General features: G+C 45.4%; 1 protein-coding gene and 1 pseudogene across 2 annotated transcripts; one reads left to right on the top strand and one right to left on the bottom strand.

Annotated features, from left to right (window-relative positions):
• Positions 1–29,017: 29,017 nt before the first annotated feature.
• NID1 (nidogen 1) lies at positions 29,018–120,944 on the bottom strand. Of its 2 annotated transcripts, none has more exons than XM_059054613.2 (20): positions 120,549–120,944; positions 98,501–98,800; positions 96,126–96,352; positions 92,849–93,219; positions 90,347–90,496; positions 86,380–86,631; positions 83,555–83,755; positions 80,995–81,240; positions 79,197–79,340; positions 72,375–72,500; positions 65,652–65,801; positions 64,152–64,274; positions 46,096–46,314; positions 43,381–43,553; positions 41,303–41,429; positions 37,529–37,700; positions 35,185–35,342; positions 32,081–32,204; positions 31,287–31,399; positions 29,018–30,284 (listed from the first exon to the last, which is right to left on the bottom strand). In XM_059054613.2, exons 1-20 carry the CDS (start codon positions 120,771–120,773, stop codon positions 30,163–30,165), a joined length of 3,723 nt encoding a protein of 1,240 aa, XP_058910596.1. In that variant the 5' UTR covers positions 120,774–120,944; the 3' UTR covers positions 29,018–30,162. The 2 variants fall into 2 exon arrangements, with proteins under 2 accessions (XP_058910596.1, XP_058910595.1); XM_059054612.2 differs by having other exon boundaries at positions 90,347–90,499; positions 120,549–120,911.
• Positions 113,545–114,100, top strand: LOC136793695 (charged multivesicular body protein 1B2-like; annotated as a pseudogene).
• Positions 120,945–144,179: the final 23,235 nt, after the last annotated feature.

The following is a 144,179-nucleotide window of genomic DNA, read 5'->3' as shown; positions in this document are numbered from 1 at the left end:
CTCATCCACCAGAACACAGGCACCAGTCCCCTTCACCAGGAAGCCTACACGACCCACTGAACCAACCTTAGCCACTGGGAGAAGACACCAAAAACAATGGGAACTATGAAGCTGCAGCCAGAGAAAAGGAGACCCCCAAACACACTAAGTTAAGCAAAATGAGAAGACAGAGAAACACACAGCAGATGAAGGAGCAAGGTAAAAACCCACCAGACCAAACAAATGAAGAGGAAATAGGCAGTCTACCTGAAAAACAATTCAGAATAATGATAGTAAAGATGATCCAAAATCTTGGAAATAAAATGGAGAAAATACAAGAAACGTTTAACAAGGACCTAGAAGAACTAAAGAGCAAACAAACAAGATGAACAGCACAATATATGAAACTAAAAATTTTCTAGAAGGGATCAACAGCAGAATAACTGAGGCAGAAGAATGAATAAGTGACCTGGAAGATAAAATAGTGGAAATAACTACTGCAGAGCAGAATAAAGAAAAAAGAATGAAAAGAATTGAGGACAGTCCCAAGCACCTCTGGGACAATATTAAATGCACCAACATTCGAATTACAGGGGTCCCAGAAGAAGAAGAGAAAAAGAAAGGGACTGAGAAAATATTTGAAGAGATTAAAGTTGAAAACTTCCTTAATATGGGAAAGGAAAGAGTCAGTCAAGTCCAGGAAGCACAGAGAGTCCCATACAGGATAAATCCAAGGAGAAACATGCCAAGACACATATCAATCAAACTATTAAAAATGAAATACAAAGAAAAAATAAAGCAGCAAGGGGGGCTTCCCTTGTGGCACAGTGGTTAAGAATCTGCTTGCCAACGCAGGGGACATGGGTTCGAGCCCTGGTCTGGGGAGATCCCACATGCCGCAAAGCAGCTAGGCCTGTGTGTCACAACTACTGAACCTGCGCATCTGGAGGCTGTGCTCCGCAATGGGAGAGGCCGCGACAGTGAGAGGCCCACGCACCATGATGAAGAGTGGCCCCCCCCTCACCACAACTGGAGAAAGCCCTCACACAGAAACGGAGACGCAACAAAGCCAAAAATAAATAAATTTAAAAATTTTTTTAAAGCAGCAAGGGGAAAACAACAAATAACATACAAGGGAATCCCCATAAGGTTAACAGCTGATCTTTCAGCAGAAACTCTGCAAGCCAGAAGGGAGTAGCAGGACATATTTAAAGTGATGAAAAGGAAAAACCAACAACCAAGATTACTCTACCCAGCAAGGATCTCATTCAGATTCGACAGAGAACTTAAAACCTTTAAAGAAAAGCAAAAGCTAAGAGAATTCAGCACCACCAAACCAGCTTTACCACAAATGCTAAAGGAATTTCTCTAGGCAGGAAATACAAGAGAAGGAAAAGACCTACAATAATAAACCCAAAACAACTAAGAAAATGGTAATAGGAACATACATATCGATAATTATCTTAAATGAAAATGGATTAAATGCTCCCACCAAAAGACATAGGCTGGCTGAATGGATACAAAAACAAGATCTGTATATATACTGTCCACAAGAGACCCACTTCAGACCTAGGGACACATACAGACTGAAAGAGAGGGGATGGAAAAAGATATTCCATGCAAATGGAAATCAGAAGAAAGCTGGAGTAGCAATTCTCATACCAGACAAAAAAGACTTTAAAATAAAGACTATTACTAGAGACAAAGAAGGACACTACATAATAATCAAGGGATCAATCCAAGAAGAAGATATAACAATTGTAAATATTTATGCAGCCAACATAGGAGCACCTCAATACATAAGGCAAATGCTAACAGCCATAAAAGGGGAAATCGACAGTAACACAATCATAGTAGGGGACTTTAACACCCCACTTTCACCAATGAACAGATCATCCAAAATGAAAATAAATAAGGAAACACAAGCTTTAAATGATACATTAAATAAGATGGACTTAATTGATATTTATAGGACATTCCATCCAAAAACAACAGAATACACTTTCTTCTCAAGTGCTCATGGAACACTCTCCAGGATAGATCATATCTTGGTTCACAAATCAAGCCTTGGTAAATTTAAGAAAATTGAAATCATATCAAGTGTCTTTTCAGACCACAATGCTATGATACTAGATATCAATTACAGGGAAAAATCTGTAAAAAATACAAACACATAGAAGCTAGACAATACACTACTAAATAACCAAGAGATTACTGAAGAAATCAAAGAGGAAATCAAAAAATATGTAGAAATAAATGACAATGAAAACACGACGACCCAAATCCTATGGGATGCAGCAAAAGCAGTTCTAATAGGGAAGTTTATAGCAAGAAAATCCTACCTCAAGAAACAAGACACATCTCAAGTAAACAACCTAACCTTACACCTAAACCAATTAGGGAAAGAAGAAGAAAAACCCCCCAAAGTTAGCCAAAGGGAAGAAATCATAAAGATCAGATCAGAAATAAATGAAAAACAAATGAAGGAAATGATAGCAAATATCAGTAAGATTAAAAGCTGGTTCTTTGAGAAGATAAACAAAATTGATAAACCATTAGCTAGACTCTTCAAGAAAAATGGGAGAAGACTCAAACCAAAAGAATTGGTAATGAAAAAGGAGAAGTAACAACTGACACTGCAGAAGTACAAAGGATCATGAGAGATTATTACAAGCAACCATATGCCAACAAAATGTAACCTGGAAGAAATGGACAAATTCTTAGAAAAGCACAACCTTCTGAAACTGAACCAGGAAGAAATAGAAAATATAAACAGACCAATCACAAGTACTGAAATTGAGACTGTGATTAAAAATCTTCCAACAAACAAAAGCCTAGGACCAGATGGCTTCACAGGAGAATTCTATCAAACATTTAGAGAAGAGCTAACAACTATCCTTCTCAAACTCTTCCAAAATATAGCAGAGGGAGGAACACTCCCAAACTCATTCGACGACGCCACCATCACCCTGATACCAAAACCAGACAAAGATGTCACAAAGAAAGATAATTGCAGGCCAATATCACTGATGAACATAGATGCAAAAATCCTCAACAAAATACTAGCAAACAGAATCCAACAGCACACTGAAAGGATCATACACCATGATCAAGTGGGGTTTATCCCAGGAATGCAAGGATTCTTCAGTATATGCAAATCAATCAATGTGATACATCATATTAAGAAACTGAAGGAGAAAAACCATATGATCATCTCAATAGATGCAGAAAAAGCTTTTGACAAAATTCAACACCCACTTATGATAAAAACCCTCCAGAAAGTAGGCATAGAAGGAACTTACCTCAACATAATAAAGGCCATATATGACAAACTCGCAGCCAACATCATTCTTAGTGGTGAAAAATTAAAAGCATTTCCTCTAATGTCAGGAACAAGACAAGGTTGTCCACTCTCACCACTATTATTCAACACAGTTTTGGAATTTTTTAGCCACAGCAATCAGAGAAGAAAAAGAAATAAATGGAATCCAAATCGGAAAAGAAGCAAAGCTGTCACTGTTTGCAGATGACATGATACTATACATAGAGAATCCTAAAGATGCTACCAGAAAACTACTAGAGCTAATCAATGAATTTGGTAAAGTAATAGGATACAAAATTAATGCACAGTAATCTCTTGCATTCCTATACACTAATGATGAAAAATCTGAAAGAGGAATTAAGGAAACACTCCCATTTACCACTGCAACAAAAAGAATAAAATGTCTAGGAATAAACCTACCTAAGGAGACAAAAGACCTGTATGCAGAAAACTACAAGACACTGATGAAAGAAATTAAACATGATACAAATAGATGGAGAGCTATACCATGTTCTTGGATTGGAAGAATCAACATTGTGAAAATGACTCTACTACCCAAAGCAATCTACAGATTCAATGCAATCCCTATCAAACTACCAATGGCATTTTTCACAGAACTAGAACAAAAAATTTCACAATTTGTATGGAAACACAAAAGACCCCGAATAGCCAAAGCAATCTTGAGAAAGAAAAATGGAGCTGGAGGAATCAGACTCCTGGACTTCAGACTATACTACAAAGTTACAGTAATCAAGACAGTATGGTACTGGCACAAAAACAGAAATATAGTTCAATGGACCAGGATAGAAAGCCCAGAGATAAACCCACACACATATGGTCACCTTATTTTTGATAAAGGAGGCAAGAATATACAATGGAGAAAAGACAGCCTCTTCAATAAGTGGTGCTGGGAAAACTGGACAGCTACATGTAAAAGAATGAAATTAGAACACTCCCTAACACTATATACAAAAATAAACTCAAGATGGATTAAAAACCTAAATGTAAGGCCAGACACTATCAAACTCTTAGAGGAAAACATAGGCAGAACACTCTATGACATAAATCACAGCAAGATCCTTTTCGCCCTACCTCCTAGAGAAATGGAAATAAAAACAAAAATAAATAAATGGGACCTAATGAAACCTACTTTTGCACAGCAAAGGAAACCATAAACAAGACAAAAAGACAACCCTCAGAATGGGAGAAAATATTTGCAAATGAAGCAACTGACAAAGGATTAATTTCCAAAATTTACATGCAGCTCATGCAGCTCAATATCAAAAAAACAAACAAGCCAATCCAAAAATGGGCAGAGGCCCTAAACAGACATATCTCCAAAGAAGATATACAGATTGCCAACAAACACATGAAAGGATGCTCAACATCAATAATCATTATAGAAATGCAAGTCAAAACTACAATGAGATATCTTCTCACACCAGTCAGAGTGGCCATCAAAAAATCTACAAACAGTAAATGCTGCAGAGGGTGTGGAGAAAAGGGAACCCTCTTGCAGAGTTGGTGTGAATGTAAATTGATACAGCCACTATGGAGAACAGTTGGAGGTTCCTTAAAAAGCTAAAAATAGAACTACCATATGACCCAGCAATCCCACTACTGGGCATATACCCTGAGAAAACCATAATTCAAAAAGAGTCATGTACCACAATGTTCATTGCAGCACTATTTACAATAGCCAGGACATGGAAGCAACCTAAGTGTCCATTGACAGATGAATGGATAAGGAAGATGTGGCACATATATACAATGGAATATTACTCAGCCATAAAAAGATACGAAATTGAGTTATTGGTAGTGAGGTGGATGGACCTAGCATCTGTCATACAAAGTGAAATAAGTCAGAAAGAGAAAAACAAATACCGTATGCTAACACATATATATGGAATCTAAAAAAAAAAAGGTCACGAAAAACCTAGGGGCAGGATGGGAATAAAGACTCAGACCTACTAGAGAATGGACTTGAGGACACGGGGAGGGGGAGGGTAAGCTGGCACGAAGTGAGAGAGTGGCAGGGACATATATACACTACCAAATGTAAAATACATAGCTAGTGGGAAGCAGCCACATAGCACAGGGAGCTTTGCTCAGTTTTTTGTGACCACCTAGAGGGGTGGGATAGGGAGGGTGGGAGGGAGATGCAAGAGGGAAGAGATATGGGGATATATTATAGATGATTCACTTTGTTATAAAGCAGAAACTAACACACCATTGTAAAGCAATTATACTCCAATAAAGATGTTAGAAAACAAACAAATAAAACAACTGAGCCGAGGCTAAAGGAAAAGAATCACAAATTGGAAATTGGGCCTGAGACCTGATCATGCTTGAGGTCTGCTTACAAAAATGATCATTTGTGTTGAATACAGAAGGGTCACTGATGAGACCAGAGATGGTCCCACGCCTGTGAACTTTGCTGACAGTCTGGACTCAGACCCAGCCGTCGAGTTGCCTTGTGGGCAGGGCTAATCTGGCAGGATCTAGAGGTGCACCGAGGGGGGTTTTGTGGGCTGGACTTTCACCCTAAGTGACGTTAGGTTTGGTCTCACTTACTGTTTGTGGACGAAGCTTTTCATTCAGGGAAACATTCTGCATAATCTTACACCCGGGGTGTCTTGCACAAGATGTCCTTGCAACGTGACCAGGCTGGGGACCCCACGCCTTCTAAGTCCAGGTTAAGACCAAGTCCGGCTACCCGCAACTCCTTCTTTTCCCTGGGCTTGGCGCCCCCGTCTCGATGGATAATCTGGTGAACCCCGGGTTATTCCGGGACCCAAGGCCCAGCCCTCAGCTGAGTGGGCCTGGCTCGTCTGTTTCCCTACAGAAGCCGTAGTCTTCTTTGACGGTCTAGAACTTGGAATAGGTGGGCCACTGCTGCCTCCTAGGACCTGGCAACGGCTACAGAGAGCACCTCCCAGACAGACGGGCACCGCACACAAAGCCGAGCAGCTCCTTTGCAGCGTCAACCTCGTGTGTGAGGTCGACGAGTGGACACACCGCAGGCCGTCGTGCCACCGTGGGCAGGTCCCTCAGGGCCTGTCAGGAGGAGACTGAGGCTCAGAAAGGTGGAGCGACACAGCCACCGAGAGGGAGAGCCAGGGCTCCAGCCTGTGTCTTGTGGCTCCAGGTCTGTGTTCCTTCTACCCTGCCATAAAGCCCCGGTTATAAATGATGAGCACGGTTCCTGGACAAACTGCTTCACTGGAATTCAATCCTGGAGAAGAAAAATGGCCCCTGCGATGGGTTTACTCGGTCCTGGAAGCTGCACGGCCTGTGCGATCCAGCCTCGTGAGCAACCCTCCTGCTCACGTTGTGTTCCTGAATTAGGGCTGATTGATGTCAGCTGAGGTTCCCACCGCAGCTCCGTGTACAGCGAGTAAAATCACAGGTGCTGGGTTCCTCCCGCTCAGCACAGCCAGGCAGATCCCTTCTTACATCCTTGTAAAGCAAACACCACATTTCACTGTGACAGTACCTTTACTGTGAAGGGGTGAAGGGGGTCAAAAGGTACAAACCGCCAGTTATAAGATAAATAAGTCCTGGGACTGTAACATACAGCATAGTGACTACAGTTAATAATACTGTATTGTGTAGTTGAAAGTTGCCAAGTAGACCTTAAAAGTCCTCATCACAAGAGAAAACAAAATTTGTAACAACGTGTGGTGACAGATGTTAACTAGACATATTGTGGTGATCATTTCACAATATATGCAAATACTGAATCATCATGTTGTACATCTGAAACCAATACAATGTTACATGTCAATTTTATCTCAATAAAATTTTTTTAAATAGCTGTGAAGTTTTGTCAGTATTAATATACAAGCATTGGGTGGATCTTTGAGCAGTAAATGAAGAAAATAATACGGCAAAGGGAGTCTGTCTAATCACTAATAAAACCCCTGCTAAAATTCCTAAATCCCTTACATTTTCTAAGGACCTGTTATAATGAGCGGGTGATACATTGCCCCAGGACAAGAGGTCAGTTTCATCTCTGCTGAAACTCTGGATGAGAAAGTAAATTCTTTAAAAACTAAATGAGTGACCAACAACATCTAGCTTTTCCAAAGAGGAATTATTCCTCAGTTTAACGCTGGAGTTTATCAGCAGCAGGCAGAGCTTAAGAAATCAAAATATTAACGGACTAAGCTCAGAGCTGAGATGATCATAAAACCCAGGTGAAAACTGCTAAAATACAGACTTAAACAGGAAGGCCAGCTTCTAGCCTTTGAAGGGGACACGCCAATGATCTGACCTTCCCTGCAGAGCCATAGGGCTGCTGGTGAGAGAGGCCCAAGGTGGCCCCTTCCTCCTCAAGTCCTCAGACACCCCAGTCTTCCCTGAGACAGTTTGCTTTGTTCAAGCCTATTCTGTTTCATTTTCCACTTTCCCTTTCAGGTCAGGGTCAAGGGAACCCAATATGAAAATTGTTACAAAGCCTTTCAGTGAATTCCAGAATGTAGAACTCACACCATACTAAATATCAATTTCCCTTAAGATAAGGGCAGCTGTCTCAAATTCTTTTTGGAATAAGGTGAGGTATAAAATATTTATATTCCCTAAATAGAATTATTTGTCCTAAAATAACATAAGTCGACTTACCTCTCGGCAGAAAGCCTCATGTGCAGACAGGCACGCCTACCTGTTTACACTTAGGGCCACGGTGTCTGCCAAGAAAAATAACCCCCTCAGTGAACAAGCAGGAGTCACGCTGTTCCCTCACTAGGTCCAGTCACCAGAAGAAAGTTCTCAACTCCCAAGGGTCTCCCCAGGCTTGCTTTTAGGTCTCCTGTAGCACTGACTCTCTAGCTCTGTTGGGCAAAGACTGGATGTGGTCCAGGAGGCCGCCAGCAACACGGTGGGTCAACTGTGCAAGTCGGATCCAGCCTAGACCTGTGGCCCATGTGTTTTCCATTTACTGACACCCACGCTACCGGCACAGTGGCCAATAGCGCTCACGGCAGCGGTCCAGCCTCCACCCTGCATCCGCAGACCGGCCCTTGGCAGGACTGGGCAGGCCGTTCGCTGCAGGTTTGCATAGTCAGCACCCACTGCAGAGGCAGGGACAGGGGTCTTCTCAGAAAGCCGCTCCCGGCCCTACAAGGGCAAAGTGGCCTCTCTTACGATGCCCTTGGGTGGAAGGGGTGGGTCCAGAGAGTGACACTTGCACCTATCCCACTCATCTAAAGAACTGAATCCGTGCATTCAAATGCTCCAACAAGTCCCACCCGTGTACAACTCAGTTAACTACTTCCAACAACTCACTTACAGTGGTCACACCGATTACCGGACTCCCCAGAGCTGCCACCGGGAGAAGCTTCAGAGAGCTGTCAGGGACACGGCCACGCCAGCCGATCGCATCCAGCCACCTGTCATGGCCTTGGTGCCCAGAGCTGCCATATTTTGTTACACTTGACCCTCCTGCTTCGTTCCCGACCCCAGACATTCTGATCGGAGCAGGGGTGGGGTACAGCTGGCCCAAGGGACTAAGACAGAAATGATGGGGAAAGCAACCAAGTGGGAGCCACAGCAGCAGCTGTAAGAGAGGAGAAGGGAGAGCCAAGTGGCAGGAGACAGAGCAAGCTCGGCAGAGAGCCAAGGGCTTTCTGAGCCTATCCGCTCTGAGCACTGCTGACCTAGCTTCCCTTGAGCACCTGCACTGGTAACCATTTTCCAGAGGAGACTGAAGCATCTCTGTGTCCTCTGCATCTCCCAGGACACTGGGGACCTGGCAATTCATTACTGCAAGAACCTCCTCCATAGCTATTGGATTCTCTGGTGTTAAGGGCTGAATTGTGTCCCCCTAAAATCGTCTGTTGAAGTCCTAACCCTCAGTACCTCAGAATGGGGCCTTATTTGAAGGTATGGTCTTCATTGAGGCCATCAAATCAAAATGAGGTCATTAGGGTGGATCCTAATCCAACTTGACTGGTGTTCTTATAAAAAGGGGGAATGTGGACACACACACAGAAAGAATGCCATGTGAACGTGAAGACGGCCGTCTACAAGCCAGAGAAGGAGGCCTGGAATGGACTTTTCCCCACAGCCCTCAGAAGGGACCAGCCCTGCCCACACCCCTCCATCTCAGACTTCGAGACTCCAGAACTGCGAGACAATAAATGTCTGTTGTTTAAACCGGCCATTCTGTGTGCTCTGCTCTGGCAGCCCCAGGACACTGACACAGCCGGTAGGGTCCTCTGCCTGGCCCAGGAGTCCTAAAACCAGCACAATGCCACATCTGCAACCACTTCAGTTCCAGCCCTTTAATCTCTGGTCCCAAAATGAAACCTTTGATTTCGTGTTTTATTTTATTTTGTTTTAAACATTTTGGGACGACTGTATGTGCAGTTTTAAAAATTCGTAGAAACCGTTTTCTATTAAAAGGCAGTGGCTCCTGGCCTCTTGCCTTCCCAGATCTGTTCCACTGCCCGGAGTCAAAGGGCTCTCATCGTTCCAGTATTTAGCTGTCGGGGGGCCGGCATGTCTGAGCAGAGTGCTGACTTGTTCTCTGTTCCAGGAGTTCCTTCACTGAGAGCGTCCCTTGGAAAACGCCAGAGAAGGTGAAAGGAGATGTCTTCGTGCGGAAGCAGGACTGCTGTAAATAGCCTGCTGGCTTGCTAATGGGAGTCAGGTACTTCAAAAGGGGACACTCAGTTCCCAGAGTTCCTGTGGCTCCTGTCACAGGGCAAGGACAGGACCCAGAGCAGACCCTGAGCTGGCCAGACTGGAGATCGTGACCATCTGTCCTACCAGCACCTCTGTGCCCCTCCCCCAGTGCAGTCCCTGGCTCAGAGAGGACCCTTGACTTGTAAATATGTGATGCTAATGGTTGTTGCAGGGAGAAGTTATCTGACGCTTCTATGTGTCTAATAATTAGTTGGCAGGGGCTGCTCTTGCTCTTTTTAAAAATAAATTTATTTATTTTATTTTTGGCTGCGTTGTGTCTTCGTTGCTATGTGAGGGCTTTCTCTAGTTGCAGCAAGCGGGGGCTACTCTTCGTTGCGGTGCGCCGGCTTCTCATTGCAGTGTCTTCTCTTGTTGTGGAGCACGGGCTCTAGGTGCACGGGCTTCAGTGGTTGTGGCTCGCGGGCTTCAGTAGTTGTGGCTCATGGGCTTCAGTAGTTGTGGTGCACGGCTTAGTTACTCTGAGGCATGTGGGATCTTCCCGGACCAGGGCTCGAACCCATGTCCCCTGCATTGGCAGGCGGATTCTTAACCACTGTGCCACCAGAGAAGTTCTCTTGCTCTTTTTTTAAAACAGACTTTATTTTTGTAGCTATTTTTGCATTTACAGGAAAAACTGAGCAGAAAGTGCATAATTCCCATATACCCTTCTCACACACACACACACACACACACACACACACACTGTTTCCCGTTATTAACATCTTGCATTTGTACGTGTGGTACACTTGTTACAATGGATGAGCCAATATTGACACATTGTTCTTAAATAAAGTCCGTAATTTACGTTAACGTTCACTCTTGGTGCTGTACATTCTATGGGGTTTTTTGTGGGGGTTTTTTGTGGTATGTGGGCCTCTCACCGCTGTGGCCTCTCCCGTTGCGGAGCACAGGCTCCGGATGCGCAGCCTCAGCGGCCATGGCTCACGGGCCCAGCCGCTCCGCGGCACGTGGGATCTTCCCGGACCGGGGCACGAACCCGCGTCCCCCGCATCAGCAGGCGGACTCTCAACCACTGCGTCACCAGGGAAGCCCCATTCTATGGGTATTGTCCAGTGTATAAAGACATGTATTCACCAACACAATATCATACACAATAGTTTCATAGCTCTAAACCCCCTCTGCACTCTACCTATTTAGTCACCCTTCCCCCACAACCCTGAAACCACTGATCTTTCTACTGCTCCATATTTTTTTCCTTTTCCAGAATGTCATATAGTTGGAATCGTACAGTATGTAGCCTGTGAGATAAGCTTCTTTTACTTAGTGACATGCATTTAAGTTTCCTCCATGTCTTTTCCTGGCTCAATAGCTCATATCTTTTGAGCACTAATACTCCATGGTCTGGATATACCAAAGTTATTGATCCATTCACTCACTGAAGGACATCTTCGCTGTTCCCAAGTTTTGTCAGTTATAAATAAAGCTGCTATAAACATTCATGTGCAGGTTTTTGGGTGGGCATAAGTTTTCAACTTCTTTGGATAAATACCAAGGAGCATGATTGCTGGATCGTATGGTAAGAGTATACTTAGTTGTGTAAGAAATGCCCAAACTGTCTTCCAAGGTGTCTGTTCCATGTTGCAGTCCCACAGCAATTAATAATCGTTCCTGTGGCTCCACCTCTTTGCCACCGTTTGGTGCTGTCCGTGTTCTGGATTTTGGCCATTCTATCCGATATACAGTGGTGTCTCATCTTTTTTTAAATTAATAATTCCCTAATTATATATATTGCTGAGCATCTTTTCACATGATGTTTGCCACCTGTATATCTTCTTTGGTGAGGTATCTGTTTAGATCATTCACTTTCTTACTGTTGAGTTTTAAGAGTTCTCTGTGTATTTCAGATACCGGTCCTTCATCAGATACGTGTTTTGCAAATATCTTCTCCCAGTCTGTGACTTGTCTTCTCATTCTTGTGAGTCTGTTCTCTTTTCAGACGCTCAGGAGGGCCAATGAGGACAGACACCCAGTATCTCCAGGGTGCGTTGTGTGTGCCCACATTCACTGGACAGCAGGCTGATGTATGGGGCCATATCTAGGCAGCAGGAGAGAGTTTGGGCTGGAGGAACATGCATTTTGGGTGGGAGTATGTCAGATTCCACTGCACCTGATATGTAAGGTGTGCCTGTTTTATACCCTGCATGATTCTAGGCATTAGGAAAGCAAAGATGAGTAAAACAGAGCCCTGGCCTTCAAAAACCACACAGGCTGGTCTGGAAAGTGGACAAAGAAATAGGTCACTTCAGTGCAGGATGAGAAGTGCCCCGTAGAGGGAAAGGTGGGTGCAGTGGAGGTGGAGAAGGCTGCTGGGGGACAGCCAAATGACAGAGGGAGAAGGAGAATCAGGGTGAAGGTCTCGCCTACTCTGCTGTCTCCAGGGACCCCCGGAGCAGCACGAGGGAGCATCCCCTGCCAGCTGAGCCTTTTGCAGGCGTGTCCAGAGCTTCCCATCTCCAAAGGGCAAAGAGCAGGCCTCGCCACCCTGCACTCTCACTGTCACCGCCGCAGCTTCCTCTTTGCCACTTTCACATGGTCCCCAAACAGGAACTGCTGCAAAGCCCTGAGTAGCTGCGGGTGAAGCTGCCCTGGAGATGGGTAAGGGGCTTTCACACCCCAGGGGGGACAGCCAACAACTCAAGTTTTAGGGCAGCAGCTATGGCTACCCTCATGGTCAGTCGAGCAGAGGACCCTGGGGCAGGGAGGGACAGGTGTGTTCCCTCAGGTGGGTGCATCTTCCTCCCCCACCCCCTCCCCACAAGGAGATCCCCAGGACGGTGAAATTACTGCACAGTTAGTACACTTGTGAAGGGGAACCAAGGAACTTCCCATTTTCAAGGTTCTGCAATGAGCAATATGGAGGAAATCTTTCCCCATCTTTCTCTCAACCAGAAGTTCTTTTAGTTGTAAAGGCAATGCATGCTTCTGGTAAAACATTCAGTGACAGTAGAGCATAGTCTATGCTGAAAAGTTAAAACCATTCTCACTAACCCACCACATCACTAGCCCCAGAGAGGACCACGATTATCGATTTCTTGTCTCCTTTCAGACCTTCCCTAAGTGCAAAACACATGTCTCTAGTTGTAGGGAAATAGGCAGTCGGATACAGAGTGTTCTGTGATCTCCTTATTCACTTATCTCTACATTTTAGACATTTTTCCGTGTTACTACAGATAACCCGATTCACCTTTTGTTTTTATCAATCCCTTGTCTGTTTTTTAAGGCAACTGTTATGGGAATGAAAGGCCGTAAATTAGAACTGGCTGGGGGCTGTCAGCCACCTTAGTAGCAAGAAGAGGCCACAAAGTGAAGTCGAAAGAGCATTAGACAGGTCCAGCCGGGAATTCCAGTAGGCTTGCTGTGTCGCCTTTATAGAGTTCTTTACCTCTCTGGGCTCCCATGCCACAGCAATAAAATGCAGATTACACTTAATTTAGGCTAAGGGTCAGAGTGTAATAGTTGCTCAAGAATTGTAGCTCCTCTCGGGGCTTCCCTGGTGGCACAGTGGGTGAGAATCCACGGGCTCGAGCCCTGGTCCAGGAAGATCCCACATGCCGCAGAGTAACTAAGACCGTGCGCCACAACTACTGAAGCCCATGTGCCCTAGGGCCCGCGCGCCCTAGAGCCTGTGCTCCGCAACAAGCCACCGCAATGAGAAGCCTGTGCACCAAAACGAAGAGTACCCCCGCTCGCCACAACTAGAGAAAGTCCATGCGCAGCAACGAAGACCCAACGCAGCCAAAAATAAATAAATAAATAATTTTTTTTTTTTAAAAAGAATTGTAGCTCTTCTTAAATACACGGAGAGACATCCCATGTTGATAGATTGGAAGCCTCAATGCTGTTAAGAATTAAGCAATTCTTAACAATTAAGCAATGTATTAGTTTCCTCGGGCCGCTGCAACAAAGCAAATGGGATTGATGGTCCCACAGTTCTGGAGGCCAGGAGTCCACGGTCAGGGTGTCGACAGGGTTGTTTCCTTCTGAGGGCAGAGGAGGAATCCGCTTCTAGCTTCTGGTGCCTTGGGGGGTCATCCTTGGTGTTTTCTTGCAGATGTATCACCTCAGTAGATACCACACTTCAGTGTTGGGCCCCCTTTCACGTGGCGTTCTCCCTGTATGTGTGTCTATCTCTGTGTCCAAATTTCTCTTTTTAATAAAGACACCTGCTCATACTGGATTAAGGCCCACCCTAATGACCTTTTCTGAACCCAATTACCTCTGTAAAGACCCTATCTCCAAATAAGATCACATGCTGAGGTCCTTGGGGCTAAGACTTCAACATATCGTTTCGAAGGGACAGAATTCAACCCATAACAGGTGGTAAAGGAATTAAAATGGTGCTTTACATTTAAAAATGGATCTCCTGGGCTTCCCTGGTGGCGCAGTGGTTGAGAATCCGCCTGCCGATGTAGGAGACACGGGTTCGTGCCCTGGTCCGGGAAGATCCCACATGCCGCGGAGCAACTAAGCCCGTGAGCCATGGCCGCTAGGCCTGTGCGTCCGGAGCCTGTGCTCCACAATGGGAGAGGCCACAACAGTGAGAGGCCCGAATACCGCAAAAAAAAAAAAAAAAAAAAATGGATCTCCTACTGAGTTTAATGCAAAACTCGCATGGATTTTTAAAGATCAGTCTTGAAGCATCTCAAGGATATCTAGCTTTTGGTAAACACCCCTTTCCCCAGGCACCTTCCTACACCTCCTCCCTAGTATCCCCTCCCCTGGGGGTGCAGCTCAGCCCTTTCGTCCTAAAGAGCATTTTGATGGGAAAGCGGGTGCTCCTTTGTGTCTGTATCACAGGTGAGGCTGCTGAGGCTGGAGAAGGGCCAGAGGGTGCCTACCCCATGGTGGGCCCTCAAAACATATTTATTCTCCTTTATTTTGCTTGACCAAAGCCATGAACAGAATGTAACTTTAGCTTTCTAAGAGCCAATCTTGCTTAAAACCTCATTAAAGGGGCTTCCCTGGTGGCACAGTGGTTGAGAGTCCGCCTGCCGATGCAGGGGACACGGGATCGTGCCCCGGTCCGGGAGGATCACACATGCCGTGGAGCGGCTGGGCCCGTGAGCCATGGCCGCTGAGCCTGCGCAAAAAAACTCATTAAAATCTCTCCCCATTCCCTCCACACTCCATCAAGTATTAAGAAAACTTATTTATATAATATAAATAATATATATTATAATATATATTATTTATATTATATAAATAATATATATTATAATATATAATATATTATATAAATATATTTTTATATTATATATTTATATAATATATATTATATTATATATAATACATTGTTTATATTAATATATTATATTATTATATATTATATATTTATACATTTATGTTTTATATATTATATAGTATATATAGTATATATTGTATATAGTATATTAATACAGGTGACATCAAAGGCTCATAACCCTTCTATCTTTTTGACCCTTGGCTCTTTGTCTGGAAAAGCAAAGTTGTAGTTATCTGATGCTATCAAGTGTGTCTGGTGCTGTGTCCCCAAAGACTCCTGTGCAGTTGGGTCCTTTGAGTCCCTCAGTGACGGCTTCGTGGAGGGTCCGGTGGACACTGCTGCGCTGGTTAATCACACGGGGAAAAGCCCAATGATTTAGACGTAACTTCACTGCAAACAAACTGTTTCCTCCGCACAATTCTTGTTCACTGTCAAAAGTGAACACTGCAATCGTGTTCAACTGGGAACAACTCACTGAGCTGGATCCTTCTGATGTGCACGTTTTTGGTACATATGTTACTCCTTGAGAGAACATTTACTTAAAAACAACTTTATAAAGACAGATAAACCATAATTACCACTGCAGACCAAAGGACGGTCATTATTTTAGAATACCGGGGTTAGTGGTAACTTTCTTCTTGTGTCTATTCTTCAAGTGTTCTGTAATATCATAAAATAACTTGTATTAAAAATTGGAATAACTTATCCTAGATGGAAATACCCATTTCCACCTCTGTCCACAGCTTGTCACAGATGTGGCACGTATTTGAAAATCAGGGGAAAGGTTTTACTTTAAGATATTATCTAATGATACACAGACACACCTCTTTTATTGCCCTTCATTTAATTGCACTTCAAAGATACTGTCTTGTATTGTTGTTTTACAAATTGAAGGTGTGGGGCAACACTGCATCAAGCAAGTCTATCAGCGCCATTTTTCCAACAGCGTTTGTTCTTTGAGTCTCTGTGTCACATTTTGGTATTTCTCACAGTATTTCAAAATTTTTCATTATTATTATATTTGTTATGATCTGTGATTAGTGATCTTTGATGTTGCTATAACTCACTGAAGGCTCAGATGATGGGTAGCATTTTTTAGCACTAAAGGTTTTGGGTTTTTTTAAAATTTATTTATTTTTGGCTGCATCGGGTCTTCGTTGCTGCGCGCGGGCTTTCTCTAACTGTGGTGAGCGGGGGATACTCTTCGTTCAGGAGCATGGGCGTCTCATTGCGGTGGCTTCTCTTCCTGCAGCTCATGGGCTCTAGGACCGCAGGCTTCAGTAGTTGTGGCCCACGGGCTTAGTTGCTCCATGGCACGTGGGATCTTCCCGGACCAGGGATCGAACCCGTGTCCCCTGCATCGGCAGCCAGACTCTTAACAACTGCACCAGTTTGGTGCAGGGAAGCCCAGTAAAGTATTTTTTAATTAAGGTATGTACATTGTTTTTTAGACATAATACGATTGCACACTTGATAGACCATAGCATAGTGTAAACACGACTTTATATGCACTGGGAAACCAAAAAATTCATGTGACTGCTTTAGTGAGATATTCGCTTTATTGGGGTGGTCTGGAACCGAACCCACAATATCTCTGAGGTATGCCTGTATAAATCTTTCTATTCCAACTGGCCGATATGATTTCATAGTCCAAGATTTACAATGACTTAAGAAAACGAATGTGTTTTATTTTACTTTCCACGAATCCTTGCTAGCATGTAGATTTCAGTTGATATCTATGGAAACAGGACTTAGAATTCTTTGTCTCTATTTTCAGTTTTCAAAAAGGCTCTGGCATCATTGATGGCAATGGGGGTGATGATACATTTCATAACCTGCCTGTTACTTCCGTTTTATTTTTGTTGTTTTTTTCTCCTGGACCTTTGAGGCAGGAGCCAGACCACACACCTGGGCATGGGGACAAGGAAAGTAGGGTAGGAACTCAAGAAAGCCAAGAGAGGCTACTAGCTCCATGCTGAGAATGTCTCAGAGCTGTGCCCTCCAAGGGCAGGATGAGAGCCGTGAGTGGGTACCAGTCATTCTGGGAGGGAATCATGGGCCAGGCCTGCCCTTTAGCTTTCCTGCAGGGTAGGCAGGGGTACAATTCATAATTAATGCTCATTGAAGGCCTCAGGGATGGAGTTCTAGGAGTCCCACGCTTTCCCGTCTCCCTTAAAGAGTGGCCCATTGTTGACAACCCCGTCTGAGATTCCTCAGAGTCCCCTGACCTTTGCACACCCTCTTCTTGTTGTCTGGAATGCCCTCTCTTCCTTTATCTGCTTCGCAAACTCCTCTTTCAAGACTCAGCTCAGGCCTGGCCCTCCCAATCCTCCTGTTTATCTCTGAATCCTGCTTCTATCCCCAACATCTGGCACAAAGTAGGTGCTCAAGGAATGCACAGGATGAATGAACTTTCAGGCAAGATGGTTGGATTATGGAGACAACATGGGTTCTGGCACTGGAGAGAGGTCCATTTGCATGTCATACCTGAAATGCACTAATGGTGAGACCTTAAACAAGAGACTTCACCTTCCTGTGCCTCAGTGTAATCACAGAGGAAACAGGACAGAAGTATTTACACTGCATTTCCCACAGTTCAGCTAAGGTGAAAGCATTAGGTGAGTTTTTAAAGTGCTTTGCCAAGGTCAGAAATAACCAACACTTTCTGTGTTCTTGCTGTGCACCAGGCACTCTCACCTCCTATCCCAGGGAGCCCCACCGTGACTATGAGATGGATATTCATACCCTAATTTCAGACAGGTGCAGGGACTTGTCCCAACACGTGGCGGACCCAGGCTTCACCCAGACCCCTCCCACTCCTGGAATGCATGTCTGCTTGATGTCCTGCAGGAAGGGGCATATCCGGAAACGAGGACCCCAAAGAGCTCATCTCCAACTGGCTGTAGCCGAAGGGCCAGCAAACCATCCCTCACTTATGAATTATTCAAGCCCAAACCCGAAACCCCAGTGAACGTTTAAACGCACTGAACGCTCCTGTTTGTCTCAAACTTCATAATCAGTTTCTATTTTTCCTCTCCCAAAGGATCCCACTTGCATCTCCATGGCACAGGGGTGTTTCCCACTCAAATCAGGTTATTTCCCAGTAGGACCAAGTGAGCCCGGACACAAAGCCGTTTCAAATCTGATCATTTGCTGAGATGTATTCCATGACTGGCAGAGACCAGGCAGCCGCTCTTCCTCTTCTTGTTTTTCCCTTTGAGTGGAAGGAACCCGTTGTTTCTCGAGAGAGGAGAGCCTGCCTGTTGCTTACAGCTTGTATGGAAGATCCACTCTGTGTGTCAGCCACGCACAGCAGGGTCAGTGAAGGGTTCAAGTTCTGCGGCCGTGACGTGCTGCCCAGGGAGCGGGATCCTGCTTGCTTTGTGATAATTCACATTTTCCAAATAACAAAACTGGGTAAGGGCCAGGGCAGTGCATGGTTTCAGGGCTTTTACTATCAGTCCTCCCCAGCAAATGCCAGTTATCCATTGCTCTGTAACGGGTTCTCCCCAACACTGGGCTGGAAACAATAATCATTTTATTATTCTCTCTCATGGTCATGGGTGTGGACTGGGGTCACCTGGGCTGTGCTCGTGGGGTTGCTGTCAGCCAGTGGCTTGGGCTGCACTCATCTTGGGGGGGGGGTATTCTTACCTGCATGTCTGGTAGCTGATGCCTGCTGCTGGCTGGGACCTCAGGATGGGCTAACAGCCCAGACACGTGGCCGCCCCGTGTGGCCTGAGCTTCCTCGCCTCATGGAGGCTGGGTTCCTAGAGAGAGAATCCAAGAGGGCCAGATAGAAGCTGTTCCACCTTGCAGGCCTGGCCTCAGAAATCACACCATAGCCCCTCTGTAGTCACAGACCCCCCGCCCCCCCCAATTCAGAGAGGGAACGTGGCCCTGATTCTCAAAGAGAGGAATGTCAACATCACATCAACACAACATCACATCAACACAACTCTTTAAGAACATGTGGGATGGGAGATGGTGCTGAGGCCATCTCAGAAAATATTATCTACAGGGCAGAACCTGGACATGCTTGGCCTCATGACTTCTAGGTTGGTGCTTTAACTCTAGTTCATGCTGCTTTGGGAGGTATGTGGGGGAGTAAAATTGACTACCTATAGATAAAACCCTTCGATATGGTAAAGAAACCACAAAAACAAAAACCGAAAATCCCTGGGATATATTATTTGCAATATCTATGACAAAAGGCTAATTAACTTTAAAATGTATAGGGCCCTTATAAATCAGTAAGATTGTCCCAATTTTTTTTAAAAACTAAGGACTTGAAGACTCAATTTACAAAGGAAATTAAAATAGGAGTATACTTTAAAGTTCAACTCAACTAAAAGAATTAGGTTTTAATAAATAACACCCCCATGGGTATCTTCTAATTGTCAAAGATTTTTTTAAAAAAAAGAGAGAAGAAAAAAAAAGAACCACCCAAAGGCAAAAATATAGGGAATGGGCCCTTCCAAACACTCCTGCTGGTGGGTGTAAGTTGGTACAAACTTTCTGAGGGGCAGCTGGGCAATATTTATTAAAAGCCACAAAATTTCAAATAATAGTGAGTTGGAATTTATCCTAGAGAAATGAATAAGGACACTTTGGTACACCTGAAACTAATACAAGATTGTAAATCAACTATACTTCAATTTTTAAAAAGGTTTAAGAAAAAGTGCTGTTCATGTGCACATTTAAGTGGAAAACAAAAATACCTAAAAGTATATTTAGCAGGATCCCACTTTTCTTATGTAATTTTTACAAAATATATATAACAATTTTTAGAACATTTCTGGGATAAGATACCAATGTATGAATGAGATGATTGCTGAATAATGAGATTTCTGATGATTTCTTTTTCTTGCACCTTATGTTTATTTTCCAATTTTCTAAATGCAAATGTATTAAATACAAAGAAATAATAAAGTAAGATAAAGTAAAAATAAATTTCCACTTAAAATATTTTGCAAGGGAAAGGTGGGAAGGATGTGAAGAAAGTATGGCCTTTAGAGCAAACCAGATCTGGAGTTGGACTCTGCTCTGATACAAAGTGCATGATCTTTGCCGCGTTTACTTCACTTTGGGCCTCAGTTTCCTGAGATGACCGATGGGCACAGTAAATTCTACTTCACAAGGTTCTAATGAGGAGGGACCCCATTTCCCATTACATTCAGTAAAGGAAATCTTCTCACTCCAGGCTCCCCGCTGAGCGCTCTCCCTTCTTTCATCCTTAAAGGCCTGAATGTTGGAACTCATCTCTCAGCACCACTTGGTACCCACGTTGACTAAGCCACGAGACACACTTGTGGGTGAGGACACCGTCTCGTTTGCGAGGGGCCTGCATTGTCTGGAATTAGCCTTGTATTCTGTGTCATTCTCCACTGAGGTACACCAGGAACCTGGTCCCTGAAGAGAAGGGTACACTCACGTATACACAGAGGCACACTTAGGAATACTTCTGTGTGTTCCTCATGTCACTGTGTGCTCCTCATGTCATGTATAGATGTCTATAAATGCTTACTGAATAGAGATGACAAACTCACAGACATAGAGAGCAGACTTGTGGTTGCCAAGGGGGGGTGGGGAGGGAGAGGGATGGACTGGGAGTTTGGGATTAGTAGATGCAAACTATTATCTACAGGATGGATAAACAACAAGGTCCTACTGCAGAGCACAGGGAACAATATCCAGTCTCCTGGGATAAACCATAATGGAAAAGAATACAAAAAAAGGATGTCTATATGTATATAACTGAGTCACTTTGCTGTACAGCAGAAATCAGCACAACATTGTAAATCAACTCTACTTCAATTTAAAAAAAAAAGACTCTGGGAGGAAATGCTGGGCTGTTTGGGGGAAATCTGCAATAAAATGTAGAGGCTTGAACACATTTGGGACACTAACATTTAGACTTCCTTTGGTAGCAGGTTAGGCAACTGACTTTTAAGAAAGTTCGTTAGCAGGGCGGTGGGAAAGCTTGAACCCCTCTTCTTTCGGGGAAGTTACATGGGCGGCCAGGCCTGGGAGCCTCAACACCCCGCCCCCCATGCCCAGCAGGCATTGAGAGGTGTATCCTGCCCTCTAGTGGTCTCTTCTGGAATTGCATCCAAAGAGAAACCTTGACGCAATGGGGCCGGAGAGCTCTCACGCTGTCGTCTGGGCCAGTCTACCTTCGCCTGCGCTTCAAGCAACCAGGGCGTCAGTCTCAGAGCCTGTTTTTCAAGGCTTTTGGGCCCTTCCATCTCTTAATTGTGTCTTGTTTTAACAAGGGTCCCTTGTAAGGGTTCTTCTCCAAAGTAAGGAATTCTACTTTCAGAGCCATAGCTGGGAAGTGACCGTTCCTCCAGGGGGGCTGGGGCCCTGCCTCCACCTCCTGCCAGCCCTCCTCAACCTGCTTGCTCCAGGATCTGCAAAAAGAATTTTGCAAAACCATGTTTCCTCTTACATTTTTAGTCGGAACATTTTTCATCATAGGTTCGCTCAGTTGTAAAGAGATGTAACTTCAGGTGTATTGTCCATGTTGGTATTAAAAAAATAAAACTGTTACAATCACTCTACAAATGTATCCAGTGAGCCCCAATACAAGAGCATTTCTGATCTACCATCAGCTGTTGAAAAGAGCTGTGAATAAGCCCTTTAGGACGTCCTTTCTCTTTTTGCACTTCTATTCCCATTCCCCATAAAATGTTATTGTAACATGATGTGTTTTTGTCCTGAAAAGTCTTTTATTGACTACTTTGAACTGAATAACCCAGACTCGAGGGAAAGGAAAGGATGCGGGAGTGAGGCACCCCACGGGGAAGGGCAGGGCAGCCTGTCAGGTGGTGGACCCACACAGCAGGGAGCAGACAGGGCTCCAGGGCCGAGGAGCAAGGCTGAGAGATGTGTAGGGCTGCATCCTCCTCGGACTATTTTCTATTGTCCGCAATTCCCTTGCTTGCTTCCGGAGGGTCTGTCACCCTCAGTGCACTAGCTGGGGTGGTACTGTGGAAGGAGCTGAGGGGTATGGAGAAGCGGGGTCTGCTCCGTGCACTGCCCTCTCCTCGGAGGCCTTTGAGGAGGAAGACGGCAGTAATGGGTCTGGGAAGCTGCAGGGGGCACATGGGCATCAGTGCCAAGGACACCAGAGGTCCCCATGGAGCAGAGAGGAACACAGACCCACAGGCTCAGCAGCTGGAGGGCAAAAGACATAAGACAGCTGGAAATGCCAGAGGCAGGGGGTATAGGTCCTGATTGCAGCTCCTTCCCAGTACCATCCCTGGCCCCAGAGAGCTCAGTTCCTGAGGGAATGTGCCTGAAAGCCCCTCACCTACTTCTGTTACGAGACCATTCATTTCATGCCTTCTGTAGTGTCAGAAATTCTAAATGTTGGGACTTCCCTTGCTGGACCAGTGGTTAGGACTCTGCGCTTCCGGTGCAGGGGGCACGAGTTTGATCCCTGGTCGGGGAACTAAGTTTCCGTATGCCAGAAGGCGCGGCCAGAAAAAGAAAAAAAAGAAAAAAGAAAGAAAGAAATTCTAAATGTTAACATTTATATTATCTGAGGCCCAACACCATATGTGCACATAACAGATACTCAATGCGTGGTGGTAGTTTTTAAACTAAATCCACGAGTGGATAAATGAAATAGTGGAAGCCCTCTTGGGCTTAGTAATCAGACCGCCAACATTTATTCCTCAGGTAAGAAAAGTTAGCTGCTATAAGTATTAAAGTGAAATGCCTTAATAGAGAAGGAGATTCAATTGGCTTTGAGGATTGCTGATCAAAGCAACTATATTTGCACAGTGTGTCTGTCTTTTAAGACCCAACATCTTATTCCCTCTGAAAAGCCTTTCCGGATCAGTTTTACCCTTATTATTTCTTTTTTTTTTTCCTGGCCGCACCGTGCTGCATGTGGGATCTCAGTTCTCCGACCAGGGATTGAACCCGTGCCCCCCTGCACTGGAAGCACAGTCTTAACCACTGGACCGCCAGGGAAGTCCCATTTTTATTGGCCTCTTAAACTGTGTGTGTGTGTGTGCGTGTGTGTGTGCGCGCGTGTGTGTGTGTGTGTGCGCGCACGCACGCAGGTAAATCAATCATTGGAAGCATCAAGCTATGGGGTGTCCTTTCTCTCTACACCCCGACCCTCTGGGACTACACCACATCGGTCCCAGGAGGGCTGTTGTTGGAATGATGGTGAACAGGGTGTGAGACGGAAAAGACTGGCAAGGCCATGCCTGAGGTCAGAGGAGTCCCCACTCTCACGGCCCCCAGAAGAACTCAGGGCAGGGGTGGGGGAAGGGAGGAGGTCAGGGCACTCCTGACCTGGGAGCCGAGGCTGCGGGAGTAGGGGCGCGGCCCCCGAGAAAGGGCAGTGAGGGAGGAGGGCAGCCCACCGACTGCCTTGTTTCCCTCGGGGAGGGGAGAACAGCGCACCTTACCCCGTCTGCAGAAGGGCCGGGGAGCCGCAGTGGTCCAGGCAGTCGGGATGAGGAGGCGGCAGAGTGACTCCCGAGGATCAGAGGACCAAAGACACCCACGGAGGGAGACCCTGGGGCAAGAGAGCCTCAGAACACAGCAGCACCCCCGGAGAGCCACTCGGAAGGAAAGACTGGAGGCATCCTAAAGTAGCACATCCACAAGCTCCAGGTGTTACCAAACACAAGTTCCCCCTGCACAGTGAGGCTAAATAAACCGAACCCTCGAAGTGAAACAGGAGGGAAGGGGGCAGGGCACAACCTTTAAAAGGATGACATAGCCATTGAGGGTACAACAAAAACTGGTTAGAACCGATTAAGCCCAAGATGGTGGAAGATTCGACTTCCGGTAGACCTCGAGCCTCATTATGCACTTATTGTAATATATTAGCATATGATAATGACACACACCCAGGCGCCATGACAGTTCCGAGGTGGACCATAAAAGCCCAAAAAGTGGGCAGTGGCCCAATTCCCAGAAATCCCTGCCCCTTTCCCAAAATAATTGGAATAATCCTCCCACTTGTTAGCCTATGAAATAACCCATCCTATAAAAACAAACCACTCCACATTTCGGAGCCGCCCTCGTCTTGTGAGGTGCACCGCGTTCTGTCTATGGAATGTGTATCTCTCTAAATAAATCCACTTCTTACGTCTCACTTTGCCTCTTGCTGAATTCCTTCTGAGCTGAAACATAAAGAACCTGAGCTTCATTAAGTCCTGACACCAGGTGTGCGATCTCAATTAAAAGACAGTGGGTTAGAATCCCATCTGAGTTGTGAGGTTTCAGGAGTTTGGAGCAGAGAAAGGTTTATTGTAGGGCCAAGCAAGGAGAACAAATGGCTTGTGCTCAAAAACCCCGAACTCCCCGATGATTTGGGGGGTGAAGTTTTTAACAAGCAAAATTTGGGGTGAGGGCTGCAGGGTGTGTGTTCATCCTCCACCTGGCTGGGGGCCTTAATTCCCGCAGAAGAACTCAAAGATATTATGTATATCCCTTGAGGAGGAACCAGGATCCTGCTTTAATGGCTACACTATAGTTTCTTGACTGGTCCTCTTCTGTTTCTGCATTCCTTCCCTTCCCTGATTAGTAATTGTTTGAATCTGCCCTGTGGTACTCAGGAAGGTCTAGGCGGCTGAAGTCTTTATCCTGTAAATAAGAAACTGGGGACACAAAGGTTTCTGTGCCCAAGAGGACCCCATGGGGTCCTGCTCAGTTTCACAGGGAGCTTAGATTTAGCTCTGGGGGAGAACTTGAGGAAAGATGGGGCAACGATGCTCCTTAATATAACTGAGTTTGACCCCAGAGTGGCTGGGCAATTACTGTATTGAACTAGAATTCCCCAGAGTGAGGAAATTAAGTTTTCTGCCGTTGCAGGCTCTGCGCCTGAAAATCAAAATGAGCTACAAAATAAATAGGACTTTTTGGTACGTTTTTCTGTACATCTGTGTAATTCGCTAGTTACACTATAACTAACATGTATCCTAATTGGACACAAGTACATATGAGGTGTGGTTATAAAAAAGCTTAAAAAATTTTTTTAAACTAAACTACAAACATTTAAAAACATACTCGAAAGGAGATCATAGTTATGAACTTACGTGTCAGTTAGGGTTTGTGCTTGAAGAATGTCACCTGCCATATCAATAAACAAAGGATGTTGCTGCCATCACTGCAGCCACCCTGGACCATGCACCCTGAGGGGATTCAGGACAGAGAAAAACAGAACACTGGCCGTAATTCCTAAGGTGCATATCAAATGAACAATTTCAAGAAGCCAGATTCTTGCATCTTCCCATACATAGAAAAGCACCAAATTCATTAACTTGCGATGTCTGGTTTTCTTTAATTAACAGTAATCTTTTGATGTTCCGGCTCCCTGGGGTTTTTGTTTGTTTGTTTGTTTTCTCGTTTTGCTTTTTGTTTTTGCAAAAACTCCTATTTATCCGGCTCCTCCCTTGCATCTTTGGAGCCCAGCCTCACAGTGATCTGAGAGGCTGTGAAGTCCTCAGTAAGTCTGCTGAATAGCACATAATTCTCAGCTTTAAGGCTGTGCAATTTTTTTTCAGTCGCAGTCTCAACAAAAGCCAGATGTACCCATGTTAGGATAATATGAGGGAGGTTTAAAGTTATGGCTGGGGTGTGAGGAACCTCAGAGGGAACGGAGCAGTCCTAGGGAAAGTGCCAGGGGGCTGTTACCTCCCTGAGGTCCAGAGACCAGGGAAGGGAGTGGTTCCTGGGACCCTAGCAGACAGCATGGGAAGGGAGACACCTGGAGAGGGGCAGTGACCTTCGGTGGTAAAGGGGTAGAGATAACCTTCAGCAACTTGGCAGGGAGAGGGAAATAAACACTTAGATTCACTCTCCTCTCCCTCACACCCCACTAGGAAACCAGGGGGCAAGGGAGACACAGATATCATCCTTAGATGGATTGGCCTCTTGGGGTCAGCTAACCAATAATCTTAATTCCATCTGCAAAGCACCTAGATTAGAATCTTGGAATCTTTAGAATTCAGCCAACTACAACAATGATCAGCATTTTGCCAATCTTAGGTAACTCGCCTTTCTTTAAATTACAGTGTATTTTGTTTGTTTTTGTTTTGCAGTACGAAGGCCTCTCACTGTTGTGGCCCCTCCCGTTGCGGAGCACAGGCTCCAGACGCGCAGGCTCAGAGGCAGTGGCCCACGGGCCCAGCCACTCCACGGCACGTGGGATCCTCCCGGACCGGGGCACGAACCCACGTCCCCTGCATCAGCAGGCGGACTCTCAACCACTGCGCCACCAGGGAAGTCCTATTTTCTGTTTTTGTTTTTGATAGCCATCTGCCACCCTAATGTGTGTGAAGTGATATCTAATTGTGATTTTGATTGGCTTTCCCCTAAAGATTAATGATGTTGACCATCTTTTCATGTGCTTATTGGCCATTTGTATATCTTCTTTGAAAACTTGTTTATTCAAATCCTTTGTCCGTTTTTTATTGGATTGTTTCTGCTACTGTTATTGAGTTATAGTTCTTTACGTATTCTGGATATTAACCCTTATCAGATATAGCATTCACAAATACTTTCTACCCTTTCATAGGTTGGTTGTCATTTCACTTTAAAAAAAAAAAATATTTATTTATTTATTTATTTATTTGGCTGTGTCAGTTCTTAGTTGCGGCACGTGGGATCTTCATTGCCGCGTGCAGGATCTCTTTAGTTGCAGCATTCGAACTCTTAGTTGTGGCACGTGGGATCTAGTTCCCTGACCAGTGATGGAACCTGGGCCCCCTGCATTGGGAGCACAGAGTCCTAGCCACTGGACCACCAGAGAAGTCCCTCATTTCACTCCTTTGATGCACAAAAGTTTTGAATTTTTATGAAGACCAATTTGTCTTTTTCTTTTGTTGCTTGTGCATTTGGTGTCATATACAAGAAATCATTGCCAAATCCAACATCAGGAAGACTTTTCCCTCTGTGCTGGCCTCCAAACAATTAAAAGCAGCAATCAGAACCCACAAATCTGATTTTTGGAGAGCAGTGTTGTTCTTATCGCTCACCCTGGCCCTCACAAGCTGCACTAGGAACGTGGGCTGCTGTCCCCACAGCTGAGTGTCTTGGGGTTGAGGGGTGGGTGATGGTTGCCACTATTAAGAGGAAATAGACCAAAATTTATCAGCCATTCATCAAGCTCTCTCCTGGGTGCTGCAAGCATTCTACTAGACACAGAGTTCCAAAGTACTTTATTCAGATGGCTCCTGCCACTTCAACTGCTGTTTTGACAGATGGATAGATTCCTAAACCTTCCTACTCCACCATCTTCCCTGACATCACCTTTACGATTTTATGACCTGAATAAAACACTGGAAGTTTTAGCCCTAACGTAAGTTGTCCCTGTCAATAAATCCACATTGGCAGGCTATAACTGATTCCACTATGGTGCCATTTTACAAGCAGGCCCTGACGTACCAAGTCCCTTCTCTACAACAACTTCAGCTCTGAGCACCTCGTTCCTGCTATTTCTGAGCCCCCTTCACTCTGTCCAAGTCAACGGTCCATTCTCATCCCCCCAGGGGTCAGCACGGGTGGCACTTCCCATTGGTGGCAGCGTAGAAAAGAACAGGGGTCTCATTCTGTGGCCAAGATCAGGAAGGTATCTTTGTTCCTTCTGGACATGAGGAGGGGAGAAAAACACAGCTCATCTTCAGAACTGAATCAGGAAACCCTACTGCCTATAGCTAAAATTTTTCTAAAAAATGAAAACAATGTTTAAAAGGGTGATTTGATGTCCACAATAGAATTAATTTTTAAGTCAAATATCAGCCCCTAAGTTCAGGGACTCACTTGTGAAACAAACCATCCCTTATAACACTGGGGACTACATAGGTTTTGCAGATTATTAAATGGCTATCTTTCCATTGTGAATCCGCCTCCCGAGATTAAATATCTTCATTCATACAAGATAGAGGGAGATTTTTTTAACAAAAAAAAAAAATTTATTTTCTGCACTAATATTTATACAGCTGTAAACTCAAAGAATCATCCAATACTTGTACAATCTGGGGAACAGTTAATAAGCACCTTCAATGGTTTCCACAGTTTAAGAATTTATCATTTACAAAATTTTAGAATGAGTCTAGTAAAATGAATAAGATAGTTATAAACATTATACAAAGTCATGACAAAACATTTGATATAGAGGGCTCAAAATGGAATGATAAATATAAAATTAAACTAATTTATGGGGTTGGGCTATATAAAAGACCCATGTGTTCCCCAAACCTTGTGATTCTTGGGGATATATGTGCCTCTCAAAACAAACTCCAATTATTCAAGGAAAGGCTCTCTTGATTCAGGTCTCATGTACTGCAGAAAAGGGGGTGGGAGGGGCTGAGTGTCCTGAGGTTTGCAGATAAGAAGAGGGGTCTCTTCCTTAAGGAGAAAAACAGGTATATTCTTCCATGTCAAGTGTATAAGTGTTCTCTGGCAAGGAACATACCATTTTTTTCTTTGGCGTTATTTAAGAGTTTTTCTCATTGCTACTGTTAAATCCCCTCCTCCACCCTTTCTCTTGGGCTTTCCATTCCTGCACTTGGTCAATCTCTTTGAGATACTTCTGAGTCTTCTCTACTCCCTTACCCCAATCTTTACTGACTCAAATTCCTTATTCTCAGCTTTCAATCCAAAATTTCGATCATTTTAGGACTCTGGGAAGCAGTTGACAAAAAAAAAAACCAAGCAAACAAACAAAAAAGCCCACTAGCTATATATAGTCAGGAGAGGTTTTCTAAACAAACTGTAGAAACATACGCATGAAATGTGGCAATGGTCCTTTTAATTACACCAATGAGCAATAAATGGTCTGGATCACTAGTATAAATATTCAGCTTGGCCCTCCTGGATTGTGATTTTGCATGAGAATACAGCCAGCAGGGCCATGGATAGAGGGAGAAGAAAAGGAGAAGAAAGCTTATGGCTGATTGTAGATTGGATCTCATGGGTGGAGGCCAGAGGTGAGGGACTACAGGGGGTGTCATCACTGGTACCAGTCCCAGCCTGTGTCTCAGATGGGTCTCCATTAGGAGGCTGGACACAGGTGCCAGCAGTGGGCTGTGCCGCCCCAGAGACCAGATGCTAGGATTCAAGTGCTCTGGTAATCTTTGGTATAATTTAAGGCACATCAATAGAATCCCCATCCTCAAACATCTGACTCTACACATTGAAATTCCTACTACTGGACACTCCTTTGATTTGAGCCTTTGACTACCAAAGACTACTGCTGAAATACCAATAACTTATCTGGGAGAGGCTGCTCAGTATCATCCACCAAATACCCATGTATCCTTTGGACAGGGTGGGTTTTGACCAAAAAGCAGGGCTTGCTCTCTATAATGTGGGCCTTGGGCAGGATGCAAGGTGATACAGAACTCAGGGGTTAAAAGCCAGGAGTATGAAGAGGGAAATCAGAGCACCAAGACGAAAGTGTGGGAGGGCTAACTCCCTCCTTTGCTCACAGCCTTGCCTAGACAATCCTGGCTGGTGTGTTCAGCAGCTGATGGGATGATGGGTATCTCAGAGTGAGGCTGAGCTCGTAAGGCCACAGGGAAGGAGCAGCTCAGACCTGGAGAGGTTCTGCTCACCACTGAGGGGGGTGTTAAGGTTGGGGAAAGTTTCCAGCACCAGGATGGGGCATATAATCCTCACTCAGGGCTGTATAAGCTTGTCTGAGGGTTGGGGTCAGGGAGGTTTTCTGTCTTTGCATAGGAGTAGAGGCTTTCCCATTCCAGAAGTGCAGGGCATATGTTTTGGGGAACAGTGAGGGCAATGCTGCTGGGGCTCAGGCTGGGTTGGCACTGGACCTGGTGGCCACTTAGCCACCAGGTCAGACAGTTTTCAGTCTGGACCCTTTCAAGTAGGGTGTTGCTGTGAAATACTTTAGAGAGGGAACGAGGCACTCCTGTCTTCATTTCCGCTCGATACAGTCAACGCCCAGGGTATTGTCAGGGCAACGGCAGGTCCTGCTTCCTGGGGTAGCCAAGCAGAGGTGGGTGCAGCCACCATTGTTCACTGAGCAGTAGTTGTGACCTGGAAAAGGCAGAAGTCAGCTCAACAGCTAAGAGAGGGGCCTCCATACTAGACCCCTTTTTGGTCTCTGGGAGGCCAAGCTTGTGGGGGCTTCTGGGGAACAGGGAAGGCTGCACAGGGCACTCAGCTCAGCTTATCTATCGGCTGTTTCCTCATCATTAATGATTAGCCAGATGTGCAAAAACCTTGATTTCTGATCTGGAGGCTATGCAGATTTACCATTGAAGCTATTAAACAGATGTCAGGGTGGGTTTTTTGCTATGATCAGAACATGGAGTTGGAATTTTAAAGCACAATGTACTCCTTATCTAGCTTGGCTACTTGACTGGGAGACAGGAGGGAAGCCAGGAAGGAGGCTGGGTTAGGGGAGAGAATTTGGAGAGGCAGCCTAGCACAGACTCAAGCCAGGCTGCATAGCTCATCCCCAGTTCTGCCATCGTGAGCACCATAAGTGACCATGTGACACTGGGCAAGTGGCTTCAGTTTCCTTATTTATAAGGTGAGCATAATAATAGTACCTATCTCATAGGGTTGCTACAAGGATTAAGTGAACTAGTGGATACAAAGCACTTAGTATGCTAAGTGACTTAATATATGTGATGTACCTAGCTCTCAGTAAGTATTACATCCATGTTTGCCTGGTAATTATTATTATTATGAATTATTGTTGTTGCTGTCAGGCCAAATGGATGGATTTTAAAGCAGCAGAGATCCTAACACTGATGTTCCTCCTTGGAACCTGAAGACTGCATACTTGTAGACCCAGCCCAAGAGTCGATACTTTTCCTCACCCTTATCCTCTATCCACTTCATTCCTTAACATTTTCTATTGATTCATCTTGGCTCACCTACTCAATAATGAAGACCCTTGACGGAAGAGACTGTGTCTCACCTGCCATGTGGTAAGGGCTATGAGAGGCCACATAGGTAGCAGCCAGAGTGTGGGCTCTGAGCCGCAAAGTGCCCCCAGCCCCCTGACCAGTTACAGCACAGGTGAGTTACCTTCGGGACACTGAGACAGGGCGGTGGTGATGCCATACAGCCGGGTCTGTTTGTGGGGATGGAAGGAATCCGTCTCTCTGGAAATAGCAAGATCCACAGCGACCACGGAATTCCTACAGAGCACCAAAGGATGGGAGGTTAAAATACATCTAATGTCTTGAACTTTTCTCTAGGGGGCAGCCTCTTTTGTTGTTTGGGGGATAATTTGAAGGCCATAACAGATTCACTGGTCTTGCTTCCTAGCCATCCCTCCCTCTTCCTGGGATAAGACAAGCGTGCAGTTCTCTATCTTCTTTAAAAAAAAAAAAAAAAAAAAAGGACAAAGATCAGCTAGCTCTTCCCTCCAGCTCTAAATTCCAAGCTGGGAAATCGACTTTCTATACAGATGCTCTTGCCACATCTGCTTGCTTGGTTTAACCCCACCTTCCTGCAGGAGGAGCTGGTCAAGAAGGGGCTTTGGGAATACTGCAGTTTAAGAATTAAAATAAAATAGGGGCATGGAGCCCACCAGCCAAGTGACCGAGGTCAGCTCCTGGGGAGAGAACAGACATGCTCAGGAAGTCCAAGTCTGCACCTGAAGCTGCCCATCAAGGAGCATCCAGATGATATGTGGCATCCCCTAGAAGCCCTGCCTCCCATTCCTCGCCCTCCTCTCTGACAACCAGAGGACGAGGCAGAGGGGGCACCTCTGGAGGCGGGAAGGTCAAGCCAAGAGGCCACTTGGGAAGGGCGTGGCCTCCAGAGAGGGCGGCAGGGCAGCACCCCCGGCCCCCGCACACCAGCTGCTGACGTACGTCTTCCAGTCTGTGTAATACAGATTGTTCCCGAGGCTTGTAACGGCGAAAGGATACTGGAGCCCTTCAAGAACCTTGCGTCTGCTGGGCTGATCGGGCTTCAGGCATTCGGCCTGATGGGTGCCTGTGTGGGGCAAACACAAGTCGTCCATTGTTCATACAAGAAATGGCCCCTTTGTGTCCAAAAAAGAGAGTAATGAGGGCAAGGGTGAGAGTGAGAATTACAGGCTCATATCCTAGAGAACACAAGACTTGCTCTTCTAAACTGGAAAGTTGTCTGTTCATCCTCCCTGGCCCCTCATTGGTCAACACCCCCTCCATCCAGTACCCATACCTGGTTCTGATGGGGAGACAGAAGCTGGAGCAGAGGAAGAGCACCCCATTTCACCAATTCCTGGGGACTTAGGAACAATGCCATCTTTTAGCTCCTGCTCAAGTCCCTCCTCCTTGAAGCCTCTCCAAACCTCCCCTCCCTGCATTCAGAGCCCTTAGAATTGCCAAGCTGCACAGCCTCGCGTCAATACCCACATCATGACCAACTTGAGGCTTGGGCTTTCACTTAACTGTGCACGCTTTACTCCCTGCATCCCCCGTGGCACCTGACAGTGTCTAGAACAGAGCAGGAACAAAAGAGAGACTTGATGGATAACTGACATTCCTCCCCGACTGAGCATCCTGCCCACATCCCTTGCCTGAGAGACACCCCAAATCTGCCCGGGCAGGAGCACACATCAGGGCTGCATTACTTTATCTTCCTTGGCCTCAAGTCCTGCCTAAGCCCTTGGGGACAAGCGGGAGCTACAATAATGTTAAGTTGTGACTTGCTTAATAGGTATCAGGATGAGGACAGGCTCTGGGGGTCAGCAAACTTTTTCTTAAAGGGCCAGTTAGTAACTAGTTTAGGTTTTGTGAACCAAGAGGCAAAATCCAGGACATTATGTAAGCATTTATATAACCTTTTATTTATTTATTTATTTTACAGTATCAATCTATTTCATTAATGTAAACAAATAGTTTACTGAAAATGCCAAGGTTTAGTTTGTCCCCAGTCTGAAAGGTGGAGTATTTGTATCAAATTATTTGGTTTTTGGGAGAAGACTTGACGGTACTGAAAATGAATATGACTAGGCTGAATGTGTGATTTGTACTGACATTTCTGAGATGTTCAGATTCTTGCAAGTGAAATATAAAATGAGCCTCAGCAGGAGTGTGAGGCTAATAAATTTGAGCCAACTAGTTTGTTTGCAAAAAAAGTCTATGGATTAAAAAAAATTTTAGATAGCTCTAATGCCAACTGAATTAAGTTGTCATTGTCTTAAATCTGAAACTCTGAAGCATCCTATAATAAGAAATTGTGCATTACCACTTGAGCTTGCCCAAAGAGTCTTATGAAAATGCAAATTAAAATACACAGTGTTGAGCTTCCCTGGTGGCGCAGTGGTTGAGAGTCCACTTGCCGATGCAGGGGACATGGGTTCATGCCCCGGTCCGGGAAGATCCCACATGCCGTGGAGCAGCTAGGCCCGTGAGCCATGGCCACTGAGCCTGCGTGTCCGGAGCCTGTGCTCCGCAACGGGAGAGGCCACAACAGTGAGAGGCCCGCGTACCGCAAAAAAATAAATTAATTAATTAAATAAAATAAAATACACAGTGTTTTGGAGGCCTCAGTGAAATCGTATTATGGCGTAGTACTCAGTTAGAAATGACTATGTAGGGGGCTTCCCTGGTGGCACAGTGGTTGAGAATCCGCCTGCCGATGCAGGAGACACAGGTTCGTGCCCTGGTCCGGGAAGATCCCACATGCCGCGGAGCGACTGAGCCCGTGAGCCATGGCCGTTGGGCCTGTGCGTCCGGAGCCTGTGCTCCGCAACGGGAGAGGCCACAGCAGTGAGAGGCCCGCGTACCACAAAAAAAAAAAAAAAAAAAAAAAGAAATGACTATGTAGATTATACACTCAGTGAAAATGGGTAGAGTCCAGAGCACACGATGGCATTGGTAACTGCAGGCAGGCCCATCAAACTTTGCTTCCATCTTTTAAAGCATTGTACACAAGTACTATTGGATGTGGAGGAATGAGACACCTTCTTTATATCTCTGAAAGTTCTTTTCCCTTTATTTGGACCTTCTCTTCCTATGTGAGGTGGGAACTTGCCATGGAGGCTTCCCTGTTTTCCAAGAGGCAAAGAGAATGCATGATCCTGGGCTGCTTCTTTAAGGCTCTTTACTGGGGCTTCTTAAAATGCTTGTGGGAAATGAGTAGGAGAAAGGCAGGGATCGACAGAGCATGGTTGATGGAAGATGCTGATAATTTTGTTGGTGGCAAACAGGAAGCTGAAGCTCCAGCTACATTTTTCTCTCTCCAAACTCCAGAACTCCACACTCCAGAGGCCCTCCTTTCCAAGTGCTGTACATAACCTTTTAAAATGTAACATTTAAAAATATGAAAACCAGGGCTTCCCTGGTGGTGCCATGGTTAAGAATCTGGCTGCCAATGCAGGGGGCACGGGTTCAAGCCCCGGTCCGGGAAGATCCCACATGCCACAGAGCAACTAAGCCTGTGTACCAAAACTACTGATCCTGTGCTCTAGAGCCCATGAGCCACAACTACCGAAGCCACAACTACCGAAGCTCGCGCACCTAGAGCCTGTGCTCTGCAACAAGAGAAGCCACCAGAGTGAGAAGCCCACGCACCATAGCGAAGAGTAGCCCCTACTCACCACAACTAGAGAAAACCTGTGTGCAGCAACAAAGACCCAACACAGCCAAAAATAAAAACAAATAAATAAATTAATTTTTTTTAAAATGTGAAAACCTTTTATAGCTCCTGGGTTATACCAAGGAGGTTGGATTTGTCCCAAGGCTGTAGTTTGCTGACCCCTGACCTGGAAGATTAAGAGCTCTCCCTAGACTGTGTCAAGCCTAGAGAAACAATAAATTTCAGAGCAAAGATATGCAGCTATTGTTTGTGCAGGAAAAAAGCAGTTACCTTATGCTCTCTTCCCTGTAACAGATAATCTTGATAGTACAGGAGGTAACAATAATTGTTTGGTAAAAAACAAGGCACTGTTCCAACCCCAGGAGCCAGGCCTGGGGCTTTCCATCACCTGCATCCACCCAGCAGAGTTGAGATGAGTAGGCATCAAAGGTCAGCCCATTGGGCAAACCCAGGTCATCCTGCACAAGGATCCTCCGGTTTGTGCCATCCATGTAGGAAGTTTCGATTTTGGGGCTATCTCTGTTCCAGTCTGTCCAATAAAGATTCCTGGAGGAGGAAAAGGAGGAGTAAGAGGAAGAAAAATATGAAGATGCATGAGAAAAAGTTCACTTAGAAAACACTTAAGACTCACAGACTTGGAGAATGAACTTATGGTTACCAGAGGGGAAGGGCTGGGGGGAGGGATAGTTAGGGAATTTGGGGTTGACATGTACACACTACTGGTGGCACAGTGGTTAAGAATCTGCCTGCCAATGCAGGGGACACGGGTTCGAGCCCTGGTCCTGGAGGATCCCACATGCCGCGGAGCAACTAAGCCCGTGCACCACAACTACTGAGCCTGCGTGCCGCAACTACTGAAGCCTGGGTGCCTAGAGCCCGTGCTCCGCAACGAGAGAAGCCACCGCAATGAGAAGCCCGCGCACCGCAACAAAGAATAGCCCCCACTTGACACAACTAGAGAAAGCCTGCGCGCAGCAATGAAAACGCAACACGGCCAAAAAATTAATTAATTAATTAATTAATTTAAAAACAATGGATAACCAACAAGACCTACTATATGGCACAGGGAACTGTTCAATATTATGTAACAACCTAAACGGGAAAAGAATTTGAAAAAGAATAGATACATGTATATGTATAACTGAATCACTTTGCTGTACACCTGAAACTGACACAACACTGTAAATCAACTAGACTCTAATATAAAATATAAAGTTAAAAAAATAGGGCTTCCCTGGTGGCGCAGTGGTTGAGAGTCTGCCTGCCGATGCAGGGGACACGGGTTTGTGCCCTGGTCCGGGAAGATCCCACATGCCGCGGAGCGGCTGGGCCCGTGAGCCATGGTCGCTGAGCCTGTGCGTCCAGAGCCTGTGCTCCGCAACGGAAGAGGCCACAGCAGTGAGAGGCCCACGTACCGCAAAAAAATAAAATAAAATAAACCCAAACACTTTAAAAGAGGGGAATTCCTTGGCGGTCCAGGGGTTAGGACTCTGTGCTCTCACTGCTGAGGGCCTGGGTTCCATTCCTGGTCGGGGAACTAAGATCCTGTAAGCTGCAAGGTGTGGCCAAAAAAAATTAAAATAAAATTTAAAAAATAAAGTTCAGGGCTTCCCTGGTGGCGCAGTGGTTGGGGGTCCGCCTGCCGGTGCGGGGGACACGGGTTCGTGCCCCGGTCCAGGGTGGTCCCACGTGCCGCGGAGCGGCTGGGCCCGTGGGCCGTGGCCGCTGGGCCTGTGCTTCCGGAGCCTGCGCTCCGCAACGGGAGAGGCCACCAGCAGTGTGAGGCCTGCATACCGGAAAAAAATAAAAAAATTTAAAAAAAATAAAAAATAAAGTTCATTAAGGAAAAAAAACACTTGAAAAGAACTCATGGTGAAGACATTAGCAAACACTGAGACACAGAATGGCTAAAAAGGATCTGCAGGCGTCAAGACATATTTTCCTTTGCAAAGACCCTTGGATTTGGCTCTTCACTTGAATCTTTCTGTTACTCACGATTTCACTCCCCTTAAACATAAGTTACATATTATATCTCAGTAAAACTGTTTAAAAAAACCCAGAACACCATAACTGACATAAACACATGGGAATAATTCCCATATGCTGTCACCACACGGGAAGGCACTGCAGACCCAGGGGATGCAGCCCAGAAGCAAGGCTGGCAGAGGCAATGGTCAAGGCACCTGCTGTCAGGCAGGTGGCTGAGTGGCCACAGAACAAGAGGTGTGGTCTCAAAGGGAAGCAGTCCAAGCATCAAGGAGACACGGGCCTGGTGTGTAAGATGTAGAGCTTGCAGTAAGGGAAAGGGAGAAAAAGCACTGATACGCTGACAAAACCCATAGGGAGGGACTCCAAGGTGTTCATGCTGGGTTGGGCCCCAGGAAGGAGCCCCAGGGGGACACTTATGCTACCTTGATACTCTTCTGGGGTTGATACAAGTCAGGTGTTGATTCACATTCATCCCAAGTGGAAATATCCAATTTCTGAGCTGTCAACTTACAAAGGCTCTTGGTAAAAGATTGGAAAGTGGAACACGGTATCAAGTCCATGATCACACGTAAACATACTGACATTTCACCACGGATATCTGTAAGCCACCGACTGTAGACTCACTCATCCTAAGCTCATTCATTTCAGGAGAGCAATGCTGGAGTTACAGCCTAACATTTGAGAAAATCCAAAAGGGCAGATGCAAATAGAAGAGACGCACACACAGATTTACGCAAAGATACCCTCTCACGGAATCCGTTACGATGCCTCTGGGATTCACCAAATCAGTCTCAAACAGCACCCGGCGCTGGGTCCCATCCAGCTTTGCAACTTCTATCCGATCCAGGTGAGAATCCGTCCAGAAGATGTTGCGGCCAAGATGGTCAAGAGCAATGCCTTCTGGGCTTCCAAGATCTAGAAGCAAATACCAAACACTCCTGATTTTTTTTAAAGCAAGTAAGATGAGGTTTTTCTGATTACTCAGTGCTATTTCACCTGGCATCCAACCCTTGCAATTTGAAAAAACACATGGGAGTATTAAATGCTTGTTGTTTAAGATAAGTAACAGTTAGTGACAAATTGAAAAATGCTACTCATTCCCTCGACGGACATCCACTCTGTGCACTACACTGGGAGCCAGGCCCATAAAGAGGAGGAAGCTGTGGCCCTGCCTTCGAGAAGCCCACAGCCAATCATAGTTCAGACTGAGTTCCAGGTTCTGTGGGAACATGAAGGAGGGACACTGGACTCAGCATGGGGAGACCAGGGGAGGATTCCTGGGGGAGATAACACCTCCTAAAGCTGGCTCCTGCAGAAACAACAGGACTTTGTCAGGCAAAGATCCTGGATAAAGGTCTTCCAGGTAGTGGGACCAGCACATAGGTCTAAAGGAAGAACAGACATGGCCTGAAATAAACCGTGTCTTTTTGCGTGGCTGGAGACCCCGAGGGTGGAGGGTGGCCAGAGATGAAGTTAGGATGCCCGTGTTAATGAGCTGAGAGCTTATCCCTTATGCAAAGGGGAGGCACAGGAAGATCTGAAGATGGGAACAGGACAGATTTACCTTATTCATCTATGGGGAAAAAAGGTCATTTCAGATAAATAATATATGCAAGAAATCACAGCTGCTATTACTTTTATACAAGTATTAGGATTACAAAGAAGGGGTGTCAGGAATTGTGAATAGCACCCAGAAGTCCTTACTAGGCTATAAGCAACTGATTTCCAAGCCAGGGGTTGCCACAGCATAAGCTGACTGCAATGGGAACCTTCAGCACCCGCCTAACCTAATCAGGAGCTCAAGATTGCAATGGTCTCCTGACTAGAAATACAATCAAGTTAAAAGCTAAAACCCCACCAGGGTTTTACTGGTGTCATCTGGGATTCTTTCCCCTCTGCTGATTATAGAATCGAAGGTCATCTAGTACAGCTGGAAGTGGAAACAGGAAGGGGGAGAGCCGAGGATGGAGCTACCCTGCGCCAGGGGCCTGGTACGAGGAAACCATCCCAGCAGTTTATTTTTCTTCTTTCTTTCTTTATTTGGTTGCATCGGGTCTTATTTGTGGCATGCGGGCTCCTTAGTTGCGGCTTGCTGGCTCCTTAGTTGTGGCAGGTGCAGCACTGTGTTCTTTCATCAATAGAGAAGCAATCCCAACCTTCAGCCCGCTCCATATCAGCTTTCACTAGACCCCTAATACAATCATGACTGTGAATGCCAGCAATGTCTAAGCCCCCTCAAAGGACCCCCACCAGAGGAAGTTTATTAAGAATTAAAAACAGCAGTTTCTAATTTTAAACAAGTTCCTTATTGTTCTAACCAAAAGTAAAGATTTATAAAGTATTAAAATATATTCCATGTCCCTAGAGGCAAAGGGATGGTGAGACTGAACTCCAAAGGCCCCTTTCAACTTTCAGACAATATCAGAAGAAATCATTCTGGGGTATATTTGGAATGAGTACATCCTGTCTGAGAGGCATGAGCTATTCAGACACACACAGAACAGTGGGACCAGGGAAGGCTGTTCAATGAGCGTCTCTTTACAAGTTCCAGGAAGGAACTCCATGTCATGTTGTCTCTTTATAAACAGCCCTGCTCTTGACGTCAAACCCAACAGCAACCATACCTCCTTCCCCAACCAGGAAAATACTTCTTTACGGGATAAGGAGCCAAAGGAAAGGTCTGGAAAACCTCATCCTTTGCTGTGAGTCAGGGCAAGATGGGAAGACGTCAGGGCAATATATTCTACACTGATTATGTTGAAAGGAAACAGATGAAGATACTTATCAAAGATATTTGGCTAGGACTTTAACTCAAGGAAAGACAGAGAAACCCAAGATTCAGACGTTATGAAATTAGGAAGAAAAGAAAAAGAAAAGATACACACTGTGCCATTTTCACTCACTAGGAATGTACCAACACATACCATGATGAAGATGTAAGTGGAAGTTTCTTTCTCTCTTTTTGAAATTAAAAAAAAAATGTATCCCTAGGGATCTTTCTTCTACAAAGATCACATTCTGATTTAATTCTGTGTTTTCACAGTGGGCTTTTGTCTGGAATGTTTCTTACTGCGCTTAAAGCTTTCTTGGATGATTATCAGTTCCAAAAGCAACAGGAAATAGCAAACGATGACCTACTCCCCTCTTCCACTGGGTTTTGAAGTCAAATCACAGATAATAGCAACAACATTTTTAACAGTGATAAGATGCAAAAAGGCATTTTCAAACTTCTGTTCATTAAAGCAAGCCATGAAAACTAGCAGACATTATTTAAATAGCATATTGTATTCCAGAAGAGGATTTGAGGACTATGTTCAAAGTCAGAAATATTTAACTCAACCTCAGTTTAATTCCTGCTACATCATCTCTTGTGAAGGAGCCAAGGAAGGAAAAACATGCCCCAGGGGCTACTCCACAGGCACAGGGACCCTTCTAGAGTACCAATTTCTAGGGAAATGTTAAATTGGAAATTAGAAAATCTACACTTGGCCCCAAGTAAAAAGAAATACCAAAGAGGCTAATATATTTTAAGGATATATCTTTGATTTGAGTGTTTTGCAGAGGAAACAAGATGATTTTACACAGCAAATATCATTGGCATGACAATGTCTTTTGATTGAAAATATCTGCAAGTCAGCTGATAAGTCACAGACTTAGTAATGTGTAATATTCTCCTGTACTTTTCAGTACAGGAGAATTTTTACAGGCCCTTGGATTTTTGTCATAATGGACTTTTTGTCATAATGGAATCTTGATACAACATATCCATCTAAAACAGCCTTGACTTTTTGAAGGTAGGCATTAACATAACAGAGTCCTTGGCTTAAATCAGCATCCATAAGTTAAGGAATTGAGGTTAAATGTTGAGGGGTAAGCTGTGCCAAAGTGCCAGGTGCTTTATCATCAGTGATGCAACAAAAACAGAAATGTCTGTAAGAGTTCAGCCTGATTTTCTGTACTCTCCTGGCAATCTGAGCAAGGTCCAGTGGGGGTGAGGTACAAGAGAGGAGACCCACCTCACCATGAGGTTACAGGTTGAAGGGACAACCCTTCAACTGGAAAACTGTATTGGGAATAGACTCACTTCTCAGGGACAATATTTGCCAATATGCTTATTATCTTCCCATCTTTACGATTCATCTGCTTATTGCCTGATGGACCACCCCCCCTCCCCCGGGGCAGACAGTCTGAGAATCGGTTCTAGGCTCAGCAGCCAGAAGGTGAAATATATATCCAAACTGGATGGTTGAGTTGCATGGACACTTACCCTCTTCTAATTTTATTCTCCTTAGGCTAGCAACAAATCCCAGCTAAGATGTTCATGATTTAGTGATGAGTCCTCAGAGGACTCTTCAGAGAAGGCTGGAAAGGGCGACGTTTGAGGTTGAGAACCCAGCCCCTCTCAGATTACCATATCCTGTAAACAACCATACACCACACCCCTCCACACTCTCCCAAGAGCCACGTGGGCTGCTAGAAGCAAAACCGAAAAGGAAGACTGACGTTTGCTTGCCCACCTTGTCGAATGATGGTGCTTGGCTCTCCACCATGCAGACTGGCTCTCCCAATGGAAGGCTGACTGATGTCGGTCCAGTAAACCATCTTGTCCACACAGTCGAAGGCCAGTCCAATGATGACTTTATCCTGGAAGTGCAGACCAGTGGTGAGAGTGGTCCACCTACTAGTGAATGATGATGGTGGGACTCTTTCTTGTGCTTAGAGGCATTTAGATACCTTCTGAAATGAATTGTCTTCAAGTCTTTGTCTTTTTTTTTTTTTTTGGCTGTGCCACGCAGCATACAAGATCTTAGTTCCCCGACCAGGGATCGAACCCATGCCCCCTGCAGTGGAAGTGCGGAGTCCTAACCACCAGACCGCCAGTAAAGTCCCTCTTTTGTCCATTTTAAAAATTAAATTACTGAGTTGAAGGAGTTCTTTATATATTTCAGATAAAAATCTGTTGTCATACACATATATCTGTATGTATGTATATGTATATTTTTTCTCAGTAAATACCACTTTTTCATTTTCTTAATGATGTTTTTGGAGAGCAAAAGTTTTAAATTTGTATTAAGTGCAATTTTATTTTTCTTTATGGCTAATGCTTTTTGTATATCGTCTAAGAAATATTTGCCCAACTGAAAATCATAAAAATTAAATAAAAGGGCTTCCCTGGTGGCGCAGTGGTTGAGAGTCCGCCTGCCGATGCAGGGGACACGGGTTCGTGCCCCGTTCCGGGAAGATCCCACATGCCGCGGAGCGGCTGGGCCCGTGAGCCATGGCCGCTGAGCCTGTGCGTCCGGAGCCTGTGCTCCGCAACTGGAGAGGCCACAACAGTGAGAGGCCTGCGTACCGAAAAAAAAAAAGGTAAAACATGACACAGATGAGCTTATCTGTGAAACAGAAACAGACTCACAGAGAACAGACTTGTGATTGTCCAAGGGGGAGGTGATGGGGGTGAAGGAATGAGAGTTTATTTAGGATGAGCAGATGCAAACAATTACATGGATAAACAAAAAGGATAAACAACAATGGATAAACAAGGTCCTACTGTAGAGCACAGGGAACTATATTCAATATCTTGTGATAAAACATAATGGAAAAAGAACATGAAAAGAATGTATATATTTATGTATATATATATGTATAACCGAATCACTTTGCTGTAGAGCAGAAATTGACACAACGTTGTAAATCAACTATACTTCAATAACATAAATTTTTTTAAGAAGAAGCATTTTTATTTTGCAGACTTTTTTTGATCATGTTTCCTCCCTGGTCAAAAAGAATAGGAGGTATGGCAGTGTGTAGAGATCCATGCAGGAAGAGAAAATAGGGCAGGTGCAAAAGACAGGGGAGTAGGGAAGGAAGATGAGAAGAAAGTACCATTTCTACCCGGAATCTTCAAGCAGCCTCTGCAACCAGCACTGAGGGGTAATGAAGATTCATGCTGGACTTTCAGTCTCTAAGAGCTGGTAGCCCACTCTCTGATACTGCTTCACTCCTCAGAGGACCCTGACGGCCCCCACTGCCCTGGCAACCCTGAGTCCACAGCCAAAAGCCTCCACCAGGTCTCAGGTTTGGTTTCCTGGCAGGAGGTCAGGATCCCAGACAGAAAAGTTCCTCAAAAGTATCTGACCTCTAACTAACAGACAAAAATTCCCCGACTCACAAAATGCATCTCTGAAGTTTTGAAAAGCTCTGGTTACTTACTGCCTCTGGGCAGACAGGAGCATCTTGAGCTGAGCGGCTGCCAAAAGATGAGTCACGTTGCTAATTTAGCAGGGATGGCAACATCAAACCTGGCAGATGCTCGCAGACAAGAGAGCAAACTCACACGACGTGCCCACCTGAGGGGTCAGATGCCAAAGGGGTCTCTCTGGAAGGCCTCCTGTTTCTCCTCCCACCTTGGAGCCTCACGGGGGTGCTCAGGAATACAGTGGCCCCATTTAGAGGTGGACACCCGGGGTCACACAGAATGAAGAGGTCCTGGGTCCAGAGGTCCAGCCCTGGTCCCTGGGCTGACTGCACCCCGCTCGTTGCTCCAGGCCATTGAAGCAGAAATTGTCACCAAGTGCCATCGGCCAGTACTCACCGGGGCGTGAAGCAGTGCCTTGGCCTCCGTCTTGGTCATGGTGCTTCCCTCCAGGGGGAGGTGCTCTATCTTCCCGGTCTGGGCGAAGAGTAGGTGGGTCCCAGGTGGCAGGGGTATCACGGCGGTAGGGACTGAGGGTCCATGGTGAACCGGGGGAGCCACTGTACTCAGACCTGGGTGGTGGGAGATGGCGATGAGTAAGGCCCGCGGGCAGTAGGAATGCACAAACATACGCATGCGGGCGCGTGCACGGACTCACACACACGCACCCACACCCGGTCACGTCAACTTCATGGCACCACAAACTGCGCCATCACACGTGCACATTTAATATCCGAAAGCACAAGGGGCAGAAAGACCTCAGTCAATCAAAGGGCATTTGTGATGAAGATGATGCAGGGCCAGAGTTCACCATTAAAGGTCGATTGGAAAAAAACAACGGCTCAGTCTCCCCCTTAAAGGGAACTAAACTGGCTATCGGTGCCCTGCTCTGCACACGGGCTGCAGCAGTGAAAGAAAACAATGCAACAGCAGCAACCCTGAAACCCTGGCCATAGGGAGCTCGCACCCCAGCAGGAAGCTGCTGAGTATTTTCATGCTCGAGGAGACCATCTGAGTGGACTAGCCCCGCTCACCCCATCCCACGGGGGTGGGAGGGTCTCAGGCGCCACAAACGGGAACACAGGCCTTCTGGGCTTTCCAGAACGAAATGATGGGCAGGGCTAATCCTCCGTCAGACTCGGCCTTGCCTCCTACCTGATGACCTGGTGGCCCAGCACAGTTCCTGGCTCACCTGACAAGAGAATGTCCCAGGAGGGGACAGGCAGCCTGTGCTGCGGGTAAGGAACATGCAGTGGCTGTCCGGAAACCTGGGCCCCAGACCTGGCCCTGCCACTCGCTGTGTGGACACGTCGTGGACCTTCCTGGGCTCGTTTCCTGCTCTCTGAAGTGAGAGAACGGGACCAGGTCATCACCGAGCTCATTTTCAGTTCTTTTCTCTTGTCCAGCTTGCCTGTTATACCCAATCAATGATATAAACCAATCTGGTGGACCTTGTTAATATCTCTGGAATCTACCCCTCCAAACTCACTGCCAGCACCTCAGGTCGGACCTTCGCCGTTTCTCACCTGGATTAATTAGAAATCCTGCAATGAATTAATTGCACCCGCCTCCCCACCCCCAGGGCCTCACTCCTCCCTTTCAGCCCTTCTAAAACTGAAACCTGGTCACATCAGCTCCTGCTCGAAACCCTTCCTGGGCTCCCCTCTGCCCTCAGGACCAATCCAGACCCCTCAGCGGGGCATCTGATGTCCTTACCTCCATTCTGCTCCCCTCCCACAGGACACAGACCCCTGGGGGTTTCTTTCCTGCCTCTCCGCCTGTTTCCGCAACCCCTACTCCCCAGCGCAGCTGACTCTGGCCCTGCTCAAAACCTTGGCTCTCACAGTACTACTCTGCAAAGCCTTCCTGGGCTAGCCCGCGACCCCTCTAGCCACTGTGCTTCCTGGACCACCTGCTCTCTCTTAAGGTTCCTTTCCCTACCCTGCACCTGTCTACCTGTCCTCTGAGGTTCTGGGGCTGGCACTGGGGCTTCCCTCTGTGGGCTGCCAGCACTGACCACACCAATCTGAAACTCAGTTAATGCTGGCTGCCTGGCGTAATGAAGTTTGTGAGCGATCACTTCTCACTTCTTTTTTTTTGGCCGCCCTTCGCAGCAGGTGGGATCTTAGTTCCCTGACCAGGGATGGAAGCCACGCCCCCCCGCATTGGAAGCGCGGAGTCTTAACCACTGGACCGCCAGGGAAGTCCCTGTGCGTGAACACTGCTTACTCAGCAGCCTCTTAGCAGCTTTGGGAAACTATCTGGTAGGGGACCAGTTTATGATTATTAGCTAAATGGAGAATGGAGAGGCAAGTATTGATTGTATTAGATTTTGGTAATTTGTGACAATTACCATTTTCTACACCTGTGACAGAATTTTAGAGCTGAGAAGCATCCTAGAGATTATTTTGCTTAAATCCGATGTTGAGGCCGAGGACACTGAGACTCAGGCAAGTATCCGTCCAGTGTCACACAGCCCGGCCCCCAGCTCGGCGCCTTCCCACCGTCATGGGCTGTCACAGAACTATCCTGCAGAAACCTTTGCGGCTGTTTGCTCCTGGCGTTCTAAATGGACCGAGTACCTAAAGGTCCAGGAGCAACTGTGAAAGAGGCAAGTGTACCAGGAGGAGAACAGTTTCACGCCTGAGTAAGCCCCTCCATGCCTGGGGAGGGGCTCCGGTTGGTCTCTCCCATCCCTGCGCTGTGTGCCAGTGCAGAGCCGCTGGAATGCTGGGCCACCCACTGCAAGGTTTACCTCGGGGACCCCGGAGCACACTCCCTCTCTGCTACCAATTGCAGCCTCAATGCAGCGGGTCCTGCCCATCATTTGCACAGAACAGGTTTGCACAAAAAAAGAAGAGGAAAGGGTAAGAGAGAGGAGAGGAAAAGTGGGGAGAGAGATGGTGGGGGTGAACAAGTGATGGGGAGATGGAAAAGGGGGCTGCAGAGGGGAGAAAGGGAGGGAGGGATGGGCTTTGAGCCGGCGGAGCAGGTCAGGATTTAGGGCAGGCAGAAAGTGCCAACTGCACCTTTGGCGAGGGTCCCCGGCAAGGGTCCCCAGCGATGCTTGCAGGTGCTGAGACTTCCTGTCTCCAGCACTGTCCTCTGACTTACACGGGGGCCTCATCCCGGGTGTGGTTCTGGTGCCCTCCACCTCGCGGCCGTCGCGGTCCACACACCAGCAGTAGCCAGTGCTGCCGTGGCACTGGGTGGGCGCGTAGTGTCCGTGCTCATCACACTCGGGAACAAACAGTCCCGGAGGCCGGGGGCGCTGGGGGTCCACCGCCCCGAGGATGTGTTCTCGTTCATGCTGGCATCGGGTTTTCTCCACTTCTATTAGAGAGGCAAACAAAAGGAGGGTCGTCAGCTCAAGTCCCCATATCCAACTCAGAACCTCAGCAGCTGCCTGTTCACTACTGAGTTTTGTTTCATTAATTAAAAAAAAAATTTTAAGTTATTTTTATTGAAGTATAGTTGATTTACAATGCTATATTAGTTTCAGGTGTACAACATAGTGATTCAAAATTTGTATATATTATACTCCATTTAAAGTTATTATAGGGCTTCCCTGGTGTCGCAGTGGTTGAGAGTCCGCCTGCCGATGCAGGGGACACGGGTTCGTGCCCCGGTCCGGGAGGATCCCACATGCCGCGGAGCGGCTGGGCCCGTGAGCCATGGCCGCTGAGCCTGCGCGTCCGGAGCCTGTGCTCCACAACGGGAGAGGCCACAACAGTGAGAGGTCCGCGTAACACACACACACACACACAAAAAAAGTTATTATAAAATATTGGCTATACTCCCTATGCTGTACAATATATCCTTATATCTTATTTTTTAAATGTTTTTAATTTAATTTTTATTTTATATTGGAGAATAGTTGATTTACAATGTTGTTAGTTTCAGGTGTACAGCTAAGTGATTCAATTATACATACATATATCCGTTCTTTTTCAGATTCTTTTCCCATATAGGTTATTATAGAGTATTGAGTAGAGTTCCCTGTGCTATAAGTAGGTCCTTGTTGATTGTCTATTTTATATATAGTAGTGTGTATATGTTAATCCCAAATGTTTTATTAATTTTTAAAAAATTAAACATCATTATTATTTAGTGAATTTAACGGTCAAGAAGAGTATATCTACATTTTCTTTTCCTTCCTAGGCCATGTTTTTCTTTCAGTTTTGAAAAACTGAGGCAAACTGACATAACATAAAATCAACCTTTTTTTTTTTTTTTCTTTCTGGCAGCACCCCGCGGCTTGTGGGATCATAGTTCCCCGACCAGGGATCGAACCCAGGCCCTCGGCAGTGAAAGCGTCGGGTCCTCACCACTGGACCACCAGGGAAGTCCCCAAATCGACCATTTTACAGTGAACAATCCAGTGGCATTTAGTACAGTCACAATGCTGAGTGACCGCCTCCTCCCTCCAGTACCAACGCATTTCTTCACCTCAAAAGGAAACCCCAGACCTATTAAATGGTTGTCTCCACTTCCTCCTTCTTCCCAGCCCCTGGCAACCACCAGTCTGCATCTGTCTCTATGGATTTACCTATTCTGGTTATTTCACATAAATGGAATCGTACAATATGCGACCTTTTGTGTCCGGCTGCGTTCACTCAGCAGAATGTTTCCAAGGTTCATCCATGTTGTAGCCATGTAATAGTACTTCATTATTTTATTTTTTTTAAGATTTTTTACTTATTCTTTTTGGCTGCACCACGTGGCTTGTGGGATCTTAGTTCCCTGATCAGAGATCGAAGCCGTGGCCCCTGCAGTGGAAGCTCAGAGTCTTAACCACTGGGACCACCAGAGAAGTCCCAGTACTTTGTTCTTTTTTTGTGGCTGAATAATATACTATTGCATGGCTACACCACATTTTGTTTATCCATTCATCACTCGATGGACAGCACTGACATTTGTTTTAAGAAATTTTAAGTGTTTCTTAAATTTGTCTTCTTTATCATCACCAGCTTCTTGATTACTCACAGAGTCCGGGTCAAAGATTTGGGGGACCAAAGACCACAGGGCACATTTACCAACATTTGTATGTTTCCTTTTAACTACATGCTAGCGTCTGGCAAGAAACATGGCCTGTTGACTGTGTTAACTCAGATCCCAAGGCTGGGAAATACTGCTCTATCTTTGGGAAATTGCTGATGAGAAGCTATGAACTGGAATAAACTCCCACGTTTATAGAGTTGTAAGTGGCAGAGTTGCAGCTGCTTCCACGCTGGCTAGACTCCAGCCACCACAGCATCCAGCCAGGCCAGTGCTGCCATCAACTCTGCAGCATCCGCCACCCAAAGCGATGCCCAGACACTGCCAAGAGCCACACTTCAGCCAAACTGAACCACGTCTGCTGCCCCTCTCCTGCGGGCCTTTCCATGTGCCGTTCATTGTGTGAGTCCCCCCACCCCCACCCCTCCTGCCCGGTGACTCCTTCAAGAATCAGCTCAGGCATGTGCTTCTCGGGCCCTCCAAGAGCTCCCAGGATGCTCTGGGCTCGCCCGCCCTGTGACTCTCATCACACTGATGCTGAGACTCTAAGGCTGTTCCTGGTCTGTCTCCCTGAGCAGATTCTAGCCTCTGAGAAGGGAATGAGGGACTGCATCCCCTTAACCTTGACTTAGGAAGACCCTCCTGGGCTGGAGTGGGGATGGACATGGGAATAAACCCCAAGCCCTGCCCTCAAGGAGCTCCCAGTCTGGAGGGAAGGGAACAAGCAAATACACAATAACAATCCAATGAGTCAGTGTCTTGACAGAGGAGCCCACGACACAGCACATACACACAAGAGGTCCTCTCTGTAGGGCTTGGAGAGCAAAGGTGTGCTGGAGTGCGTTTTTTTTTTTTTTTAATCTTTACTGGAAGACTGTGGTTATATAATCGAGGGCAGGGCTCCACTGACTTTTCCTGCTAAGGAGCGGAGAATAATTATTTTTGGTTATGTGGGCCATATGGTCTCTGTCACAACTCAACTCTGTGGATGTGGCATGGAAGCATCCAAGTTCAATACATATTGTAAATGAATGAGTGTGCCAATAAAACTTTATTTACAAACAGTGGGCCAGATTTGGCCTGTGGGTCTGTAGCTGTCAACCCCTGCTCTAGGGCATTGCTAGTTATGTTAGCGAGAAATTTTATATAAATACTCTAATTAATATATTAATGTGTATTAATATATTACTGTGTTCATAATATATATATTGTAATAATAGAGAGTATATAATAATATATTACATATTTCACAGAATTTCGTTTCTGAAAAATGTTTTTGATCCTCCGTTCCACCACTTCTGGCGCTGTCAGCAATGCTGGTTGACCAGCGATGGCAGGAGTAACTAATCCCACGGTATTATTTGAGGCGTGAGTAGAATGTGATGAGACAATGTGAATAGCTGGAATTTTAAGTCTTGCACTCCAGCATTCATCTGTGACTGTATCTCCACCAGATGACAGAAGGAAAACAAGTCTGTGGGCCACAGATAATTTCGGGGAGTGAGTTAAGCTAACGTGTGTGTGTCACCGTTGCCATAACACGTTCAGTGAGCAGAGGGTGTCCTAGGCACTGGGCATGTGGGTGCAGAGGGCCTGGGGCTGGGCTAGGAATCCAGAGACCCGGGTTCTAGCGTTCATCTGTGACTGTATCACACAAGAGATCCTCTCTGTAGGGCTTGGAGAGCAAAAGCATGCTGGAGTGCTTTTTCTGATATTTACTATAAGTTTGTGGTTATACAATCGAGGGCAGGGCTCCACTGACATTTCCTGCTAAGGGGCAGAGAATAAATATTTTTGCTTATGTGGGCCATATGGTCTCTGTCACAACTCAACTCTGTGGATGTGGCATGAAAGCATCCAAGTTTAATACATACAGTAAATGAATGAGAGTGTGTTCATCCATGACTGTATCTACACTAGGCCTTTGCAGTGCATTCGGTGATATGCTGCTGGTGAATGTTTAAAGTGCCTTTATGCTACCAGTTCTCATGTCAGCCGGCTGGACATGGCTGGCCCCTCGATTAGAAACAGCGAGCCTGCCAGCAAAGTGTGTGTTGAACCTGGGAGGGGAAACTGGGTCTGCTTTCTCTTTTGTCCCAGAGGCTAATAAAAAAAGCAAAAACGGGCTTCCCTGGTGGAGCAGTGGTTGAGAGTCTGCCTGCCGATGCAGGGGACGTGGGTTCGTGCCCCGATCCAGGAGGATCCCACATGCCGCGGAGCGGCTGGACCCGTGAGCCATGGCCGCTGAGCCTGCGCGTCCGGAGCCTGTGCTCCGCAACAGGAGAGGCCACAGCAGTGAGATGCCCGCGTTCCGCAAAACAAACAAACAAACAAACAAAAACAAAAAGGCCCTACCGTATAGCACAGGGAACTATATACAATATCACGTGATAAACCATAATGGAAAAGAATATAAAAAAGAATGTATACATGTGTGTAACTGAGCCACTTTGCAGCACAGCAGAAATTAACACATTGTAAATCAACTACACTTCAATTAAAGAAATAAAATTAAAAACAACAACAACAAAACGTATTTGATGTAGGAAAAGCCAAACAAAGATACAAATAAGCCATCTGGTTGATGATAAAAATGTTGGTTTTCTTCACTCTTGGATGTAGGGCTTGTTTACTTCCTTAGTATCTCACATTTGTACAGGGCTTTAGTTTCTGTACAAGCTGTCTCTGCTCACACATCGTTCACTTAATTCTCACTATAATCCTATGCAACAGGCAACTACGGTTTTTACGTCAAATGAGAGAACGGAAGCTCAGATTGGCTTCCCCAGGCCACAGCACTAGCTAGTGGCTCAGCTCAAGGTAGAACCCGGGTCTCTGGATTCCTAGCCCAGCCCCGGGCCCTCTGCACCCACATGGCCAGTGCCTAGGACACCCCCCGCACACTGAATGTGTTATGTCAACGGTGACACACACAAGTTAGCTTAACACACTCCCTAAAATTGTCTGTGGCCCACAGACTTGTTTCCCTTCCATCAACATATGTATATGGTGCCACCTTTCCAACTAGAAAACAGGCTTGGTATTCTGTGTACTGTCAACCAAATCAAACTTTTAAGGGAAGAAGGGGTACCTCCCTTGTACGTGGCTGACAGTTTTGGGTTAGCCAATACACAAAATCTCAAGTGACCTAGAATTTCCAGTGGAGCTGTAGCTCAACAGTATCTTCAGTGCTGTATCTTGAACTTATATTAAGGCGGGAGAGACCTCAGTTGTGACTCAGGAAACAGAATTTCAAGTGTGTGTTTTGTTTTTTGGCCGTGCTGCATGGCTTGTTGGATCTCAGTTCCCCGACCAGGGATTGAACCTGTGCCCTCGGCAGTGAAAGCGCCAACTCCTAACCACTGGCCCGCCAGGGAATTCCCCAAGTGTGTTTATGGAAAGCTGTGACATCACTGTGTTCCCTGGGATGGCTTCTCAGCCTGGCCCACAGCAGCCCCTGTGGGCGCCTCCTGCTCAGGGCTCCAGGCTCCCACAGGGAAGGTCCCACTGTGGGTGGGGTGGGGAAGGGGTAATAAAGACACGTCGGCCTTGCTTCTGGTTGATAAAATAACTGAGGCAAGATCCTCTTTGTTCACCTAGTTTAATCTGCTCGGAGGGGGAGGAAGCATTCGAGACCTGATACTTATCCAGGGAACAGCAGGGAGTCTGGGGTGACTTTTCTCAAATTGGGAACAAAGAGAATGAGAGGAAAAGGAAATAGATGGAGAAGGAAAAAAAGCACGTTTTTGTCTCTTGATTTGCATCCCATTCCCTTGCCTGATTAAACTTCTTCCTAGGTGTTAATTCAAATAAATAACTCCTGTAGCCTCTGATATACTCAGTGGGATGGAGGAACTTGTTGGGGGGTTTCCGTTTATTCAACCTCTTCCTGCACAGTCCACCCCCCTCCGTAAGGGGCCACCTGCTCCCGGTGGCACTGCCACACACACGCATCTTGGGATGAGCTACCGAGGGCGTGGTGAAACCATGCCTGGTCTCTGCTGGGTTTGAGATTTTTGGCTCCTAGCCTCATCTCATTAGCTGCCAAATGGACCCTTGTAAGTCCAAGATTGCCAAATTTCCAAGAAAGGGAATTTACAAGTCAAAGAACAATACCCATCTGATGCGAGGTTTCCTAAGGACACCACCACAATCTCCACCACCGATGATGATGACGATGGTGGTAAAAATCTCTCTACTTATGAACTCTCTTCAGGGCCCTTCCTAACATTTGCCCCCAATTCTTACAGGACTGGTGAGGAAGGAGAATGCCCAGAAAGGGGGAAATAAACTAGCAGTTAGCAAAGGGCAAAAGGGGAGGGGAAAGCAGAAAGGTCATAAAGCATCAGGAAGAGAAAATGCACCTCTAGCCTGTGTGCCGTCTCATCATGTGAAACTGCGTCTTTGGGTTTTACTCCCGTCTCCTCAGCCCACCCCATGCATTCTTCCTCTCCTGACACCCTATTAGTGTGGGCCTTTTTTGGGGGCGGGGGCCCCCCACTGTGCAGCTTGCAGGATCTTAGTTCCCTGACCGGGGATCGAACCTAGATCCCCTGCAGTGGAAGCACAGAGTCGTAACAACTGGACTGCCAGGGAATTCCCTAGTGGGGGCATTTTAAATTGGTTTATCTCTCAGATCAGGAACCCCACGGACCCTTGAGTCATTTATGTATTTGTTATAAGCATTTACTGAAACCTCTGCGAGCCAGGTGCCCTGCAGGTTGGGGGCAACGTCACTAGATACGAGGGCCCTGGGAGTTCACAGGATACCACCAGGGTCACACATTGTGAGAAGTGGCTGGTAGTGGTCGAACAGGCTGCTTGGGAGCCGAGAGATGGACCACCTCGGTCAAGGGGTCACCTGACACCGAGGGCAATCAATCTGCAGTGTTCCTAATACACCCCTAACACTCTTGCGTGGTTGAACCCAGTGGCCTGGGTGTAGGACTCACCTCAGGCTGGAGGTTTTCAGGCCATGCATGGAGGAGGATAAAGAAGCCAAGAAATTCAGGATATTGGTGAGGGTGGTGACATGATACTTCTTGGGGGTACGGTGAGAGAACTTCGAGAGAAAGAAGGGATGGAGAAGTTGACTTAGAAATGAGGCTGTGTGAGGCTACAAGGCAGGGAGGTGGTGGCCAGAGGGAGCCACAGGCCTCAAGACCATAGGAGTTCTCCAGCCTCTGGGGGCCTGGTTTTCGGGATCCCCTACGCCCTGACCTCACCTGAGCTGCTTAACCGTATCTCATCCCCACTATTCCTCCCCATCTCCTGTTCAAATCCTACCCATCTCCCAAGGCCAAGTCCTACTTCTCATGCTTTCCCTCACTTCCCTAGCCCACCTGGATCTCCTCTCCCAGCCACTAGTTACCACTTACAGATTCACTATAGTTTCAAGTGCTCTCTTTTCCTGCCCTGGGACAGTGTGAGCTCCTCCCGAGCGCAGACATTACTGTTTATGTGCTGAGTACAGTGACAGGCACATCACAGATGCTTAAGAAATATTTAGCAATTGATCTTGGCTAGTTAGCCAGGTGCCTTGGGCAAGTTAGGTAGCCTCTCTCAACCCTCATCCATTCAATGAGGTTAATTGTACCCCCAATGACACATACCAGCCAATGATGGAGAAAACTAAGAGGTGTGGTATCCTGGACACCAAAAGAAGAAAGTGTTTTAGGCGGGAAGGTGAGGTCAACTGTACCAAGCGCTACTAAGAAACGGGGGCAGGGCTGAGATCTAACAAAGTGAAGGTCACTGCTGACTTTTACAGGAGCAGTTCCAGGGTGGGGAGGGGGGTTGGGGGATGGTAGGGCAAAGCTGACTGCAGTAGTGAAACCGAGCAGGACCCTGTGGGGCCTTCCTGTGTCCCCCCATTTCTTGATTACAGGAAATAGGCTTCATTCAGCCTCCAAGACCTTCCCGGAGTTCCAAGGGGTTCAGACCAAGGTTCAGACTGTTGCTAATCAGGGAAGGGAGGGGATGCAGAGACAAGGGAGGAGCAGTCAAGAAACAATAGTGCAGCCTTGGGGCAGGGTGCTGGTTCCACCTCAAGCATACATGTAACGATATCTTTGAGCCCTTTATAGAACTAAAACCCCCAACAAATGGAAGATGTCAGCATTCTTCATTCCAGAAACAAGAGAGGAGCAGTCAAGAAACAATAGTGCAGCCTTGGGGCAGGGTCCTGGTTCCCCCTCAAGGGATACACAGAACAGTATCTTTGAGCTGTTTTGCAGACACTGAAACCCTCACCAGGTGGAAGAAGTTAATTGTTTGCTGCCCCACAAGCATGTAGACCCCAGACTGGTTGGAACCAGAAGGCTGATAATGCAGACTCCCGCTTACCTCACCACCAACCAATCAGAACAGTGTCCACAAGCTGATCACACCCTCTTTGAACCATTGCTATAAAACTCCTCACTACTCCCTCCAGGTCGGGACACACAGTTTTGAGGGCCTTAGCCCGCTGTGTCCCCCTTTGCCTGGCAAAGCAATAAAGCTCTTCTTTTCTACTTCACCCAAAACTCTGTCTCTGAGATATAATTGGGTATCGGGGTACAGATGCTGGATTTGGCTTCAGTAGTTCAAGGCGGAATGGGAGGCTCTGGGAAGAGGGTAACAGCCTAGTTTTAGAATCTAATTACAGACAGAATAGCTACAAAAGCCATGGGCAACATTTACAATGAAACGAGGCGACCAGGTTGTCCTATGAACCCTCAAACACAAGCAGGGGTCACAAAGCCCCTGTGGTGCCAGTGTCTGTGTAGAGAAAGGAGAGGGAAGTGGCAGGGCATCTAACAGTTCTGGGAACAGGAGAACCCAAAGAGCTAACAGGTACTCAGCTGGAAAGCAGGCCAATTTGAAAATGGCAGCTGAAACTTCGGAGGGATTTTTCTACTCCAAGGTGGAAAGTAAAGCCAACAGCGGCTGGAAGATCTAGCCCCTACTGGGGAGAAAGTGCTGGGAATGGAATCAAAACTATAAGGAGGATGAAGATGACACATACAAGGAAAGAGAAGGTCCAGCGGGGGAGGGGAGCAGAGCCAGGAAATCGTAATGTAAGCTGAAATATTTTTAAACACTTCACCAAAAGAGCAGAAGAGGAAGCTCTGTGTCGCTAGAAAAAGCTATCTGCACCAAGCGTCTTTCAGAAAGTTCAGGAAAACTAAAACTCTCATAAAAACGAACAACAGAAAAGTATGGAAGGCAAATCCAACACAAAGTTACTATAAGGAAAAAGGATAGTCAGTAGTACAACAACCCTACAGATAGTGAAAGCTTGCCAAAAAGATGTGCCAACGGATCAAAACTGTAATCGTCTATTGGGTTGGCCAAAAACTTTGTTAGGGTTTTTCCGTAAGATATTATGAAAAAACCCAAACGAACCTTTGGCCAACCCAATATTTCAACTTAAGTGAAAAGACAGTAGAAAACAGGAAAGAACAAAATGAATCAGCATTTGAAAAACTCAAAAATGAGGCAACAGCAATCAGGAAAGAAGTAGAAACTTTTAAAAAAAGAATCATTTCAGAAATGAAGACTCAACTAGATGGAACACAAAGTGAATAAACACAACAGAGTATGCCTTAAGAGAAACAGAGGTGGAAGTGAGGAAGATGTTTAAAGAAAAAAAGAAAGGATATCAAACAAATTTAGGAGATTCGGGCAAATACTGGAGATAGGCAAAGAAGATTCAATATGCAAAATGGAAGTCCCTAAAAAAGAACCCAAAGCAGGGAAAGAGAACAAATACTAAAACTAAAATTCCAGAAAACTTTCCTGAAGTTAAAAGATGTGAAATGACAAATTGAAAAAGCATACCGAGTAACTAAGACCCAGAAAGACCAACACCAAGTCATATTCTGGTAAAACTGTTGAACTTTTGAAGGGAACTATGGAAGAGAAAGAAAAAAATCCTTTGGGCATCCAAGTAAAAAGGGGAAAATTATCTTCTGATTATCATTTGCCCTCTGGACAGCCACGCTTTATGTCAGAGGAATATTTGAGATAGTCAAGGAAAGAAAATGGACCAAGGAATACTGTTTTCATGAGCCCTTCCTGAGAAATTTACTAGAGAACAAGCTTCTGACAACCAAATAACTAGAGACGCATTGACATAAGGACTGGTAACAAGCAATAGTGACTTGCTGAACTAAGACCAAATGAGGGTTCAAAGTGAGAGAACATAGGGACTTCCCTGTCGGTCCAGTGGTTAAGACTCCATGCTTCCACTGCGGGGGGCATGGGTTTGATCCCTGGTCGGTTAACTAAGATCCCATGTGCTGCAGAGCACAGCCAAAAAACAAAAACAAACAAACAAAGTGAGAGAATATAGTAGGTGTTGGTTACATGTAGATGCCCAGGTAATGTATATACAACTATATAAATAGGAGGGCATGTGCAAAAAATTTTAATTGTTCTGAGAAATTGTATTGGTGGTATGTAGTATTTGGCTGCTTTTTTTTTTTTTTTTTTTTTTTTTTTGCGGTATGCGGGCCTCTCACTGCTGTGGCCTCTCCCGTTGCGGAGCACAGGCTCCGGACGCGCAGGCTCAACAGCCATGGCTCACAGGCCCAGCCGCTCCACGGCACGTGGGATCCTCCCGGACCGGGGCACGAACCCGCGTCCCCTGCATTGGCAGGTTGACTCTCAACCACTGTGCCACCAGGGAAGCCTAGTATGTAGTATTTGAATTCTCAGCCTGTTATGTGTGTAATGTGGAATAAAGTAAATACGGACTTATGGTCTATTCTAATTCTTACATCCACTGTGCCCTTGAGAACCAGGATTCTCATTGGGGAAGAAAGGAGATATGGATATAGTCTAGACAAGGTAAAGGAAAAACCCTGTGGTCATGTATCTGACTTGGAACTATCAACACGGACTCATGAATTCCTAGCTCTGTCTGAACATTTCTACTACTTAGATTGTGGTCCTGCAATGCTATTTCCCACTAAAAGAAACCAGAGCTTCATGGAAAAAAGACTGGTTCTAGTTCAGAGAGCAAGGAAGATATTAGAGACCACAGTGGACCATCTGTATCTGCAAGGTTCCACATCCTCAGATTCAACCAACTAAAGATCGAATATATTAGAAAAAAAATCCCAGAAAGTTCCAAAAGGCAAAATTTGAATTTGCCACACAATTTACATAGCAGCTTCATTGTATTTACAACTATTTACATAGCATTTACATTATTTTTACAAACCATTTACATTGTATTTATAATTATTTACATACCATTTACATTGTATTAGGTATTGTAAGTAATATAGAGATGATTTAAAGTATCGGGGAGGATGTGGATAGGTTATATGAAAATACTACACCATTTTATACAAGAGATTTGAGCGTCCGTGGATTTTACTATCCTCAGGGGTTCTGGAACCAGACCCCCATGGATATGGAGGGTTGACTATACTAGGATCATGTCAAAAGGACCAGAGGCCAACTTGAAGAGGTTCCCATGGGCCAAAGATGGGACTCTGAACCACAATGAGAATAATGATTATAACCAATTGATACCCATGAGTCTATAATGCTATTAAAAAAACTAACAATTAATTAGCAAACTCCAGTGGCTAATAAGGACTCAATCTGTTATCTTGTCAACCAGTAAGAAAAAAAAAGGGAAAGATCCAAGCATTTATCCTGCCTTTTCTTTATGAAATGTACCACTGGACATCCAAAGACTAGATGAGGGGAAGCATTTCTTTCTAAGTATTCAAACTAATAAATGAAAAAAAAAACCCCACCATGATGATAGAATTAGACTATTGCCATTTTGTTACCCACTAAACATTAATGGACCTAAGCCATGAGCATCAATTCCAACTAATAAAGGAGAATGAAATGATAGAATTAACATCTCACCATTTGCCACTCCCTGGAAATTAATGGATCTAGGACATAACCATTAATGGCTCCTAACATCACCTGGAGTGAGACAAGCAGACTTTATGCGCTTCTGATGTAAGGTAAGACCACCACTTGTCTTGCCGAAAGGACTGAACCCAGGTGTGATCAAGCCTCTGGACTCAGCTGCCAGTTTTGCAGACGATATGGAGAACAGAGGAGCGTGTTGAACTGCCCCAGACTGTGGGAAACTACAGCTCAAAAGTCTTGGGTTCTTCAATAGATAAACTTCAAGGACAAGAAAGGGATGGCAGAGGGGATTAGAGATAGAAAAACGAGCAACTCTACCTCTATAGTGTCTAGGAATGTACATGTATGATGAAACAAGAAATGCAAGGAAGTGATTTCTGTGAAGGTGATGTTGGTGGTTACTTTTGGAGAGAAGGAGAAGGCAATGACTGGAACAGAGCACCTGCAGCAGCTTCTGGGGCTGCTGGTAAAGTTCTACTTCTTGACCTGAGTGGTAGTTACAAGGGGGTTCACCTTAGCTATCCATCCTTGAGCTATCCATCTGTTCTATACGACTTTCTGTATCTATGTTTTATCTTACAATAAAACGGTAGAAAAAAGGAAAGAAAAATGGGAGAAGAGGAAGCAGAGGGAGAACTCCAGACAACCCTCATGAGGAATTAAACACTATAAAAGGGAGGAGGAATGGGACGGCAGTTGGGGAGGGGTGGAGGCTCAAGGGATGTCCTCATTTGTATCTTTTAGATGAGACATGGCTTCTCTGCAGGCTGACTGGAATTATCCAGTAGAGATGGAAAGAATAACCATCCAGGATGGGGGAGGCTACCGCAGGAATGGCAATTTCATCTCAGACAAACAATAATCTGGCACATTAAATTAATGTTGATTGGAAATTTATGATTTGACATTTGGTTGGTATTTAATTTGTAAATGTGTTTTGCTTTTATAGTTATAAAAGAAGTTGATACCTAGATTTCTCCATAATAATCTAAGCCAACCCTGGAGATCTTAAGTGTTTTTCTTTCAAAAAAGGTCTTACTCAATTTTGAGAAAAGTTGCTTTAGAAAATTCTTTTCTATAAAGAGTTCAAGAAACCTTTTTGTAACTAAGAAATTATTCGGGCCTCATGTTCCTTATTTACAAAATAAAGGAGATGAATTACAGAATTTCTGGAGCCCTTTCCAGCTCTCAGTGGGAAATTCAAGTTTTCTAACAGCGCGTTTGTTTGAAACAAAGTGCGAACTGTAACACGAACAACAGACACACAGCAAACACAAAGTACATGTTAAATTTTTCCTCAGTTTTCCTCCCTTTACATTGTATTATCCTAAATGTTTTCATCTTTCCATGCAGCCCTACTTTCTGAACTCTTTAATTACCTTTCTGTCTATAGATGGCTGTGGATCTCGAAGCAGTAAGCTGGTAAGCGTGCCTGGTGCCAAGCGTAAAGAAAAGTGATCAAGCATCCTCAGGTTTGGTACTTGTCCTTAAAAATTCGGGCTTTACATCTCTAGCCCAGAATTCTTCATACTCCTCTTTCATCCTCTAATAAGCTCTCCTATATTCCAAACCTCTACCCAGTTCCATTCCCCCAGACCTGTCACGTCCTCCTATTCACACACTTAGGTAGCTCCCTTTCACACTGTAGGAGGGTTGGCCTGTGACTAATAGTATTAGCAGAAGTGACAGCATTGTCATTTCCAAGGTTAGGTTAAAAAAGACCGTGGCTTCCATTAAAAAAGAATGAAACCATGCCATTTGTGGCAACATGGATAGACCCAGAGATTATCGTACTAAGTGAAAAAAGTCAGAGAAACACAAACATATATCACTTATATGTGGAATCTAAAAATAAATGATACAAATGAACTTATTTACAAAACAGACTCAGAGACATAGAAAACAAATTTATGGTTACCAAAGGGGAAAGGGGTGGGGGAGGGATAAATTAGGAGTTTGGGATTAAGAGACACACACCATTATATATAAAATAGGGAAACAATAAGGACCTACTGTATAGCACAGGGAACTATATTCAGTATCTTGTAATAACCTATAATAGGAAAGAATCTGAAAAAGAATATATATATATATATATATATATATATATATATATATATATATATATATAACTGAATCACTTTGCTCCACACTTGAAACTAACACAACATTGTAAATTAACTATACTTCAATTTAAAAATGCAAAAAAAAAAAAAAAATTCATTAAAATTTTTTTTTGAAAAAGACTGTGGCTTCCATCTTGGGCACACTCCCCTTCCTTGCTTGCTCTGGAGGGAGCCAGCTGCCAGGTCTTGAAGACACTTAGGCAGCTCTGTGGGGAGACCCATGCTATGAGGAACTGAAGTCCTCTGTCCAACAGCCCATAAGGCCTGCCAACCACCGTAGGGATCCTTCAGCCCCAGATGAATCTCAGAGAAGATGGTAGCCCGGCTAAGGTCTTGACAACAACCTCTTGAGAGACCTTGAACCCAGACCACCCAGCTAAGCTCCTGAATCCCCGCCCCACAGAAACTGTGAGATAATATACATTTACTGCTTTAAGCTGCTAACTTTGGGGGATACTTTGTTACACAGAAATAGATAACTAACATGGCAGCTTTCAAACTTCCTGACCACAACCCATAGAAATGCTTTCCACTCTGCAATTCAGGACACACACGCATGCTTACATATACACACACATGCACACACTCAGCCATGCACTAGACAAGCAACCACAACTATTATTTCATGAAACAATACTTATTCCTACTGCATATACTTGGCATACTCTATCTTCTTGATTATTGTTTTCTTTTTCTTTCCATTCCATTTAAAAGAAAATGGTAATAGTGCTCCACTGAGTTGATTTCACAATCCACACATGTATTTTGGGCAAAGAGTACAGAAGGACTGTGGAGAACAAATCACCATTTTTTTTGTTTTGCTTATCATTGGCTGATACTGCAGTAGCCATGACCTTAACTGACTTACCCCTAAAGCTAGTTTAGTTTTTTATTTTTTTAAACTAGCCCCTCTGTATAGAGTAGGTACCCCAAAATGCTCAATCACTTCATTATGTTTGGTAACAGGAGTCCAGATAACACTATATTTAATTTTTCATTAATATTTCACTATTTAGTCACACAAAATTTAGAAAAATATGATGAAAACCTCAGTGTTCATATTGCAGCTGGGAAAATAAAAAACATTAGAAATACAAATGCAGCCCCTGTGCAGCCCTTCCCAACCCCAATTCCCTCTCCTACCATAGAAGTAACCTTTATCCTGAAGTTTTTGTTTCTCATTCCCATGCATGCATTTTATAGTTTTATTGTATATGTTTATACATATGCAGGTTTCTTTTCACACAGGCTTACATTTCATATAAATGGGATCATACTGCATATATCCTTTTATGACTATTTTTTTTAATACATAAGAAGTAAATTTATTGAGAGACACACACTCCATAGACAGAGTATGAGCCATTTCAGAAAGTGAGAGTCTTTTATGACATTTTTTTGCCCAACATGCTGTGGAGATTTATCCATTAACTCTAGTTCACTCCGATTTATTTATTTACTTACTTATTATTTAATGTGTTCATTCATTCATATATTTATTTGCTGCACCTCGTGGCTCGCGGAATCTCAGTTCCCCGACCAGGGATTCAACCAGGGCCCTTGGCAGTGAAAGTGTGGAGCCCTAACCATGGACCACTAGGCGATTCCCTCCAGTTCACTCATTTTAACTCCTGTATATTATTTCATAGTATGGATTGTACCCAAGCTCATTTGTCCATGCCTCCTGTTGCTAGTCACTTCGATTTTATTTTCTGTTATGAACAATACTCGATGGACACATATATTTCGAGTGTACATTCTCTCTCAAGCATATAAATAGACGTTGAATTTCTTAAGAAAACAGGATTAAATAGCTAAATAATCCTAGCAAAGAACTCTGATTGGTTTCATCCAATCAGTCTCATTTTTGTATCCCAGACTATAGGTCTGGATTTGTTTCTGTTTAGTCAATAGAGCCTCGAAAATGGGGCCGGGAGTCGGGTTAAAAGAACAAAAATAAAAAATGAAACATCTGCTTCCTTCTGAACTGGAGATGTGAAGGAAGCCTAAGGAGATAATGCCTTAGTCATTTTTAATAGCTGCTGGAATGTCTTAACTCAAATGATCATGAACTTTTCTCTAGGTAACCTGCCTATCAGAATCTGTGGGGAGAGCCGTGTCTTTTACCCATAATTTCAGGAACAAAAGGTTGATCCTGCCTGGGTTCAACTAGGCTGGGAATCATCAAACTTTTTCTGTCAAGGGCCAGGTAGTAAATATTTCAGGCTTTACAGTCTCTACCACAACTACTGACCTCTGTCTTTGCAGAATGAAAGCAGCCATAGGCTATTCATAAACTAGAGTAGGCGTGTTCCAATAAAACTTTATTTACAAAAACTTGCAGATTTGACCTGCAAGTCATAGTTTGTTGAGTCCTGTCCTAAGCAGAAGAAAACAATTTAGACCAGCAATATGTAGTACTGTATATTGAAATTCAAACTTTAATCTGATATTCTTCTCCTTTTAGATGGTCAATTATCCTAAAAACTGGTCACACCCAGTCCTGTTGAGAGTGCAAATAAATAATTATCAATACTATTATACGCTGCCGGTAGGAGAGGTGCATTCATTTATTTCCTCAACAACTATAAAGAGCTATGAGCCCCAACATAGGCCACGTACTCCACAGGATACTGGGGACATGAAAATAAAATGCAAAGGCACCCTATGCTCAAGGCACTCAAGGCTAGTGAAGGGAGGCAGACATTGAAATAGCTTGTAATTGCTCATAAAAGTGATGAAATGGAAATTTCCATGTATCTCTTATTGAAACATTGACAGTGGCATAAATCTCTTTGGCCAGCAACAGCAGCAGCAATTAAAATAAGAAACAACTCAACTGGCTAACTGCAGTCGGATCAGATACATCCTTCATCTCATGACAGGATACCATGTGGTTTCGGGAACTGAAGTCAAGTTGGAGTCCATCCGGCAGACCTGGGTTTGAGACTTAGTTCTAGTACTTACTACCCCTGGGACCTTGATTGTGCTTTTATCTCTGTGTTTTAGCATCCTCTATGTAAATGGAAATAGTAATAGTACTTACTTTAAAGAGATGATTATGAACATTACATGAAATGGTGCAGGTAAAGCACCCAGCACACAGTAGGCTTCATGCTAATGGCAGCTAATTATACGCATTCATTCAACAGCATTTGTTGAGTGCCTCCTAAGTTCCAGGATCATTCCAGGTACAGAACTAGGGCTATCATTATCCTCATGATCTAATGAGATAGCACCAAAGGCTCAACTTGAGAAGCTGCACGGTCCAGGAGTAATAGGTGGCACGCCCAATTCTGCAGAGTCCTCAGCCTGCCCCTTCCCACAACTGGTGGCCCTTCACCTCCCCCACCCCACCCCAGCACCATTCCCCGTGACTCTTAGGAATCTGTGATGGTTAATTTTAGGTGTCAACTTGACTGGGCCACAGGGTGCCCAGGTATTTGGTCAAACATTTTTCTGGGTGTTTCTCTGAGGGTGTTTCTGGCTGAGATTAACCTTTCACTCTGTAGACTGAGTAAAGCAGATGGCCTTCCCTTAGGTGGGTGGGCCTCATCCAATCAGTGGAGGGCCAGAATTGAACACAAAGGTGGACCCTTCCCCGAGTAAGAAGGAACTCTCCCTTCCTGATAACCTATGAATGGAACATGAGCTTTCTCCTGCCTTTGGATTCAGACACTGGCTATTCCTGGGTCTCCAGCTTGCCGATTACAACCCTTGGGACTTGCCAACATCTATAGTTGTGTAAGACAATTCCTTCTGATAAATCTCTTTATATACAAATAAATATATTTCTCTCTCTCTCTCTCTCTCTCTCTCTATATATATATATATATATACACACACACACACACACACATCCATTAGTTCTGTTTCTCTGCAGAACCCTAATACAGATCAGTTCTTACCCTGTATTGCTCAAGTCACAGAGATGACCAGCCTCCAGGCTGCCAGCACAGTTCTGGTCCAGGTGTGGGACCCCCAGAGTGGTGCAGTGTGCGACCCACAAGCTCAACACCGCAGCTGTGCTCTGATCGCCCATCTCAACTCTCCACGGAGCCTCCCACATCCCCACCAGGTGCCTTCTCTCCCAGGGCCATGTACTCAGTACTCACGGACAGGGCAATGACCCACCAACTCCAAACATCCCCGACACCTTACCTCCAGGCATGCAGCGGAAGCCGTCTCCCTGATAACCAGGTTTGCACTGGCACGTGAAGGACCCTGGAGTGTTGTAGCAGACGGCATCAGGGTGACATCGGCTTAGCTGGCATTCATCCACATCTGCAAGACAGCCACCAAGCCCAGGGATAGTGAGATTTCTTCTAGAATTCCTAGTTTACACAATAATGTAAGCCACTTGCTCAACTTTTGGGGACTCAGTTTCTAATCTGGGAACAGTGATTTAAGAACTCACCAAACATTAATTACCAAAACACTAACTCCTCAATTTCTATCTAGTGTATTTACAAATGTGTTTCACTTTGATGTTTTCATGAAAAATCAAGCATGCAAAAGGAAAAACGAGGGGATTTTTTCATTATTTCCTTCTCATCATAAACGAGAGCTTCAAAAATGTCTGAGTTTGGAGACAGATGATTAACTGCTTGACAGAAGAATCTCAAAGACCAGAGAAAATTCACATGTTCAGAAACAAAGAAAGTATTTCAGAAATTATAATCTCTTAGAAAAGCCTGGACTTCCCAGAAATACTCCATGGTATAACGTTAAGTAATTTTGCAAACCACGGGACCGGGGAATGGTGTTCAGAGTTATGTCACTTAAAATTAACTTTAAGAGTACCCTAGCTGTCAACAATGGACTGATCTGAGGTCTGAGAGAATTTTGTGGAACCATTTATTCTCTGTATCTGAAGTCATTTATTCAAAAAGGGGACTTCACTTTTTTTGGAACACAAGATTAAAGCAGGCCAGGTGAATGACTGTATATATCTTATTAAATCAAAATCTGGACTTTAAGCTCCATGTGTGTAAGGACTGTTTGTCTTTTCATGAAAGACAATCTCCTCAGTCCCTAGCAGACAGCAGATGTTTAATTACTGCCTGAACGAGCAAGTGACATGGAACAAAATGGTACGGGGAGGACAAGTGTCTTCCCCAATGAGAATAGCCCCCCAAAGAAAACACATAATTCAAATTACTAGAGATACAAAATACAGCCCATCTACTCAACAGAGTTGAGAGAAGAATTCTCTTTTTTTTAAAAAAAAATTTTATTTTATTGTTTATTTTTGGCTGCGATGGGTCTTCATTGCTGTGCACGGGCTTTCTCTAGTTGGGGCGAACGGGGGCTACTCTTCATTGCAGTGCGTGGGCTTCTCATCGCGGTGGCTTCTCTTGTTGCGGAGCACAGGCTCTAGGCGCATGGGCTCGATAGTTGTGGCTCACGGGCTCTAGAGCGCAGGCTCAGTAGTTGTGGCGCACGGGCTTAGTTGCTCCGCGGCATGTGGGATCTTCCTGGACCAGGGCTCAAACCCGTGTCCCCTGCCTTGGCAGGCGGATTCTTAACCACTGTGCCACCAGGGAAGCCCGAGAAGAATTCTCTTGAATTCGGAGTTGAGTCAGTAATTAGCATATGATAAGTATCACCCAGGGAATTTTTTCAGGTTACACAGGGAGGAAAGTCAGAGTGACCACGTACCTTGGCAGGCTCTGCCATCCCCAGAGAAGCCTGGCAGACAGGAGCAGGTGTAGGAGGAGCCTCCCAAATAGATGCACTGGGCCCGCTGAGAGATGTCACAGTCATGAAGGCCAGTCTCACAGTAGTTGATGGGGCGCTGGTCCACAACAGCTTCAGACAAAAGGTTGACACGCAGTGTTTGGAAGAGTCCCCTGAGAAGTCCCAGGGCCCTTCCAAGCAGTGGAGTCCACTGAGGTGGACTATGTCTGGACCCCAGACCTCCAGACATCTCTTCAGGTTCATCCCTGCTCCCCGCTGGATGGTACCCCTGGCTCTCCTCCTGTTTCCTCCCACCTGGATCCCACCTCTGAAAAGTCTTCTCAGCCTGCCACTGCAGGGGGTCAATCGGCCTGGCTCTTGACCTCAGCTTTGCCCCAAGGCTCTGTCTCAGGCCACTCTCCACACCTGGTCCCCGAAACCCAACTTTCCCTTCATCTGGATGTGGAGGTGGAATCTGCAGGTAGACATGCTTCCCGTGGCATCTGTTGGTGGAGCGTTTGGAGCTGAGGATCTGAGACTTCCACGGTATCTTTGCCCTCGGCTCACTAGGCGGGTGGAATATCCACTACGAATGCCTAAGTCACCCACGTCCCACCAAGGAAGGTGAAATAAACGTTCCCAGGGAAGTGAGATGGGGACGGTAGAATGACTGTGGGCCTCTGGGGTGGGCAGCCCTGGGTTTCTACTAGGTGCATGAGTCTACCATATGGCTTTGGGTAAATCATATAACTTCTCGGAGCCACAGTTTATTCCTCTGTAGAACAGGAATGACTTCCAGCTTGCCAAGCATGGGGAGGCCCAGTAGATGGGACTATTATTTTCTAAAGGGTCCTGATGACAAGACTCAGAGAATGAGGTCGTAGGAAGTAGGCATGTGACACAGAGGCTAGAAAATCATACCCCATCTTGTGCTGTTGCCTCAAGATGAAAGTCAGGGACTAAGGTCTAGGGGGTGATTTCCAACAGCTGGTTCAGATACTCTGGGGTTCGTAAGGCACTTTAACTTCTGGTCTTAAAGCTCTAAGGCCTAGGTCAGAGTCCTGGCTCCCGCAATGTCAGAACAGAATACTTTCTTCCTAAAAGGAGGTCCTCGGGGTTTAGATTATCCTGGATACAGGAAGTCTCCTCATCTTTATCTTCAATGAGTCTTCCCAAGATTAATTCCAGTTCACCCTGCCTCAAGTGCTTCGGCAGAGAGAGCTCCAAGCACTGTCAGGGGACAGGTAAAGAAGAGGATCCTCTTCAAAGGTCTGCGCCCATGAGAGGTTAGCAAACTACTGTATTGGCGGATGGAGGCCCAGGCTGTGGACTCAGCAGTTTAGACTCCTGAAGTTGGACTGTTAACTAACTCCCATGGGACAGGGACCATGGAACCAAGTCTGTGGCCAAAGGGTTACTGGATTTTAAATTGCTACAAGTGGTCCAAATTTCTTTCTAGAAAACAGTAGCCCAGATTACACTGAACCAAACCAAGGACACACTGTTTCCTTGGACCACTCCTGTTTTCTCTCACTTTTCATCGTTTCTAACATTCTTCTTCTCTCCAGGGTCCTCTTTCCCCCAATTCCTTCAGCTCGCAAAGTGTGAAAGGGACACTCTCGGAGAATTGGGACCAAAAAAAGGTAGGGGAAATATACCCAGACAGAACAACCAGGAAAGGAGCCTCACTTCTCTTCCATCAAATATTCAAGTCATTAGAGTGCGTGAGTGATCATTTTACACATTGTGTTTGCTCCAGCCTCATCGCGCCCCACCCTTGGTAACAGGGAAGGACCTTGCTGCAACATGTGTAGGTCCTAATGTCCCCTGCCCTGCCATCACCTTCACCTTTGCTTCTTTTTTTTTTTTTTTGGCCAAGCTGCTTGGTTTACAGGATCTCAGTTCCCTGACCAGGAATTGAACCCCGGCCCCATGGCAGTGAAAGTGCACAGTCCTAACCACTGGACCGCCAGGGAATTCCCACACCTATGCTTCTATAATCCTCAAACCCTTTCTAGAAAAAGGCAGTTTATAATTTAATTTTTTTCTTTTTTTTTTTTTTTTTTTGCAGTACGCGGGCCTCTCACTGTCGTGGCCTCTCCCGTTGCGGAGCACAGGCTCCGGACGCGCAGGCTCAGCGGCCATGGCTCACGGGCCCAGCCGCTCCGCAGCACGTGGGATCTTCCCGGACCGGGGCACGAACCCGTGTCCCCTGCATTGGCAGGCAGACTCTCAACCACTGCGCCACCAGGGAAGCCCTATAATTTAATTTTTTAAATCACGTTTTCCTTTATGTAAGACCATTTTTCATGCCAGAGCAATTTTCTTTTGAAGGAAGCTTTAGGACTTTACAACTCCAAACAATTTAGTTCTACCTTTTTCATTTTCAAAGTATACAAAGCATTTATTTTTCTTTTTCTTTTTTCTTTATTTTTTTAACATCTTTATTGGAGTATAACTGCTTTACAATGGTGTGTTAGTTTCTGCTGTATAACAAAGTGAATCAGTTTATACGTATACCTATATCCCCATATCCCCTCCCTCTTGCGTCTCCCTCCCACCCTGCCTATCCCACCCCTCTAGGTGGACACAAAGCACAGAGCTGACCTCCCTGTGCTATGCAGCTGCTTCCCACTAGCTAGCTATTTTACATTTGGCAGTGTATATTTTTAAGCAAAATATACAACAACCCAAAGGAGACCTTTTCACTAATTTACACAAGAGGAGCCACCAGCACATCCAGCTGTGCTTCCCTCAAAGGCTCCTAACCCCACAGGCTGGCAATTTCCTACAATTCTCACCCTGCCTGTCAACTAGCAGGGGGTGCAGGGTGGGAGGGAGGGGAAAGTTTTGGAAAGGACAGAAAATCAGGCTCAAAATGGTATTTAAAAACAGTATGGAGGTTCCTTAAAAAACTAAAAATAGAATTCCCACATGACCCAGCAATCCCACTACTGGGCATATACCCAGAGAAAACCATAATTCAAAAAGACACATGCACCCCAATGTTCATTGCAACACTATTTACAATAGCCAGGTCATGGAAGCAGCCTAAATGCCCGTCGACAGACGAATGGATAAAGAACATGTGGCACATATATACAATGGAATATTACTCAGCCATAAAAAGGAATGAAATTGGGTCATTTGTAGAGACGTGGATGGACCTGGAGTCTATCATACAGAGTGAAGTAAGTCAGAAAGAGAAAAACAAATAATATATATTAACGCATATATGTGGAACCTAGAAAAATGGTACAGATGAACTGGTCTGCAGGGCAGAAACTGAGACACAGATGTAGAGAACAAATGTATGGACACCAAGGGGGGAAAGTGGGGGGGGGGAGGTGGTGGTGTGATGAATTGGGAGATTGGGATTGACATGTATACACTACTATGTATAAAATAGATAACTAGTGAAAACCTACTGTACAGCACAGGGAATTCTACTCAGTGCTCTGCGGTGACCTAAATGGGAAGGAAATCCAACAAAGAGGGGATATATGTATACGTATAGCGGATTCACTTTGCTGTACAGCAAAAACTAACACATTGTAAAGCAACTACAGTCCAACAAAAATTAATTTTAAAAAATTAATTACAATTACATGGTCAGTTGGGGTTTTACTTTTCTACCTCCTGCATTTCTTTTTTTTTTTTTTTTTTTTTTTTTTTTTTTTTTTGCGGTACGCGGGCCTCTCACTGTTGTGGCCTCTCCCGTCGCGGAGCACAGGCTCCGGACGCGCAGGCTCAGCGGCCACGGCTCACGGGCCCAGCCGCTCCACGGCACGTGGGATCTTCCCGGACTGGGGCACGAACCCGCGTCCCCCGTATCGGCAGGCGGATTCTCAACCACTGCGCCACCAGGGAAGCCCTACCTCCTGCATTTCTGAAGAGAACCCTGAACTGTGACCTGGCATGGGCAGAGCCGAGGAACTGCCCTGAGGTGCTGCCACCCAATGTGACACTGGTCCCCGAGAGACACCTGCAAGGCTGGCTGGGGCCAGGAAATGAGACAACGCGGAGAAGGGAGGGGATGTCAAGAAGGAAGGACAAAATGAGGGAAAGAAGCCACGTGTTACAAGGAGAGAAAAGGGTGGGGAATAAAGAGCCTTTAGGAGAGTGGTTTCACAGCCTCTAGTTACTTTAAGTTCTGAGAAAAAGGTCACAAAGGTGAATGATTCACAATAATTTTTCCGAACAACATGACAGGAGAGGGAGGGAGAACAGGAACGCTCGGTGAGCCAGGCTGAGCCTTTAGCCTAAGCCCAGCCCTGTTCCCCCGACCGATGGGCAGGTGCATGGTGCCGTGCACTGTACAGCTCGGGGTCCCAACCCGCCCATGCTCCGTACAGGCCACATATCACAGCGGGCAACTGTATCTACACATAAAGGTGATTTGCAGGCCAGCTGAGGCTCTCTTCCTTTGTGTCAGCATACTTTGCACATTCCAACTAACTAAAAGTTTGCACCCAGTGGAAAAGAGAAAGTCACAGGCTTGCAGAAAATGACAAAGATGGAAATCCACAAAGCAGCCCCTCCCCTAATGGATACCCATCCTCATGGAAAGACAGTCACCTCTGGCCATCCACTCACCCTGCATGACAGCCCAGCCCCTCACAGTTCTCAGGACACAGAGCCAGCCTCCTAAACCATCCAGATTCTTTCCTCACCCTTCCCTGCTCTGACCTGACAGACACCGTCCCAGCCTGGGCTTCAACCCAGGACGTCGTTTTCACAAGGAATTCTGGGAGAGTGAAACTGACCAATGAATCATCCAGTGATGAGTCAGAATCTTTGTGTGATGCATTCAGGCAGACTTGGCTTCACCCAGTGAACCATCTCTCTATGAGGTGAGTCTCAAAGGAGCCAATTAAAAGAGGCAAAAAGCCAAGTGGGATGGAATTGCACAGGGGGCCACAGGCAGGGGGAGAATCAGGAAGCCTCGATGCCAGGCCTTGGTGGAACTTAAAGATCTTCAGGTGGTTTTTTCACACTTGCTTCTGAGAGGGGGGAATCCATTATTCCAAAAAAATCTTACTCAGAAACTGATATACAGAAAAATGAAATAGTCCTTGTATCCCCATTGGCAGATCCTGGGGCATCTCCAAGGGCTTCACAGGACAGAGGAAGCCCATGATGCAGTCTAATTTTACAGGTGAGGAACTGAGGTCCAGAGAGGTTGTCTTCCTCAAAATCAAAGGCCTAGGAGTAGACCTTTGCCCACCGCCTGTCTTGCAGCCCACCCTAGCCCTTCCGTGAGGACACATTCCTGTCTCCAGGAATGGCTGGAGACAGAAACTGAGGACACAACATGCCTCACACACGTCTGCCCCAGGACTGTCCATGTCACCACCCAAGGGCTAAAGGATCCACCACCAAAGCTTGAGCCGAAATGTAATGTAAATGGTGTTGTCACAAAAAATAGACCTTTGAATCTCCTTCGTCTCAAAAAGTAGAGAAGGAAGTCAGGCCAAATTCACAGAAATTGTTGTTCTCTATGGAAAAAAAAAAAAAAAAAGAGAGAAGTAACTTTAGCAGAGTTGAAATCTCAGCTCTGTGCAAAGGGGACTGGCTGTCTCTCAGTTCACAGATGTTTGGGTCATACTCAAATATGAGAACGGCCTGTTCTCTCCACCCTCAAGACACCAACTCACCCTGGGACCTTGGCGGCCTCATCTGAGTTTCAAGACAGAGCAAACAGAAAGCATGCTAGGGTTTAGTAAACAGCAAGGAAAGGGCAAGGAGATGGTTCACTGATGCAGTAGAAGAGGAATCTGTTTTAAATTGGGAAGAAATGTTGAGTTCCGACGGCCCCTTTCGCATGCTGCCCTCCAGACCTGGAAATCTCCAAGAATCTCTGAACTTGAAATTCTTGGAAACAACAGGTCAAAGTGCAGCAGTCGGAAAAAGTGGGGAAACTTAAACAGTCGGGCTCTTTGGAGTTGGCCCATCACCATCATCACCAAAATCATCAGCAACCTAAAGCATAATTAGCCTAATTAATAGCCTTAACTTCTAACTTTGATAGGCTATGAAGTTATGCTAGTACTTGTGGCTTGTAAAATGGAAATCCATAAATAGAAAGGCTCCGAATGGAGTTTCAGATGTAAATCAGGAAGAATTCAATCTAAGGCAGGTAATGACACAAATGCCTATAAGGTGTTCCCTCCACGTGAATCCCAAGGCCACTAATTATAAGGAGAAACATGTCTAATTGTTTGAATAGCTATTAAAAGAATAATGGGGGCTTCCCTGGTGGCACAGTGGTTGAGAGTCCGTCTGCCGATGCAGGTTCGTGCCCCGGTCCGGGAAGATCCCACGTGCCGCGGAGCAGCTGGGCCCGTGAGCCATGGCCGCTGAGCCTGCGCGTCCGGAGCCTGTGCTCCGCAGCGGGAGAGGCCACAGCAGTGAGAGGCCCGTGTACAGCAAAAAAAAAAAAAAAAAAAAAAGAGAGAGAGAATAATGAAAAGAATTAAAAGGAATTTTATAAGAAGGGAAGGGTATTACCAGTGTAGACAGACAACATTGCTTATTCCTTGTGCCTGTGACTCTCCAGGCAGGTGGAGGGAAGGAATGAAGTCTGATTCACCTTTGTAAACTGTCCTCCCCAACAGAACAGGGAACCTTCCGTCTCAGTCAGGATAACTACCTGAGGCAATACCATTCACACAGGTGCTGACATATGTCATGTGAATTACTTACCCACGCATGTTCCCTCCTCTGAAAACCGGTAACCCTCCACACACTCGCATCGGAAGGTTCCCGGGTGGTTATTGCAGATTGCATGGCTCCCACACACCGAGGGCTGCTCTGAACATTCGTCGATATCTACAGCAAAAAAAAATGTTTTTAAGATTTATTGATTGATTTATTTATTTTTGGCCTCGCCGCTCGGCTTGGGGGATCTTAGTTCCCCGGGGATCGAACCCAGGCCCCCTGCAGTGTAAGCGCCAAGTCTTAACCACTGGACTGTCAGGGAATCCCTCCCAAATTTTCATTTGAATGCAGACTTTAAAAAAAAAAAAACACCTCTTCAGACACCACTAAACATAATAAAATAGAAAGTATTTTGGCATGCAAATGGATCCACTTTAAAACACACCTTTTCATATTCCAAAAATGATGTTAAAGAAATCTTTTTTTCTGTGCATAATTTGAGAGTGATCCCAAGGTCCTCCTCCTCCTAAATAAATGTGTACGCCCCGCTCCCCGCCCAACCTGCCCTGCCTTTTGGATTTTGGAGTTAGTTGCTGAGCCTGGCGCCCACTAACATCAGATGGGCAAATACGTGTTAGAAAGACGTGCAGACAAGTCTCCAGACTCTGAATAAGGTTCCTAAACGTAATTAAATATGCTCGTGTTCAAAAATATTTCCTGGCCTTCCCTGGTGGCGCAGCGGCTGAGAGTCCGCCTGCCAATGCAGGGAACGCGGGTTTGTGCCCCGGTCCGGGAAGATCCCACATGCCGCGGGGCGGCTGGGCCCGTGAGCCATGGCCGCTGAGCCTGCGCGCCCGGAGCCTGTGCTCCGCAACGGGAGAGGCCACAGCAGTGAGAGGCCCGCGTACCAAAAAAAAAAAAAAAATTCCTTTCTCCAACAATAGTGACGAAGCAAAGTTGGACCGTTTAAAGCCTAATTGTGAATCTTGGAATGTTATCCTGAGCTTAATGCACTAACAGGAAAACCATTAACTCATCAGATTGTGAGTGATGCTCTCCCACAGGACAGTACTGTGGCCCTCGCGTGGGGTGACTGGAACAAAGGAACGTATGCCCTGGAGCTGGACACAGCTAGGTTCCAATCCTGCCTCCTTTCCTTACCAGCTTGTGTGGTCCTGGGCAAGCTGCCTCACTCCTCTGCCTCAGTTTCCCCATTGGTGAGTACTCACACTACTATTCATCTTGAGGGGTTCTACTGAAGATTACAGAAAATGGATGTAAGCCTAGCCTGCTCAAGAAATGTACCTATTGGGACTTCCTGGGCCATCCGGTGGTTAAGACTCTGCGCTCCCAATTCAGGGGGCATGGGTTTGATCCCTGGTTGGGGAACTAAGCTCCTGCATGCCACTGGGTGCGGCCAAAAAATAAAAAGAGATTAAAAAAAAAAAAGAAATGTACCTATTATTATTATCCTACACTACCAGCCACAGGGGTGTTCTGATTCCAGGAACATAGCCCTCAGATGGCCACTGGCATTGGGGGCCAATCTGTGTCTACCACTACAGGAAGGCTGGTTGGTCCAGATAAGAAATCAAGCTACTCTGTCATCACCTGGGTTACCTGTCCACTGATGGATTGAAATAAATACAGTCACACAAGTTCCTTCTGTGCCAACCTCACTCTCAGAGTGCACAGGTACTTCTGGCATTTTTAGAACTCTTGGAGATGCATGTGAGGAAGATTTCATAGTGGCTGAGACCACACAACTCCCCTCCCCCGCTCAGCTGCTCCTCCTCAATTCCATCATGTGAATCTTCCTCACGTTCCACCTCCGATCGCCAGTCCAGCCGGTCTCTTCACTGGCGAGGCAAGAGTTCTGCTGGCTTTTTGTACTACATTGCACGAGACAGGCATTTTTGCCACTTCAGCCCCGTAGTTGGACCTATACTCAGAAAAAAACCCAAACCAAATGGCATTCAGCTTTTGAAACTAGACTGCAATGTAAGTTTCTGTGACGTGTTTAAGATACAAGATCTCATATCACTTGTACGTGGAATCTAAAATTTGGCACAGGGCTTCCCCGGTGGCGCAGTGGTTGAGAATCCGCCTGCCGATGCAGGGGACACGGGTTCGAGCCCTGGTCTGGGAAGATCCCACATGCCGCAGAGCAACTAGGCCCGTGAGCCACAACTACTGAGCCTGCGCGTCTGGAGCCTGTGCTCCGCAACAAGAGAGGACTCGACAGTGAGAGGCCTGCGCACCGCAATGAAGAGGGGCCCCTGCTTGCCACAACTAGAGAAAGCCCTCGCACAGAAACGAAGACCCAACACAGCCAAAAATAAATTAATTTAAATGTTAAAAAAAAACACTAAAAAAAAATAAAATAAAATAAAATAAAATTTGGCACAAATGAACCTATCTACAAAACAGAAACAGACTCACAGACAGAGAACAGACTGTGGTTGCCAAGGGGGAGTGGGGGAGGGAGAGGGATGGATTGGGAGTTTGGGGTTAGTAGATGCAAGCTATTACGTTTAGAATGGATAAACAAGGTCCTACTGTATAGCACAGGGAACTATATTCAGTATCCTGTGATAAACCATAATGAAAAAGAATATTTAAAAAGAACATATATATGTGTATAACTGAGTCACTTTGCTGTACAGCAGAACTTAACACAACACTGTAAATCAACTATACTGCAATTAAAAAAAAAAAAAAAAAGCTACAAGATCTCAGACCAGAGGATGGCTCCAGGTACAGCTGGAAGGTTACAGAACAAAGCCCCTCCCTAGGCAGTCTCTTAACGAGCTGGAGCTGGGACGGGGGTGGAGGGATATTCAGCAAGTGTGGACTTTCCAGCTCCATCCACCAGCTGCTGCTTCAACAACATGGGAGAAAAAGATCATTCTGCTTCACTGTGTCTGCACTACAGCTCTCAGAGGACACTATAGGCCCAGATGCCTGGACACACTGTGCAAACTGCAGAGATGCACGGCTGAGACTCAACTGCCAAACAACAAGAGCACAGAGCAGCAGTTTTCAATCAAAGGGACAGAACACAATCACCAGGGGAAATTTTCCAAACTTCATTCCACCCCTAGAAGGTTTATGGAAAGGGAAACTGCATGTTTCAAGAAAGCATCTTAGGTGATTGGAAGGATGCTTATCCTGCACACCCTACCTGGAGAACCACGGCAAGGCAAATAGGATCTGGCGGCCCGTGGGATTAGGGAGGGGATGGTCCCCTAGCACTACCCCACCTCCATGCAGGTCTACACATAAAATCCAAGCTGGGCGACTCCTTTTCTTTTAGAGCAAAACCCTAGCCATTTCCCTGCTATTATTTCAAGGTCCTTACAGTTTGGAAATTCTTCCTAATGCCTAATTTAAACCCTCCCTTCTGTAACTGGAGGCTAGGACTCTAATCCACTCTTTAGTAGAAACAATGAACTAGTGAAAACTGTTCCTTATAAAAGATCACAATATCTCCTTGAAGATTATTGTTCTTATTAGTCATGATCTGGTCAACGTCTTCCCTGGGAAGAGGTTTCCTTTCACATAAATCATTCCCTAACCCTACAGGAAAATCCTGGATTATTCCTGTAATCACTGCTTCCTTTTTGACTTTTTTTTCAGAGTGGCTGTTTTTCAACAACGCTAAGTTTCTCTAAAATGTGTCCTTTTCATAAACACCAGGCTCTCATTGGAGAAGGATCTCAGGATTTATTTGTTAAATGCCTTGTTGTACACTCAATGAGAGATTGTGCAAAACGCTCTCTTACAGCCTCCCAACTGAGAAATATAGGGAAGCCATTCTGTCAGGCACCAGAGCTCTTGTGATTCAACTGGAAATCTCCAAATTAGCTCGCAGGGTCACTCTGCAGTGTCTAATCAGGCCCAGCCTTATTTTGAATGTCATCTATCATTATATCAATGCTACACACACTGAATGACAAAGGCTCACCCTCATTCTCTTTAGAGGCACTTTCCAGGTCAAAATAATATGTGAAGTGATCTGCTTAACGCAATTTCCTATCAACAGCCCCGTGTCTCAATGCATGAACACTACGAGGCTTCTTCTCATGACCCAGAACAGAAAGTAGGCTGACTAGGAATATACCCACATTCCATGGTGCAAATCTCCCAGGATGAGGACTGATAACAGGGCAAAAGCAAGTGCACACGAACACCTGTCTTCCCGGGACAACACATCAGAGGGGTTTCCACGACAGCAACAGATTCCACCCGTAAAGCATGGCTGGTTGTGCCTTGGTAAAGTGAAGCAAGCAGTCCCACCACAAGCTCAGGCACCAAAAGCAGAACTAGCCAGAGGTTATGGGTCAGCAGGTTGGGGTAGCTCCATGTTTTACTAATACAGTAATTCCCCTCCATACGAATGAGCTCCATTCCGAGAGTGCGTTTGTAAGTCCAATTTGTTCGTAAGTCCAACAAACTTAGCCTAGGTACCCAACTACCACAATCATCTCTATACCGCTGATTTTACGCATGCTTCCGGACATCTGCGCTTGAAATAAAGATACTGTACTCTATACAGTACTGTACAGGATACAAAAGCACAACCACTCATAGAGGATGCATGCACGTGACAATGTACACCGGACACGTGAACTAACTTACATGACTGGACATGCGAATGCACATTTGCAGCTTTGACGGTTCGCAAATTGCAGGCTTGTATGTAGGGGACTTACTGTATTCAGTTAGCTTATGAAGCTGAAGCAGAGCTACATAAAGACTAAGGAGGTACAGGCTTCTGCTGGAGAAATGGGGGCACCTCATGCCTTTGTGGTATCCATCTCCGTCACCATGGCCTGGGAGGTCTCTGCTCACACACATACACACTATCACAGTTTCAAAGTGGCCTGAGCCGATTTAGCCATTCAAGACTGTTGGGCTCTTTGGGGAAACACCAGGGAGCTCTGATGATCAGAGGTGAGTAGGAACTATGTCCCCTGCCCAGTGGTATGTTACAAGGGAGGCGAGTCTCAGATTGAATTCTACCACACAGACAAAGTCATCAGCAAGCTGGCTAAACAGTTGTACAAGCTGTTCCTGGAAGCCCAGTCCCTGCTCTCCATCCTTTCAGACGTTCCAATGAGCACCTCACATAAATTTCACTCTGAAGTAAATGCAGCAATACCCCAGCAGCAGGATCTGCTAACCTTCACGTGAAATCAGCACACTACAGCTGAAATTCACTGGAGGCATCCAATGGATTCAATTCAATGGATTCCGGACCCAAGGCATTGTTCCCAAATTCCAAGGCTGCTGGGCTCCCCAGATTCTTATGCCCCAGTCATTCAAGGGGGCTGCTCATCATTCTGGCCAAAAAGACATGTGCACACCACCCATTTCACTAGGGAACTTTACTTCTGGCACTCCTTACATTTGTTGGTGAGCCCCTGTGGTAGGTTTAGGAAGCTTTGACATTCTTACCCTAGTTGCCTCGGCTGTATGGACTCTTCATTGAGTCAGGAGTCAACTAACTGCCTCTTGGTGGTGGATTAAAATTTAGTAACAAACATAAATATCAAGCTGTCTACGTGAAAGTATTTAAAGTGAAATTATAAGTAATAAAATAAGTACAATGAAGACAGGATAATATATGCACTTGAGTCAGAGACTCAAGGTCCAACGTTCCAATGTCCCCAGCTCATCTGTCAAAACAGGAATAGACCTCCCACCCATTAGGATGGCCGCTATCCAAAAAACAAAACAAGTGTTGGCAAGAATGCGGAGAAACTGCAGCCCTTGTGCACTGGTGACGGGATATAAAATGGTGCAGCTGCTGGAGAAGACAATATGACGGTTCTTCAAAAAAAATCACACACAGAATTGATGTGACCCAGCAATTCCACTTCTGGGTATATCCCCAAAAGAGCTGAAAGCAGGGTCTCAAACGGATATTTGTACCCCACGTTCACAGCAGCATAATTCACAACAGGAAAAGAACTGAAGCAACCCCAGTGCCTATAGACAAATGAATGGATTAAAAAGAAAAAGGAGTATGTGTATACAATGGAATATTTCGCAGCCTTCAAGAGAAAGGAAATTCTGACCCAGGCTACAACATAGATGAACCTTGGGGCCACTATCCTAAGTGAAATAAGACAGATACACAAAAGGACAAGTACTGTATGATTCCATTTACATGAGTTACCTAGAATCATCAGATCTGTAGAAAGTATTATAGAATGGTGGTTGCCAGGGGCTGGCAGTGGAGGGGAGGGATGGGAAGTTGTCATTTAATGGGAATAGAGTTTCAGTTTTGCAAATGAAAAGAGTTCTGGAGATGGATGTTTGTGACAGTCACACAACAATGTAAATGTACTTAATGCTGCTGAACCGCACACTTAAAAATAGTTAGAATGATCAATTTTATATCATGTGCATTTTACCACAATTAAAAATAATTTTTAAAAGACAGAAATGAGAGCATCTATCTCATCAGGGCTGCTGAATTAAATCAGTTAGTGTTTGGGGACCACCTAACACAACAACGCCTGGGTACGCCCCAGTTGTAGTCACATTGTGTGTGTTTATAAACAGCGCTGACTTTCCCTTCCTTTAAGCCCATGTATTCTCGACGAGAAGTGGAGTGTGGCCTTATAAATTCTACTCTGCTGCTTAGAGTCAGGGCATCTGACCAGACGAAGGAAGGGCCGGGACCCCTAACATCCCGGAGGGAACACTGAGTGTGGGGCTTCAACAACTCAGCGTGACCATCAGTGTTTATCTCACCGGTGCTGCCTCTTCCTCGCCCCTCTGCTGTACAGGATCTGTTTCTGCAGCCCCCCCCCACCCCGCTGCCTACCACCACCAAGCCAGAGTGGACGGCTGTACCGTAGCAGGTCTGTCCGTCTCCCCGGAAGCCGATGGAGCATTCGCAGGTGAACTGGGTCCCGGGGCCGGGGCGACAGGCTGCATTGGTGTCACACCCGTGGGTGCCGATGTAGCAAGGATTCTGAAGGGCATCAGGGGAGCCATCTGTGAAGGCAGAGACATTGAAACCCAGTGAGGATTCAGAAACTCTTATTCCTCCTGAAACTCCAGAAAGTAAGGCAGGACTGATGACCAGGAAACCTGCCGACTCCTGAGTCACCTGGGGGGGGTCACCTGAGGCGGGGTCAGCAAACTACATCCCTTTGGACGTTTGTTTGTTTTTGTAAATAAAGTTTTACTGGAAACCAGCCACACCCATTCACTTGCATATGGTCCTTGGCTGCTTTTGTGCTACAGTCACAGAACTGAGAGAGACTGCACGGCTGGCAAAGCCTGAAATATTTATTGATACTGTCTGGCCTTGTAAGAAAAACTACGCCAACCCCTGATGCCTGGAGCTACAACTGTCAAAGGAAGGGGACAGACACCTGCCCTCCTTCTGCTTTATGGAGCTGAGGACAAACCCAATTAGCTGGAGAAGTGGCCTGGGTACAGAGGGAGAATCAAAAGTAACTGAAAAAGAGAAAGACCTTCACACCTAGACCCGAAATATACAGAACCCCTAGGGCAGAAAGATTTTGGATGATGTGAGACCTGACACTGGGCTGTGCCACTAGCTGCAGCTCCTTCCACGCAGCCAGAAGCACCCCCAGACTAGAACCCCCCCTCTCGCAATGTGCCGTCCCCAGGAAGAAAGCTCATTGTAGGCTCCGTGCCTGACTTTTAGCAGATTTGATTTGGATTTCCCCAGGCCCTGAGCACACAGTGAGTTATCAGAGTGTTTTAAATGCCTGGCCATCAATAGGCACATGAAAAGATGCTCAACATTGCTAATTATTAGAGAAATACAAATCAAAACTACAACGAGCTATCACCTCACACCAGTCAGAATGGCCATCATTAGGTCTACAAATAACAAATGCTGGAGAAGGTGTGGAGAAAAGGGAACCCTCTTACACTGCTGGTGGGAAGGTAAATTGGTGCAGCCACTATGCAGAACAGTATGGAGGTTCCTCAAAAAACTAAAATTAGAACTACCATACGACCCAGCAATCCTACTCCTGAGCATATATCCAGACAATTCAAAAAGATACATGCACCCCTAGCAGCACTATTCACAATGGCCAAGACATGGAAACAACCTATGACATGGAAACAACAACAAATGAACTTATCTAGGAAACAGAAATAGACTCACAGACATAGAGAACAGACTTGTGGCTGCCAAGGGTGTGGGGGAAGGACAGGGATGGATTGGGAGTTTGGGGTTAGAAGATGCAAACTGTTATATATAGAATGGATAAAGAACAAGGTCCTGTTGTATAGCACAGGGAACTATAGTCAATATCCTGCAATAAATCATAATGGAAAAGAATACAATAAAAATAAATGTCCGGCCATAGGCAGCTGCAGCCCTTGGACGGTCTACTCTTTAAGGTAACTCAAGGATTATCATTCTTCTCTACCCCGAAAGGAATAACGAGGAGGCCTTAGGTTAGCAGAACAGAGACGGGTAGGTTTTCTAAGAATCATAAATGACAAGACGTTTATTTCTGTCGGGAGCTATTTCAGCATAACTTTCTTCTTACTGAGAGTAAGAGATGAAAGATAACACATCAAAAGCACCGAGAGAACAGTGCAGGCAGACACACACACACACACACACACACAACGCCCAGTCTGAGCTGCCACCTCTTACCCCTCACAGGACCAACAGAGTTGCTCAGAGCATAGCGCAAGATCCTCTCCTCCTGGTTGTACAGGACAAACACGCTGTCCACCGAGAGCTGCTGGGTGCTGGGCAGGGCTGGCCGGGAGTCGTCGTGGACGCACTCCTGGAAAGTGATGGTCTGGCGCCACTGGTAAGTGTGGACGTGAGAAGGGGCGGTGCCATCCCGCTCGGGTTCCGTCACTGTGTACTCCCGGGTGGAGGATGATGTGATCACTGGATGCGGGATGGAAGCAGGGAGACAAGGCAGGGGCACAAAGGAGAGATCTTGAGGATACAAGAGGCTTAGTCAAGGGCTCTAAAACCATCAGCGGTGTTCTCTGCCTATACTGCTACCAGTTGAGAGATCGGATGGAACAGGATAAATAAAACTATTTCAGGGGCTTCCCTGGTGGCGCAGTGGTTGAGAGTCCACCTGCCGGTGCAGGGAACGCGGGTTTGTGCCCCGGTCCGGGAGGATCCCACGTGCCGCGGAGCAGCTGGGCCCGTGGGCCATGGCCACTGAGCCTGCGTGACTGGAGCCCGTGCTCCGCGACGGGAGAGGCCACGGCAGTGAGAGGCCCGCATATCACAAAAAAAAAAAAAAAAAAAAAAAACCTATTTCAGCATTGGGACTCATTTCGCCACCTAGATTTCCCATACTATTATTGATGTTAATTGCATTAGGAATAGTTGCTGCTTTTTCTCATCAAGTGCTTCTCTGTAAGTTCCTACGTCACCCAGAACCAACCCAGAGTTTAAGGTCTGATGGAAAGAGCACGGGCTTGGAGGGATAGATACCTGGATTCACACCTTGCCCCTTCGCTCACAAGGTGTGTGATCATAGACCAGTAACTAACTTCTTTCCCCCCTGTTTCCTTTCGGACATGGGTTGGGGTGAGGATGAGATAATGTACGTAAAATTTCTGGAATCAAGCAGGTTAATACTCTTATTAAGACACACTACCATTTATGGAGCATTTACCACGCGACTAGCAGAGTGCTAACTGCTTTTTATGGGTTATCTCACTTAGGATTCAATAAATAGAGGCTGCTATAAATAACCCTAGATTCAACGGTTCTCTGATATATAAAAATGAGACACTAATAGATTCCAGTAGCCAATTTCTATAAATTACTAAAGAGCTGTGAGCAAATCTCAATAGAGGGAAACAGTCTTCCCCACTTAGAAGACAGCTTGCTTTTCTCCCATACAATGAAAATCTCAACTCCCTATTTAAAAAAAAAGTATAAAAGACTCTTTATATCTGTGTGCTCTGCTGTAGTTCATAATCAAAGCCAGAAAATATATAAAAGATTAGTGTAAGCTGCCTCCTGTCCGGCTCCCACATGCTGGGCTGCCAGAAACACCATCTGGTCGTAGCCTGACTTGCAGACCAGGGTGCTGTGGCTCCTTGCACCTCCTATTCAACCACTCGTTTTCCCCAGGAGGGCCGGAGCAAGCCACAGAGCCACGGTAATTGGTACAACCTTTCTGGATGGCCATTTAATAAGAGCCTTTTGACTCGGCACTTCTATTTCTAGGAATTTGGTCAGAAAAGAATCAGAAATGTGGTCAAGATCTATGATGAAGATGATTATTTCAACTCATTATGAGACGGAAAAATTGGAAATAACTTAGAAAAGAGAATGGTTTACATTGATATCTCATTAAAAAGTGTTTGCAAAGCCTATTTAAATGAAACTATCAAGTATTCATAATTTGATGCTAACAGGAAAAGTGAAGGTACAATAATGTGGAATGACTGAAATTATGTAAATAGAAACTATATACTTGACTATAGAGTATACAGTAGTATTGCATCAATGTTAAATTTCCTGATTTTGATGAGTGTACTAGGACCGTGTGAGAGGATGTTCTTGTCCTTAGGAAGAACACGTGACATATTTAGGGAATGAAGGATCACGGTGCCTAAAACTTACTCTCCAAAAAAACCCCATATATATATGCATGTATGCGAGAGAGAATGATAAAGTAAATGTAGCAAAATGTTAACTGGTGAGGCTGGGTAAATGATATGTGGAAACTGCTATTTTCAACTTTTCTGTAAATTTGAAATTTAAAAAGTACATACAGATGTATACTATAAAAAAATTATATTATTTTGAAATTATGTAATATGATGAGATTTTATGTTGGGATATTACTTGTGTTGGTATATAGACATGTTGGGATATTTTTTATATGAAAGGAAAAGGCTGAAAGGAAATACACTTAATCTAGTAATAATTGTGTCCTGGTTTTACATCTGTAAGTTATGCTTATTTTCTTTTCTGCACTAAATTCTCTCCAATGAGTGTGCACGATATCTATTAGAGAAAAGGTGCTTTGTATAAGGTACTCCCTGCACTTCCCTCTCCGAAGGCCAGGAGATGGCATGAGCTCAGGGCTGGAGCCTGTGGGTGACGCTGCCCCAGGACGCGGCGTTGCCCTGGGACGAGGCACTGGCCTGGGACGCGACGCTGCCCTGGGATGCGGCGCTGGCCCGGGACGCTGGCGCTGGCCCGGGACGCTGGCGCTGCGGCTCACCCTGGTGGGAGTAGTGGTAGAGCTCCGTGTAGGGCTCGATGTACACCGAGGAGCCGAAGGTGATCTGCGGCACTCGGCCCTCCAGCTCCGTGTCGATGGTCAGGTGTCCGTGCTCATCAATACCGCTGAACTGCTGCTTAATGAACAACTTGTCCGGGTGCCCCACAAAGGTCACCTCAGCCTGGCGGGTGAATTCGCCCCCTGCAAAGCAAGGTCAGTCTGTCACGTTGCTGTCAAGGAAGCCACCCTCATGCCCACCCTGGGCTCACTGCGGGGACAGGCTCACACCTCCTCTGCAGATGCTTTAGTTTGGTTAGTAGAAATGGGGCTGTTGACACCAAGGACAGAGCTGGGACATCCATATGGCCCAACTGAGTCACGCGCAAGAAACAGAAGCTGCTTGCCAGCTGCAAACCAGCATCTGAGATGGGTGGGCTCATGGCTTGTGCTGGAAAAAGCAGGGGATAGGAGCTGGACTCCCAGCTGTGCTGGGTACTGGTTGGGTGAGCTTGAACACGTTACTTAACCTCACGGAGCCTCCATTTCCTGATGATGAAAAAGGGATACGATCTGTCTTGTGGAAATTAGATAAGTACGTTAAAACGTCCTCTGCCAACCATCAAGCGCTCCAGGACGTCGGCTGTGGGAATGAATACTGTAACAGCTAAGCCCTGGTCAGGATGGGCCAGTTGTTCAGGGCGAACTATCACCAGGCCCAGAAACCATCCTAGGAGCACATACTAAGGTGCTGGCTCAGGACCTCCCCTTGGTCTGGGCAGGGAAGCAGCCCCTGACAAGCAGGAAAAAATACCCCCCCCTTCTTCCAGCTTCCTCCCTTTGCCACCTTTGCAGACTCCCGCTAGCATGGCTGGCAGCTACTTCATGATATGTGAAAAGTATATGAAATTTACATTTCAGTGCCCATGAATAATTTCATTGCAACACAGACATGATCATTCATTTGCATATTATCTTTGGCGCTTTCGCTCGACGGCGACAAAGTTGAAGACAGTTAGTCCCCTACATACAGAAGAGTTCTGTTCCGAGAGCGCATGCATAAGTCCAACAAAGCTAGCCTAGGTACCCAACTAACACAATCAGCTATCTAGGGCTGTACTGTAATAGGTTTACAATACTTTTCACACAAATAATACATTAAAAAACAAACACAAAAAATAAAGAAGACATTTTTAATCTTACAGTACAGTACCTTGAAAAGTGCAGTAGTTCCAGCTACATCACCGCTGCTTTTACGCTTGCTTCCAGACATCCTGGGCTTGAAATGAAGATACTGTACTACCGTACTCTATACAGTACTGTACAGTGAAGTACATAAAAGCACAACCACTTGTAGAGGATGCACTCACGTGACAACGTACGCCAGACATGTGAACTGACTTACGTGACTGGACATGCAAACGTAGGTTCGCATCTTTGAAAGTTCGCAACTTGAAGGTTCGTATGTAGGGGACTTATTGTAGCTGCAACAGAGCCCGAATAGCCTAAAACATTTAGGCAAAGCTTAAAATATTTGCTAACTGGCCTTTTGCAGAAAAAGTTGGACAACTCCTGCTTTATAACCCCCAGGTCCCAGGCAGATATCCAGCTGATAACACAGGGGCAGTTAAGAAGGACCATTGTAGTAACAAAGATTTGCTGTTGTAGGGAATTTGTAAAGACTCCCTCAGCCTCCCTGAAGTTGATGTAAGTTACAAAGGACCATCCATTTAAGTCAACCCATATTCAAGGCAACACCAATATGAAATGCTGTGCAGCCAAGGAGGAGGATCTGTGGATCTGGCCGCAGAGCTCAACTACGTCTGCAAAGGGAAGAGCATGTGTTTGCAAGAGATCCTGAACATCGTTATGATATTTAGGGTACACATGCCTGTGGGAAAGGGAGAAACAACATTGGGCCATAAATAAGGTATCTTATACCCTTTTCAAGTATATATCCTCTCCTTTCTTAAAACGTCCACATTTCAGGAAGTTAGGTATTTATGCTCTGTAACTTTGGGAGGGGTGTCTATGCAAAGCCTACCGACCCTGCTCTCAGCAGTGTTTTCACGATAAAGCCATGGCTGAAGCTCCAGTGAGGCTAGGGGTGTTGGAGAAGGCAGGTCTAGGTAGTCAGAGGCAGCGGCTATGTACCTGTGCCCCAGAACAGCAGGCTCCAGGTCCTGGGAGCGGCCAGAGGTGAAGGATGCAGGCTCCTCCACCCAAGCAGTTCCAGGAAAGGGCCTCCAGCACAGGGGGGCCAGCCTCAGCACAGCATGGGAGAGGCCACCAATCCCCCAGGAAAGCATCTCCTCCGCTCCCACCCACCAACAATCTGCCCACATGTCCCCTTAAGACTGAACTTTCCCCGACGGGGACACGGTCTCTAAGCAGCTCCAAGGAAACTCAGCTTTCCTAAGACTCATGAGGATTATGTTTATCAGGCTGACTTTACCAGCTAGCAATGACAGGTTCCTTTTCTCCAAGCAGATACTGAGGAAATGTCAAATATCAGTTTCAGATTAGCTGGGAATTTGGAGGCAGGCTAGATAAATAAAAGGAGCCCCATACTTTGGGTTGTGAGGATATAGGAGCAAACATCATTTGCTCTGCCTAAATCTAAATCTCCACCCTGAAATCACTCCCTGATCAAAATGCAATTCTAGACAGTCTTAGTTAATGTATATTAATTGAAAAACTTCTTGATCATTTTACCTGAACACCTTATTTCCAGAGCCACAAAATACTTATCGGTAAGTTACCTGCAGACGTGGAGTTCCCTTTCCATTCACCCCATCCCATTAATTTTAAGGTCTGACGTCAGTTACCTGTGATGCTAAACCCATTCTTGAATCCATCTTGCTCCACGGCAAACATCCATCCAATGATGCCTCCGATAGGGGCCAGAGGAAGCAGAGAGTACCCGACGGTCTCAGGAATGGTGCTGACGGCTGTGTAGGAGCGCCCATGGTTCATTACCACGTAAGAGTGGAGGTCCGTGTTCTCAAAGACAATGGGAACTTGGCTGTTCCCCACAAAGACCTTCCCTTTCACCTTGCCGTTAACTCTCTGGGGGGTACCTGAGTGAGAAACAAAGAAAGCAGCCAGCCCTTCAGAATAGAATAGCATGCCTAGCAGGATCTGTACCTATAAAAGCAAAGAGCCAAACAGTGCTGAGGTAAAGGGCTTCGGGGTAAGTGGAAGCAGCTGTTCTTCCCCAAAAGGCAGTTCCTATGGCTGTGTCCATGAGCCTTACAAATTCCAATTTCTTCCTCTCTTCCACGCTGATGGATAATGGACAGCAGAAAAGTGAGACCCATTGTTTGATGGAGGAAGGTCTGAGGCAAATAAAACGATCTCATAGACAGTATCATGGGTGGTCTAGAACTCGGTGACATAAATGTGTCACTTTTGAGAGTATCAGGGGCAGAACTAGTCATTTCACTGGGACAGCAGAGCTAAACTGGATAGGACATTTGGTTGCCTGATCTGTAACACATCTTAAAGGGCATCTCCAGCTCAAACACAGGACTGCCAGTCTGAGTCCTGGACCTTCACTCAAGCCAAGCCAGACAGAAGTGGCCACAGCGCATATCGCAGCCCACACGAATATGCCCTCTGACCCAGAACCAGCTTGTGGGCTGGGGTGTGTGTGTTGTTGATCGTTCCATTTAGCCAGCTGGGAAAGATGTGAAACTTACTATGGCATATTTAAAAGCTTTCTTCATAAATTGCTGAACAGTATATGTATAGGACACCATTTTTGAAAATCACATTTAATGATAAATGTTAGCATACACTTAGGGGCAAATATCTGAAGAGATGTACACAAAACTGCTACCAGTGGCTAACTCAGGGTGATATGGTGAACTTTCATTTTCTATGCTATGTATCTCTATAATGTTCAAATATTTATAACTTGCATATATTTATTATTGTTTAATCAGGAAAAGATAAGCTCTCAAGAAATTCAGTTGTTCTTGTATTTGAATAAGAAAATTGAAGGTTACCCAGCCATTCCAAATCCTAGGTATATACCAAGAGAACAGAAAACATATGTCCACACAAAAATTTGTACACGAACGTTCTTAGCAGCATTATTCACGATAGCCAAAATGGGAAAGCACCCGAATGTCCATCAATCGATGAATGGATAAAAAGAATGTGGTATGTCCATGAAATGGATATTATTTCACTAGAAAAAAAGGAATGAGGTACCTGACACATGCTAAAACATGGATGCACCTTGAACACATCATGCTAAGTGAAAGAAGCCAAACACAAAGGTCCCATGTTGTAAGATTCCATTTACATGAAATATCCAGAACAGGAAAACCCATGTTGACAGACAGTAGATTAGTTGTTGACAGAGACTGGGGATGAGGATAAATTGAGGGTGACTGCTAAGAGATCCATGGTTTCCTTCTGGAGTGATGAAAATGCTCTAAAATTAGAGGTAGTAGTTGCACAACTTAGTTAATATACTAAAAAGAACCAAATGGTATACTTCAAGTGAGTGTTTTACTTACATCTTAAAAAAAAAAAAAAACTGAAGGAAGAGGTAAATAAGTCACCTTGGACTGTTCAGGTTTAATGGAGAAATTCTATCACTTACTGATTGTGCATGTCGTGTTTTCCCTTCCTAGATTATAAATGTCTAGAGACAAGACTTTCACACCCAACTCCCTGGCTCCGTCTTAGCAGAGGTTTCTGTGCACAGTAAGTTCTCAGTAAAGTTTGTAGAATAACCTGAGACAAACGAGCCCTCATCTGAGCGTGGTCACCAGTGTTCTGAAGACTTTCTGCTGTGTTCAACATGCCTTAGCTGCTAAACAGGGTCACCGAGGGACTTCCCTAGCCGTCCAGAAGTTACGACTCCACACTTCCACTGCAGCGGGCATGGGTTCCATCCCTGGCCGGGGAAGTAAGACCCTGCATGCCGTGCGGTGCGGCCCCCCAAAATAAAATAAAATAAACAGGTTCACTGATAAGCCAAGGCAGACTCGACACACAGTATTTCTGCAAATAAACTGTGATTACACTGGGGGATGCTGTGAAGTTATAAGACTAATATCAAAAAATGCCTTCCCCGGGCTTCCCTTGTGGCGCAGTGGTTGAGAGTCCGCCTGCCGATGCAGGGAACACGGGTTCATGCCCCGGTCCGGGAGGATCCCACATGCCGCGGGGCGGCTGGGCCCGTGAGCCGTGGCCACTGAGCCTGCGCTCCGCAAAGAGAGAGGCCACAACAGTGAGAGGCCCGCGTACCGCAAAAAAAAAAAAAAAAAAGCCTCCCCCAAACAATTACAGAAACAAGCAGGAAAGCCAGGGGAAGCAAGCCAAATTTCTTCCACCACTCCAAGTTTCTTCCACTTGGAGCTAGAAAACGATTTCAAAAGTAGCAAGACTCCAAAAAATATTTAAATCACAAAACCATGACAGGGTGTGTATAGAAGGTCAAAAAATGTAGCCGAGCAATCTGTCACATCTGAGCTTCCTGCCAAATGCAACCTATCAGCATTTCCAGTCTGATATTTGGCACAGAAAGAGCTAATGAGATTGCTCTTTGAGAAGAAAGGTTCACTGTAGATTTTGGAAGCTGCTCCCAGGGTGAGAGAGAGAAAAAAAGCCAAGCCTAAAACAGAGCAGCAAAGGTATACCATCCCTGGGGCGGTGGGCTTTGGAAGAAAACAGACAACACATTTATAAACGTTAAAAACATCCCCCCAAATTAATATGCAACGTATACAAAATTTTCTTTCGTTGCTGCAGATAGTATTTAACTATCTAACTGTGACCTAGGAGGGAATTTTTTTATTTTAGCAAATTAAAATAACTGATTTAACTTTAGCTATGGCAGGGGATCTGAAAACAAGAAAAGCATTCCTCCAACTGAGCTTTATTTAGTTGTATTGTGTGAAGCACTTGAGGTTCCTCATTAAACACAGGAGGAAAATGACAGGTGACAAGTGAGGTGACTTGACATCTGAAGGAACAAATGTTCAGTATGGTCAGTTTTGGTTTTGTTTTAATTCTGGTTTATGGCCTCAGGTTCCCATAGGTCTCCCTCTCTAAGTAAACTCTGATCCGGACCCTCTAGACTTTTGAAGAGAAGATTCTTCTGACCATCTGAGAATGTCAAGACTGGTTGGTCCTTTTCCGGGGGCAGAGCTCAGAATAGATGCCAGCCCACTGACGCCAGCTGAGTCCGTTTTGGAGTGAGCCCACAATGGGTCTGGGCTCCAGAGTTAGCTGTGATGCACCCCTTATGCTCTTCCATCACCATGTTGGGATTCCAGGGGCATGAGGACAGGTCTTTACCCGCTACATACTTTGGTTTCCACCAGCCCACTGTGGCCTTGCTGGAGTTGAAATCACCATTAGGATGGTCTGAGTGATGCCAAAAGAAAAGGTTTCAAAGAAACGGAGGGAAATGGGGGGCACTGACAATTCGTGGTCCAGGCTGCATAATTTCAACACTTCAGTCTTTGTCTCACGCTAGGGACAGTTGTGAAGATGGGCTCCCTAATGGCCATCATTTCAGAGATGGCGAAACAGCACAGGAAAGAAAGAGACCTCCCCTTATTAGAAAAAAAGGACACTCCCCAGGACCACACCCCCAGTAGAAAAATAAGGGCAAGAACGAGGAATGAGAGATTAACTATCATTGCCCGACTGAAAATACCACCCCCATTTAGAGATCTGGGTAAAGGAAAGATTTCAAAACAAGCACCAAAACAAAAACTCCACTCCTCTCCCTCTCTCCCCCTTCAAACGGAACAGACAGAAGCAAAGTACCTTCTGCAACACACTGCCGGCCGTTCCCCGTGTAGCCGGAAACACAGCTGCAACAGAAGCCGGTGGCAAAGTCCCTGCACTCTGCGTGCACGGAGCACTGGTGTCTGTTGTTGGCACACGTCTGGTGGGAATCTGTGTTGTAGCTGAAAACTGCTTGGAGAGAACACAGCACACCTGTAAGCGCTTCACAGGGCTCTGGACCAGGAGGCTTTCTGACCCTACGCCCTCAGCTGTGCAAGACTTGACATCGGCTCAGGCAATTCAGACCCAGGGCTCTCTACCTGTAGCCACTTAAATAGTATAGTCGTTCCATTATTCAAACCACCAAAGCAAATGGGTCTAAAGGGAGTTTGAGAAATCACAAGGGTGAATTCTTTAAAAATGCTATAATCCAATGTCCTCAGTATCACGGAATCAGTATCAGGTGACTGCCACCCAGTGTCAATCTTAATATGGCATCCATCTAATGTCGTCAGATCCGCTTCACATTTTGGGCAGGACGGACCTTAAAATTTTTTAAAATTATCTTTTATTGTGGTAAAATATAACATAAAGTGCCATTTTAACAAGCTTAAAGTATTTTTTAAATATTTTGACCCTTTCTTCTCACCAGGGGATAAATCTGAAGCTCCTGAGTCAAAAGCTAGTTAGAAATAATTCCTCAGTCATACCTGGTCTAAAAGCCTTTGACCCAAGAAACAAGAAGAATTTCTCCCTATTTTAAATGTCTTCCTCCCAGGTTCATTTTATTGGATGATGAACTAGCTCATTAAACTCAAAAATCCAGAGCAAATTAATTTGAGATGAAGTTCAAAAATACAAAAGGGGATGAACTTTTAGAGGAGATAATGACCCACTTTATAAATGACTGTTATGAGTGAAGAGAAAAGTAAAGTTTAACTCCAGGTAGATTCCATGAGTCCTACATACCCAGAAGGAAATTTCCTGTATGTATAAAGATGGCGTTTGGAGCTGAAAATACTTGGGCCCTGAGCTGAACGCATGTGATGCTACTGATTGCTTAAGCCCAGCTCCCAGTGGGTCTGTTATGGTCGAGGTATCTGTGGGTGACTATTCAAATCACACCAGGAATGCACTGCTGGCTACAGAAGACTGACCTTTCTAATAAAAACAGTGAAATAACTGGGATCGAGGGCAGAAAAACATCTCTTTTAAACACAGTTGGGGTTCAAATCTAGACTTTTCTTTTTACTAGTACCAAGGAATATGCTACCATAAATTGCTGGGGCTAGCTATGCTCTCATTTAAGTGATGGCTTCACAAATGAGAATTTCAGAGACACCTATGTGGGGGGAAAGCAGGATGAGACTCAAACCTCACCCGGAAAGTAAACATATGTGCCGGTAAACATATGCAATCCATCTTGGGGCGACCACTCTGAGGCCCAGCTATAAGAGCAGAGTGCAACGTGCTAGGTGTCAGCATTACCCCAGGAAACCCAGGGTGCCACGTGTATAAAGGGAGCCCTGAGACATGAACCACGTCCTCATCATGTCACTAAGGGCAGCTTCTCCATTTCTGTGCTTCAGAGGTAAGTAAGCACACTATCCTGGCCACCAGATCCTGTCCATGCTTTGGGATACTCAATAAGAACAAACAACTGACTATTGCTACGAGACAAATCACAAGTAAGGAGAAATAAAAATGGGTGAATAATGTGGAATTGAGTAGATGTTTTGAGGGCCTTATGATAACTTCATAGTTGAAGCAGTTGTGCGTCATAGTAAACACCATTTAAAGGCTTGGACCATCCCCTTGATAGGAATCTTAATGGATTATAGGTCAACCTGAAGGGCAAAGAAATAATGAACACAGTCTAGTTCAAATGTCTTTTATAAGACAAATCAAAGCATGCTGGGGTTCCAGTGGTTTTCCCTGAAAATGTAGCAAAAATCTGATATAATACGGTTGATTAGAAGATATTGTACTTTAAAACCATCCTCAAAAAGAGGATCTACTTATTTTGTAGTTTTAAATGTTCACAAACTAACTCTGAAACTGATAGGGCCCGGGAGGAAAAATAATCAACCATCCTCCTTCCAAAACCAAGAGGAAATAAATTTCAAAGATAAACCGTGTCAATAGCCAAAGGAATTTCTAAAATGTTTTTTCAGGTGGGTGAATATACTGCTGATCTCAGAAGTCACAAATAAGGAAGGAAATCTGACTATCAAAATAATTCTAAAGCACTTTTCTCCTTAAAACAGAAAAAAAAAAGAAAGAATAATAGAAGACTTGAAAGAGGACATGTTCTACAGTCTCCATAACCCCAGCCCTAATGGCCAGATCCCTTGGAGTCTCTGAAGCCTTCGGGCCCATCGACCGACGCTCTGCAGCTGTGAGTTCCACCCCTCCTTCCCCAGGCGCTCATCCTTACAAACCACCAAATAATGCAGCTGACACCCCGCCGGCAATGCTCCCCTGTCTGGAAACCCAAGTATCCAAGAAGGTACCTACCACCTGCAACATAAATGGCCTTACCAACTCCTGTTTCCTCAACTTCATCCACATCTATGACCTGTGGTTGCTGCTGGGGAAACCTCTCCACTGGCAGCTGGAAAGATCTGGTCCTCTCCGTGGGAGGTCCAGGGGGTCTCTCAGTAGCCAGGAGGTCGGGGGAGAGATCACTGGGCATGTTGTATGTGCCAGTGTCTCCCCTTCTCCGGGCCTCATAGGGGAGCGATGTGGTGCCCGTGTCCTCCAGGCTCAGAGGTGTCACTGAGTCATAATCATCATCATACTCTGCTCCGTCGTCCAATCCCAGGTTCACGTCCGAGGGCACCACGCCACTGGCCGTGGCCGGACTCCCAATCTCAAACACCCAGATGCCTTGCTGCCCAGAGTTGCTGCTCCTAGGGGGAAGGACAGGCTTCTTGGAAACGGGCCAGCAACCCACAAACAGACCCCAGCAACCAAGCGGAAGGAGCCCTGGGGACCCGTGTCAATCTGAGACCCAACGCCTGCTTCTGCCTGCAGCCTTGGTGGAGGAAGAGAGAGCAGATGCAGTCCCGTCTGGTCATCACAGAGCTGAGACCGTCCAGGGGGATACGGTGAGGCTGTACCCAATGGGCACAACCCTAGCAAAGGCTTAGTCTCAGCCATTCGAGAGGCACGCTTCAGGGACATTTTCAGGCCTTAAAATGCAATTTATAGGAGTCACTGATCATGTGCTTTACCATCTAAGCAACCTGTTGACCGGAGTCATTCATTTTCTGTTATTCTCTTTCCAGGGCATGGTGTGATACGATAAGAAATATGTATTTGGTCCTTGTCTCTGGTTCTGGCATATAACCCCTAAAATCCCTGTCATCTCTGGAGTGATAAGAGTGTCTTTTTGTATGCTAATGAGGTGGCTGGTGGCTGGGGACCCTGGGTAGCTTCAGGATGGGGTCTGGTCACTAGGAAGAATAAGGCTTGATTACAGGGTTGGAATTTTCTTCCCCACACCTTGACTTCCAGGGAGGGTGGTGAGGAGTGGGGTTGGAGAATAAGTTAATCACCAATGGCCAATGGTTTAATCAATCATGCCTATGTAATAAAAATTCCTTAGTGATGAGATTGACAGAGCTTTTGGGCTGGTGAACACATCAAGGGGCTAGGAGGGTGGTGAGCCCAAAGAGGAACATGGAAGCCCCTCACCCACTCTTCCTCCCATACCCTGCCCTATGCATCTCTTCTATTTGGCTGTTCCTGAATGTATCCTTTATAATACACTGGTAATAGTAAGGAAAGTGCTTTCCTGAGTTCCGTGAGCCATTCTAGCGAATTATCGAACTTGAGCAGGGGTTCATGGAGACCCCCGATTTATAGCTGGTTGATCAGAAGTGCAGGTGGCAACCTGGGACTTGCAAGGCATGTCTGAAGTGGGGGCAGTTTTGTGGGACTGAGCCCTTAACCTGTGAGGTATGTGCCGACTCCAAGCAGTTAGTGTCAGAACTGAATCGAATTTTAGGACACTGAGCTGGTGTCTGAAGAGTTGGAGAATTGGATGGGGAAAAAACCCCACAAGTTTGGTGTCAGAAGAGTTATGAGTGAAAAATAGTACAGAGTTGGTTTATTAGAGATCCCAACACTGTTAGCTGTGGAACCTTGGACAGGTCTCAGTTTACCTTTTTATGTTAAAAGGGTGTAGTGAAATACAAATGATATTGACAATCTAAAGGCATTTTATAGTTATAAAATACAATATAATAACCCTAATCTCTACTTCTTGCACCACCATTTTTACTGTTCTTCTGTGTGTGATTGGAAGTGTTCCTATAAGAAATTATGTAAAATGACCAGCTCATATAATGGAAAGAAGGGACATACACTACTTGGTAGAGAATACTGAGCAAAAGATTGGGGTTGGACAGAGAATGAGGAATCAAGAAAGTCCTGCAGAACTTGGACGTCTAATCAATCAGTCTTCTTGGGACTCAAATAAAGGCAGCGATACGCAGGAGCTTGCTTGAACCAGCTTGTAAAAAATTAAATTACATAAACTTGCAATTAAATAATCTATATTAAAAGGAGAGGCAATCAAAAAGATACATATACCCCAGTGTTCATTGCAGCTCTATTTACAATAGCCAGGACATGGAAGCAACCTAAAGGTCCATCGACAGATGAATGGATAAAGAAGATGTGGGACATATATACAATGGAATATGACTCAGCCATAAAGAAGAACGAAATAATGCCATTTGCAGTGACATGGACGGACCTAAAAATTGTCATACTGAGTGAAGTAAGTCAGAGAAAGACAAATATCATATGATATCGCTTATATGTGGAATTTTTTAAAAATAGTAATAAATAAACCTATTTGCAAAACAGAAATAGAGTCACAGAGGTAGAAAACAAACTTATGGTTACTGGGGGGAAAGCAGGGGAGGGATAAATTAGGAGATTGGGATTGACATGTACACACTACCATATATAAAATAGATAGCTAATAAGCAACTACTGTAGAGCACAGGGAACTCTACTCAATACTCTGTAATGACCTATTATGGGAAAAGAATCTTAGAAAGAATGGATATATATATGTATAATTGATTCACTTTGCTGTGCACAGCAGAAACTAACACAACACTGTAAATCAACTACAATAAAAATTTAAAAAAATAAAAGCAGAGGGAATAAATACTTGAAACTCATCCCATCTGTATTATGTTACTATTAGCTATGTTCTTCAAGTTATTTGAATCTACTGCACCTCTATGGTGAGAATACTATATAATGGTTCACCTTTTCTCGACCCCAGGTTGAGCGACATGATGTGAGCAGCTGGAAACTGGCCATGGTAGGAGTATTTACACCACAGAAATAGGCAAATGCTATAAATGAGGGCTTCCCCAACCCACCTAAAGCCAGTTGCTAAGCATTTACCAGCACACCATTAAAGTGTAGTGGAGCTTTAGACTCAATTGGCAATATGAAATTGGGAGGGGTTTTCTCAGCCTTGGGGTCATAGCAGGACATAGTTTTGAATAACTTGTATTTCTAACTTTATACGTATAGAAGAGATGGTAAAACTGTCTCAAATGAGAATGATATCTAAAAACTTGGATATCTGTTCATTCTAAGAGTATATTCCCTTGAGTTCATCAGAAAAACAAAGTACTCCATGATATAAAAATTATATACAAAATTTAAATCCATGGGAACATTTTTAGGTAATGTTCTATATTGCCCATTACATTATTCTCAATAAAACAGTAAAATGATAGTCATATTAAGGGGAGAATCTACTGAAGAACAAAAAAAAGCATACTTGGCCAAGTTTCCAATTGATTCTCTGTCATTAGCAAATATATTATAAGCTCCGTCGCTCTTCCATATTAATCCTACTAAACCTTGGCTGAAAGCAACCACTGCGGGAACTTGGTTCTCATCCTTCTTTGAGAATGTCGTATAGAACTGCAGACCATCTTCAGGATAAAGGAAAATGGCGTAGGTGCTGGAATCAGAGGAGGCCAGAACAGCCTGGAATGTGTTTCTCTGTGAAGATGAGTTAAAATTCAGTTACTCAGGAAAATATCTACAGATCTTAAAATGTGCTCTTCATCAGATCGTATCTAAAAAATACAGAGATGGCAGTATTTACACCTCATTCTAAAGAAATACTTTTGTAGGACCAAGTATTCCAGGATAATTCCACTTAAATATCTCTAAAGCTATGTCACCATGAAATTTTCTAATTAATCAATGAATACTTTCTACATAACCGTGACCCTAAGGTTAATGAAAAACTATAGAGATGGCACCTCCAGGTAGTGGCCTAAATCTCATGCAACTTAGAAAATTCTTACCCACAGAATTTGTTTCCACGGCCATTGAACATATTCAACCACATTCATTATTTAGCTGATTGAGCCCAAGCACCGTGCAGTAAGAAAGAAAACGAGCTTTGAGAGAAAGCAAATCTGGATCCAAATCCTGCTCTACTCCTCACTGACTGTGTGACCTTGGGCACGTTACCTAACCTCTCTGAACCTTGATCTGTGAATCTGTAAGATGGAGATAAAGCCACCTACCGCACAGAAATGTTGGGAGGACTACGTGAGCTAGCGTATGAAGGGCCGGGCACAGAGAACATATTCCTAATGTTAGTACCTCTCCTACGCACCGGGCATTGTCCTGAGCACTGTGAAGTACAGGATCGCCGCCCTTGAGAATTTACAGTCTAGGTGGGAAAATTGACATGTGAACGACACATTGCCAAACTGGAGGATAGATTCTGTAATGGAGTTGTGTGCAGGCGAAGTGCCCGATGCTGGGAGGAGCCGGGGCGGAGGAGGCGGAAAGAACAAGCAGGAGCTGGCCACGTGCAGTGAGGGTCAGGGAGAGGCCATGGCAAGCAGAGAGCACAGCTAGTGCAAGAGACTGTGGGTAAAACAAACAAGCAAAAAGCCTCAGCAGGGAATTGCAAATAATCTGATACAGCTGCTGCAAGAGGGTGCAGAGAAGTAAGAGTGAGGGGAGAGTTGGCCCGGGAAGCAGGCAAGAGCTCTGCACAAGGGGCTGGGCAGGTATCACTCAAGTGAATGGGATGCACACTCGAGAAATGGAAGGTTTTAAACAGTTTTCAAGTACAGCACTCAGGCAGATACAGGCGGCAAAGCAAAACGAAGCAAAACACGCCAGAGAGACTTCTCCAAAGTGTGCTCTATGGGAGGCAATGTGTCTTATTTGGGAGGGAGAAGGGTGTGGCCAAAAGGTTTGGGGATGGCTAAATTAAACAAAATTAAGCAGGTTTCTGTACTATAGGACTTCCCAGAGTGAGTCACCATGCGGGAGATACAGTTTTAGCGCTTTCCAAACTTATTTGGTCCGAGGAGTCCTTTTCCTCAAGGAATGTCTGTGGGACCAGCGTTCTGTGGTACACACTTTGGGAACCACCAGCTGAGAACATCCCCCATTTAAAGGGAGTGCTTTTGGACCTTTCAAGTTGCTCTCTACCCTGTAATGCTATAAAAATTAAACAATGGTGGAGCAAATTTATTTTTCCAAGGAAGAAATCGAAGCATGTCCTAAGAGTCACCTCAGATCTAGAGATGGCTTCTTCAAATATTCCCCTTCCTTCAAGGGCAAGTCCAAGCTCTACACACCCTAACACCTTTCCCAACCGCTGCATCCACAAGAGACTCCCATCCCTGGTTATGATGAAACTTGTTTCCTGAACCATCCACATGGTACAAATGGGTTTTGTCCCCCCAGCTAGAGTGTGGGTCTGGTCTTTATTTCTTCACATCTCTTGAGACTGCTTAATTAGTTTAACCTATCACTTCATATTAATAAATTCTCTATTTATCTAGAAGCCACCTCCCACTATCCGCCACCCAAAGTAAGAGCAGCGAGGGCTGTAATTTATCAGCCCTGTTCTTGCCATGTGGCAATCTTCTCAGGAATTGGCTTTCTTTACATCTAATCATCATTACAGCATAGATTTATGTAGCCCTGCAGATAAGGTTTTGGAAGTTTCAGACCTGCAATAAACAGCTTACTAGATTTTGCTTTGGATGTCTGTCCAGTCTTTATCAATCGCATGGGCGTGGTGTACATCAGAGTAGCACAAAAACCAGAAGACCAAAGTGTACAAAGCCAACATGTTAGACTATTTGCCCTTGTGCCTGGGTGGGTGCTTACCTTGCCTTCCTGGGCAGAGTCCTTGCTGGGCCCTTGGTAGGGAGCCACGGATTCCCAAGTCACAACGACCACGCTTCTGGGCTTGAAAGAGACTTCCGGGAACCCCCTCTGGACACACTCCGCTGCCAGCTGAGTGACAGAGGTAGATGAGTCTTCCCGATAGTAAACCTTCCCAAGGCCATCCGTCGTGTCCAAGTCCGCCAGGAAAGGGGCAACTGCTCCAAAGGTCGGTGGGAAAAGCCCAGGATGGGATTCTTTGGCTGGGGGCTCACTCATGGCAATAATGCCATTTGTGGTAATCTGTACAAAACCAAACATCATTAAGAGGAGTGCAGAAACTTACAATCAAAAATTGGGAGCAACGCAAATACCCATCAACAGGAGAAGAGGTAAATAAATTCTGGCCATTTCATACAATGGAATACTACACAGTAATTTTTTAAAATACACAAAACAACATGAGTGAATCTCACAAATATTAAGCCAAGCAAAAGAATCCAGACACAACAATAGTGCACAGTATATGATTTCATTTATATGAGAATCAAGAGGAAAGCGGTGTAGTTCAGTTAACTGCAATCAATCGCAAATGTACACAATACTTGCACTTGTAGAGTACATAAAGATAAAATTATCTCACCTCTTTTTTCCTTGAAAAAAGAAAGAAAGGAAAGGAAAAAAAAAAAAATGATGTGCAGAACCGATGTCTTCTTCGGGGAGACTGAGCTCCCGTTCACAGAATGCTGTCATAGTGTATCAAACATGACAGTGTGTCAAATACAAAAAAATTGGAGAAAGACATGATCCAGAACTGTAAAACTCAGCATTCTTTTCCTAGGGAGGATGGCCTGGTAGAAGGAAGAGATGCAAGAATCACAGGACCTGACTCTGGCATAGTCACCAGACCTTGGGCAAGGGTCTTAAACTTCGTGTCGTAGGCTTCCCATGTGTGTGGTTTGTGGCACACGAAGGACCGTTCAAACATAAGTCATCATCAAAGACTGTGTTAATTTACTCAACAGAGTAATCGTTACAAACCAGGGCTGTGCTAAGCACTGTGGGTCCACAAATAAGTAGAATCCAGGCTCTGCCTTCAAGGCACCCACAATCCAGAAGGACATGGAGATGGACTAAGAAACAGATGATACGACAATAAGCAAACAAGTGTCAAGAAGTAAAGGTGGATGGGCCACGATGGTGGTGTTATTTTTGAACAGATTAATGAATTACATCAATAGCTAACATTTATTAAATGTTTACCATGTTCCAGACCTCTTATTAACATCTAATCCTCAGAAGAACCCTGTAAAACTAGCTGTTACTATTATCCACATTTTTTCTGAGGTGGAAAATGAGGTAAGTTAATCAATTTGTCCAAAGTTACCAATAAGAGGCCTCACCAGGATTTGAACCCAAGGACCCCGACTTCAAAGTCGGCCCTCTCAATCACTACATGTACAGCCTTCTTGAAACCTGTTATCACTTCTTGAAACGAGTTTATAGCCTATGAAAAGATTTCACTGTTCTTATCCAGCTAAAACCCACATTCCCTGGGAGAATGGGGAAGGGACTACAGCCCCCTGGCAGTGGGGGTGCTTGGGCCTCCTGCAAAGCCATGCTTAGAATGAGGCTTTGAGGGCTTCCCTGGTGGCGCAGTGGTTGAGAGTCCGCCTGCCGATGCAGGGGACGCGGGTTCGTGCCCTGGTCCGGGAAGATCCCACGTGCCCCGGAGCGGCTGGGCCCGTGAGCCATGGCCTCTGGGCCTGCGCGTCCGGAGCCTGTGCTCTGCAATGGGAGAGGCCACAGCAGTGAGAGGCCCGCGTAACACACACACACACACACACACACACAAAGAATGAGGCTTTGAGCCCTTCCCACATCCTTGTTAGTGCACAGTTCACTGGTGACAGAGAACACCACGCCAGTGATCTTTCTACTGCCAGTGATCTTTTTACTTCCGGAGTCCATGAATTAAAAACAAAAAAATCCCTAATCCAATGAGAGCGACTTTGCATATGGCCCTAGTTTACACTTCAAGAGGCTACATATTGGAAGAACACAGCAGCAAAGAGAGTTACAATTGTTCGGGAGTTCATTAGAAGGCCTGTGGGTTTTCCAGGTCACTTACTTCCCTCCCTCCTCTTCCCACGGCCTTATCCTTCAGTCACTTCAGACCTCATTCCTAGAGAAGGCGGCAGCGGCCAACAAGAAGGAAAGGAACTTAAGACCAAACGCTACAACATGCCAAGAACCAGGTAAAAAGTTTCGATGTGATGGAGCCAATTTGGGCCCCGGTAAGGGAAAAGGACAGGTTTGAGAGTTAAGCGTGGACCTAGCAAGATCCTTCCTTTTTACCAAGTGTCACGGTCTGTTAACTGTTCAGGTGACATATTTTCCATCATCACCTGGCACCAGCAATGATTTTCTAGAATGCATGGACAGGCTGCAGAGAAGGGAGTCAGGGAAGGAGCCCCGTCCAGCTGGTCTCCTGCCCTCTTCGCCTCCACCCCATCCAAACATCTCCCAGCACAAACATCCTGATTGGGTTGCCGTGAGAGAGCGTGGGAAACAGCTCACTTTCGCAAGCCACCAGAAGCTGGCAGTTACCGGCTGCCAGTGGGAAGCGGTCACATGGAAGCCACGTACAGACAACTTGGTCTTAAAAAGCTGTTTTCCAGTGAAATTTAAATCAGGCCAACAATTTTGAAAATGTTCCCGGTGCCTTACATTATTGAGAATCTGGGCACAGCAATTTCTGTTTTCACAAGGAATGCTTTAGGAATTGAGTTTTTAGACAAGAAGCATGACACCCTGCCTGCAAATGCTCTGGACAAAGACCAGATAACCCTCATTAGTATTAGTAGGAAAATTATTTTTCAGGCAGTTTTACGGCACATTCAACTCACTTGTCTATGATAATGAAGAAAGATGTCATACACAGAACACCCGGAAGTTTCATTTGATTCTTCAACTTCTTAGTAAACGTTTTCAGTTTTGTTTTTGTTTTTTTCCAAATGTAACAATTAATGGCCAACTTGATGAATGATATTCCTTTACATTGGGGTGCCAGGCTTATTTCACAAATCTGTCCAGCTCATGATACTCCTACTGGCCTGGTTCCTTTCCTCTGTCTTGTTCAAGTCGAGCAATTTGACAGAAGGCCAGGCGCACAAAGGGAAGGGCCTAAAAGGCACTTAGGAGGCCAGAAGGACAGACCTGGGTACCACTGAGACAGGCTGGGACCTGGGACCCTCTACCAGGGCGCTTGCACTTGGACCTGGACAGACGTCTCCTCCAGCAACAGAATACAAAGAAACTATAGGGGACTAAAAATAACTGTGTGCATACGCAGTTGGGACAAATTATGAACGATAAGATACAAAAAGGCCACAAACCAATCGCCACTCCTGAGGTCCCTGGAGCAAAAGCAGGGTACTTACTGTGCATGACCCCTGCACACAGCACCACCAAGGGGGTGGGCAGGCCATCTAAGCCACCCCTCAGGCCCGACCCACCAATCCGCTCCCACCCTCACCCCATTTAAGGGACCAGCTCACCGCACCCCACCCTAGGAGTACAAGCAAGGGTGCCTGTTTCTTGTTTTTACCCCTCAAGCTGCAGCACAAGTCCCAGTATAGCCTTGCCTGAGTTTCTTGTCTGGCTTCTTATCAATTTCTATTGATTAAAGAATCCAAGGACCCAGGTCAGTAACACCATCTCCAAAGGGACTAGACTGGGGACCACAGAGAGAGAGTCACGCAGCCGTCTGTCCAGCTGCCCAGGGCTGTTGCCATAACAGCTGTTCACCCAGTTGCTTAAGCCAGGAAACCTGGCAGTCGGCCTTGATTCCTTGCTCTTTCTCATCCCATGTCCTGTGTGTCCGGCCTCCAAAGTATACGGCACTTTCTCCACCCCTGCGACCACCAGCACCCCTCTTCCCCACCTCCTGCACCCATATGATGGGCTCTTTCTCGCCTCTTCCAGGGCTCAGCTGAAAGAACACCTTCTAAGGGAGTCTCCTCCATCCATCCAGTGTAGGCTCCCCTGGCTGGCCCCTCCTCCTCCCTTCCCTCACACCTGGCCCCCATTTATATCTCCGCCTCCTATTTGTGTCCTTCCAGGCACAGACCACAGATTGTAGGGAATCTCACTGACTCATCCACCAGCTCTGGCCGCTCTCCCCACCGCCACAGTACATCCCTTGTGGTCCAGGACCAGGTCCGTCTTGGTCTGTGCCATAGCTACAGAGCTTATCCCCTGCCTGGCACACGTAAGCTCCCTCCCTTCCCGACTCCCTCCAGGAAGTGCAGAGGGGAGGTTCATAGGGATAAAGCCTCCCACCAAGGCTGTCTCAGAAATACTGCCCGGTGAGCTTCGAGAAGGGCCACAGCATTATGTGTCCGCGGTTCTTCCGCTGGAGTGCGACACAATTTACTAAAACACTTTGCATAAATGTGAACGGATAACTCAAGTCTGAGCAGGTCTCTAGATCTAACAACCACTTTACAGGAAATACAGGGGACAGAGGCACTCTTAGAGGATACCATAGGGATGTGACCAGCACCATCCAGAATATGGGACATCCTGAAGGACAAATACCCGGTTTCTTTAATAAATGCATAGAAAAAAGGTGAGGGGAACCTGTAGATTTCAGAAGTCGTGAGGTACATATCTACTAGACATGATGTGTGGTCTTTGCCTGGATCCTGATTTAAACCAGTCAACTGAAAGGCCAAATAAAATACTTTATGAACCTATGTGATATTGGATGACATTAAGGAAATATTGTTAACTTTTTAGGTGTGATCATGATTTTGCAGGGGGTTTTTTGTTTTTGTTTTTATTTGTGGCTGCATTGGGTCTTCGTTGCTGTGCGTGTGCTTTCTCTAGCTGCCGCGAGCGGGGGCTCCTCTTCACTGTGGTGCACAGGCTTCTCATTGCGGTGGCTTCTCTTGTTGCAGAGCACGGGCTCTAGGCACGCGGGCTTCAGTAGTTGTGGCACGTGGGCTCAGAAGTTGTGGCACAGGGGCTTAGTTGCTCCGTGGCACGTGGGATCTTACCGGACCAGGGTTCGAACCCATATCCCCTGCATTGGTAGGCGGATTCTTAACCACTGCACCACCAGGGAAGCCCCCGTTTTGTTTTTAAAAAGTCTTTTTTTTTTGAGATACATTCTGAAATATTTACAATGAAATAAAATGTTTGGGATTTGTTTAAAAACAATTCAGTTTAGGTAAGAGGGGAGAATATTAAGAATAGGTGGGGATATAGGTGAAACTAGACACACCATAAATGGATACATGTTGAAGCTGAGTGATTCATGAGAATGCATCATAATATTCTATTTGTGCATATGTTTAAAATTTTCAAAATGAACTTTAAAAAATAGATAATGAAGTGATTAATCTAAAGTTTAAAGTTTCTAAAGAAAGGCAGTTAACTTTTATAGCTAAGCCCACATGAATGCTCTCTGTGAGGAGGAGGGCCCACGTTCACTGTCTGAATCCCTCCTTCCCCAGACTGGACCACCCCTTCCCTCACAACCCCTGCCTCTCTTCTACCAGAGATTTCCAGGAATGTTAGTTGCACTGGGCGAGCACTAGATTGTGTTAATGAGTAGAAGGTGCTGGTGAAAGCAGGTTTAGTAATTAACATGAACCAAAAGTTGCAGACGCTTGAGGCACCAGGTGCAGGGCCCGGAGTCCAGAAAGAAACAATTATTAAACATAAGTATTAAACAGCAGTCACCAGTATTATTTTCTGTTCACCACTTTGTGCCAGCTGAAAAATTACATGGATTATAGGACCAGGTTTTAGTTTTGATATGAATGTTGGTGAGGAAAAGTCTAGAGTAGAAATACATGTGCTGGAATTTTTTTTTAATTGCTTACACTTCTCCAAACTCACCATGGTGTTTCACCTACTTAACACTGCATAGTTTTGCATTTATGGTCCCCTCAGCCTCGAAGACACTCACTCAGCTTCTGTCCGTGGCAAAGTCCCATTTCTCCCTGTGAAGCCCTCCTGCCCTCCCCAAGCAGGGTTTAGCACCAGCTCCTTTACATCTGCACCTCTCTCTATCTTTGTGCCATTTACAGGCCCAAAATGGAGTCGCTTATGCTAAGCCCCACATCACCAAACTGAGACTTATTTCATTTTGCATAGCTCCTCGGAGCTCCTTTCTATCTGCTAGATTGGATGCTGCCCGATTCGAATCGATTTTTGCTCAAATAAACGCTTAACAATTTTAATATGCCCCAGTTTATCTTTTAAGAGCTTGCAATTAGCACCTTGGACTCCTGACTCAGGAGCCCTGAGTCCCAGTGGCACCAGCACATTCCTTGCTGTGAATTATGTAATAGGGAAGAACAAATCTAACTCTATATTGGATCTGTTTCTTTTATTTTAACCTTGAAGCAATTATACTCCAATAAAGATCTATTATTAAAAAACAAAACAGGGCTTCCCTGGTGGCACAGTGGTTGAGAGTCCGCCTGCTGATGCAGGGGACGTGGGTTCGTGCCCCGGTCCGGGAAGGTCCCACATGCCACGGAGCGGCTGGGCCCTTGAGCCATGGCCGCTGAGCCTGCGCACCTGGAGCCTGTGCTCCACCACGGGAGAGGCCACAACAGTGAGAGGCCCTTGTACCGCAAAAACAAAACAAAACAAAAAGAATGTTTCCTGTAGCCTGGAATATACAGGACAGCCCATTCTCAAGGCTTTGAACTTTAAAGATATAACACTTCTCCATTCATATAGAGATAAAAAGTTGCAGAACAGAGAATAACATTTGTCCTGTTGGATGTTTATAGGAACATTGTCACCAGACCTACATGGCCTGCTGCAAGAACAAAGGATTCTGGCACCAAGAAGTGTGCACCAACCAACCACACCCCCCTTGCCTTTTGGTATAAAAGAAGCCTGAACCCTAACTCAGGGAAGATGGTTCTTTGGGACACTAGTCCCCCATCTTCTCAGTCTGCTGGCTTTCCAAATGAAGTCACTATTCCTTGTCCCAACACCTCTCTCGATTTATTGGCCTGTCATTCAGCGAGCAGTATGAACTTGGACTTGGTAACTACAACATGACAAAACTCTTGCGAAATTTTATTTTATTTTTTGGTCACACTGCACAGCTTCCAGGGTCTTAGTTTCCCAACCAGAGAGCGAACCCACGCCCCCTGCAATGGAAGCTCGGCACCCTAACCACTGCACCGCCAGGGAAGTCCCAAAACTCCTGTGAATTGAATGCATTCCTGAGAAAGTCTGTCTGTATTATTGAGGGCTAAAGTAATAATGATGATGATTATGATGTTATAGTATTGTCTTAGGGTAACTCTAACCAAATATTGCCTCGCTGAGGCTTTTGGTGGCGTAATAATACATTGCTTCTTTATTGAAAAACAGCTACATCCAACTCACTGACCAATGTAAATGCCGCCCTGAATCCTGCTGACAGTTCACACTGGGAAAAAGAAGTTACTTCAGCAAAGTTAATGTTCAGCTCAGCCGTGTTACTAGTGCAACTTAACAACCCTGTACAGAACACACCTATTCACTCACCCCAAACAATAGGCTCTTCATCCAGCGGCACCATCAATTACATCACAAAACGCCCCTGGGTGAAAATGCAAGCCTCACAGGGCTAACAGTTGGAGCCACTTACTTACAATTGTTTCAACTCAGCTGACAGTAAGAAGAGGCCGGACAGAGCACTAACTCATGATGAGGAAGTGGCCCCCATTTAAAAAAAAAAAAAAAAAAAAAGCACTTCCAATCTCCTGTGCATCTTTAAAATGAACTTACAGGCAAATGAAGCCCTGGAGAAAGTCTAAATGCAGATACTCCATACATTAAAATTATGTGTTAGATTCCTTATATGCAAGCAAACTCTGAGGAAGTAAAACTACAGCCATCTTTTTTGACTTCCATGAGCCTGGTAGCAGGCCCCAGGGCAGAATGCTTTTCCCCTGCAACCGTGAGGGGAAAGCCTTCTTTAAAACAGATGTGGTTAAGAATACTTGAGGTAGGCACAAATAAGAAACAAATGGGCTCCTTTTAGAAATGCAAAGAGCGGTACTGGGAAGACAATGAAATTGCAAAAGCAAACTCCATGGGGGGGAAGAAGCAGGAACCTAAGGTAAAATAATTTAGGCCAAAGAAGGAAAAGGAAGCAAACACTTACTGCCAGGTTTGAGGCCCTCTACTGAAGCTGTTTGCATTTTTTTAAATTTAATACAACCATCCCTCTTTTCACATGTATGAAACAGACAAGGAAATGACAAGAGACGTAATTTAGTTTCATGTCACACAGCACGAGATCGGACCACGATTTGAACCCACATCTGGTTGAGTCCATTACCGGTGCTCTTTCTGTCATACTCAGCCACCTAGTTTAGAGAAATGGGGAGTAGAAGTCCTGAAAGTTGCAAAGCTTCATGGGATGGCTCCATGGATAGAGACTGGGCAGCTAGAAAAACCTAGAAAATGAAAAGGGCCTAAGAAAAGAAAAACTTGAGAAAGAAATTCCTGAAATAGCCTGAACTAATGATACAATCAAGGTGGAGGTTAACTGATTCCAGCCTAGAGCCCAGAGGGGACCTGGGGGCTGCCCTACTTGAGTGGTACTTGACAGTTTACAAAGCATTTTTACTCCAGTTATTGTAGTGAACCTAGTAAAGCATGCATTAATATCATCTTCATTTGAGAAAAAAATGAGTTTCCGTTTATAGGACTTGCCTAAGATCATACACCAGAAGTGCCAGAACAAAACTCTTGAGTCTAAATTGCAAATATTTTCTATTAACTCCACAGAGCCAGAGAAATGACTCTGGCTTGAATTAGAAATAGAAACAAAAGGATCAGCAGATAAAAACAAGAGGCAACCTGGTAGTAATAGTTAAAAGATGAGTCAGTGTTTTAAACTTAATCCAGTTAATGTCTAATGAGAGACTCAGGATAAGTTACCCATCTCTTCTGCAGGAAATTTCTACCTGAGATTATCTGCCAACATTTAAAAATGGTTGGGAGTCTTTAAATTTTAAACTCTGGTGTGTCTATCAAAGAAGACGTAGAAGTGTCCTTCAGCATTCCAGAACAGGAGGTGATCAGGAAAGGCAAGAGAAGGGCCTTGTCCAAACCCTCAGTCTCTGGGGAGAAGTGTGCCCCTCCTTAACATCTTGGATAGAGGTATCAGAAGTTCACCTGTGCTGACTAGGGCACCAGGACTCCCTGAATTTGGATTATACCAATGCCTTCATTTGAACACCAGTCCCTTAATTTGAACATCAGAAATTATAGGGAAAGAATTAAGCACTTATCTGCCTTTCCAGAACAAACCATGTCAGTGTAACCCAAAAGCCCCAGTTGATGAGGGAAAGCTCTTCTTTACAGGAGTATGCCAGCTAATAAATGTAGAAAGAACGCTAGAAACCAACAAGTAAACAACAAGACAAAATAAGACACTATTTGGCAACCGTTAATTTAATAATTGATTCAGGCAAAGATCATCAATGGTTGCTGTAGACGTTAAGTGAAAGGTCGGTGTGCAAGGGACAGCTGCATAAGGCCAAACAAAGCATCACCCCATAGCTTGCTCTCTGCTTACAACGGGAAAAATGTAACTCGACAGACGTGATCTAGCTGTCATCACCTTAACGTGAGCAGCTAGCAGAGCAACAACCAGACATCACTCGCCTCCTGATATTATACACTATGACATATATGGCTTCATTCATGAAGTATTCTTGTTAAATAATGTTTAACCTCTCAACAATAAAAATACAGATAATCTGGGCTTCCCTGGTGGCGCAGTGGTTGAGAATCCGCCTGCCGATGCAGGGGACACGGGTTCATGCCCCGGTCCGGGAAGATCCCACATGCCGCGGAGCGGCTGGGCCCGTGAGCCATGGCCGCTGAGCCTGCGCGTCCGGAGCCTGGGCTCCGCAACGGGAGAGGCTACAACAGTGAGAGGCCCGCGTACCAAAAAAAAAAAATACAGATAATCCAATTTAAGAATAAGCAAAGGATGTGAACAAACATTTCTCCAAAGAAGATATGCAAATAGCCAATAAAAGCATGAAAAGATGCTCAACATCATTATCTTCAGGGAAATGCAAATCAAAACCACAATGAGATACCCCTTCACACCCACCAGGATGGCTAAAATCCAAAAGTCAGATCATAACAAGTGTTGATGAAGACATGGAGAAACTGGAACCCTCATACATTGCTGGTGGGAATGTAAAATGGTGCAGCCCCTTCGAAAAACGATTTGATAGTTCCTCAAAATGTTAAACATGGAGTTACCATATGACCTAGCAATTCCACTCCTAGGTATATACCCAAGAGACCTGAAAGCTGATCTCCACACGAAAACTGGGACATGGACATTCATAGCAGCATTATTCATAATAGCCAGAAAGGAGAAACAACCTGAATATCCATGAACTTATGGAAGGAAAAATAAAACCATGGAGTATTATTCAGTCATAGAAGAACTAGGAACTGCTAAGTACTGCAAAGTAGAGGAGGCTTGAAAATGTTATGCTCAGTGAAAGAAGCCAGTCACAAAAGGTCACATGTTGTATGATTCTATTTATGTGAAACATCCAGAGCAGACAAGTCCATAGAGACACACAGTAGATTAGTGGTTTCCAGGGACCGGGGCAGTGGGGAGGTGGGGGAGATGGGGAATGACTGCTGAAGGATACTGGGTTTGTTTGGAGGGTGAGCAAAATATTCTGGAGTTAGACGGTGGTGATGGTTGCACAAGTCCCTGGGTATACAATAAACATTGAACTGTACACTTTAAAGGGGTGAATTTTAGGGTATGTAAATTATGTCTCATAACACTGTTATTTAGAAAATCAAGGAGATGTAGAAAACAAGGGGGGATGTGTACATACATATGTTTGTACATTTGAGACTCTCTCTGCAAAGAGATAAACAATTCATGAATAGTGATTGTCTCTGGGGAGAGAACGATGGGCCTGGAGGCCAGGGTAGGAAGGAAACTTCCCTTAACACTGTTTTTACAAGTTTTTGTTAACCATTTGCATTGTCTTACTATTCCCCCAATTAATTTTAAAATAAAATTCTATGTGTTTTCTAAAGAAAACAATGTTTAACCTGAATATTTTCAAAATTACCAGTTTTCAGAAAATACAGAGATGGAATAACAGGCTAGACTACATTACAAAGAAACAGTCAAATTCAGAAGGTGGGACCTTCTACAGGACATTAAGCAGTGACTCTTAAATAAAGTGAGAAATAAAAAGGGGGAGCGTATTGGTCAAAATTAAAAGAGACTAGCGACTTCCCTGGTGGTGCAGTGGATAAGACTCCACGCTCCCAATGCAGGGGGCCTGGGTTCGATCCCTGGTCAGGGAACTAGATCCCACATACATGCCGCAACTAAGAGTTGGCGTGCTGCAACTAAAGAGCCCACATGCTACAGCTAAGGAGCTGATGAGCCGCAACTAAGGAGCCTGCCTCCTGCAACTAAGACCCAGCGCAACCAAATAAATAAATAAAATAAAATAAAATAAAAAATTAAGAGACTAAAGAGCCAAATGTAATGCTTGTCATCCTTTGGGCCCCAGTCTGAATGAGTCTAGCTATAAAGGACAGCTTTGGGGATATTGGAGAGACTTGATATGGACTGGGCATAAATTGAGAACAGGAAATTATTATTGATTTTCTTTAGTTTGATAATAGTATGCTGGTTAGGTAGGGAAATGCTGTTACTGTCTTAGGAATGCATAGTAAAATATTTAGTGATGAAATGTCATGATGGCTGTAATTTATTGTTACTTTGGATACATGAGTAAAGAGAAATTAAACAAACAGGGAAAATGCTAACAACAGTTACCTTTATGTAATGTGTCTATGGGTGGTCATGATACTAATTTCGCCCCTTTTGTGTGTGTGTGTGTGTGTGTGTGTGTGTGTGTGTGTGTGTGTGTGTGAAAACATTGCTAATTAAAAATTAAAGGGACTTCCCTGGTTGTCCAATGGTTAAGACTCCGCACTTCCACTGCAGGGGGCACGGGTGCGATCCCTGGTTGAGGAATTAAGATCCCACGTGCAGCACGGCCAAAAAAAAAAAAAAAAATAAGAAAAAAATTTACCTGAGGACAAAGCAGTTAAGAAACCTGCTCCTTAAGGGATAAGAACCAACTTTTTTCACAAGCATTGCAATGGTGAGTGATGTGATGCGGTGCGGGTTCCGTGAGAGCAGGGATCACGTGTGATGTCACTCATCGTGTGATGTAGCCTCACGCACCTGGCCCCAAAGTCTGTACATTACAGTGCTGATGAGAGACTGTCAAATGAATAAATGAATGAAGGAGGGGAAGAAGTCAGTATCCAAAGTGGCATAGTATAAAGACCGCAGAAATAAGAGTGGGAAAAGCTGAGTTCAAGGTCTACCTTGACCGGAGCTGAGTGTATTTTGGACAAGGCCCTTAGCTGCATGTGTCAGTGTTCTTTTCTATAATAGGGGGCTCATCCTATCACCTGCCTGAGCGACCTCACAGGGCTGTTGCGTGTCTCAGATGAGATAACACATGAGCAAGCCTCATTTCATTCACCTCCAAATAGTTCTAGAACCCACAACCCGTGTCCACACACCATCGCCACCCTCCCCTGGACCCTGGCAACAGGTCTCTAGCTGTGGAATTCACTCTTCCTCCTCCACACCTCCCCTAAAAGTCCTTTACCCACAGGCAGCATAATTTTTTTAAAACTTTTTATAATTAGACTACTTTTAAGGGAGAATTTTCAAACACACACAGAAGAATCACCAATATTATCCACACACTCTAGTTCTTGCTTTATCTATTCCTTCCACACATGTGCATATTTATTTTTTTCTTTTTTGCAGTATTTTAAATGAAATCCCAGGCATCAAATTATTTCACCTGTCCATAATTCCATATGTATCTCTCCCAAAAAAGCAGTTTCTCAAAGATGTGTTTTTTACGGCCACTTTGTTTCCATGTTTCCATCAGGATCCAATAAAGTCCTTACCTTTCATTTGGTTAGCTTGTCTCTTAAGCCTATTTTAATCTATGCAGTTCGCCCTCCTTTTTCTCCCATGCCATTTATTTGTTGAGGAAATGGAAATCTTTTAAAAATAAATCATGTCGGGGTGGGGGGGAGGGATAAATTAGGAGTTTGGGATTGACATATACACACTACTGTATTTAAAATAGATAACCGACAAGGACCTATTGTATAGCTCAGGGAACTCTACCCAATATTCTGTAATAATCTAAAATGGGAAAAGAATTTTAAAAAGAATAGATACATGTCTATATATAACTGAATCACTTTGCTGTTCACCTGAAACTAACGCAACATTGCAAATCAACTATACTACAATATAAAATAAAAATTTTTTTTAAAATCATGTCACTCATCTAGCTAGAATCTCTAATGGCATCCCACTGCTTCATAGAATAAAGTAAGAAATACCTAGCGTTCATTCATCCCTTCATTCATTCAACAGATCATAACAGAGCACCCACTACGTGCCCCAGACCCTACTCCTTGTGTATACCTGGGAGACAGCAGTGAATAAGGCAGGTCAGACGCTGCCCTCAAAGGGTTCAGACTCTAAGGGCAAAGATAAGCAACACACAAGTAAACAAATAAACTAGTTTTAGGTGGCTATACATGCTGGGATGAAATCAAGACAGAATGCAACAAAACAACACGCACGGGCATCTGCATGTGAACAGAGACCTGCGTGACGGGATGGCGCAGAGGGGAGAGGAGTGTCTGCACCTGGGTGGGACAAGCTGGCTGTGGCCTAGGAACAGAAGGTGGCTAGTGAGGCTGCAGCCCAGCACGTGAGGACAGCAGGGTAATAAGGGATGAGGATGGAGAGCCAGAGTGGCTGTACCATCACCACACGTGGTGAGAAGCTGGATGTCAGTAAGTGCAAAGGGAAACACTTGGAGGGCTCTGAGCTGCAGCGTCCGGGTCTGACTTAGGTCCCCCCAGCTCTTGCACCACCGCCCTCACTCACATCGGCTTTCATTCTGTCCTGAAGACATGCCAAGCTCCTCCTCTCTACAAGCTCCTGGTCTCACACTCAGTAACGAGGCACCATTCTGCCCCTTCCCCTTTTCACATGGCTAACCCCCACCCATGCTTTAGTTCCAGGTGGAGAACCCTCCGCCTAGCTCAGTTTCACCACAATATATGCACTTCTTCCTCATAGCACTTGTCACAGTGTCATTACTAGTTTAATGTCTGTCTTCCTCACTAGACTGTGAAGAGCAGAAAAAAACACTGGTCTGGTTTCAATCTCTAGCACTGGTCCTGGCATGTTAGGCAACAAATTAAATATTTGTTGAATGACTAGATGATGTATCTCAACATTGCACTGCATTATATGAGAAATCATAGCCAGTGTCCTGTACCTAGTAAAGGTATATATTCAACATCTGGTCACTTGATCAGAGAATAGCAAAGATCCACGATAAAATGAACCTTAGAGATAATCTTATCAAACCTCTGTTTTATAATAAGAGAGATCTGGAATAATAAGAGGGTGAGATATGAAGTGACTGGACCTCAATTATAAGTTGGTTAATCAACCTGATTCATCAATTTCACTTTAGCCCCCATTAGAAATTAATACTCTATTAAGTATTCTGTGACTCAGCCAGGGCCACTGTTAGACCACAGGGCGCCTTTGGGCAAATGAGAAGCAAGTACCCTTTCCTCTGAATGGCCCCAGGCCCATGCTGAGGTTCAGGGCTTGGTGAGGGGCCTGAGGGCTGGACTTTAGCCCATTTGTCCCCTCAGTCAGAGCTTTGTGGTGCAAACCACCTGCATAACCACGGGTGGTGGCCCCGGGCTTAAGCATAAACTTCCTATGTGCCAGCAAGTGTGGCAGGTCCACGAGGGATGTCAAGAGGAATATGACACAATCTCAGGGAGCCAGGCCGGCCTGCAGCTCAGGAGGAGCACGGGGCTGCGTGTACCCTCCCATCAAACCTGCGCCTCCCCAAAAAAGTCACGGGACCGTGTCAAATATGGAGAAACACCTATTTAACTTGCAGTTTGCTGTCAAAGAGCTTAATAACAATGCCAAGAAATATGAGAGAGAAGAAAAGGCGGGAAAGGCCAAGATTAAAAAGGCCATTTAGAAGAGCAATCCAGAAGGGGTAAGAACACACATTGAAAATGCAGTCCACCAGAGGAACCAAGCAATTAATTTCTGGAGTGTGAGCACTGGGGCTCCTGCTGTGGTCGCAGGAGTTCAGACGATGGGCAAGATGACAAAGGTCACGGCCCTTGGTTGGCTCTGCAGATACTACATGGAGGGGTATGAACCTCCCCGTGAAAAGATGTTTGTCCCGATGGACACGTGTAAACACTAACTGGAAATGCTGAAGGTTCAAACGCAACGAAGGGAAGACACAATGAGTCACTCCACAACCCTAACAATACCACAAAACCAAATGGATGTGTTGCTTCAAGAAATGGCAGATGAAGCTGGCCTTGATGTCAAATGCCACTACCACAGGGTCAGTAGGTTCCATAGGCACAAGTGTTGCTTCAGTGGAACAGGATGAGCTCTAAGAGACTGGCTTGTCTGTGTGATCAAGAGTAAGTTACAGAACTGGTACTTCTGTTTACTTTACTTGCTTCTAAAATATTTTGTGTGTATATACAGATAAGTTGCACTCCAATTACACTAAGAACACTATGTATGCCAGAATGCTTAAACACTATTTGTATGTAGTGCTTTCTTTTGCTTTGCTGTACTTCCCAGTACATTAAGAAATTGCACGGGGAAAAAAAAAGAAATTGCAGGGAGTTTCCATTTTGACATATTTTACAGTTCTGTATATTATGCATAAAAGTATGAGGGACGTCTTTTGTCCATGTCTTTGACAGAGTAGCATTAGCCTGTTGTGTATGAAACAACTTTCTCAAAAATTAACATGAAAAATCTAGCACGAGGGACTTCCCTGGCGGTCTAGTGGTTAAGACTTCGCCTTCCAATGCAGGGCGTGCAGGTTCGATCCCTGGTCAGGGAACTAAGATCCCACATGCTGTGCAGCGCGGCCTAAATAATTTTTTAAAAAAGAATTCCTTGGTAAGGTTGGTGGAATGAAGCAACATTTTCTTTCTTTTTTTTTTTTTTTTTGCTGTGCCTTCCCAATCAGGGATTGAACCCATGCCCCCTGCAATGGAAATGTGGAGCCTTTAACCACTGGACCACCAGGGAAGTCCCTGAAGCAAGTGTTGAAGAAAGTCAGTGGCCTGTATTGGCAGAGAAGGTAGGGTAAAAACAGGAAGAACGTTAGAAGATCTTAAGAGTTAAATTTACCCTACTTAAGGAGAGATTCCTGTATGTAAGAGGTATAATGAAAATCAGTTTGTCGAAGATGTATGTGGTGTGTGTGTGTGTGAGAGAGAGAGAGAGACAGACAGACAGACATGAGGAAGGGAGATGAGGAGATGAGTCAGGAGAGCAGTATACAATCTTTTTGCTTACAAGGATATCTTTTTATTATTGTTCCATAGCCATAAAGAATTTTATTTCCCAAACTGAACTTATTAAACAATAACTAATTCATTTCTCCATGTTTTTGAATCAAGACATGAATAACATCATATGTAATCAAATCATGTACTATATTTAAACACTGACCCACTCCCCTCATTACTCAGGATGGGGTCCAAAGAATGACTGGCTTCCACTGGGACTGTGCTGATTTAAAAATAAAGAGATGGGCTTCCCTGGTGGCGCAGTGGTTGAGAGTCTGCCTGCCGATGCAGGAGACATGGGTTCGTGCCCCGGTCCGGGAAGATCCCACATGCCGCGGAGCAGCTGGGCCCGTGAGCCATGGCTGCTGAGCCTGCGCGTCCGGAGCCTGTGCTCCGCAAAGGGAGAGACCACAACAGTGAGAGGCCCGCCTACCACAAAAAAAAAATAAATAAATAAAAAATAAAAAAAATTTAAAAAAAAATAAATAAATAAAGAGATTACTCCACGTGGAGAATCAGATCTTATCATGCAATGGCCCACAGGATCAAGTCAGGAAACCAAGATGTCCCCTCGCTCCACCATGGAATATTCCCCAGCAATATCCTGTGCCTTGGAACAGCTCTCAAGTTAAGGCAGAGGCATACGATGCCTAGATACCGTCAAATCAGCAGCTCTTGAACATTTTGGTCTCAGGACCCCTTTATATTCTTAAAACTTATTAAAGAACCCCCAGAATCTCATGTTTACATAGGTTATATTGATCAATACTTAACATATCAGAAATTAAAATTGAGAAAAATTTAAATTTTTATAATACTTAAATAATAATGAACTCATTACATGTTAACATAATTTTAAAGAAAATAAAACCCAAAAGTACCTAGGGAGAGAAGTGTCGTTGTTGTACATTTGTGCAAATCAATTTGATGTCTGGCTTAATGGAAGATAGCTAGATTCTCCCATCTTCTACATTCAATCTGTTGTGATAAATATCACAACACATGTAGATATCACATATCCTGTAGCCTCTAGTGAGCTCCACTATACATACAAGAGAGCATGGGAGTAGAAAAGCAAACAACATTTTCGTATTACCAGGAAAAGAGTTTTGACCTTGTGAATTTTTTTTTTTTTTTTTTTTTTTTTTTTTGCGGTACGTGGGCCTCTCACTGTCGTGGTCTCACCCGTTGCGGAGCACAGGCTCCGGACGCGCAGGCTCAGCGGCCATGGCTCATGGGCCCAGCCGCTCCGCGGCATGTGGGATCTTCCCGGACCGGGGCACAAACCCGTGTCCCCTGCATCAGCAGGCGGATTCTCAACCACTGCGCCACCAGGGAAGCCCGACCTTGTGAATTTCTTGAAAAAAATCTCCAGGACGCCCAGGAGTCCCCAGACCGCACTGTTAGAACTGATGAGTTGGGTCATCACTAATGGTACCCTTTCCAAGGGCTCCAAACCCAGCTCTCAGCTTGTTCCCTGCTTTCCTACTTCCCCTTGTAAACCAGTGTCAAGGCTTCCATTCACCTTCTAACCTAACTGCTCTTTTGAAAGTCTACAAGCTCCAGGGCTTCTCCATGTTCTGGTGCTCTTGCTGGTCTCCAACACCACCAGGTCAAACCTGGACCAATGCCTTTTCACTCAAGTCAGCTCTGCCAACCATCTCATCATTCTCTCACGCCTCAAGACCAAGAACCTCTCCCTCCCTGCCTTCTCCTCCATGTTCCACATGTGACTGGTCAGAAATCTTGCTGATGCATCTTAGATCAACTCAGGTTCACCTGCTCCTCTCCTTGCCCCATTCCTGTATGCTCTAATTTCTGCATATCTGATAAATCAGTAGCGTATGGGACTGGTTTTCCTGCTCCCAAACTCTTCGTGTCCATTTGTTCATGCTGTCTTGCAAACCACTGCTAGACTTATCTTACTAAAGACGGGCATGCCTTGTGACCAGCTACAGACAGTATAACCCAGCAACCACTAACCTTCCAGGAGCCATCTTTCATGACCCTCCATGTAATGTATTGCGTTGTTTGGCTCCACATCTTCAGCTCTCCCTGTATCCATGCCTGTTACCACCACGGTCGGTGGGGGGGGGGGGGGGATGGGTGAATGACCTGCCTCACCCATTGACACTGGGCTCAGCCATGAGTCTTGCTTTAGTCCCTGAGATGTCAGGAGGCATGACCCAAGGGAAGGCTTGGAAAAGCACTATGCATTTCCACTTACTCTTTTATGCTTCTGATATCTCCATGAAAAAGGACATGCTTAAGCTGGCCCTCTGAAGCAGCACCATCCAATAGAATTTTTAATGGTGATGGATACATTCAACAGCAGTACTGTCGGATCTAGTGGCCACTAGCCACTAGTGAGGCTGTTGAACACTCGAAATGTGGCTAGTGTGACTCAAAAGCTGAAATTTTAATATTATTTCATTTTAATTAATTTAAAATAGCTGTACATGGCTAATGACCATATTAGGCAAAACAGCTGTGGAGGTTGAAAGACACTCCCCGCTCCCCCACCACCTCCCAGAGCAGAACCAGATCATCCCAGTTGCTCCTGCTGAAGCCACCCTATATCAGCCCACCACCTGCAGATTCCAGACACATGAGCAACAAGTCCTTATAGTTACATGCCACTGTTTTTGTGGTTGTTTGTTACACAGCAAGAGCTAACTGATATTTATCTCCTGACCCCACCTGCCTATCCCAGACTGGACCCTCCTGTGCCGACAAAAACACTCTGCTCCAGTGGGGTCATATTCCTCACTTTCCCAGCATATGCCAAGCTTGTTCCCATCCTCATGCATTTGCCCCTGCAGTACCTCCCACCATGAATGGCCTCTCCATTTCCCCCTCTGCCTACTGAAAATGGACCTGTCTATCAAGTCTTAAATGTAACCTCCTCTGTAAAATCTTCCCTCACTACTCTAACTCATAGCACTCCCTTGGGTCCATCACATGTTTTAGGTCTGATACTTGAAAGCATTATGAGTCAGACACAGACTTGGGCTGAAATCCTAGTTTTAACTGATGCTATGGCCTTGGATAATTACTAATTATGATTATTTCTTCATCTGAAAAAAAGGGGGACTAATTATGATTATTTCTTCATCTGAAAAAAAGGGGGCACGTTATTTTGAGGATTAAATAATATAAAACTAGCAAGTCCCTGACACATGTAGATATACTCATCCAATAATCATTTTCTTTCTCAGTGAGTTTCCTTTCGTTTTCTTAATCTAATGCCCAGAACAGTACAGACCATCTAGTTCATGCTCACACTTCCTGTCAATTCACCCTTTCACTCAAGACCATGTGAGGGTTTCCATCAGCTCAAAAGAGCATCTACAAAACTACAAATAGTGGTGGGTGCTGTGATGTGGCACCAGATCCTCATTCAGCTCCTGGGAATGCAGTCCTCAGCCCTCCTCTTCAATAACTGCCTCTGTGGAAAAATCGGCCTCACCCTGAGGGTCACACCTCGGTCCAGGGCAGCCCTTATGGAATCACTGATCACCGTAAGGAAACGGAGGTCCATCCCTCTCAGGAGGCTTGAGAGAGCCCTGAAAGGCCATCCCACCTCCAGAGCTCCCAGGGGACTGGCTGGATGCCCTTGCTGGCCTGCACTGCAGCTCCGCTACTCTGCTCAATCTTTCTTCACTGCCCTCCCTTCTACAAGTGTGGATCTGAGAAGCTCGCCCTAATGAAATAACCTACCTGCTAATCTCCATCTTAGAGTCCTTCCTGGGAATCCAACCTGAAGCACAGAAATAAGATGCAAAGAGAGCTCTGGGAGTCTTTCTCACTGAAACTCAGATTAAAAACCCAAATTGGCTCAGAAGGTGTGGACTGACGGGAATCACTTTTTAGCAATCGATTTCCTAGGTTTTAGAACGTAATGCGGTTAGTCTGATGCCACAAGTAAAGAAGGGCAGGAGGGCCCTAATTTAACACAGGGGTTCATGAATAGAATTTAGTGGGTCTGTTAACCTAGAGAGAAAAAGAAATTTCATTTTAATTTTCAGTAACCCATAACTGGTATTTAGCATTTCCTTCCATTATAAATGTAGGCAACATAACACAGTAGTATTAGTACTTAATGACCTTGCCACTAACAGAAGTCACAGATATTCTCCTATCACATTATCGTCACAGTAGTTGTCTCTGAATATTGTTTACAGTCCCCATGACCTTGAAAGTTCCGGCATTAGCTGATCGTACACTGGATCCACTGCTATACCTTGCTATTTAATACGGTTAAAAGGAAGAAAACCACATATATTACTTAATGCAACTTTTAAAAAATATTTTAACTCATTTTTCAACAGAATTGACCTCCTTGGCAATCCTGTGGATTTTATCTTGCGCATTTAAAAACCTAAGACAGGGTCTTACAGGCTACAGCAGACTGCGCAAGGAGGTCAGGGCAGTCAACCAACAAGGGGACACCCTCTGCCGGTGGAGACTTCGAGGACTCATTCTTTTGGGGCAAAGCCGACAAGCTCCACGTGGGTGCTGTCCCAGGCGAAGTCTGCCCCGCCAGAAGACGAGCACAGCCATTTCACCGGCAGGACGAGCTCCAGCCGCTGCTGGCGTTGCTCCCCTCCACTTCTGGAATGCACACAGCTTTATACGAGATCCACATGGTGCGCGGCGGCGGCAGGCGGCGGCACGAAAGGACTTTACCAAGTTGACAGCGTCCCCGGGCCCGGCCAGTTCAGAGAAGGATCCAGAGAGCGAAAGGTCCCTGTCCCGCTCCCCATCTGGCCGCCCTCCCCCCGCCCCCCATGGTGACAGTGCTCGGCTACAGGAAATTGGATCACTGGGGCGCCCTTTCCCAGCCCTTAACTCTGGACTGAGCGCAGAATCATTGCCAAGGCATATCCGGAGTCCACACACACACACACGCAGGGGCTGTCGGCTGCATTCCCGGGGCGGAGAGCCCGGTTTGGCGGTCTTTTCCTGCCCCGGCACCTACGGCAGTCACAGGGTCCGCGCGCCTGCTGCAACCCAGCTCTGGCCTTTGCCCCGCGCCCGCGCCTGGTTCCAACCGCACCGGGTCCTGTCCCCAAAAGGCAGGGGACAATGGCGAGACGCGGACCGACTTCTCGGAGGCGATGCGGGCCACAGCCACCGGGGTGGAAACGCCGCCCGGGTCCCGCGGTCCGGGGTCCCGGGGTCCAGGGTCCCGGGTCCCGGGGTCGCGGGGTCCCGGAGTCGGGCAGGGCCCGCGCGGGGCGGCGCAGACGGGACGAACTCCCCGGACCCGAGCGCCCCTCGGGCGACAGTGACCAGGCGGCGGGGAGGCGTCGGCGAGCCGGGCGGAGGCGGGAGCCCCCTGGGGCTTGGAGGCCGAGCGCCGCACCCCGCGCCCCGGCGGCCTGCGGGTCCGGGTCCCCGCCCACGACGCTCACGTCCGTCCGCCGCCGCGGGCGCCCCCGGCCCGCCCGGGCCTTCCTTCCGACGCCGCGCCAGGCCCCCGCGCCCTCGCAGACAACCGCCCCCATCTCCCGCCCGGGGTCGCACTCACGTAGACCGAGTTGAGGTCGGATTTGTCGAAGAAGCGGAGCGCAGTGCTCAGCTCCAGGGCTGGCGAGACGCGGTCGTCCCCGGCCTCCAGCTCCAGGTCCCCCTGCCCGGGGCCGAAGGGAAAGAGCTCCTGGCGGCTCAGGCAGCCCCCGGGCCCCGCCAGCAGCAGCTGCAGCAGCAGCGCCCGCGTCCACGCAGCTCCGCTCCGGCGGACCGCGGCCAACATGTTCCCGGACTGCCGTCCCGCAAACCGAGGAGCTGTGCGGCCGGAGGCTGAGGAAGGCGGAGATGTAACCGGACGCCCCTCGGCAGCCCCTGCGCGTCTCCCGCCTCCCGAGGTTCCCACCCCGGGAAACAGGGGAGGGGAACCGAGGGGAGATGGGGAGGGCCCCGCCCCGTCCACAGGGCGCGCCGCGGAGGCTGCCCAATGGCCGCGAGGGGGAGGGCGAGGGGCGACACCTAATCCCCCAGCCGTTCTGCCCGGGTCGCCCTCCTTCCCCGCGGGGTGATGGGCGCTCGTGGCCGCGATCCCCGAAACCAGCCCAGTTCCCACCGAACGGCCCCTCCGGGAGTAGGAACAGAGGGTCGGGCTCTGCACCATTATCCTCGGCCCAGGGCTAAGTCGTGGAGATCGGGCGACGCGGACATGCCCTGGATTCGGGGACACAGTCCACCCCAACGCTGCTTGGTGGCGTCCGGAGGTCGGACATGGTCAGGCTGGTAGGAAGAGGGGGGAGTCGGTGCTGAAGATTACCAAGAAGGGGTCGGGCCAGGAGCATGGCCATTTACTCATGCCTCCATTCTTTCAGCCTTATTGAGTGTGGGAGCCTATGCCTGGTTATGGGAACTTCGGCCAGAAGTCGGGTGCATCCCCCAAAGTCATGAGTGTATCACAGTGCTAGGCGGGGTGGGGCCCCCAAGTGATAAGGGACATCGGGAATGGACTAACTGGTCAAGGATGGCATCTTTGGGGATATGGAAATCAAACCAGGTCTTCCGGAAGGGATAGAATTTCACCAGGGGGCTGCAGGAGGAACTTTCTAGAAGTTGGAGGGCTGAGCTGTGGGTGGATTCAAGGTGCCATTCCCCGGTGGAGAATTCGGGAAAGGAATTCCCGAATTCCAGTTCGAAGTAAGTTTAATACCAAACCTAGGAATTTGAACTCGCTCTAACCCTCACAGAAGAACTATTGAGAGTTCTTGACAAAGGGAGATAAGCGACGTATGTGGTATCCGAAATAATCCGTTGGTCATTAATTTGGCACTGGGTTGAAAGAAGAGACACAGAGGTCATCAGAGGATCGCTGAAAGAAAAAAAAAAAAAATAGGGATGAGGAAGGAAAAGTGGAAACCGAGAAGAAATGAATCTAAAAGGCATTACAGAGAAAGAAGGAATAAGACCTGATTATAAATTTGATATGGGGGATGGGGGATGGGGGGGAGAGGAGAAAAGTTTAAATTGGGTGGAAGGTTTTGAGCCTGGAGGATTGCAAAACCTGTGTTGCCTTTTGAAATCAGGAAATGGGAGCTGGGAAGTTGGGAGTTGGCTATGTGTTTGATGTCAGACCTGTTAACCTGGAGGGGTCAACAGGGTATCCCCCGTTGCCTGTTGCCCACTAAAATTAAGGACCTGGGACCCAGTTTGGGAGAATTCTCCCAATAAACAGAAAGTTCTGTATAATGTTTAGGGAGCATGACTCCACTAGAAAATATGAAGAAAAAGCCAACGAAATACACCATCATTTTGCAATCACAATAACCCTAGGAGACGGAAACCATCCCCACTTTACAGAAGAGAGACAGGGACCCAGAGAGGTTTAAATCACTTTGCTAAGGTTACACAGCTGCAAGCCTGCCTGGGACCCAGGGTGGGCTGGTTCCCCCTTCACCACTACACTAAGTGGAGTCATTATTGCTACGTTTGTTTCTCTTGATGTTAAAGAGCAACTAACGCTGCCTGCCTGCAATCTGTTGCCAGATCCAGTGGCTTTTCTTCCAGTTCCCTCCCAGAATTGCAGCGCCGGGAGCCTGGAGTCTCCATCCTGCCCCAGAAGGACTTCCTACTCTACCCCATGCCATTCGTAGCCTCAGCTGCTGCAACCGCCCGTCTCTGGGCTTCTGGGCCCCAGCTCTGCCCGTTCCAACGGAGAGAACCCCATACAGAGGCTCTTCTTTCTTCCTCTGTGCTCACCTGCACAGGCCCCAGTTTTCCCAGTGTGTGCTCAGCCAGCCCCATCCGGCCCGTCCCTCAGACTCACCCCTTTTCCAAACCCCCATCCCACCTTCTGTCTCACATCAGAGCTGGCTCTGAAGCCGCTGCCTGTCCCTGGAATGCTCTCACCCCCTCTCCGAATTCTCTGCCTTTTTAGTACTCAGACAGCTTCTGAAACTCCTATTGGTCCGTGGAATTTTCCTCGGCTAATACAGAGCAAGAGCTGTTCTCCACTCAGCGGGTAGCTTGGAGTCCAGTCTGGCTGAGGCCTGGGCTCTGCCATTGACTAGCCCTATGAACTTGGGCGGGTTTCTATATCCTCCTCATTTGCATGGGATGTTCATTGCCACAAACAAAGAATTGTTATGCGAATGAAATAAGATGATCCGTGAAATGCTCCTAGCACAGAATCGGAGCATAAAGGAAGTACTCAGTTAAATATTAAGCCATCATTATTATCTAAATGTATGTTTTTCATGATTCTTGTTATTTCCACAATTAATAAGAATCCACTCTGTGTCAGATACTGTAGTCGGAATTCAAAATACGAAGACCATTAATTCATAATCCCTTTTGTAAGCAGCTCATAGTCTACTGGGAAAGACAGACACAACATTAACACAGTTGGATGTTTAACAGATACATAGAGAACAACAGCGGATGCTCCTTGTTGAATGCCTGCTTCTGCTAGGTGCTTTATGGAGCATCGAATTTAATACTCATAACAGTTGCACAAGCTAGTAGCTTTATAGATGTAAGGAAAATGAGATCTGCAAAAGTTAATGTGCCCAGTTTCACACAGTGGAAGAGCCAGGATTTGAATCCCAGTGTATCTGAAACCAAAGTTGATAGTCTTTCTACCACCCCCTCCTGCCTTTCTGTAGAAGGAGAGCTTTCTCTCTCAATTTCTATCCACAAAACATATTTGCTCCCTTGTTTATACATAATGTTCATGCTCTATGTATGCTTCTGTTCCCTAAAGTATAGTCTTGCTTAAGTTAGTTTGGTATATACTGTAAACTATTTGTCATTTCCTATTTATAGCCCTGCACTCACCACACGTTGCCTGGTGCTCACGGGACATGACATCTATGCTGTGCCTCCCATTAGGACAATGTGGGCCAGGTGCCAGCCACTCCTTTAGAATTTATAGTTTCAACTACATTTAGTGTGTAATCATAATCTTCATCATAGAATATTTAATTTCATATTTTGCTCTGGTCATTTTCTAAGTGTATTTAATACCTAGATGTTTTTCTCTAGTTGTTTTATGCAGGGTTTCTTTCCCCAGATATAAGCTCTTTGGGGAGAGGATCATGTATTCTGTTTCTTTTCCAAAGTTCACAGAGCCTAGCACAATGCTGCATGCACGTTAATAAAAGTCAACAGTTTGAGAATTCAATAGTACTTTTAAGAATCATTTGAGGGACTTCCCTGGCGGTCCAGTGGTTAAGACTTCGCCTTCCAATGCAGGGGGTGAGGGTTAGATCCCTGGTTGGGAAACTAAGATGCCACGGGGCAACTAAGCCTGTGTGCCACAACTACTGAGCCCACACACCTCAACTAGAGAGCCCCGCGTGCAGCAAACTACAGAGCCCACGCGCTCTGGAGCCCGCGCGACACAACCAGGAAAGAGAAAACCCGCACGCCACAACTAGAGAGAAGCCAGCACACAGCAACGAAGATCCCAAGTGCCACAACTAAGACCCAACGCAGCAAAAAAAAACAAAAAAAATCATTTGATATCTGCAGTAGCAATATGCAACCACAATTAAATGACTATGCCAGGTTTTTTTTTTTCTTTAAGTTAAACCCTACTTTTGAGACATGTACTCTTTCATTGACTGCTATGATGGGATAAGGCAAGAAGACAACATTTAGGAAGCAGGCTATACCTATAAGAAGCCAAGGTAACTTTTCTATTTGGCTTATTTCAGACAAATGTCCAGGCGACTGAGTGGAAAAATAGCTCAGTTGTCTATTTCACTGAAGGAGACGTCTGTTATAATCTCGCTCTCCTGTGAGGTTTGGCCACTGACCACATATGGCTATATTTATTCCTTTATTTACCAGATGTCATGCAGAGTTCAGCGTATCAGTGTTTCAATTCCAGGGGAATTCACTTAACTCATGAATAAGGTGATTGCTATTTTAAACAACTTAAGCTCAACTGTTATAAGGATATCCTAAATTAAGTGACCATCCCTACCAAAGGATAAGAATCAAGCAGGATTTGGTGATCAACTTACTGTATTTTCAAAGGAGATTTGGATAAAAAGTACTTCGGGGAAACACATTATGTCCATCGATGTGTTTGGTTTGGAAGATACCACAGTTTTCAGGATGAAGTTTAATCCTTCTATTTCTACATCCTGTTTTCATCTGGATATTTTGCTGGTTCATTAACATCAGACCTCCAGCATAACCTGCCTTTTGTTGTTGTTTTAATATTTTATTTTGATTTATGTAATTTGCAGAGTTACATAAATGTTGCAAGAGAAATACAAAAAGTTCTCATATACCCCTCACCCAAATTTCTTCTTACAGTTTTACCATAATTGCTTTAATTCTGTCTCCTTTCTCTCTCTATATATATATATAGATAAATAGATAGATAGATATACACACACACATTTTTTATCTAGACTATTTGAGGATACGTTTTAGACATGATGTCTCTTTACCTCTGAATACTTTAGTGTATATTTCCTAAAAACTGGAACATTCTCTTACATAGCCACAATACAGTTATCAAAAATAACGACATTAACACTGGAGTTAACTTTGATCAGTTGATTAAAGTGGTGTCTGCCAGATTTCTCCACTTGGTTTTTTCCTAAAGTAAAATTAATTAGTAATGTTTCCGTAAGCACCAGAATTATTACTCTCGTTACGAATAAAGACTTATTATCTTTCCCATTTTCAGGGTTTGTAAAGCACCTGCATATATTTAATTCCATTTCCAATCACTGTTTTTCAAATTTTTCACTTCATACCATTTTTCTTCTATATTTTTTTCTCTCTGAAATAATTTGTGAGAGTATTTTTATAACTATGCCATGTTCCAAGACAATGTTCATCCCAAGACAGTACTACAGAAAACTTAGGAGATTAATCCAAAAAGCTTATATTTATGGCTTCTCCGCTGCAGTTCACAATTTTCTTATTCCAATAATGGATTTTCATATGTTAATCACCTTTATGATTTTTTCTAGCTTTACTGAGATATAATTGACAAAACTGTATACATTTAAGCTGTACAATGTGATGATTTGATATACATACACATTGTGAAATAATCACCATAATCATGTAATAAACACATCTATCACAATTATCATAATTAACACACCTGCCATTTCACATAGTTACCATTTTGTGTGTGCGTGGTAAGAACACTTAAAATCAACTGTTTTAGCAAATTTCAGGTCTACAACACAGTATTGACTATAGATACTCACCATGCTGTACATTACATCCCCAGAACTTACTCATCTTATAACTGAAAATGTGTACCCTTTGACCTACGTCTCCCCATTTCCTCCACTTTCCAGCCCCTGGCAACCACCATTCTACTTTCTGTTTCTATGAGAGAAGAGCAAAGATTTTTAATATTGTATGTTTCATTGAAAACAGTAGTGACTTGTGATAGATCACACTCATGGCCTAAGATTGTTAAATATCACTCAATCTGAGTCAAGTGCAAGAAAGGTATTATTTCTTCTTAATTTTCTTTTGTTAATAGATCTTCATAAGGTCCCATTTCCATGTGGTAGACTTTATTGTAACAAAAATAAATGGATCAAATTTGCATAATTAACTAAATTCAGCATAAATTGTGACGACTGATGGATTATAATGTAGTTCACTGTAGCTGACTGTACTCAGTCACAGAAAGAAGGTCGTTAGACCTTCTTACTTACTTTGACTCCTTACTTTGTGTCAGCTAATTAGATGGAAAATAATTACAAAAGTATGTTTGTGAAAAATGTCCTTGTTGCAATTGGATTAAGCAATCATCGCCATTCAGCCTCTGGTTCTACATTTGATGCTAAGCCAAGCTAACCACTGAACAAAGTGAGTGGGGAACAGATTTTCTAAAATAAAAAAAAAATTGTAACATGCTTCCATATGACATCAAGTATGCTTACAGAAATAAAGTAAAATTAATACGTTGAACTAGAACTTCTTGGAACAATCTAGTTCTGTGGTATGGGCTACATGTCATTTCCTTAGTGCTTAGATGCTGTGATTAGAATCTACCTCCTGGGCAATATTGCATTGTAATTTCTTCTCTGGATATTTTATCTTTCTACAAAACAGACTAGACAACTGCCTTCATGGAATTATTTTAGAGGGTACAAAAAACTCCTCCAATTCCTATTTACCCACTGGTTTTAATTTTGTTTGTTGAACTTGAGGTTTTCCTTCCAATTAAAATCAGAGGCCACTCAGGCTGGTGCAACGTCACGCCGGCCTCTGCCGCCCAGGCTCACCCCGCACTCCGTGCCGGCCCCCCCCCCCTGCCGCCAGTGAGCCACAGCCCCCGAAGCAGCTGCTCCTTTAACCCCATCCTGTCTGAGCGAAGAACACATGCCCTCAGGCAACCTACATGCAGAGGCGGGGCAAAATCCAAAGTTGAATCCCAGGAGCTGCGCAAAGAAGAGAAAGGGGAATCTCTCCCAACAGCCTCAGGAGCAGCAGATTAAATCTCCACAGTGAACTTGATGTGCCCTGCATCTGTGGAACACCTGAATAGACAACGAATCATTCCAAAGTGAGGAGGTGGACTTTGGGAGCAAGGATATACATTTCTTTTTCCCTTTTTCTCTTTTTGTGAGTGTGTATGTGTATGCTTCTGTGTGTGATTTTGTCTGTATAGCTTTGCTTTTACCATTTGTCCTAGGGTTCTGTCTGTCCGTTTTGTTGTTGTTGTTTGTTTTGCGGTACGCGGGCCTCTCACTGCTGTGGCCTCTCCAGTTGCGGAGCACAGGCTCCGGACGCGCAGGCTCAGTGGCCATGACTCACGGGCCCAGCCGCTCCGCGGCATGTGGGATCTTCCCGGACCGGGGCACGAACCCATGTCCCCTGCATCGGCAGGTGGACTCTCAACCACTGCGCCACCAGGGAAGCCCTGTTTGTTTGTTTTTAGTATACTTTTCAGCGCTTGTTATCATTGGTGGACCTGTTTTTTGGTTTGGTTCTCTTCTGTCTTTCTTTTTTCTAATTACTTAAAAAAATTTTAATAATTATTTTTTATTTTAATAACTTTTAAATTTTATTTTATTTTATCTTTTTCTTTCTTTTCTTTCTTTCTTCCTCTCTCTCTCTCTCTCTCTCTCTCTCTCTCTCTCTCTTTCTTTCTTTCTTTCTCTCTTTCTTTCTCCCTCCCTTTCATTCTGAGCCATGTGGATGACAGGCTCTTGGCGCTCCAGCCAGGCATCAGGGCTGTGCCTCTGAGGTGGGAGAGCCAAGCTCAGGACACTGGTCCACAAGAGACCTCCCAGCTCCACATAATATCAAATGGTGAAAATCTCCCAGAGAGCTCCATCTCAATGGCAAGATCCAGCTTCACTCAACGACCAGCAAGCTACAGTGCTGGACACCCTATGCCAAACAACTAGCAAGACAGGAACACAACCCCATCCATTAGCACAGAGGCTGCCTAAAATCATAATAAGGCCACAGACACCCAAAAACACACCACCAGATGTGGACCTGCCCACCAGAAAGACAAGATCCAGCCTCATCCACCAGAACACAAGCACTAGTCCCCTCCACCAGGAAGCCTACACAACCCACTGAACCAACCCTAGCCACTGGGGACAGACACCAAAAACAACGGGAACTACGAACCTGCAGCCTGCGAAAAGGAGACCCCAAACACAGTAAGTTAAGCGAAATGAGAAGACAAAGAAACACAAAGCAGATGAAGGAGCAAGGTAAAAACCCACCAGGCCTAACAAATGAAGAGGAAATGGCAGTCTACCTGAAAAAGAATTCAGAATAATGATAGTAAAGATGATCCAAAATCTTGGAAATAGAATGGAGAAAATACAAGAAACCTTTAACAAGGACCTAGAAGAACTAAAGAGCAAACAAACAATCATGAACAACACAATAAATGAAATTAAAAATTCTCTAGAAGGGATCAATAGCAGAATAACTGAGGCAGAAGAACGGATAAGTGACCTGGAAGATAAAATAGTGGAAATAACTACTGCAGAGCAGAATAAAGAAAAAAGAATGAAAAGAATTGAGGACAGTCTCAGAGACCTCTGGGACAATATTAAATGCACCAATATTAGAATTATAGGGGTCCCAGAAGAAGAAGAGAAAAAGAAAGGGACTGAGAAAACATTTGAAGAGATTATAGTTGAAAACTTCCCTAATATGGGAAAGGATAGTTAATCAAGTCCAGGAAGCACAGAGAGTCCCATACAGGATAAACCCAAGGAGAAACATGCCAAGACACATATTAATCAAACTATCAAAAATTAAAGACAAAGAAAAAATATTAAAAGCAGCAAGGGAAAAACAACAAATGACACACAAAGGAATCCCCATAAGGTTAACAGCTGATCTTTCAGCAGAAACTCTGCAAGCCAGAAGGGAGTGGCAGGACATATTTAAAGTGATGAAGGGGAAAAACCTACAACCAAGATTACTCTACCCAGCAAGGATCTCATTCAGATTTGACGGAGAAATTAAAACCTTTACAGACAAGCAAAAGCTAAGAGAATTCAGCACCACCAAACCAGGTTTACAACAAATGCTAAAGGAACTTCTCCAGGCAGGAAACACAAGAGAAGGAAAAGACCTACAATAACAAACCCAAAACAATTAAGAAAATGGCAATAGGAACATACATATCGATAATTACCTTAAATGTAAATTTATGTATTAAATGCTCCAACCAAAAGACACAGACTGGCTGAATGGATACAAAAACAAGACCCATGGGCTTCCCTGGTGGCGCAGTGGTTGAGAGTCCGCCTGCCGATGCAGGGGACACGGGTTCGTGCCCCTGTCCGGGGAGATCCCACATGCCGCGGAGCGGCTGGGCCCGTGAGCCATGGCCGCTGAGCCTGCGCGTCCGGAGCCTGTGCTCCACAACGGGAGAGGCCACGACAGTGAGAGGCCCGTGTAATGCAAAAAAAAAAAAAAAAAGAATAGTATCACTTTCAGACTTCTGTCACTGTTAGTCTTTTTTCCTTACCAGACCCTGAATTCCTTGTTCACCTCTGGGTCCTCTCACAGGAGGAAACACATAGTAGGTGCTCATGAAATACTCACCAAACTGAACTGATTATGAGCAGGAACTGTGTTGTTCAAAGCAAAGTTTCCTTAATGAGAACACTTCAGATAGGAGCCAGCTGGATAACAAAACCACCTCCATGAAGGTGTAAACATCAAACACTGCATGGGAGACTGAGTCATTGGTCCCTGTGTCCAGGAAGGTCCTGGGGGAAATGATAGGTGTAGATGGGTTTAAAACAAATATAATTTTAAATGATCGTCCTCTGATTCACTTTGCTGAAAACTGAAACTAACACAACATTGTAAATCAACTATGCTCCAATAAAAATTTTAAAAAACAAAAAAAAAATAAATAAAATGATAGCTCTCAGCACGGAGTCTTCATTGGTCCAGATAACCTTATTCCACAGATACTATTGAGGAGAAAATACAACCAATTATTATATTGTTTTTTTTTAAAAAGCGCAGATGAATAAAACAGCCATTATGCAGCTGTAACTAATACATCATCTTTGGTACACATTGTACTGTGGGTGGATTTTTTGTCAACCTAAAACGTGTTCAAATATTATTTTCTATAAGTAGTCTAACTGAGGTGCAAAATGCCCTTTTAACTAAAACCTGTCAGCTTGGGGCTCCCACGGGGTTCTGTGTAATGCACAAGAATTTCCTCTCTGCCACACCCTGCAGATAAATAAATGGACAGAAACCCCTGAGTCCGTTTATTCTGGGTGAGTGTACAGACCTACTAACCATATAGTTTATACAGTTTATTTATGTCTGGTAATTGCGTGGACCTAATAGCTTTCGTTCGAGTTAGAAGATCTGAAACTAAAACCATCAGCAATCTACTCATTTCAGCCCAAATATGGTGTGACATTTTCGTTCAGAACACACACCCCACGGGGCTGTCCTGCAGCCCAGGGAGGTTTAGGAAAGTCAAGTACTTTTCTTCTTCCAGGAACTCGAGTGCTAAATATTTACAAACGTAAAGAGAGACAGTACTCCTGAGACCCTCTCAGGGTAGGAGTGTTTGACTGAGAGGGGTTTTTTCCTTCCTAGGTTTACACTGAAGATAGATTATGGCAAAACAAATGATGAAAAATGAGAAGCGTGTTGAGCTGGTTATTTGGACAACATCACACCAGCTGACTTGTTTGGCTCACCTGCAGGACAATTCAGTCCCATTCTGCTCTTTTTAGCATCCAATCCAGCCTTTACTACTGTCCTGTTACTACATCAGGGCTTTCCACCTGCATCCCTGCTCTCTCTGAGACTGAGGGGACCATTAGCCCCAGAAGTGAATTGCCTTCTTTTTTGAGTTTTATTTTCAGCAAATGTTACCTCTCTCCATTGTGTTTACTTTCCCCTAAAATGCCTAGACCTAAAAAAAAAATTTCCTTTTCTAAATTATGAAAGCAGTGCATGACTGTTAGAAAAACTTCAAACATTCAGCCATGTACAGTGTCGAAAGGAAAGTTTCTCCTTTCCCCTCCCTGCATCCCATACTCCAGAAGTCATTTGGGATTTCCATTAGGACATGGTCTCTGGAGTCAGACCACCTGGGTGCAACTCTGTCACTCTCCTTGGAAGACCTCGGGAAGCTCCTTGACCTCCTTGTGCTTCAGTTTTCTCATCTGTAGAATGGGGACAATTATGGTACTCACCTCATAGGGCTACTGTGAAGATTAAACAAGTTATCACATGGAAAGTGGCTGGAGCAGAGCTTAGCACCTAATAAGCACTAGGTGTGTGTCAATTATCATTATTAGTAGTGGTGATACTATAAACACATACCGTATTACTTAGAATGTAGGATTAGCTGCCGTAACAGAGGCCCCAAACTACAGTAGCTCAAACAAGACAGATGTTTCGGGCTTCCCTGGTGGCGCAGTGGTTGAGAATCCGCCTGCCGATGCAGGGGACACGGGTTCGTGCCCCGGTCCGGGAAGATCCCACATGCCGCAGAGCGGCTGGGCCCGTGAGCCATGGCCGCTGAGCCTGTGCGTCCGGAGCCTGTGCGTCCGGAGCCTGCGCTCCACCACAACAGTGAGAGGCCCGCGTACCACAAAAAAAAAAAAAAAAAAAAAAAAAAGACAGATGTTTCTTTCTCTTTCTAGAAGTGTTTGGAGGAGTGGGACAGGGCAGGTAGTTGCCTCTGTTCCATGAAGTTTCATCCTCTAGCAGGGGTCCTTGACTGCATCAAAGCCTTATCTCTGGGGTCCAGCTGCAGGAAGGGGACAGAGGAAGTGAACCACTAACTTCCTCTAGAAGGATGTGACCATTTGGTTTCACACATCACTTCTGCTCACATCCCACTGGCCAGAATTTAGGCTCTCTGCTAAACCTGGCTAAAAGGGAGGCTTTGGCCGCCCACTTAAATATAGGATTGGCTACACTGCCCCCTGGCATCTTTATACCCACCCAAGCTAATGCAGTCTTTAGCTGCCCACTTAAAATAGACAGGAGTGGGGGGAGACCAGAATTCTTTTACTAAATGAAATAAAGAAGGGATACTGACAAACAGCTAGCAATCTCTGTCCCACACATTTTTTTCACTAATGGTATCATTCCAGACATACTGCTTTACACACAGATTTTCCATTTGGCAATATATTGGGTAGGTCCCCCTACGTCAGTATAAACCTATCTAGTTTATGCTGTCAGCTCACTGTATTCCAGGGAATGGAAGTCCTGTAATTCACTGAGCCAAGCCTTAGTGATGGGCACTGAGGTTATTTTCAATCTTTGCTCTTACAAACAAAGGTGCAGTGTGCATCCTTCCACATAGATATTTTTTGCAATTTTTAAAAAATAAACTTGTTTATTTATATTTATTTTTTGCTACGTTGGGTCTTCGTTGCTGCACGTGGGCTTTCTCTAGTTGCAGCGAGCAGGGGCTACTCTTCCTTCAGGTGTGCGGGTTTCTCATTGTGGTGGCTTTTCTTGTTGCAGAGCATGGGCTCTAGGCGCACAGGCCTCAGTAGTTGTGGCTCATGGGCTCCAGAGCACAGGCTCCGTAGTTGTGGCGCACAGGCTTAGTTGCTCTGCGGCATGTGGGATCTTCCCAGGCCAGGGCTTGAAACCCTGTGCGCTGTATTGGCAGGCAGATTCTTAACCACTGCGCCACCAGAGAAGTCCCGCAGGTTTTTTTTGCTAGCACTTCTGTATCATAGGTTTATAGAAGTGGGTTGCTAAGGAAAAGAGCATGTGCATTTATAATTTTTTATGTACTGTGAAATTCCACACTGGATATACTGTATCTATTTGTGCTCCCTCAACAATACAGGAGAGTCTTTGTGTCATTCTATCTACAGAGGGGAAATCTCCCCCTTGGAGAGACAACTATCTCCATATGAAGACCTTGGAGATAAGGTATGTAGCCACAATGGTCCTCCCAACCCATCAAATGATTATCTTGATTTACAGTTGGTCCCGTCTGGCAGTATGGAAAAAGGGAAAAAGGAAGGACAAGAGGCAGAAACTTGACATTCATTGACGATTGGGTATTATTATTCTTACTTTCTAAGTATAAAAATAGAGGCAGAGAGCACTTATATACTTTGGCCAATTCTGTTACCTGGTAAGACCTTGCTCCCTTCACTTTTCTGTCTTTTTGGAAGCTTTCCTCATTCATTCTTCTCTTAGATACTACTTACACATAATACAATTCACCAACTTTAAGTACACAGTTGGCAAGTTTGTTGTTGTTGCTTTGGCTGTGAGGCATGCAGTTTCTTAGCTCCCCACCAGCGATTTAACCTGTGTCCCCACCGGCATTGGAAGCACAGCCGAGTCTTAAACTCTGGGCCGCCAGGGAACTCCCCACAATTGGCAAGTTTTAACAAATGGGTCCTATTGTAACCACCATCACAATCATGATATGAAACATCTTTATCCCTCCCCAGAGCCCCATCGCGTTCCATTACAGTCAATCCCTTTCCTCCACCCAGCCCTGGAAACCACCAATCTGCTTTCTGTTGCTATAATTTTGTTTCTAGAATTTCATAAAAATGGAACTATATAGTATGTGATCTTTTGTGTCTGGCATCTTTCACTTAGCCTACTGCTTTTTATTTTATTATTTTTTAAAATTTATTTATTTTTGGCTGCGTTGGGTCTTTGTTGCTGCACTCGGGTTTTCTCTAGTTGCAGCGAGCGGTGCGGTGGGGGCACTCTTCGTTGCGGTGTGCGGGCTTTTCAGTGCGGTGGCTTCTCTTATTGTGGAGCACGGGCTCTCGGAGAGAGGGCTCTAGGGTGCAGGCTCAGTAGTTGTGGCACATGGTCTTAGTTGCTGTGTGAAATGTGGGATCATCCTGGACCAGGGCTCGAACCCGTGTCCCCTACACTGGCAGGCGGATTCTCAACCACTGTGTCACCAGGGATGCCCTCTACTGCTTTTCAGATTCATTCATGCTGTTACAAATATCCGTAGTATCCGTAGTTTCTTCTTTTTTAACTGCTGAGTATCATTCTATTGTATGGATATACAAAAATTTGTTCATTCACCAGTTGATGGATAATTGAGTTGTTTCCAGTTTTTAGCTATTACAAATAAAGCTACTATGCATGTTTCTTCCCAGTTTTACGTGAACATATGCTTTACTTTCTCTTGGGAAAATACTCAGGAGTAGGATTCCTGGGCTGCTTGTAGGTGTATATTGAACTTAAGAAGAAACTTCCAAACTGTTTTTCAAAGCGGGTGTATCATGGTGCATTCCCACCAGCAATGGATGAGAGTTCCAGTTGTTCCACATCCTCGCCAGTCCTTGATATTATTGGTCTTTTTCATTTTAGTAATTCTCAGTCAATTTCAATGGCTTCCTAACCTGTCCTTGATGTCCCCCGACTCCCTGCAGACCCAGGAAGTATGGCTTCTCTGCCGTTCCTCTGGAGGATGGTCTTGAACACAACCCCCTCACACTGACAGAGTTGGAAGGCACAGTCCAGATGAAGTGAGTGAGAGGTTACTTGCCTGAAGGGGGAACTTTTGAAAGAAGGAACCAGGAAGCTAGGGAACCAAAGGCCAATAGGCTGACCAGAAGGGAAAATACGTGTGAATTAGCAAGGGGAGGGGCTAGAGGGAGCTAATTATCAGAAAGAAGTGAAAATGGGAATAGGGACAGGATAAAAGAGAGTTCTGGAGACTTCCCTTGCAGTCCAGTAGTTAAGACTCAGTGCTCCCAATGCAGGCAGTGCGGGTTCGATTCCTGGTCAGGGAACTAGGATCCCACATGCCATGGGGTGTGGCCAAAAATATTTTAAAAAAGAGAGCTCCATTTTGGAAAAAAAAGTTTTGTGATGCTGAGATACATGAGATGATGCAGAGATATAGCAATGAGAGTGTCTGAGAGCACGCACTCTGAGGCAGGCTGCCTAGGTTCAAATCCTGGCTCTACCACTTGCTCGCTGTGCCACCTTGGGCAAGTTACTTAACTTCTCTGTTTCCTCATTTGTTAAATTGGTTAAAAATAGCACCTACCTCATGATTGTTGCAAGTGAAACTGCACAACTCAGGCTGGGACTTGAACCCACGGGCTGGGACTTGAATCCAGCCAAAACCCAGAGTGGAACTTGAACCCACTGTCTTTTAATTGAGATCACACACCTGGTCTCGGGACTTAATGAAGCTCAGGTTCTTTATGTCTCGTGGCAGAAAGAATACAGTGAGAGACAGTGATAGGTAAGAAGTGGATTGCTCTGCCCTTCCCTCCTGTTTCACAAGGATAGAGCTATTATCAGTACATGTAAAGTACTTAAAATAATGTCTGGGTCCTTTTTTTTTTTTTTTTTGCGGTACGCGCGGGCCTCTCACCGTTGTGGCCTCTCCCTTTGCGGAGCACAGGCTCCGGACGCGCAGGCTCAGCGGCCATGGCTCACGGGCCCAGCCACTCCGCGGCATGTGGGATCTTCCCGGACCGGGGCACGAACCCGTGTCCCTTGCATCGGCGGGTGGATTCCCAACCACTGTGCCACCAGGGAAGCCCTGTCTGGGTCCATTTTTAAGAATTAGGGATGGGCTTGCTATTCTTTCCCCATCATCCTCATCCCTTGTCACTACGGACCTAGAAGTCAACTAAACTGGATTTGATTCGCATCCCGAGATTTCCTTTCACAGTACCCAAAATAACTGTTCAGTTGATACTCAGAGTCGGGGACACGAGCCACCCTAGGGCAACCACCACAGCCTTTGATTCTGGGACACAGTTCTCTAACCCACGGAGGGAGCTCTGAGGAGCATCTCTGGCAGATCTGCACTGGGATGCCGTTTCATCACGGTGAGGGGAGAATTTGACAGCCAATGGGTCAGGAGAGGTAGAGCTCCACACTAACCTGCTGACAGTGGGAGCAACTACTAAGAGTTCCCATCCAGGGCTCCCCTGGTGGCGCAGTGGTTGCGGGTCCGCCTGCCGATGCAGGGGACACGGGTTCTTGCCCCGGTCCGGGAAGATCCCACATGCCGCGGAGCAGCTGGGCCCGTGAGCCATGGCCGCTGAGCCTGCGCGTCCGGAGCCTTTGCTCCGCAAAGGGAGAGGCCACAATGGTGAGAGGCCCACGTACCGCAAAATAAAAAAGAAAAAAAAAAAAGTTCCCATCCATTAGTTCCCACTCAGTCAAACTCCGAACATGTGGTTATACTGATTAAGTATACATAAATAGAGCTTCTTGCCTGCCCGGAACATGTATGGCATTGTCACAAAACGAGACAAGCTTTAAAGTTAATTTGAAATGCGTGTGTCTTTTGCAATGCCCAAGATGGTAAAGCAGCTGCATTACATTCTCACGGACCTCCAATACTTCCTTCCTTCCTGGCTGGAGTATTTAACTCGCTTCTCAAAGTACTGACTGTCGGGCTGGAAGGCAACACGGGACATCTGGTCTGCCTGCCCCGCCCATGTGATGCGTTCAACAGACCTGTCCTCTACGTGGGGCCTTGCACAACCTTCATCCTATAAGCAAAGAGAGAGATGGCAGGGAAATGGCAAGTGAAGATTTTGTATTCATAAGGAAGGGAGAAGAAAGAAAAGAGCCAACTGAAACAGAATTGCAGCCCATTAAAGTGAGGTCTGGGGGGCTCCTGGAGCCTTTTTTGTAAGTTTCTTCTTGTAAGTGTCTGCCTTACCTGTCTTTGTGAGCTGCCCAGCAGAAAGCAGGAGCCCAGTGGGTGGGTTCTGGGTGATCTTGTCTCCCCTGGCAGTGCTGCTTCTGGGAGACCTCTCTCTTCCATCCACAACCCTCCCGGCATCCTTGCTGGGGGCCCTTCTTCCGTCCCCTCTGCATGCTGGTGTCCTCTGAGTTCTCTCCTCTTCCTACTTGAAGGCCTTTTCCTAAACGATTTCATGTCCTGTACTGGCTTAAACTTCCTCTTTTATGCTGTGCACCCCCCAGATTTCCAACTCCAGCTCAAATCTCTCTACTGAATGCCCGATGGACATTTCCATTGCTGTCCCATGGACATCTTCAATTCAACATTTCCAAAACTGGAACTCAAAATTCTCTCCCCCGAGCGTGCTCTTCTACCTGGATTCCTCACCTGGGTCCAGGACACCACTTTGGCCCTACTTGCTCTGTCTAGAAGCCTGTCTTCTTCAACTTCTCAATTTTCATCTCTCTCCACCCCATGTCAAATCAGTAGTAATCATTATGGCTAATATTTAATGGGCACATTCTGTGTGTCAGACATTATACTAACATTTTCATCTGATACACCAATTACACGAGGTAGGTACTCTTATTAGCAGTGCTTTACAGATGAGGAGATTGAGGCATAGGTTGCCTGCTCAAAGTCACAGGGCTAATAGACAGCCGGGCTGAAACTGGAATCTGTTTAATTCCAAAGCCTGAGCTCTTCATCACCACCCTGAACCTTGATCACACGTCCTAAACAGTTCTCACCTCTGCATCCTTCTCTCCATCTCCTGGGCTGCCCTTTTTTGTGCTTTTATCGTTTCTCACATGGACCAATGTCGCCCCCTATGAATGCTCCACCTTTGAGCCTGCACCTCCATGTTGCCAGCACAGTGAGATCTAAAACCTTTCAAGGGTTTGCCACCACCTATAAGAGAAAGCCTGACTTCTAAAGCATGGCCCAAAGAAAACACATTCCTTTGCCGAGATTCTCAGCTTCGCCTCTCTGCTTGCCCACACATATCCTGTACTTCCATCTGCTCTATGATGGGTCATGGTCTTTCACTTTTTAGGGACTTTGCCTAAGTTATTTTCTCTCCGGGACCTCTTTTTTTTTTTTCGTGGTACGCGGGCCTCTCGCTGCTGTGGCCTCTCCCGTTGCGGAGCACAGGCCTCCGGACGCGCAGGCTCAGCGGCCATGGCTCACGGGCCCAGCTGCTCCGCGGCACGTGGGATCTTCCCGGACCGGGGCACGAACCCGCGTCCCCTGCATCGGCAGGCGGACTCTCAACCACTGCGCCACCAGGGAAGCCCTGGGACCTCTTTCTACTTTCTGTGAATTCTACTTGTCCCTTAAAACTCAGCTCAGCTGGCAACTTCCCTATGACGACATCTGTGATTCTGTGATGTATAATAAGAAATATCTGTTTGGTCTTTGTCCAGATCCAGTTCCTGGCACAAAGCCCCTAAAACCATGGAATTTCTTAAGTGATACGAGAATTAAAAGAAGTGTCTTTTGTATTCATCAAAAGCCCCTTTCAACCCCAACTGCGTTTATGTTAATGAGGTGACTTTTGGAAAGTCTCTCAGGATGAGGGCTGGTTGCCAGGGTACCAGTCAGTGATTAGAGAGTTGGAACTTTCAGCCCCCAAATCTCCAGGGAGAGGAGAGGGGCTGGAGGTTGACTCAATCACTGACTGACCAATGATTTATCAATCAGGCCTATGTAACGAAGTCTCCATAAAAATTCCTAAAGGATGGTGTTCAGAGAGTTTCTGGGTTGGTGGACTCAGAGAGGTGCTGGGAAGGGTCCCAGAGAGGGCACGGAAGCTCTGTGTCCCTTCCCCCATACCTAGCCCTGTGCATCTCTGCCTCCTGGCTGTTCTTGAGTTGTATTTTTAAATTATAAACCAGTCATCTAAAAACAAAACAAAACAGAAAACACAGAATACAAAAAAGCAAAAAACAAAACAAACCAAACCCCCCGTAATCTGGTAGGTAAACTGTTTTCCTGGGTTCTGTGAGCCATTCTAGTCAATTACTGAACCCAAAGAGGGGGTTGTGGGAACCCTCAATTTATAGTCGGTCAGAAGCACAGGTAACAACCTGGCCTTGAGGTTGGTGTCTGGAGCGAAGGCAGGAGCGTGGTCTTATGGGACTGAGCCCTTAAACTGTGGGATCTGATGCCATCTCCCGGAGGTAGTGTCAGAATTGAGTTGAATTGTAGGACACCCTGCAGGTGTTGGAGAATTGTTTGGTGTAAGAAAATCCCCCTCATATTTGGTAGCCAGAAGTATTGAAAGGAGAGTGGTAAGTAGAAGAGAAACAGTGAGTTTTCCCCTTTCAACATCCTAGTTCTCCTAGGCAGGACTAAATGTTCTTTCCCCTGTGCCCATGTTATTTTATTTTATTTCTTAATAAGCAGTAGTGATCATTCCTTTATCTGTGTGTTACTTACCCTAGAGTTGCCATTTTTCTTCTCAAGCGGATTCATTGCCACTGTTGCAAGTAGATTCTTAATCACTGGCCAATTAGTCATTCAATAAACCCTACCTGAGCTTCTTCACTTAAATCTCAGACACTGTGCTAAGCGCAAGTGATGGAAAATGAGTGAGAGAGGGGACCTGGGCATTGAGGAGCTCTGGGTTCGTGTTAAATACACTTTTAGGATATAGCTTATCCCATAGGGCTGGGACCAGATTCTAATCACACATGCATTTCCAATGCCTAAGATAAGGCGTGCTCAGGGCAAGTATTAAATAAACGTCAAATGAATGAATGAACCTTAGTTCTATTTCTGATCCAATTTATGGATTGAAAACAGAAGTGAGGAGAGAATAAAATCTCTGTTGAGAGACCGACCTCCTGTTCTCCAACTAACATCCACAGAGGATTCCAAGAAAACCCCAAAGCATACTTTGGGCACAGCACTGCACTGGCAGCAATGGGTGCCCACATGCTCTGTTTAAGGGCCCCTGGCTTGAGGCCCAGATAAAATCAGTGTTATCGTGCTGCCAACAGGTAGAACTTTTACAGGCCGAAGAAGGTAGGATTTTGCTTTCCTCCTAATGATAGAACCTATTATTGACCTCAGTGAAGCCTTTAACATGAAAATGGAACCTGCAGTTCACTTTTGAACACCTGAAATCATTTCCTTGCTTCTCATGTTCTAAACACTTAAAAGGAATTACTCACAGTTGTTTGTGGGAAACTCCCGCCAAGGTTAAGTCATCTCAGAGGGAGGAGGGGGGATAAGGGGCGTGAGGGTGACAGCAGAGGTCACTGGCAGGGGGTCCCCTAGTTGGAGAGTTCCTGCAGCCCAGATGTACAAACTCCACCGTGGACTGAATTCAGTGACCACCATCCCATCTCCAGGAAGGACTGGAGACCCCAGGAAACATAGAAATAGCTACCAGGCCTGTAATTCACCACCAGACCCCTTGGTTCCAGAATCAAGGCAAAGCTGCCCCATTGGCCCAGGCCAGTGACACTGTACAGCCCCCCAGCTTCGCACAGCCTGGTCCCGGCAAAGCCAAAACCAAGTCCATAGTGTGGAAAAGTGGAGAGAGCCAGTCCTTTGCCATTGTCAGTTTTGGAGAAAATCTTCATGAATTTCAACCTCATCAGTACCTGTGTGACTTCCTCCTGGAGATTTCATGTGGATCCCCTGGGAAATCTGAGGCGTGGACAGGGATTGGACGGCCGCCTTTGTTAACGTGGGCATGACTGCTTCTGATCTCACACCACCGCTCACACCTACACTCCCATTTCCAGGCCCCGTTTGGCCACCTGAGCGCTCCCCGGCGCCCTCCCACCCCGTCCACACCCCGCTGGCCCCGCAAAAGGGAACCTCTTCTCTGACGTCTCCTGGCACGTGCTATCTTACGATAATGACCGCTGCCTGCTTTCTATCGGGGTCATTTGTACCCCTGGACAAACGGACAGCACTGGACCCAGCCCGGCTTCGGGTTCCGGCAGCAGCAGCAGCAGCAGCTGGTAAGTGATCACGTGACTGTGAATCGATCCCACGCAGCTCAGGTGTTCTCATCGGTCCTCGGATGGTTTCCTCCCTCCCTCCGTTCAGCTCCACAGCTCAGGCTTCCTGCGGTAGTAACAGCAGGTCACCCACGCTTTGTGCAGGCGGCCCCGTCTCCACTCCACACCGTGTGAGCCCCCGGGTCCCCCCCCAGGCGTTGGCCGGTCGGGCTCCGCAGAGGTAACTTGCCCAGAGCAGCCGCGAAGGAAGGGCCTGGGACAGCAGCGCGCGAAGCTCTCCAGCCAAGTCGCTGCCGGGGGCGGCTCGTTGCTGCATGCAGCTGGCGCCTCTTTCCTTGATTCCATTCTGCTGCGGTTACCCGGTTTTAGAAGTCGCTGGAAGTACGTTTCTTTCCCCGGAGCAAGCGAGCTGTGCTGCCTTTGCACCTAGAATCAGGTCTCAGTTTCTCCAGGTCAGTGGCTTTGCACAGCCTTTGCTTTTCCCATTCTCCCTTCTCTAGTCGTTGCTATGCTACCGGATATTAGTATTTTAGGGCAGGCGGGGAGGGAAGAGTCAGTAGAGTTAAAATGCGATCTGATTGCAGATTTGATCAATGTTTTAGTGGCGGAGAAGTTAGTATTTAACTAACGTTTTATTAGATTTATGCTTTCCATGTTTCTTCTTACAAGAGATTTTCAAAATCGACTGCGTATCAGAGAACAAAGTACAAAATTTCTATTTTGTCAATTTTATTCAATTCACGCATGGCATGTAAGAACAGAAGCTCCCAGAAGATGGCGCCAAAGTCTGCCTTTTCTCCACTTTCCTCCTGCGCTTCACTGTTTCACAGTCGTCAGGGTTCACCCTCAAAAAAGTGAAGTTTCCTTATCAGCACAGACCATTTCTGGAGAAGGTCCACAGCAGAAAATCTTCAGTAAGATGTTTAGGGGGGAAAATAGTCCCAAGGGTTGTAGCCTTGGCTGGTGTAACTAGCAACTTCCAGTATTCCAAACTGTAGAACATTTCACAGGTGGGAAGCGATGGAAAATGTTTTGGGTTTGGAGTCAAGGTCAAGCTCTTTCACTTACTGACTACCTGGCCCCGACTACTTGAGCCGCAGTTTCCATCTTTCTTTAATGGGACTAAAATCCTACTCAGTTACAGAGCAGTTATGAAGCTCAGATGAGTTGAGTTTGTGCTGAATGCTACATAAATCATATTGGAGTTTACCAGCTTAACAGAGGCAACCTGTAAAATCTGTAAAATGATGATGATGGTGCCTATCTCATCCCAGTTTTATGAGGAATACATAAAATAATGCATATTTATTTTTTCAGTTATTTGATCATATTTATTGATGGTTCCTATATAATAGACACTGTACTAGCTGGGCAGTCATAGAGAAGATGTAAAAACCCTTTGTAGATTATAAAGCTTTTATGTAAAAAGTCCTTTGTAAATTAGAAGGCAACATACTTTTTTTCCCCTCAACTTTCTTCATCTTTTCCAATCTGGACAAACCCACATTTGCACTAAAACACACCTGCAACTAACATTATACTCTGATGCCTTTGTTTAAACTATAATACATGGCAGCCATCACAGACAATGGCATGGAAATAAACCTATGACAAGAAAATATCCTCAAAATATTTTGGTGACTGAAAAAAGAGTAATAACAAAATTCATACAAAATTATCTATACATATATGAATCTGGGAGAGTATACGTTAAAATATACAAAAAATTACCTATGTAATTTTTAAGTTAAAAATAAAACATTTTAATTTAGCTATTTATCTTTTAAAATTTTATTTATTTCGGCTGCATTGGGTCTTCATTGCTGTGTGCGGGCTTTCTCTAGTTGTGCTAAGAGCGGGGGCTAACCTTCATTGCAGTGTGCGGGCTTCTCATTGCGGTGGCTTCTCTTGTTGTGGAGCATGGGCTCTAGGTGCACAGGCTTCAGTAGTTGTGGCTTGCAGGCCCAGTAGTTGCGGCACACGGGCTTAGTTGCTCCGTGGCATGTTGGATCTTCCCGGACCAGGAATTGAACCCATGTCCCCTGCACTGGCAGGTGGATTCTTAACCACTGGGCCACCAGGGAAGTCCCTAGCTATTCATCTTATCAAATCCTAAATGTGGGTTTGAAAGGGTCCTTGGAGAGCATTATAGATGAGGAAATTGAGGTTCAGGAAGATGGACCGGTGGGACTTCCTTCTCTCAATTGGACATTTTTTTCCTTCCTCTCTTTCCAAATGTGTTTGCAGAGCTTTTGATTTTTAGTCTAAACCCATATGCTCTGTAATTAGATTCTCATCTTTAATTATCTTTCTGACTTTTTGATGTATCTACTTACTCTAGCATGGTAGTTTTTCTTTGACTTTTTTCTTTTTTTTTCTTTTTTTAATGTTCAGCTGACTGCTTGGTTTCTTTGACTTTTCTCTTTGAAAGATACCTGAGGCAAATAAGCATTTTAGCCCCATCAGTGGTCTCTTAAATTATATTCTTCTCACATTTGCCTTTTGGTCTCTACCAACTAATTTCCTCAGAAATTTCCAAGGGTGAATCCTAATTCCTCAAAGACATCATTCCTGGAGTCAGAACATTATTTTTTTAATTTGATGTAGATTGAAGTAAGAGTCTTTCAGACAGAGTGTACAGTATTCTTTAACACAAAGGCTTTTGCCTTCTGGGCCTCAGTGTTTCCATCTGCCAAATGGATGTTTTCCCACCTCACTTGGTGACTATTACTTATGGGAAACATCTTGGAAAATCTAATGCCCCTCCAGCCTCAGCAGGCATACACTTGACTCCTTAGATTGCATTTGAATGAATGGATCTGGGGCCAGAGATTGTGACAGAAGCCAGAGCATCAGAGCCGCTCCCCCAAGACGTGGAGCTTTGGACTGTACAAGGGGAAAGCCCAGCAGGGCAGAGCCAAACGTTAGATCCAGTGAATTTGACTCTTTTTATTTTTTACTTGAAGTATAGTTGATGTACAATATCGTATAAGTTACAGGTGTACCATATAGTGATTCAGAATTTGAAAAAGTTATA

This window comes from Kogia breviceps, chromosome 2, assembly GCF_026419965.1.
Source record: "Kogia breviceps isolate mKogBre1 chromosome 2, mKogBre1 haplotype 1, whole genome shotgun sequence".
Lineage (NCBI taxonomy): Eukaryota > Metazoa > Chordata > Mammalia > Artiodactyla > Physeteridae > Kogia > Kogia breviceps.
The sequence above is the reverse complement of the archived record's forward strand: the minus strand, read 5'-3'. Positions and strand labels throughout refer to the sequence as shown.

Bases quoted from the DNA above. Each gene is read 5' to 3' on its own strand.
- NID1 (XM_059054612.2), bottom strand. From the start codon at position 120,773: ATGTTGGCCGCGGTCCGCCGGAGCGGAGCTGCGTGGACGCGGGCGCTG. The intron at 81,241-83,554 runs GTGAGCCGCAGC...TCCCGCATCCAG, and splicing joins CTACCACTACTCCCACCAGG to TGATCACATCATCCTCCACC. The intron at 79,341-80,994 runs GTAAGAGGTGGC...CTGCCTTCACAG, and splicing joins CTCTGTTGGTCCTGTGAGGG to ATGGCTCCCCTGATGCCCTT.